Raw genomic sequence first — 107,444 nt, 5'->3', positions numbered from 1 at the left:
TTTAATTCAACTGGTATAACATATTGAAACAAATAAAATGTTGATTAATATTTTCAGTAAGATAATATATGATATATGTTATGTGTCTTTTTCATTTAGAATAGTTTTAATGATATGGTTTGTGATTGTTTCTCATTTTACTTATATTATACATTTTTAAAATTCATGGAAAATAAATGGATATGTACTTGTCTTCTCCTTTTATTTTACTTTGAGGACACATGAACTTCTTTGATAGCAAAGTAAAATGTTTTATATAAAAGTATAAATTCTACAAAGTGGCATATATTTTTTTAATAAAATAAGTTAACAATAGTGACCTTTTTTTAAACTCTAACAATAATGACTTTAAACATGTATAAAAACTCTAAAGTGTTGTTATATTGATATATTTGTAATTTTATGATAACAAAACTATAAACCAAATATAGCTCCATGCAATATAGTTTTGTAACATATGTAGTTTTCCAATAATAATTATATAAAATATTTTCTATAAAATAAATTCCCGTGCGATATGGCGTAGATTCTTTACCTAGTTCTGAAAATAGTAAAAAAATAATAATTCAAAACATACCTTTTAACGTTTTATTTCAAAAATTTTACATTTAGTTTTTTTTTTATAATTGGTATTTCATTAATATACACATTTTGATCAAGAATAAAAAAAAAGTACTATGAGTTTCATACCACACCGATCTTGTGATCGACATATTGGTGAAAATCATTAATTTGAGTTTCTTAACTGCTAAGGAGAAAAAACGAGTTTCGGGAAAAAAACAAACTTGAGCTGTATTTTAACACACACACACAAAAAACTGAATTTTGAAAGTGTATAACATAACTAAAATGCGATGTGAATGTGGAAGTTTAATATATAGCTCAAAAAAAAAATATTACGACGATATAATAATTTGGTTCGGTGATAAAAGGAAAAAGGAAAGTGAAGGTGGGGACTAAGGAAATCGATGCAGATCTTCGTAGGGAATCCACGTATAGTGGACCACTTCTTCGTTGTACATAGTTTTCATTGAAATGGTATACAAAGAAAATATCCATTTAAAAGTCGAGATATGTATTAACTGATCATAATATGATATATTATAGGCAACAATATAGCCTTTATTCAGTAAACAAAAAAAATAGCCTTTGGATGTTAATCAATGTATAGAAATACATTGGAAAAGTATTTTTGAATAAAGTTATATGGAGTTGATTTTGATTATTTTTTTTGTTATTTCTAACACTATATATAAAAATTGGGAATAGTTACAATTTCTTTTGTAACTATCGTTTAGTTTTTATGGCTATTTCAATAGTAAAAAACTTGGGTTCACCCCCTATGGTGAATTCTCTAATTCACCTCACCCTTCTACACCAATTAAAGTGCCACGTAAAATTAATAAAAAAAGGAAATAAAATTATAAAAAAAGAAAACAGATGAGAAAAAAAAGACGTCGCCTTTTAACAAGAAGAGAACGTGATCTTTTGACTCATCTTTTAGGTTTTCAGCTTCACATCAATTCCCAATTCACATATGAAGAAGATAATGTGATATTTGATTAATAATCCTACGACATATTGGTATATCTCATCATCAATTCCCAATATATCATCATGAAATAAATCCTAAACTAAACCGTTAGATTCTAAATCCAAACCAGACTCTAATCCAAATTTACGATTTAAATTTAGGATCTACAGTTTGGGTTTACGGTTTGAGTTTAGGGTTTAAGATTTGGGTTTAGGGTATAGTATTTGGGTTTAGTGTCTAGAGTTTGGGTTTACAATTTAAAGTATATGGTTTGGGTTTATGGTTTAGGTTTAAGGTTTACGGTTTGGATTTAAGGTCTAGGATTTGGGTTTAGGGTATAGAATTTAGGTTTATAATCTAGTTTTTGGGTTTAACGTATATAATTTGGGTTTAGGGTCTAGGATTAGGGTTTAGGGTATAGAGTTTGGGTTTAGAGGTTTGGATTTGAGTTTAAAATTTAGGGTATATGGTTTAGAATTTAAGATTTAGGGTTTAGAGTTTAGCTGGAAGCATTAGTGTCGTTAAAATTAGCGTTTTTATTTTTTTGTAGCTATTTTTTATTTAATTTATTGTTTTTTAATTAATAATCTATGTATCAATTTAATTGGTGTTAAAAGATGGGTGAATTTAAAGGTTCACCCTAGGGGGTGAACCTAAGTTCTGTCCATTTCAATATTAGTTTCGAATAACCACAAAAACTTCATAACTATGAACTCTTATCTATTAAAAATGCAGCTATTCGTGGACATCTTTCCAAACGATATTCGTGACTATTTTCACATATAGTGTAAAACAAACTTCATATTTATTTCACCACAAAAAACCCACACTGTTAACCGTAGCAAATGTTCTACTAATAGTCGCAAACAAAATTGTGGACTTTAAAATAAAAATAGCCAAAAAAATTTTATTTTTATTATACACATAAATAGCGATAAAATAATATGTGGCAAATTCTACAAATTGCCACCAACCTAATTGTGGATTTATAGAAACAAATAGCTTCAAAATGTATATGTAGCCATGTTAGCCACAGCATTATCACACATTAAGTAGTAGCTATTTTCTATAAATTGTAATATCAGATTTTAGGATCCAAATAGCCACAACTAATTTTTGTAGATATAGTTTCCATAATTTTTAAATTTTAAATTTTTCATATTTTCTTTGAATTAATTTCAAATTATACTATATTAAATTTCTTGAAACCAAATCCAAAACAATAATAAATAATACAAATAAAATCATAATTAGCTTAATCATTCAAAATACCATTACAATTTTGAGTTAAATAAGACATCTATTGATGTTCTTCAATTACAAAAGACATCCAATAATGTTTTTATATAAGACATGTTAGAGAGTAATATAGCAGAGAGGCATACAAATAGACCTAGGACAGATTGAAGAGTTAATGAGTGGGAGAGTGATAGTTAAAATCCTAGCTAGATGTAGAATGGGGACTTAGAGTAGAAGCACCACTCTCACGTGGATTAGGTTTGATGGCTAATATGATCCACTCTATTCATCTTCAACAACAAGTCCATGCTTTGTTTCAACCGAGAAATGTTATCTTTCAACCAACTCACAACACCTTCCATGGTGATCAATTGTCCGTCAATTCCAACATTTCTAGTAGAAAATCTGCCGGATACTCCCTAGGTTCAGCATCAACATACTGAAGCGAACCAAGATCATAGACTTTCCTTTTTGTGTTTTTGCCATATTGAACACATGACAAATGGTCTAGAATAAAAAAACAGTTTTCAATCAATGATCATTATCAAAACTAAATGCAGTATACTATTAAGACTGATATATGAGTTAGAGTAGGAGCTCCTTACTTCAATATAATCAGAAGTGAGCTGCTGGTAAGAGGGTGTCGACGCAGTTTCACTGGTCATATAAGCTTCTGCTCGTTTTCAATGCGAGATATTCAGCAGCCTTCACATAAGCTTCTGCTCGTTTTCAATGCAAGTGCCATATTTTCGTGTGTGGGTCTTATGCACTACCTCAGTTAATTTATGCGCTACTCTAGCCTCAACCGTCTAACAAACAAACAAACGTAAATGCTGTTAATAAATCAGAAATTTAAAATTATCACAGAAAATATGGTTGATGGAATATAAATACTTATTATGAGGGGCTCATGGAGCAAAAAATACGAGAGCCAGTCTTTCAGCCCTCCATTCAGAAATAGAAGCGCTAATTTGGAAAATGGAAAATATGAAGAATTTGATAGAGTTTCATGTGATTTTTGCAACAGATTATTCTCAATTGATGAAGATGGTTTCGGATCCAGAAAAATTGTATGCCTTTAAAACATATTTGGAAGACATACATATCCTCAAGAAGAGATTCAGTTACTTGGAGATTTCTCGAACGCAGAAGACAAGGATGGATAGTCTTGTACGCATTGCTATGAATCAATCGTCCTACATTGTTTACATGGATACAAAGTTACCTATTTGGTTTGCGAAGTGTTTAATTGATTATGTAAAGTTGATGACACAAAAAAGGAATATAAAAACTTACTAAACATGTCATAAGCAATTTGTGTATAATTTTTTTCTTAAAGTATGATGGTGAGTACCTAAACCATATGGATTTGAGGTAGCATTCTTTGAATTTGTTTTGTTCATCTTTTGGTGTGACTCCTCCTCCCAAATCTCATGCATCATGTTCCGGTCTAGTAGGCCAATCAAATATGTTTTTTTTTTTTTTTCAGATCTCCTCTCCTTGCTTACAAAGTTTCTGATTGAGTTTTGGTGATTCTCTTCCCAGTGAGAACGAACCTCAATATTATGTCGAAGATCCCTTTTTTTTCAAACGACATATTGAGGATCCCAATAGTATTTTTGTTACAACAAAACCACATGTTTTCATATTAATAAGGTAACATATTATTTGACTCTCAATTACAAAACATAGGAAAAAACATAGAATCTACCACAAGACTTGTTCACGATGCGTCCTTTTTTCCTTTGTGCCACCATATTGTAGGTACCATAGTCCCAAAAGTTTGATTGATATGTTGCAACTCTATCTTTCCGGATGTAAATCATCTATGTGAAACCTATTACAAAAAAAATGATTATATGAAGTAGCATCAATAAACAAACCGCCATCAAAAGAATAAAATATAACTTAAAATGAGAAACAAAGATTATCAAATAGTTGTTTTTAAACAAAGTGTTTTTTTTCATCAATTGATAACGAGTAAATAGCAAAGATTATCAAATAGTTTTTTTTTAATTAAGTATATATATACAATATAACGCAACCAAAATGTAATATATCTGAAGATGAAACTCTTTTACCATCAATTTTTATTATTTCGATTTTGATGGTAGGACAACGAGCTAAAGTTTTCCACTTGCGAATAACACAATAGTAAAAATATACTAATATTCATCGGTTATAAAACTGGTTCTTATGTATAACAGTTGTGGTAGTTAGTCATTTTTGAAACGTGGTAATGAGTTGAAAGGTTGCACTCCCTTCTAAGTGCAATTCTAAAATCACCAATACATTGAGTAAACTGTTTTTACTGTTCCAGCTCGCAAAATGTCTAATTCCAAAGCCTTGAATAAACTTTCGCTAACTTTTAATCGGGCTTAACCTAAACCATTGATTCTAAATCATTATACATAATGGAGAAACCAACCTCCTCGATTAACAAGAAGCAAATGCCGAACTAAACCACTATTGACTGTGACAATACTCACGGGAGAGTATGGTTTCACATTCCGGTCAACAAATAAGTAATACTTACGATTACATATAAATAAGTAGTAGCGTGTCTTGATCTGTATAGCTACGAAAACACACACACATAACACATTACACATATATCAGAAGTATTTAGATACAATTAAACAGTTATGGACATGAAAAAAACGAGACACGTTGGGCATACATTATACGATAGTGAAGTGTGTCGGGAGAGAATGTGACATTAATTAGACCTTGGCAGAATCCTACCACAAAAATCAACTCGATCTTGGACAAAATCAAAGTCTCTAGAGAAAAAACAGGTAAGATTTTGACAAAAATGGTTTATAGGGGAATCTTAAAGGTGGGTCCAAGATCTTGGAAATTTCTTCTTAGCTCTTTTCCATGAAACCAAAAAAATTCACTCTGATTCTCTGCCATGATTCATATCTTTCGATCTGTCCTTTATTGTGTTCTCTTTTTTGACCAACGTGATTGATTTAATATGATAAACTTTCTCGCGGTCTAAGATCTTATCGTGAAAAAATAACAAAAAAAATCTAACTGATTGTGAAAGATAATTTTAATTTGGTTTACGACGTATGCTATCAATCACTGTTTTTTTTGTTGATTAACAACAATCACTGATATATGGTCTAAAATACTATAAACGTAGATTAAGAAATTATCGTAAAACCAATGGGAAATCCAATTTTAAATATTTGACTATGGGTAATAACACTACAAGAAAACAGCGACATACTGAGGGAAAAAATCGTCGGTATGTCGTCGGAATAACGCTATTCCGACGACATACCGACGAAAAAAGTCCTCGGAAATAACTTCTCGGAAATTCATTTTCCCTCGGAAATCCCTCGGAAATTTCCGACGGAATTCCGAGGAAATGAATTTCCGAGGAAATTCCGAGGACCACAAGTTCGTCGAAAGTCCTCGGAATATTCCGAGGAAGATGTCGTCGGAATATCCCGAGGGATACACTTCCTCGGAATATTTCCAAAATAAAAAAAAAAATAAAAATTTATTTTTTTAAATTGAAATTCGAAAATATAAAATTAAAATTGAAATAGAAAACATATTTAAAATACAAAAAATAATAAAATAGCTTTTATAAATAAAAAAAATGTTTTATAAATACAAAATTAGTTATAATAAATATAAATATTTTTATAAATATGAAATCATCTTTTTATAAATACAAAATAGTTTTTATAAATACAAAAAAATAATAAAATAGTGTTTATAAATCAAAAAAATGTTTTATAAATACAAAATTAGCTTTAATAAATATAAATATTTTTATAAATATGAAATCATCTTTTTATAAATACAAAATAGTTTTTATAAATACAAAAAATAATAAAATAGTGTTTATAAATAAACAAATGTTTTATAAATACAAAATTAGTTTTAATAAATATAAATATTTTTATAGATATAAAATCATCTTTTTATAAAAATAAAATAGTTTTTAAAAATACAAAAAAATAATAAAATAGTGTTTATAAATCAAAAAATGTTTTATAAATACAAAATTAGTTTTATAAATATAAATATTTTTATAGATATGAAATCATCTTTTTATAAATACAAAATAGCTTTTATAAATACAAAAAATAATAAAATAGTGTTTATAAATCAAAAAAATGTTTTATAAATACAAAATTAGTTTTAAAATATGAAATCATCTTTTATAAATCCAAAAATCGAATTTATATACAAAAAACGTTTTTTATATTTAAAAATAGTTTTTATAAATACAAAAATAAAAAAATAGTGTTTATAAATCAAAAAAATGTTTTATAAATACAAAATTAGTTTTAATAAATATAAATATTTTTATAAATATGAAATCATCTTTTATAAATCTGAAAATCGAATTTATATACAAAAAACGTTTTGTAAAATCGAATTTATATAGAAAAACGTTTTGTAAATACAAAAATAATAAAAAATTTATAAAAAAATTCTAAATCAATTCAACACAACCAAATCACAATTCTAAACCTATTACACAACAAATCACAATCCTACCCAATCACCCTAACAAAAATCTATCAAAAAACTTCTAAAATCATCAAATCTACTTAAGAACCTAACAAATAGGACATAAGAGAGTGGGATAAGGTCCTTACATGATTTGTAAGGGAATGGAGAGGATTCGCCGGAGATATCGTCGCGAGAGAAGGTGGAGAACGCCGGAAGGAGAGAGAGATCGCCGGAGAGGAAGAAGAGAGAAATGGGGAAGAAGATGTGTTTCGAGTTTATAAAACCTAGGGTCCGACGGATATTTTCCGTCGGAATTTCCTCAGTATTTTCAATTTCAATTTTCGCGAAATATTTGGCGGCTTGTTTGCCCGGTTAAATGAAAATATTCCGAGGAAATTCCGACGGCCACTTAAATATCCGTCAGAATTTCCTCGGAATATTTTCATTAATTCGAGGAAAAAGAATATCCTGTGCATGTATTTCTATTAATTTATATTGTTCCTCGGAATTTCCTCGGAATATTCCGAGGAAATTCCGAGGAACACATGTTTGGGGTTTCAAAACATCAAATTTTTTTGCCTGATATCATTTCTTATACAAATGCAATGCATACCATTGAGGAATCTTTGTATAGATGATCATAAACCATGAAATAACAAAATTTCAAAACGAATTGTAAGTATTCCCTTTACCGTTCATTAAAGTGTATAAGTGTTTCTCTTATGTTGTGGGGATTTCGTTCATACAATCGGAAAAGTGTTATATAAGTGTTTCACTTAAACAAATTTTGACTTCATAATCAGTCTAAGACACTTAATAGGGGTTATATAAGTGTTATTCAAACCGCAAAACTTTGTTTTCGGTTTAAAAACCCTACTTCCTCGGAAAAGCCTCGGAATATTCCGAGGAAATTCCGAGGAAAAACAAGTGTTCCTCGGAATTTCCTCGGAATATTCCGAGGCTTTTCCGAAGAAACAGAAACCCTAAAAGCAAAGCCCTTAATCGTCGGAAAAGCCTCGGAATATTCCGAGAAAATTCCGAGGAACACTTGTTTTTCCTCGGAATTTCCTCGGAATATTCCGAGGCTTTTCCGAGGAAGTAGGGTTTTTAAGCCGAAAACAAAGTTTTGCGGTTTGAATAACACTTATATAACCCTTATTAAGTGTCTTAGACTGATTATGAAGTCAAAAATTTGTTTAAGTGAAACACTTATATAACACTTTTCCGATTGTATGAACGAAATCCCCACAACATAAGAGAAACACTTATACATTTTAATGAACGGTAAAGGGAATACTTACAATTCGTTTTGAAATTTTGTTATTTCATGGTTTATGATCATCTATACAAAGATTCCTCAATGGTATGCATTGCATTTGTATAAGAAATGATATAGGGCAAAAAAATTTGATGTTTTGAAACCCCAAACATGTGTTTCCGAGGAAATTCCGAGGAACAATATAAATTAATAGAAATTCCGAAAAAATATGATTTCCTCCGTATTTCATCGGTATATTCCGAGGAAATATGATTTCCTCGGTATTTCTTCGGAATATTCCGAGGAAATATGATTTCCTCGGTATTTCATCGGTATATTCCGAGGAAATTCCGAGGAACCCTAAATTTTGGGTTTCCTCGAAATTTCCTCGGAAATTCGTCGGAATATTCCGAGGATCTCATTTTCCGTCAGAATGTCCGTCAGAATTACGCTGTTTTCTTGTAGTGTAATATTAACTTGTTAGCAAAAAAAATAAAAATAAAAATAATAATATTAACTTTAAATTTTGGTTTCAAAAACATTTGTTTTATCGTAAAAGGGGGACAAATACTATCATCAATCAGTCATTTTTTTATTTTATTTTTTTTGTTGTTGATAACCAGTGAATAGTAGATATACCGTCTAGACATGCTATAATTGCGTAAATATAAAACTTTGATTTTTTTTTAGTAATATGAAAACAAGTTTGTTGAAACATATAAATTGAGAGTTGATTTTTCAAACCGGTTAACAAAAAAAATTGTTTATATAATTAGTTAGACGTGGGCATTCATGTACGCATTCAGATACATATCAATTTTCGGGTATTGGATTTTTTGGATTTTAAAATTAAACTCCGATCGATATTATAAATTTCTGGATAAAATTCAAGTCGGATTCTTCCGGGTTGGTTAGTACCATGGCCGACCCTGAGATTTTGGGGACCTTAGACGATATTGGTAAAGATTTCATTGAAAAAAACAAAATTTAAGAAAATTTAAGGACCTTTTTAAAAAAATTAGGGGTCTATGTTTATGTAATTTTTTTCAAAAAATTTGAGGGTCTTAGACGAATGTTTCATCCGGCTTTTCCCAGGACCGGTCCTTGTTAGTACGAACTTAAAAATATCTAATAATCTATATTTCTATGTTTAAAATATTATTAAATAATTTATAAAAAAAAGTAAAAAATTAGTTTTGCACAAGCTCGCGAATCAAGATCTAGTTTACGTTACATATTTTGCTATGTTTTGTAGATCAAGAAATTAAATTTCGTGATAGTGGACATAGATGCTTTGGTAATTGATACGATTACCTTATTGTATATTCTTGATAGTAAGTTAAGTCCAAGTCAAGTGGGAGAGTTGTACGTAATCAGCCTATGAATATCCGATCGAATCTACGAATATCTTCTCAGCTTTTCAATGTGTCGGCCCACAATATCCAACAAGCACCGAGAACTGACGTAAACCACAGGACATATTCGTTTCTTATACTTTCAACCGTTTCTTGACTATTCATAAGCGATCTTTTCACTGTTTAAAAAAGAATATAGATAAGAAACATGTGTTACAGTAGCTGCATATTTTAGTTGATTGTATTTTAAAACATAGAATTGCTATTACTGTAGTCATACAGTTTACAACGATCACAAAAGTAATTAGAACTTGTCAAAATAGAAAATCTAATATCAAATTCAGTTTGCACAAAAAAAACTTTAGTGATAAGAGAAAGTCTTTTTTAATTGAGTCCACCTCAGTTAGTTTCAGAATGTTGATGGACTAATTTTGGACCAGATCGATATGGATCGAATTGAACTGTTTGAATATGGTTATGCTACCGTGCAGAGCCGGCCCTTGGGCCAAGCCAATGAAGCCCATACTTCCGGCCACAAAACTTAATAAAGTAATTTCGGCCACAAAATTCATAAAAACTTTCTTAGTCTAGTGGTATAGCATACAGATAATAGGCTTCTTTACGGCATCCCGGGTTCGAATCTGCTGTAGTACGGATTTTTTCCTTTTTTTTTTTGATAAGTGGCCACATTTTTTTTTTTGCTTCCAGCCTTCTAAAAGCTAGGACCGGCTCTGCTACCGTGTTAAGCTATATAGGCTTTTAACCTAAAACTAATTGGTGACAAAAAGAATGGTTCATCTATCTAATATATTGTTTAGGATTTTTTTCAACTACCAATGCGGGAGACTATGTCTCTAATATTGCTATGATATAATCGGTTGTTCTCGAAACATGTTCTTTTGAAAAGGTGTCATAAAATCCTTCAAAACCGTCTCGTTGTCAGCTTATGAATCTTCTTCCTACAGAAGGTATTAATGATTTGGAGCCGTTGTTGATTGTTTGATAAAGAGTTGATATATGTGAGTCAAGACCAAATAAAAAAGAGATGTGTGATCGCTTCTATTGTCTTGGTCGTGTATCAAACCAGAGAATGAGGCCATTTTCATGCATGTGTTCCCGTGTGATACATAGAGAGAACAAACGATTTCCTTACATTTTTATTAGTGATTAGGAATACTTTTTGAAGTCATGGATTTTCTTTGTGGCGTCTTCCATTAATCCATTCCTTTCCCTCCAACTGCTATGCATAACAGCTTGGAATGCGTACAGTAAGAGGAACAACAGAACTGAAGCTTGCGTTAAGTCAAATATGGTCTTTATAGCTTAATCCCAATCCACTGTGAAATGGTATTAAAAGAATTCTTGAACTAAAGCAGTCTTAGATTTTGAAGAATCTGCCAAGAAAAAGGAAGAAGATGATTAATTGTCTCCAGTGTGTCCTGACACAAAACACTTGGCCGGGTTAGAGTTGTTATTCCAACGGAGTATATGATCACTAATTTTCAGTAACATACATGATACACTTCCAGTTTAACGTTGGTATGTAAATAAATTATGTAGTTCGTGAGTTAAATGGGCTATGACGTAAGCTATATTTGGGCTATCCAATGTCAGCCCATGATTTATATCATTGTCCAAGAAATTATATATGATTGGGCCGAAAAATTCTTAATGGAAAGGAAAAAGATTTAAAACGTATGTCTGAGCCCGGATTCGAACCGGGGACCTCTAGTGTGTGAGACTAGCGTGATAACCGACTACACCACCCAGACATTGATATATAAGTGAATGATATAAATATAATCATATTTGTATAGTAAGTGTTTCCTTTTCTTTAAGTTGAAACTAAATTCAGAAAAACAATATCCCAACGTGAAATTATAAATTTTAACGTCAAATATAATTTTATTAATCAAGAATAATAATATCAGCAAAACGTAATGTATTATTTTTGTTGTCAAAGTACTTGTGAACTTTATAAGAGAGCTCTATAGCACTTTTACCAAAAAGAATTCTATAACACACATAGTTGCAAAACAAAATATAGAAACGATTTAAGCGTTTCAGTTAGATAGGAAATAAAAATATTTTAAGAAGATAGGAGTAGAAAACGAAATCGAATTGAAGTTTGAATTGTTTTGCTGAACAAACATAATAATGTAAACTAAAGAGATAGGAATGGATATGATGATTAATTAAGGAAGGAGATCAATCTAATCATGAAATGACAAAAAGTCTTTTTCGAGCCACGAGTAAATTATAAAAGATTACAACTCTTAATTCGTGGCCAAAAATGGTTGGGTAGGGTTTTGATTCGGATCACTTGATTTCTAAGCCCTAATTATTACGACGCCTTATCTTACCAGTTACGAATTTTTATTTGTTTAACCAATCTCAAGTCTATCTCTTAGTCAATGAAAAATATACAATTAACATATAACAAACAAAAGAAACAACGTAGATGTTTTTTAGTTTGTCGACCAATGTACATGATTATTAGTCGTGACTTGTGACTAGTCATTTCTACTCAAATGTTTTTTGGTTTTAATTCAACTCAAACGTCGCATTTATAGTTTCTTATTTATCTATTTAAATTTTTGTCTGGAGCCGTACTTGGATATGCTCGGCTTCAATATTACGTACCGTAATTGAATATACATGAATCATTTAATGTTCTTTAAGCTCAAGCTTATAGAAAAATAAACACCACAGAAATATCTTCCGTATTGTGTGGCGAAGAGGAATAATGATATGTTGTTTACTTATAGCAAATGGAGTATCAAATAACTATAACTCCCTAAGCATCATTTTAAATAGGTAAGTTGTGATCAAAACACTTTCATGTTATATTTCTTGAAACATAATTGTTGACAATGTGCACATACTAGCTTTATTAGTAACCCGCGCATAATAACGAAACAATAAAAAGAATAAGAAGTTCAAACAAGTGTTTTTTTTAATCAAACAAACATTGCATCACTTAAAAGAGTTTATACTCCAGAACTGGAACTAGCTAAAAAGCAAGAGCTGGTTTTCCATAGAATCAGCCTCTTTCCATTGAAGTTTCGAGATATGACATTAAAGGAAATAACATCAAATAAAGACATAAAGTGATTGATAAATAAAAGACATAAAGTGATAATATCATGACATGATACCAAGCAGTTCATGTTTAATTCTCTCCCTTCTTCAACAGCCTGATAAAGAGATAAGGAGTCTGAAAGAACCGCTAAGGATCAGACGTTTGAATAGATGGCAGTAACTATCACAAGACTCTTGCGGACAGCTTTGGCTTCTGCCAGCAGATAAGGGTTCTGTGAATTTTACACCAAAAAAGGGTTCTGTGAATTTAAAACACATTACAATAACGTGTAAATGGCATAAATCTTACAAGGAATGAGTTACAATATCGGTCACAAATACTCTTCTTTCTTAACAGTGTGTTACAAAATAAAAACACCAAAAAAATATTCGCATGTTAGGAGAAACTATTAGAAAGTAACACATCAAACCTTTGAAAGATTTGTGGGCAATATATTATATTTGGCAATTTTCTGTTTTAAAATTAGGTTTTGAATGGAAGCTAAGCTCATTACTATCAGGGTATAAGTTTCCAGACTATCCTAAATGTTGTCCATCAGTGAATGTCCTACAAACTCCAGGCTTCAAATGTTTTGAATGTGAAAAGATGTATTTTAATATTTCACATTAGAATTTTGAGAATAGACAATTCTTTGTTTTTGAGGTAACTTCAGAATGTCAGTTAGATCAGTTATTAATATAAAAATATAAAGATGATAAGATCTGAAATTTCATGGCACGAACAATTTGTTCAACATTAAAGTTTTGTAATCTTAACTGGTTAGCAACTTAGCATCAATTTTGAATAAATTCAAAGTTCAGTTACTCTATGCTAGCTCCCACTTCCATGCCTTTAATGATCTCCTCTGTTGTTGTAATATTAATAGTATAAAAATCATACAAAATGAAATAGATAAACAAAAAATTAAAAAGAAAAAGAGAGAAGAATCTAGGAAACGTTACTTCACAAGTGGTTGAACAATAGAACTTGGACGCAAAACAACGTCCCAGATCCAAAAATAACGCCACACTTCACTAAGCAGAGCTACGTTTTTTTTGTCTGCTATTAACTTACAAACAATAAATCCACCAAAATTACATTAATATCCTCAACATACAGGGGCATTATCGGTAATTCAGACAATATCCAGTACTCCTGTATCTCCACTGTGAATACGGCGGAGACGGCGGCGATGAGGTTTAATTAATACAATCTCCACCGAGGGGTAGCCAACGTAATTTCGCATCAGTTCGCCTTGAGCATCTCCTTGTACCTCAGAATCGAATCGAGTCTCTGTAGCTTCAGCTGCTGCTTGAACTTGTTGATGAAGTCGGAAGCTTTCGCGTCGACGCCGTCTTCTCCGTCGCCGAACGACGTCGATCTCTCGACTCTCGTCGTGTCCGGTCTTCTTCGCTCGACGGACTCCACACTCTCCGCCTCCTCGCTGTTTCCGGCGAAACCGAAACCGGACTTCTCGCTGGCTGATTTCGTCATCTTCCCCGTCGCTTTCTTCTTCTTCTTAACCGGTTTCTTGGACTCCGATTTGCTCCTAACCGGCTTGTGATCTTCGTGGGTTATCGAATCCGGGTCAGGACTTTGATCGGGGTTGGTATCCGGGTCGGATCTGTAGAAAGAGGATAGTTTTATGGATTTGACTCGTTCTAAGATAGACGGAGCTCGAGTTAAACCGGGCGGGTTGATTTGATTATCGAACCGGGTTCCGGTCGGTTGGTCTTCCTCCGGTATCCTGAATTTTGATATATCAATCGGGTCAACCCGACCCATACGGGTCGAAATGTTTTCGAATCGGGTCGGTTCCGTGTGAGTTGCGGAGTCATTTTCCTCGTGGGTATACTGCGGGAATTTGAAGTGTGACATGTTGATGGATCTGACCCGATCCAGGAGAGAAGGAGCACGTTGTAGCGGAGTCGGATTCGGATCCGGGTGAGAATGAGAGTGAGGATCCGACCCGGTAACGTCGTGAGGGAACTTGAAGTATGATGACATGTTGATGGATTTAACACTGTCCAAAAGAGAAGGAGCGCGTTGTAGCGGAGCCGGATTCGGGTCAGGATACACGTGAAGATCCGACCCGATTACTTCGTGGTGGTTGGTCGTCGTCGAGAAAAGATCAGTTTCTGGGTGGGGAAATTTGTAGAGATGGAAATTGATGGACTTGACTCGGTCGATAATCGACGGAGCTCTGGCTAAAGGAGACGGAGCATGACCCGACCCGAACCCATCGTGATGCTGGTGGTGTTTCCTTGAACCTGATGACCCAATTCGAGACGTGATGACGATGGTGCCGATCATAAGATTGAGGAGGAGGAAGAGAGTCGTCGGAGTTAACCAGCTAGCCGCCGTCGATACTAGCTCCATCTTTTTTCTTTCTTTCTTTCTATAAGTGTTTATGTTGTTGTCGGAAGAAGTGAACATACTGACTTATATTTATATTTGAATTATCTTTATTTTCTTTTTTGAGGTTTTGCGTTTATTTGTATTTTTTCAGATATGCAACTTTGTTACTGTTACTTTGGGTCGTTTTTAATGGCTTTTGTTTTGTGTTTGGAAACGTCGAAAATATTTAAAATGAGTGCGTTCACATGAGCCCATGCACGTGGTTTATAATGTTATATTTGCTTCTCTTCTTTACCTCTATTCATACTGTCACCGTGTATAATCTTACAAGAACAGCTCATTAATAGTCAAACTTGAGGTAATAGTTATTGGTTGATGATTCCGTGAAAAAAACACTACACGTTACATGCAAACTTTTCATCACCCATAACACAAATAGACAATTAGATTTGTCTTTGTTTCCTTTAGAAATCGGGAGGCGGTACCAAGTTGTTAAACCAGTGTTGGCTGAATATCAATTTGTAATTACAATTGTAATTCAAGATCCAACTCTATCCATTTTTTTTCTTGATCCAACTCTATCCTACACGACTAGAAAAAGTCAATTTCGGCTTGGCCCAAATAATTTTCAGAACTTCTCGGCATTAAAACACTTTTTAAAGTATATATGCTATACTCCTATAATTGGCATCATGCATGATAATTGTTGTATTTTACTATTAAGAGTTTAAAGCATCTTTAATTGTGGCAGAATAAGAATTAAAAAGGCTATGGTAAAATGTAATGGAAAATAGCTGGAAACACGTAAAATAGAGATGTTCTGACTTTGATGGGAGAAAGTTCTGTAGGGCTCATCATATAAAAAAGTTCCAATATTATTGTCACATCAAAGACTCGTCTAAACACAAATCTAATCTATTAAAACTGAAGTACAAATATAAATTAACCCTTGAATTAACTATCTAATTACACCTAATGCCACTGTGAACCTAATTAATCCTAACTATGAACATTTATTAAAACTGAAGTACAAATATAAAACACATTTACCTAAATAAATTTCATAACTGATTCATTATAAATAAGTTAACTTTTCCGGTAACAACGTATTTTTGTTTATAGATAGTTTTGATCTCATCGTGCAGCTTGATATTCAAATCATTCTTCAATAATCAATTTACCGAGCATTGATATCTAATCATTCTCCAATTTTGATCTCCTCATGCAGTTTAATACATTCTCTAATATCAGTTTTTACATAGCATGATAACCACACTCTCTAATATCAGTTTTTACATAGCATTGATATCTAATCATTCCCCAATTTTGATCTCCTCATGCAGTTTGATACATTCTCTAATATCAGTTTTTACATAGCATGATAACCACACTCAACATATTGTAACATCAGCAATATATTATACAAAATCAGCCTACTCAGCTGAAACCATGGGCATTTAAATCTATATAAAGTATAAACCAAAGCATAAATATTATATGATTAGTATAATCACGTGTTTTAAAATAATGTTTGGTTAGTGAATTTAAAAATGTTTTTTGGGAAAGAAGATTGTACTCAAGATTGCTTAAACAGAATATTTTAACATAAATTTTAATTTACAAATATTAAACAAACTTTAAGATTTTGGATACTCACAATCTTTAATTAGATCCACATAATATTCCTAACTAAAACCAAAAAAAATCCCGACAAATTTAGTTTAATTGTACCTAATTTTCATCTACAACTATAAGCGAAAAAGATATAAATCTTCCCATTTCAATTTGTATTCTCAACTAACAATATATAGTATACACTTAATTATAAAAAAAATCGAGTATATTAATGAAAAAGGAATATTTTTTTAAATACTACCACATAAATGTATGTATTTAAAATATATGGTATACTTTAAGTCAGACGTAAACCATTAATAGGAAATTAAAAATGCATAAATTCTATTATAAAAACACCACACAAACTAAAAACATAATGGAATCTTCAAAATGTAATATGTAAAGGTAAAAACCACATGAAAATAGTCAATTATATAATGTATAAATCAAAATAAATTAATATGTTAAATATATTATTTTATGTATAGCTAATAGTTCAATAGATGATTTAATAAAGTAAATATATGGTAAGAAATATGGTCGATATATCTGTTTAAAAGTAAAATAAAATTACTCAATATAAAGCTTAAAATTATTATGTTTAGATTAGTCATGTTAAACAATTATTTAATACGCACAAAAGTTAAAAACATATATTACCACAAAACAAATATCAATCTATATAAAAGTTAAAACAATTATTTAATACAGAAAAAAAATTAAAAATATATATTACCATTTACAAAAAACAAATATCAATCTATGTAAAAGTTAAATCAAAAACCCGAGCGGACGCTCGGGTCCAGTTCTAGTATGTTTTAAAATTAAAAATGAATGTTTAGAACACCCATTTCCCCACGTTTTTTATACCTTAAGGTTAGAAGTTACCAACTCTATATTATTTACACATATTTTTACGTGTTATATTCATCTAGCTTGTGTAATATAAAGTTCAGGTAATAAACGTTAACGAAGTGGTATCCTACTATCCTTGGCAAAAAAAAGAAAAAAAACGTTAACGAAGTGGTATTATTTAAATGTTTTTATTTACTTTGGTTGAGACAATGATCAATATTTACAATTTGTATTTAATACTAATGTTAAGGAAATCACGTATTATTACTCTATATTTACACGATACAACTACAAAACATGTAGGGATGATTATATAAGAGTTACTAGCATTTGAATTTCTTATAAAAGTAAGTATATAATCTAGTAAGAAGAGACGCTAGAACTAATGAATTTTTCCTGTTAAATTCACAAATCTGTGCGGCACTTCTTTCTTGATTTCATAATAACTGAATATTACCAATTTACCATGCCCAGATTTCATAATATTGTGAATACGTGGAAGACATCGTTTTTAGAATTTATTTATTCGGATTGAGTGGGTACAAAATTACATATATAATTTTTATTTTAAATTTGTTCGGTTTTCTTGAAAAGCAATCTCAACCAATTAGGTTAACTTTAGCTGACTATAAAGTAGCAATGAAATATGTATAATTATTCCAAGTTGAACATTAACAATTAAACAACTGAGTGATCATATAGAAGTCTAGGATATAGGCAATAGATATATTCATATATCTATTCAATGTTATATTCATATAGGCAACTTGAAATTCAATGTTAAAAAGCTAATTTCTAACTTTATTTGTGTTTCTTCTTCAAGTTGATGTATTGAGTTAGAAAAAAAAATTGATGTATTGAAGATGACAATATTACTCAAAATGTGGAGTCGACGATACCGCGTGGATGCTAGCTGCAACGACCGACCATTTACGGACCGCAGTTGACTTTGATTTCGTAGGAAATAATTTCAAATTATATTATTATAAACATTTGTCCACTCTTAGTTACACGTCTCTCCAGTTTTTTTTTTAATATAATGCAATACTCCAAGTTATTGCATACCTGCATGTATTGGTCACACCCACATGGGTCGCCGATGCAGCATTTACTATAACGATGGATAACGAACAAATAATATAGGTATGGACTTTATTGTAACTCAAATATTCAATCAGAAGATTTCAAGATTTTGAGGATGGTCTGGATTAAATTTGTGGACGAATGGTCCATACTCTGTAGATATGAATTTAAATTATTTTTATTTTTATAAACCCTATCGGCTATGGCTATCGGTCGGCTCCGGGAGAAACACACTTAATGCTATAGAGTGGATTAGCCCGAAAGAGTACTGCACTGTTTCATCTGAGTTTAAAATACTTTCTGACTATTGTCAGAGTAAACCGATCATCTGTTACGATCTACCATGTAAATCACTAGGACTGAAATAGAAGTCTAGATTGACTAATTTAAATGTGGATTAAAAAAAAATCTTGATTCAATCCAAGTTTTGGTATTGAGTTTTTTTCCTTGTGTGTTGAGTTTAACAAATATGTTAACAAATTAGGAAAAATAATTACCGTATTCTTTGGTTTTGCTCTGAACTTTTGGCTTAGAAAACATAAACTATGTTTTTCTATCTATCAAGATTTAATTTGATTTAGTTCAGTTGATTTCATTACAATGTCTGATGAAGTAGGTTGAAATGCATGTGTCATTACGTTTTTCATCATTAGTTAATACTTAATAGCGACTTGGCTACTAGCAAGTCTACTAGAATCATCGGTTGAAAAAACTAGTATCTATATATAATCATGATATCATCTAATATGTATCCTATTACAAATATTCTAAATTTGATTTGAAAATGATATTATATGGTTTTAGAGTCCGTACGTGGATTGTATGTTAACCATGAACATCAACGATTCAACATATTGGTACGCGGTCTCACTCGGAGTTGGACTCACTACTTCGTCTCATCCTATTGCAATATTTTTATGGTTATCTTGTAACCTTTTTTATTCTTCATTATATATTCTATAATGTGTAAATACATATATATGTGTGTGTGTGTGTGTGTGCGCAGTGTGATACTAATCCCTAAGAAGGTTGCAAAGGTTACAGCACATGCAAACCAACAAAACACACACGTAAAGAACAATTGCTGATATTTTCTCAATAAACGAATTTTTTTTCATATACTCTGCTTCTAAAAATTACTTTAGTTTATATTTGCTTAATTCAAAAATTAATAAAATTAATAATTCACTATATTCAGTTAAACTATTTACAAATTATGTTTTCTATTAACATAATTTGTTTTCATTCTGGTTTACGGTTTTCAATCTATGCTTTTTCTTTTTTTTTCTTTTCTTTCTGGTTCACGGTTTTCAATTTATGTTTCTTTTTTTTTTCACTTTTCACCTTTTTAAAATTTTATTTATTTTCTTTTGATATGTTATTCATTTTTTGCTTTCTCCCCACCTCGTTTTATTTATTTTCTTTCAATTTGTTTCATTCTTTTTATTCGATATTTTTAGTCTTTTTTCGAACTATTTCTCCTCTTCTTTTTCAGTTTTTTTTTACCATTTTTACCTTTTTTTCCTTTTTCAAAATTTTATACTTATTTTTTTCATCTTTTTTTTTCATTTTTGCAGAAATAAAATAAAAAACCCAAAAATAATATTTTACTAAATTATACTATTGATCGTGTACAACTAATTAGTATTACATGAATCCTAGTTATACCAAGTTCTACTTTAACAATTGAGATTTTTAAATTTAAAATCTAAAATTTGAATTGAAAGGTAGAACTAAGGGCAAAAACAAAATATTGTTATTAAATCAAATGTACAGAAATATATAATTAATTAAAAGTATGTGAGATTTATATGTTCTCTATATAACAAGAATAAGACTATATATTTAAGAAATCGACCCACACGTACACTGCACCAAAAAAAGAAATACAATTCACCAAATGAAAGCGAACGCTTTTCTAAATAACGGAGTTGGTCAGTAGTCCCAATGCTTCCCAATTTTTTTATAAGAATATAATATAATTTATAATTTTTTACTATTATCACCACTAGGATATGTATATGAATCTGCTTTTCCTGCATAAAAAAATTATTTATTAGAATTTTTTTATTATATTGTTTTTAATACTTTTTATTATATTGTTTGTCTGTCAATTATAGCAATATTGTATATCTTGATCAATTAAGCCCATGTGTATATTCCATCTTCGTTTGATTGCCTTCAGTACTAGACTATATATGGATAGATGTGCATCTTTAAGATCAAAACTATAAGGGCAAAAACAAAATATTTTTATTTAATCAAATGTACAGAAATATATAATTGGTGGAGTTGTATGTTCATCTACTTCAATACTAAACAATGGATTTTTTTTTTAGACAATGGATTTATGTGTATCGTACACATTATTTGATATTTTGATGTATATTTAGTATTTGTATTCACTAGCATATGAACATAGAAAATTTATTAAAAACATGTCATTCATCGGAGACGTACTTGAATTTTTTTTTATGGTTAAACGATAATAACTAAAATATTAATTCATTTTTGGTTGAGAACAAAATATTAATTCTAAATTAATCTAGTCACTCACATGCTTTTATTGAAAATCACGAGTAAATAACTGAGTAGAAAACTTAGTTACTCCAAAAAATTATCAATCAAGTGAAAACTTTTTTTTCTTTTTTTCCTTCAATTACTGTTTAAACAGAGAAAAAAATGTATATACATGTTTATTCTAGTATACACATGAGTAAACTTATTTACTTCATTTATCTATCTCTCTCACTTTTTCACTCTTTTTTACTTTAAAATTTTCTTCTCATTTACTCTATTAACCACAATCTTTACAACTACCAAGTGGGTATTTCATAATCTCCTTGGAATGTGGCTAGGCATTCATCCTTCTTATGCTTAGAGAATTGCTCAAGCAAGGTCTGGTTAGAGCTATAGGCGATGGAAGAAAGACTAATTAATGTGTGGGGAATACAAATAGACGCTTTACTCAGTGCTACGTTTAAAGCAAACATAATTGTTGATCTCGCTTACTATGATTTACTCATAGAGCAAACAAGGTGGGACATCGATCTGGTCAGACAAACCTTTACAAACGAGATGTAAAAATCAATTTGAAAATAAAACCATCTGTAGACTGTAAGCCAGCTAGATTCAGACATTTGGGGTTTTTCAAAAACGGTGATCCACTGATATACCTATCAAAGTGGCTACAACGCTCTAGAATATTAAAGCTCCTCTACCGAATTCTTTGCCTCCAAATGAGAAGATGTTATGGGGTAATATCAAGCATATTAAAGCGCCTTCGAACCTTAAATACTTGCTGTCAAGGAGAGGCTTCGGATACATGGGATGGGATGCAAATGGGTACCTGACCATATGGATCTCCTGAGGAAAGTTTTTGTCATGTCCTTTTCATTGTCAAACGGCCAAAGAAACATGAGATCCCTCAAATCTTTCAATGTTTGAATGTGGCCTCTCTCCCAACTCTGTCTTCTTGAACGTTTGTCATCTCTATGCTTGCAGTAAAAATCATTTCTTAGATGAGACAATAGTTCTAACCTTTGTTGAACTTTCGTGAAATCTGCTGAACTCTCATTCTATTACTCTGATTTTCAGTTTTCTCGCTTGGCTTCTCTTGAGGCTATCTATCTCACTCTCTTACTTGTTTGTCACAGTTTTTTCTCTCGCTCTTCTGGTTTTAGTTCATTTGTCAAGAGAGAAATAAAGAACACATCTACTTTAATTGCCTGCATTGTTAACATCGATCACAAGGAAGCTTTTTACACTTTCACACACACACATGTACATATGTTTCTCTACTTACTACATGCACTTGCATCATGCTTTAAACCATTCTTCATGCTCCTAGACTCTTTTACACAAGCCCCACTACTCATGCTTAGACTAGTTTTACAAATAGTTATAACCAACTAAACTTACACATTTAACAACTCTTAAACCACTCTAGCTAAACTTAACTTAATTTAACCAAACTAATACTCTTATTCTTCTTGCTGTGCAACTTCTTGTTACACAACCCAACTCATCTTTGTCTTCTTGTTTGTTCACGTTGATTTTGCTTTACTTTTCTTCTTGCACTTCCAATCTTTCTTCCCTTTTTCCTTCTTCTTCTTTCGAGAAAACCTCCACAAGGGATGCTAAATTGTAATATTGGTGTCTCTTGGATCCATCAAACTGTCAACGTGGATGGAGCCTCTTAGATTTTGCAAGATGACTAAGGAAATGCCATTTTTCACAGTCTCATACTATCTTCCTCTTTCTCAACACCGAGCTGAGCTTCTGGCTCTATTATGGATGATAGAATGTCTAAATAATATACATCACAGGAATATTATCTTTGAATCTCATAAGAGACGCTTTGCTAAAACCTATAAACATTTTTATTGTATAAAGAAAGACTAAAGTTTCTGAAATATGAATAAAACGAGCTTTATTCTTAAGGTAACACTAGTACCTACAAATAAATAGAAACTCAAACCAAATTATATATCACGAAAATATTAGCAAACAAGTTCATGAATCATGATCAGTCACATGAATAACTCAATCTTTTTTGTTATCACCCCAAGGAGCACAAATCTTTTCAAGCCACTTTCCAAGAGAGCATCCTAATCCAGCTCTTTCCTTCTCCAGTGAGCCAGACCTAGAACTCTTAGGAGAATCAGAACCGTCAATCTCATTCTTCTCGGGATGGATGACGACGGCCTCGATCTCTTCCTCGGCTCTATCGAAAACATTGGGACCCTTCACTTCATCCACATGCGTGTTCTCATCGATATCATCACTGCTTCCATGAGAATCTTTGCGATGATGATGGTGGCAATGATGTTTCTCCTTTGAATGGAATAGAGATTTGATTTCGTCCTTGGCCTTTCTTATCATATTCCGTTTCTTCTTTGCATCTTCTGAACAAGAATCAAGAACAACACACGCACAAACTCACAAACTATACAAACTTGGTTATTACTTTATACCCGAACCCTAATACAAGTTTGATGCAACTATGAGAGAACAATATCGAACCTTTTTTCTCGGATTTGAGTTCCTTTTTATCAGATTCGTCCCTGAAACAGGATGTGTATAACATTATAAGCAAATGATTCCTTCTTCTTAGCATTAGCCATTAGACAGAGAGAAAGAAAACAAAACCTGGAATTCTTGTGTTGATGAATCAACCCAATAACAGCATCGAACTCCTCTTTGGCACGTTCGAACATGTTTGGTGCTTTGACTTTGCTCGCATCGATGTCACCATGAATCTTCTTGTCCGAACCATGTTCACCACCTAACACACACACACACATACAAGTTCATTTAACATGAGATACATAACTAATATCCCTACAAAATTAAATTGTAAACAAGATTCATCGCACGGGTTTTGATAAGTGCAACTGAGCAAAGAACCAAACAACTTAAAGCTAGATTTCATCGCAACGGTGTATGACTGTGGAGGAGCATGAACATCGAGGAAGGTTTACCAGAAACTGTGTTGGCACCAGTCATCGTCTTCCTTGGATGACGAGAAAATGAGAGAATCGAGGGGATTTTCTAAAAGAGTTTGTGAATGCAACATAGAATTTGGTCTCTTCTTATTTGAAAACAAACCGTAAGTGCCAGCTGGATTAGCAGCATATTGGGTCCCACTGTTATTATGTTTTTATGCTAATTATAAGTAACTAATCAAAATTTTCCTCGTTTCTTAATTCATAACCGTCTTCGTATGGGCTTTTAATTCAGACTAAAGCTATTGGGCCTTCACAAGTGTGATGCTGGGTCTTACAAAAAAAAATAAATCTATCATTTTTCATCGTTCTTAAAATAATAAATTAATAACTATTCAATATGCAAGTTAGATTTCTTTTAATGTTTGAAACTTTTTTTTTGATTAATTGGCGTAGATGCACCCAAAAACTCATGTAATTTGTCATATAACCTTATTTCTTTTTAATATTTCTAATGACTATAATACTCTTATCTCTATCTCTCTCTCTCTCTTTTCCCTTTTATGTGTTCTAATCTCTTTATCTCTTGTACAAATTCTTCAAATCATCTTCTAATTCAACACAAATCTTTATTTTTTTATTCTGATTCTTTTGACACTCATAATGCTAATCTTATTATCTCACCTCAATTTCAATGTTTTCAATTTCGAATCACAATCAACTTTTAGATAATATATACGTTAGTAAATATTTTATTACTTATCTGCTATTATTTAGATTTTAATGAATTCTTAATCGATACATGAATTGTTAGCTGTTACAAATAGATTTGAAGCTATTTAATAGATAACTAATTAATTGTTAATAGTTTCATTAACTGATATATGATTTGTTAGTCGATACATTTGTTTGATACATAGATTGTTAGATGATACTGAAATTATTAGCGGATATGTTAGTTGGTATGTAGATTGTTACCTGCTATGTAAATATTTAGCTGATAGATCTAGAGTTACTTGTTTTCGACAAAGGATAAGGGTATTTTCGTCTGCACAGTGGCAAAAGGTTACTCCTTATTGGGTTATCCATAATTATGGAAATTCAGCAAATTTTGACCTTAATTGGAGATATTCCACACATTGTCTATTTTTTTTTTGATAATCCAGAGTATCCGGCGGATCAAAATCCAATTGACTAATTTTCTAAGACATGTCCACCAACGTTAAATAGATCTGGTTGATCCCAATGAAAATTAGATACTCACGCTGCCCGCTCACAAAAAAGAATAAATATGAATTTGGTACGTTCGAACCTGAGATGTTTAGCACATTTGCAAATCTGTTGTACCACTCAACCATACTTGTGTGGTTAATTTTCTTCAGCCAAATGTTTAAATTGATCCTTGTGGAGGATTTGTGCAATTAATTTGGGAACATAAAATTGTAATAGAAGCTTAAATTTTGATGATGAAACTCTTTTACTAGAATATTTGTTGCTTGATTGGTAAAACATTTGTATTTATAATTTATAAAATTAAAGAAAAATATATAATTTATTCATTTATTTTATTTAATAATATCATAAAATTATATTTTTATCCAGAAAATAAAAAATTTATTTCTAAAATAATAATGTACAATAAAAATATATTTTTTAGAAATAGTATTTCATATTTAAAATATAATTATTCATATAAATTATATTATATTTTAAATATGAAATATTATTTTTAAAAATATATATTTTAATTTTAAAATTTATTTTTAAAATAATATTTTCAATATAAACATAATTATTAAATAAAATAAATTAATTATATACTTTTTATATATATATTAGAAATATATTCATCCGAAATAAATATATTATATATTAATTTTTATTATAATTTTAAATAACATATTTATAATGCTCTATCAATTATTTTATTAAACAATTTATCAAAAACATACATCTTTTACAGTATAATTTAAAATAACATATTTATAATGTTCTATAGTATACTGCTACTGTTTTATCATTGTTCTGCCAATTAAGGTTATGTCGAAGTATCCAACCACATCGAACTATAACAAACTAGTTTATTCAAAATTTGATATTGCGTATCAGCGTATGTAATTATCGTGAATCTTAATTTGGTTCAATTATTATTTACGTTCTCAACAAATATATGAATCTATAGATTCACAATCTACGGAAAACACATTAAGGCTCCGAATATTTTAATCCGCCTCACCCTGCCCCGCAGTTAACAGTTATAAAAATGTATACATATATGATATATGCAGAGATTTTTGTTACTATTAAAACCGTATCCCAGTTAAACCGCTTGTCTCGTACCGTTCAACCCGCAATTACCATTCGGAGCCTAGGATGTGTATCAATTAATGAGGCAGCTTTACATGCTTGTTATTTTTGATGACCAAAAGCTACTCTACATGCTTGTTTCTTTTCAAGTTTGTAACCTCTGAAGTTCAAAAAAATATTTTTTTGCAACCTCTCAATAAATCAGAGATATCACAATCGGACTATCTAGTTATGCAATTTTCTCACGAGAAAATTTTATAACACTGTTTAATGTGTAAATTATAATAAATTCATCAACAAAAATATTTGTGATATTTTATATTGTATAATTATCGATAGATAGATTGAGGATCAAATCAGAGATTACACTAAAGTTAATAACTAAAATCGTTTAGTATAAGGCGAGACAGACCCTTGATCCAATAACATGCGAACGTGATGAATCAAGGGTCGTCTTACGATCAGTTTAACTACAAAATAAATGTTGATAAAATAAATTTATAACAAGAACAGCTTAAGTACAAAATAAATTTTTATAAAAAGAAAAAAAATCAGTTAGCTTTGAAGCAGTCGTCTTGCATGTGTGTTTTTTTTTTGAATGCTAAAAGCAGATCATGATTTTTCTTAATGGTCATACTTAAACTTTTTTAAACTCGATCAACCACACGTCTATGATCTGGATCCCAAGAGACCCGAGTTCGAATCCGCACTACATCAAATTTTCACGCGCATGATCATCAGGGCTTTCACATTCTCTCCGGAGAATGGTTTACCATTTTTTTTCTTTAAACTTGATCGGAAGGTTTTGAAATCTACCTCCAGAGATCTAACTTCAAAGTTTGACATCTTGGTCTTGGGTCAAGTCCGTACAAAGAGTAAGAATGATCTTACGATATAATTTACTCACAGTATGAAATCGACACCGAGAAATGTGACCAGCACGTCCACAAAAGAGATGAATTATTATCATACGTAGTATATAACAAACAACCTCATAATATGAATCGATAGCGCAAAATGTGGCTAACTAATATTTTTCCGTATATAGCATTTAGAAAAAAAATATTTAGAACATTTTAGACTTCACGCTAACGCATTATGTGGTTTTTTCACCAATGCGAGACCTTTAAAATCTCAACAACAGAAAAAGTAAACAAGAATATTCAAATCGAAATACACGTAATTACGGTCTTACTTGTTGACCAGTGTTGTAAGTTATAATCCATAACCTGGGATAGTGTTTTACTTGGTAAATAATTAGGCATAAAGTTATAGCCCTTTTATTACGCTTCTAGTAGAGTACTCTTCTAATGCACACAATGAAATCAAGTAATGTTTTAAGTTGTAAGCTATTATATATATATTTATGCAAAATTAATATTGTTACACAAAATCCAGAAACTAGTTTAATGTGAACGAAAAAAGAAAAATTGTTGCATAAACAATAACTGCACATATCAATAGTAGTTCAGCTGTTTTTAGATATTGTTTTGTTACTAAGAACATTTTCTTACTACTGCGGTATTCCCATACTTTGAGGTAAAGGTAGATTTCAACATCATATAACACCTAATTAAGAAAAAAATTAATTTTGTTTGTATTAACGTAATAGTATATGATAATTACTGTATATATATATATATTAAAACAGATATTTGTTTTGTGTCGTGTAAAAGGTGAACAAGTGAGATGAATAGACCAACAACTTTGAACTAAAATAACACGTACGTCGTCCAATTTAGTAGAAAAATATCAAAAAGAAATTCTATTTGGAAAGCCAAGGGACTTGACCGAAATTGGTTGACTCTGCATTTACACCTTGCGACCCCGAACCGGTTTTGGTGCTCTCTCTCGTTGTCTTTATCACATTCATAATATGGTTGCTTTCTTTGACCGTCATAAATCATAGTAATATTTATTTTATTATTGTACAGTAGTAGTGTTATAAATTGAATTTATAAAGATGGCCGGGCCACTGATATCAATTTATTATAATGTATTTTATTAATATTGGCTTTGCACTATCATAATCGCAAGTTCGTTATCATATGATTTAAAGTCGTATTTATATGTGCAGCTATATGCTTAGTGTCCCACACCGCGTTTTCTCACCAAACTCGAATGTTAAAGATTTGATTTGACTTGTGTGAAATTCCCTAACCAAAAGAACGAGAAATTAGCCCCACGAGCTTACACGAAAACATGCCATTTCTTACACGGTTTCGTTTACTAATTAAAATGTTATGACCCATTGATTTCAAGATATTATATAATAGAAATAAAGTTGAACTGTTAGTATTTGTAGACATTAAAGTACTGATGTATAGAACATCATTATATGTTTCCTGTTACCGTCACAAATGAAATAACATCCAAAGCATAACCATTAATCTGTATATTTCTTAGATTCTGCATTAGCATTATGTAAGAAAAAGTCATGTCTCAAAGCATAACCAGTTGAATTCGACATAACTGAACCATATTAATTATAACCAGTCGAATAAATTATAACATAATTTATGAATCTCTGCGTAATCGATAGATTTTGTAATCATCACGTCGGTAGTAGTATAAAATAAAATAAAATAAAAAGGATAATCTTTAAATATAATCTCAGCTCAGTAGCTCATAGGAGAATTGTTCAACATGATTATTTTATATACAGCATACAGGTGTATTCTTCATAGCATTGAAATATATTAGCAAAAAAAAACATTATTCTCCTTTTCCGTTGTAGATCTTATACAACCCTTGTTTGTTTGAATGTAAAAAGCGCAGAAACCAAGAATATTTAATACATTTTATCCAAAATAGAAATAGATGAAATCTGTTGACCGACCAAACAAAATAGTTAATGATCAGACCAGAAAATTCTGAAATGCATATAAGTTGTGAGGACGCTAAAACTGTACTCCACTATTAACCAAGAACGACGTATTCAAAGATGCCACCATTCATACGTAACGCCGTGCGTATATCACATATGTAATTACAAGTTAGCATGTAATATACTAATATATAGATGTATACAACTTCTAACAATGTTATCAAATAGTTTGTAACTTTGTATAAGCAATAAGCTGTGAGTACGTTTAGTCGTTTATACATTCAACCTGACGACGTATTCAAAGATGCGCCTCCCACAGACTCCAACTCGTAACGCCATGCGTATATAACATACGCTTACACATATGAGTATGTATAAGATAATGTATACAACTTCTAACAGTGTTATAAAAATGTAGAAAATAAGTTGTGAGTACGATCATCTAACCAATATGAGGACGCATTCAAAGATGCCCCACACGTTAGTATGTATTTTATGTTGCATTGAAAATCAAAGAAGAGCTCGTGTGGTTTGATTTATTACGTTTTAAGTTATGAGGAAAACGTAAAACCTTTGAATTAAGACTTCGAAAAATCTTCAGTGCGTATCCTAAGGTCCAGTCCCAAATTTGTTCTGAAGAAAATCTAATTATTACATCATTTTATGTATCGATTAACATTAATTAAAGTTATATATATAGACGACAGATGGGCAAAGAAGAGACATAACCAGAAACAGAGTTCTTCTTGTCTTTAATAGGCCTCTCTGTTAACAACATTCGACGTCGAAACTTCTCAAGATCGTAACAGTGTAAGTGATCTTCCTCAATCTTTGGGTTTCAACATAAACTATTTTCACTTATTGATCTCCTTGTCTGAATCTTTACTTCTAAATTTTGCAGGTAGCTCTAATGGCTTTATCTTTTGGATTCTTACAAAGGGACAACAGTTTCAAGAAAGATTCACAAGAGTGTAAAACACCAAGAGTTCTGAACAACCCAGTAAACATGTTTCTTGAAAAGACCCTATCCTTCAAGGATTTGGTCGATCAGGGGACGAATTACAAAGATGAGAGCTTTGGGGTCAAAACGAGAAAAGGTATAAACTTGAAGGGTCCTAAACCAGATAACATGGTTCTTGAGAGGAGTCTCTCGTTCACGAGTCTAGTCCAGGTGGAGAACAGAGAAGAAGAAGACGACGACGAAAGAGGCTCGCCTCCTAAACGAAGGAACAAGGGTAAAATGGGCATAATAGGGAATTTAACGGCGTTAAGTGTACCTGCACCGAAGCCGTTTTGGTCTCCAAGACCGTCGACGGAGCTTGACGCTGCGGCCTTGACGTTACAAAAGGTTTACAAGAGTTATCGAACGCGTCGAAATCTCGCTGACTGTGCAGTTGTTGTTGAAGAGTTATGGTACGTCAAAGTTATAATATTCTATGAAATATGCATCGTCAATCCAATTTTATTAGAAAAATGCTTAAAAAGTTGAATGCATTCGCATTGAGAATTTTACATTTTGACTAAAGCTTTTTACCATATATTACAATAGAAAATAGGTTCATATTTACACACGCCGGATAGTGTGATATGAAATTATATGTGTGTCTTGGTTTAGGTGGAAAGAATTGGAATTGGCAGCGTCAGAACCGAACCGAACCAGCCAGAAACCAGAGACGGCTGTGTCGAGGTGGGCAAGAGCTGGAACAAAAGCGGCAAAGGTAAACTTACTACGAAAGTGGACATATAATTGACCCTTTTTACTTTATACTCCATGATAATTAATTAAATAAATATCATAATTTAGTAGTCCCCTATGTTTTGTAGTTAGGGAAAGGATTGCTGAAAGATGATAAAGCCCAGAAACTAGCATTGCGACATTGGTTAGAAGCCGTAAGTTTCGGCTTTATTTAATTTACTTTATTATATGGATATTTAACTTTGATATATAATAATGTCTTGTTTATTTTATTTTTGTACAGATTGATCCACGTCATAGGTACGGACACAATTTACACTTATACTACGATGTTTGGTCGGAAAGCGAGAGTACTCAGCCATTCTTCTTCTGGTAAATTTAAATCAAACTTAGTCAACCATTATTTCATTTTTTTTTTCACAATTAGTTGAGCTGATTCCATGGTAAACTTTATGAACGGTTCTAAAGGTTAGACATCGGAGATGGCAAAGAAGTGAATCTCACCAAATGTCCACGAACTCTTCTTCAACGCCAATGCATCACTTACCTTGGTCCGGTATGTATTCATTATAATTCGGTTAGTTCCGGTTATGAACTATTCAAATTCGATTTTAGTTGGTTTGAATGGGTCATGTTAACAGAAAGAGAGGCAAGCGTACGAAGTTGTAGTGGAAGGAGGGAGACTAGTCAACCGACAAAACAAGAACTTTATTGAGACCGTTGAAGGAACCAAATGGATTTTCGTGTTGAGCACGGCACGGAAGTTATACATTGGTCAGAAACAAAAAGGACGGTTTCAACATTCAAGTTTTCTCTCCGGCGCTGCCATCATTGCCGCTGGTAGAATTGTCTCACACGACGGAGTTTTAGAAGCCGTGTGGCCGTATAGTGGTCATTATCTTCCGACAGAAGAGAATTTTCGAGAGTTTATCGATTTCTTAAAAGAAAATCATGTGGATCTCACTAACGTCAAGGTTTTTTTTTTTTTAAATGAAAAGATATTAATCTCATCAAAATTAGCTTAACTACATAATTTATTGATGGTTATATTTTGTTTTCAGTTGAATGCGATTGACGATGATAATCATATGGTCTGCAATGATGGAAGCACTAAGCCGTCTATATCTAACGGTCGAGATGAAACTAAAGCCATCACGGATGATGCGACGGCTGATGATCTGAGGGAACAGAAACGCTTTCCATGCAAGTGGAGTACCGGGAATGGGCCTAGGATCGGGTGTGTGCGGGACTACCCTATGGACTTGCAGACGCGGGCGCTTGAACAAGTTAACCTTTCTCCTCGTGTGGTTAACATGACGATGGGACTATTTGGTCCAATACCTTCACCAAGGCCTAGTCCAAAGATTCGTGTCTCTCCTAGGTTATTTTGCATGGGTCTTCTTCCAAGTCCAAAGAATTAATTTTCCAGCTTCTTTTTGATCTGATATCATTCAATTTTTCTTGTCTTCCTTGATCTTGGATGATTCTTTAATTAGGGTACAACTTGTCCCTCCCCATTAAAAGTTTAAGTAGTTTAATTTTACAGTCTTACAGTTCTATAACATGTAACCTTTTATTTACTCTGTGGCATCTATTTTAATGTCATATTTTTCAAATAATTGTTTCCAGCAAATCAAATATATTAATATCAAAAGAAGTTTATAAGATGCAAAACATTTCCAATACAACAGTTACAACAATTTTTTAAAACAACAAAACAATTTTAATGTGGAAATGGAAAAAGTAGCTAAGTTATTATTTTGAAAATTTTATAATCAGATTAAATATACCATCATACCCTTTCTTCATATAATTTTATAAACTATTGTTTTTCCATAAAACTCCAAGATAGATCCATCATAATATTAACTAGTAAGATTGGTTTAAACGTTGTTGGTAATGAATCTAAACCGTGTTTCCTTGTCGAAAATGCCAAAAGAAATGGAGGTTTGTGATGCCCGACGAACTCTCCATATTTTTTTTTGTTTTCTCCTTGACAGTTTCCAAGATTGTTCTTTGAAAAGTAGTGGTCTAGTGGTAGTGGACGGGCCTTGGATGCAAACACATTCCGGGTTCGATCCTCCTGCTGCGGAAACTAAATCACATTGTTCTGCTCATCACGGCTGCGGATACGTCCGTATGAAAACCCGGGAGAGAGCTTGTCGTGGGTTGCACCTCCTACCCGAGGGTTAGGTCTGTGTCTTTAATAGATCCGGGTTTAACCCTTTTTTTTCAAAAAAGTAGAACGGTTAGTTTTCTTTTCAAATTCTAACAACTCCCTTTGTTTCATGTCACTTTATCATTTTTTTTTGTTACACAAAAAATATCATTTTACTATTTCAATGCAATTTATATTTATTTTCAGCGGAATATGAATTATAAAATGTATTGATTTTATAAATAAATTTATTTATCTAAAATATTACTGGTTAAATAGATAACATTAGTGAAAACATGAATACATTTCAATCGGTTTCTGAATATGTGTGAAAATGTCTAAATTGCAATCTTTGTAAAAGGGAGGGAGTACTAAACAGTAACAATGAGGATTTTTTTTCAAATACCAAAGAACACACAAATCCAACGATCTAATACCAAGAAAAATCAAATCATGTGAAACTAAACACCAATGATTATGAAAACCGACCGAGAGGCGTTTGGAGCGGAATAAAAATAAAAATAAAAAAAATTAATAAAGAAAAATAAAAAAAAATAAATGTTTTCGAATTATACTTTTCAAATTCGAACTTTTTTATAATTTTTTTATAATTTTTTTTCGATTTTTTTTTTTCAAATTTCTTTTTGAAGAACGAAAAATATGTTTGAAACTATTTTTAAAATTTTTTTATATATATTTTTAAGTATTTATTTATATATTTATTAGAATCCTAAATTTCACATTCTAAAAACCCTACCCCACCTCTCAACTCTAAACCCTAAGTCTAGATTAGTTAACCATAAGGGTATAATTGTCTTTTACCCTTCATTAAAAATGAAGGTAAAAATGGTTAGTGTAAACATGAAAAGTGGTACTATGAATATGCTATTTGTGGCAATTTTCCTTAATATTTTCTATGTTAGTTTTGTTGAAAGCCTTGCTCATATAAATAAACAGTTAAGTTCTTTTTCCAAAGGTATGTCCTTTGTCTTACAAAAGTCCCTGTATATATGTATATATCTACCTAAAGTGTCTATATACTTACTTAAAAAAGAACCCGATTAATGAATTAAGTTTTCTAAACAAAATTTGTTTTTTTTTTCTTTTGGGTCAAACAACTTTGTTAGGTAATGTTGGTGTGTGTACAGATTATTGCGATGAGAGTGATTGATGCCTTATTTACCGATCTGATGAGCCCATTGCTTGCAGGATAAGAGAATAATTTACGAAATGGGACAATTTTCCGTTAACCCAAACAGTTTGGGCCAATAAGAGATCCAATCATATGTGTCCACTCTGTCCTATGGCTCATCGGTACTTGTAGGTAGGGATGGGTGTTCGGATATCCGTTCGGGTTCGGATCGGGTATTCCTACACTTCAGATCGGGTTTGGATAATTTTAGTTACGGTTCGGGTATTTCAGATATAACCGAAAAAACAAAAGCATTTGATAATTTTTTTGAACTACTGTTTAAAAAAAATTAAAACCATATAATTTTTGCAAAATAAAAACTGTTCATTCTCATGCTTTTGTTCCGTAACATGATTCAGAGTAACAAGGAAAGCTTCATGGTTGGAAACTATCCCTCCACATGAAGAACGACATGATGGTTCGAGGTGATTCCGGTTGTTACAATAACGTTTATGGTGGTTATCGTTGATGACAGCAACAACCAATGTCTCCGATAAACTTTATATAGATTGTGAGAAGAACAATATTTTAGGAAGGAAGATCTTATAGGGAGAGAAGATGAGAAATGAGAGATGCAGATGGTGCTTTAATCTCCCACGTTTAAGAAAAAGATACATATTTATATATATGTGCACACGTTTAGGTTAAAAAAAATAGTGATTTGGTATTGAATTTACATAATCTTAGTTAAACTAAAACCAGTTAAGAGAAACCAGCCATTACATATTGGATGAAAGTTGTTGATTTGGGTTAAAGTATACATATGTTCGGGTGACTTCGGATAGTACTTTGGGTTTCAGATATACCCGATCGGATTCGGGTATCCAAACTTGTTCAATACAATACAATACCCGTTCGGGTATTTTGCTACTTCGGTTCGGATTCGAGTTTGGATTTTTCGGGTCGGACTGGAATGCAGGTTCGGGTATCAGATAAGATGCCAACCCTAGTGGGTAAAATGTGGATACCTGACCTAAGTGGGACCCATCATCATATCCCTTCATTATATATTATTTTTGTCATTCAACTAAATTCCTTTTTGTTAACAAACTGAATGATTATCAGGTTTTTACTTTATGATGTCTTTGTGCCCCTCTCTCCTTTGATCATATGCTTTCTCATTGTACTACGGTCTTGATTGTTGTAAACACAGTTTTTGCATTTGAATTTACATGAAAAATAAATACAAAACGAAAGGCTCTTCCTCGTTTGTATTAGGCGTTTCCGATTTACAATTGATTGGCTTAGGACATCTCTAACAATAATACAAATTTGGTGTCTTAGGGCCTGACTGGTTCAAACGCAGCGGTTGCGGCTGCGGGAGTTTGCAGATGCGGGTGGTTGCAGTTTCTAGAGGTTTTAAGAGATTTTTACGCAGTGGCGGAGCTACCATATGATCATGTGGGTCAAATGACCCATGTGAATTTTTGAAAAAAAAATTTTTTTGCATGTATTTCCTATAGAAACATATGATTAATTTTGCATTATTGACCTTAGTAAAACTCTTGTATCATCAACTTGACCCCTGTGAAAAACATTTCTCCCTCCGCCATTGTTTGTACGACTGGTTTTACGATTAAAAATTGGTGTATTTGCGAGATACTTATGACTGGTTAACTACCATATACAGCAGCGGTTAAATAATAAATTAACAATATTTACATTTTATATAATTATAAAAATATCAAAAATCATAATATTATAATAAATATGAAATTTATATTTAGAAAATTATAGTTTTAAATTTTTAAAAATTATAGAAAATATTTTTATTTTAAAATTTTATAATATTAATTAAAATATAATAGATATATTTAAGTATTTTTATAATTTCAATTTAAAATTTTTATTGAATATTTTTATTTTTGTATTTATATGGTTTAAAAAAAAATATCCTCCCACAACCGTCCGCAACCACAAACGCTAGATGGAACCAGCTTTTGATTTTAAGAGGTTCAGAGCGGTTTGAAGCGATTTGTAGCGGTTTGTATGATTGTTTTGAAACGCTGTCAACTGTTCCTAACCGCAAAAGCTGCGTTTACGGGTGGTAGCGGGAAAACCAATCAGGCTCTTAGTATCATAATTTTTCTGTCATCTTCAACAATAACAGCAAATTTTAGACCAAAGTAATATCCCCTATATATTATTTGAGAAGCATTGCAACATTTTTTTGTAGCCACGTGTCATCACTAGAATGATTCTTAGAATCCTTAGAGAAATAGGTTGGTCCATCTAAATATATAATAAGCTTTTTATTATACCACAATAAATACATTATTAATATGCTTCATTATTTCCTTAAATAAGATTACGGAATTGCCTAATGTGGCTAAAATATATATGATAATTAATGATTTTGAATAATAAAGATTTGATAAAAATAAGTGTGTACTATAATTATATTTGTTTAATTTTAAGCTATTAAAATAAATTAAACAATCATAGTAACCATATAATAAAAATTAAAAAAAATATTTATTTATTATATTTTTAATTTTTAAAAACGAGTATAAATTACTAAAACTGTTAAAAGTTTCACATTCAAATTTTTTGATCTATGATTTAAAACTTTTGTTATGACATGATACAAATAATTAAAAAAATAATATAAGTTGAAAGTCTCATTTAATAAGTATCAAAAATAAAAGATATATAAATATATGTATCATTTTAATTTAAACTATACACCATATAAAAATACATAAATATCTTAATTTTGAAATTTACTTTGAACATTTTTTTGATAAAAAATTTGAAAAAATATTGACAACATATTTTTTAAAAAATATTATAAATTACTTAAACCATTAATCCTACAGTGAAAATTTTGTTATCACTAATTTAGACTTTTTGCTATAACAAATACAGATTATAAATAAAAATATGAACAAAAAGCATCATCTAATAAATATTAATATTAAATTATACCATATATATGTTACTATCATTTAAATTTAATTATATATCATATCAAATAGAAAAATTCTTTTGATTTATAAAGTTTATTTATATGTTCGCACCAATTTAATTATATAAATAGTAGATAATGATTTTTTAATTATTCAATATATATTTATTATTTCATAATATGTTATAAATATATAATATATAAAATAATTTTTATATATAATGTTCATTCCGCGCAAGGCGCGGATCTTAACCTAGTTATCTATTATTTAATGTACCTGACATGTAAATTCACATAAGACACGTTTCCAAATTCCAACTGTCACCATTCAAATAACGTTATTATTCTTTCATCTGCTTTCAATTGGATTTTTATAATAAATAAATAGCACCGTTGGACGGACTCTTTCGTTCTTTCTAGGTTGACTCGACTCATCTCAATGTTCTGAAACTCTTGTGTTTTCTCTTTTCTTCACGCGAGACTGTGCTTCGACTCCAGTCAAGGAAGAGATTTCTTTGATTAGGGTTTTGATTTGGGGTTATTGATTAGGGTGTTCTTTCTAGGTTGACTTGACTCATCTCAATGTTCTCCGGCCTTGACTGTTCTCGACTCAACCTATACGCTTATTAACCACGTGGGTAAAGTAGGTATCGCATTGCGCGACGTTAGATGCAGCGCTTTTAAATTGTGGATTCTAAGTGAACCTGGTGACTGGATACCCATGAGCGTCTCCACAGAGATTTTCGACCAAGATCCACTCGTGAACCATACTGTATCTTTTGAGGGGTCTATCTCTGACGGACGACTCGTCTTCAACCTGGTGGAGCACTATTTTTTTACCAAACCGACAGAGGAATCTGTATTCTACTATGACTTACAAGATGGTACGTACACGAAGCACAAGCTCCCATTTCAACGCAGCAGTCCGGCGATCATCATCTGGAATCGCAGTGACACCATTCAGATCCTCTAGAGTAACACTCCTCTTCTTTTTTTATGCTCACAAGTGTGCTTGTCTCATATTTTTTCTTTCTCTCTTTGGCAGGTCCTCCATGATCGAGCATCTACAGCCAGCATGCATCTCTTTGATGTTTTTTAATTGTAAGAACATCCGCAGAACACCATTCAATCTTCTTCTGCTTGTCTCATATAACTTTTCTTTGTTTGGCAGGTCCTCCACGATCGAGCATCAACAGCCAGCATGCATCTCTTTGATTGTTTTCAGTTGTAAGAACATCTTCGGTCTTCTTCTTTGTGGAGTTGTGAGAGATTTTTCTTCGCACAGTTGCCTTTTTTTTTGCCCTCTTCTCTCTCGCATCAAATATCTTGTTTGAACAAATCTGCGAAATTTATGAATGTCACAGGAGTAAGTATAAATATCAGAAAAATTCGACCAAGTCAAACTAACGTAAAATAAAACTTTTAATAGGTTGCTGAACAATATCAAAGATGAAGATCTAAATAAGTACAAAACTATAAAAAAAGTTATGAATGTTGTGAATAACAAAATAAGTAAATGTATAACTATAGTTTTTGTTTATGATTATTATATATATATATATATATATATTTATGTTGGAAAGTAACGAGAGATGAGAGCAAATGATTCTTTTATTATTAACAAGAGGGCAGCCGATTCTTTTATTATTAACAAGAGGGCAGCCACGGCCAAAGCCCAACCAACATGGCAACATTAGGGGAAGCGATCATTGCACCAACGTTGATTACAAAGTAGAACCAGTTGGAGAAAGAGCTCTTAGACTCTTTCTCTTCTTCGTCTTTTTCTAAAACTTCTATCTTGATCATTTTATTAGCTAAATAAATACTACACAAAAGACTAATCAAACATTACGCACACGAGAAGTGTTAATACGACATGATTTGACTTAGAGCATCTCCAACCCATAACACTATTTTAGTGTCAAAACTACACTATTTTAGTGTAGTTTCAACACTAAAAACAAATTCATCTCCAACCACAACACTAAACTTCACACTAAAAAAGCTATTTTATAATATTATATTTATTTAATTTATTTAAATTTTCGTTTTTAATAATATAATTTATTAATAAAATAAGTGAATAGTATTTTAGTGGAGTGAATAGTGTTTTAGTGTGGTGAATAGTGTCACACCAAATTTGGTGTAAAATTATAGTGTTACACTAAAATAGTGTGATTTTTAGTGTTGGATTGGAGAAGGTTTTAGTGTAAAATTCACACTAAAATAGTGTTTTGCAGTTGGGTTGGAGATGGTCTTACATAACAGATATCAAAACGGAGTATCAGAAATAATTAAATTGATTTTATTTTTGTTGAGCTTGTTTTGAAAATTTAATGCATATGCATTAGCTAGAAAGAATAAAAATGACAAATAAATTGTTTTTGTAATTTAATGCATTTACAGAGAGTTATGTTTAACAAAAGTCAAGGGAAGAGTATATAAGTACTAGAAGGGTGTCAGCGCGTATTGATTTATTGTCGGTAGATATGATTTTTTGGATGATATAATTATGTGGTCAATCTTATCTATAAAGAGTATTATTTGATATTTTATTGTGTTATGTAATATTAAATAATATGTTAATATATTATGTGTTTGTTTTTTATTAATGTGTTGTTGTGTGTATAATAGTACTTGTTAGTGGTGAAGTGAGCTTCTAATATAAATTATATTGAATTATAATAACTTTGCATTCACACATTTGTTGATTTTAAGATTGATGGTTTTAGCGCCAGAATTGTATTTTAATTTGTCACATTTTTAAACATTACTCTTTTAAAATGTTTTTTGCCCGTTTTCTATATTTTGACCTTGAGCCGTCAGCATCTATGTAATTCGCTTACCTTTCCGGTGTGCAGTGCTTCTCGTCATCACTGAGAAAAAACTCAACTTTGTGTTCGTGTTTTTCCTCACATTCATCTCATGTGATATTATCTGGCATTTGTTATAGATCATGCTTATGAGTTCCCAATTGTGCAGTTGTTTTTCACTGTGTTGTAGGTTGTTTTGGTCAATATTGGTCCTCTTCTTTTTTAGATTTTGGCTAATGTTATGAACTACATCTCGTTGGATTGGGTCAGAGTTCAGTTGTCTTTGATGTTGTCTTCCTCTCATTGACTTGCCGTCGATAGTCTCTGCTCGTCTTAGTTTTCAAGATTTAGTTTTTGGTGATCTAACTTCTATGCTCTTTTTCATAGCTCGAGGATGGTTCCGCGGTTTGCTGATTTTTTTCCGTCTTCTTTTCTATCTTTAATCTCTAATCTTTTTGCACATTTCATTGCTGCTCGCGTATCTGGTGGCTCTTTTTCGTCATATTTGCTACTCCAGGTTTGGATAGTGCTTTCTTTTCTGTATGCTTTGTGTGCTTATAAGGTTATTTCTAGTCTAAATTTTGAACTCTTGTTTTTCGGTAGTAGGCTTCCATTCCCCCTCCCTCAGATTGTTTTTTTTCTTCTCTTGCTTCGCTTGGTGTAGGTGTGCGGAATTAGTCTTTGGAGCTTTGGTCTCTTCTAATTAGAGCTTTGTGGTTTTCGCTTGCATAAACGTCTTGTATGTACTTGTTTAGTTTGTGAGGTGCTTCTTATCTTTTAGCTGGTGGTTGTGATTCTGGTGCTTGAGGCATGTGTCCTCTTGTTACGTGGTGACTCTGGTCTCTTGGTGATTATTCTTTCTATGACTTTTTTGGGTTTTTTGGGTTGGTGCTTGATCACGCTCATTTGAGCTCGGGGGAATGCTTTGTCTTATATTTTACTCCCTTTGTTTCAAAATAAATGATGTTTTAGAAATGTTTTGATGTTTCAAAATAGATGATGTTTTGATATTTTTATATTAATTTAATTTTTATTGAAAAATGTGTGACCAATGATGTTTTATATTTATTTTTAAGGATTGAATGAATTAATTTTAGTTTATATTTTTAATGTTATTTTTTATTTTAGAGGACACATGTTATCAAATCCCTTGCCACTTGTCGTGAGAAGAAAAAAAGCTAAATTTATATATAAAGATTTTCTTCTTGTTTCAGTCATACAAAATGAGAAAGAGAACGAGCTAGAAAAACCGGTTTATTTTACTTATTCAAAGGAAAAAGAAAAACCGTGATAGACATTATCTCTTCAAATAGATAATCATTATCTCTTGACAAAAAAATAACCATCATCTATATAATCTTTAACAATAGATTAATGAGAAAATAGTTTTTTTAGACCAAAAAATGGTAACTATGTCTCATTAAACTATCTCATATATTTCATGTCCCATTATACTAGTTATTTTCAAAATAACAATACTACCCTTAAATTTTTAATTTTAAATTCGTAATTAAAATTAACAAAATACAATTTTGATTTTTTTTAAGAAAATTGTTTTTTTCTAATTTCCTTTTTTTAAAAAAATAAATTTTATAAATAAAATTGCTTTTCTTTTTAATTTTGATTTTTACATATAAGGAAAAAGAATATTTCCAAATATTTTTTCCATATTAATGAAAATTATAAAAAACTATGTTTATGTTTTCTCACTATTCTAATATGTTAATTTATTTGCTTATTTCAAATAATAAGTTTTGTACAAAATGTTACAATATTTAATTATAATATTCAATTAATTATAACTATAGTATGCTATCAACAAAAAACATATAATTGTATTTAATAATACCAAATTTTTTAAATTAAATTGTATATATAATTAAACAATCTGTAACACCATAATCTTAAATTGAATAATTAAATAATTTTAACATAAACAAAAAATTCCATGTAAGTTATTCAAAAAGTATGTTATTCTGAAATTTAAATTTAAAATAATAATTAAAATTAACAAAATATAATTTCGATTTTTAAAATTTTCTTTTTTTTAATTTGTTTTTCTAAATTTTGTTTTTTTTTTAAAAAAAAAGTCGTTTCTCTTTTTAGAATTTTAATTTTTTCATATAAGGAAACAAAATATTTCCAAATATTTTTTTCCTTATTTTTAGGAACTAATTATATTTATCCGTAGAACTCAATAAATTTGTAGAACTCGGTTTATACTGACTTTTAGATTTATAGCAATGTTTAGCTTTTGATTTCTACAAGTTTAAGATTCTTAGTAAATCTGTAGAAATCGATTTCTACATCTTTTAGATTTATAGTAATCTGTGGATTTTGATTTCTACAAATTTTATAGTGATAGGTTAAGTGTAGAATGTGTATTCTAAAATAATTAGAATACTATTATTTTTGTAGATAATGTATTCTAAACATAGTAGATTCAATGAAAAAAAGTGAAATTCATGTTCTACTTTGTAGATTGTCAATTCTACTTTATGCAGAATATAATATGAAATTATTATTTAAACGTTTTTAAAACTAGAAAAAAATATAAGTAAATTCATATAGGTATTTCATAAATAGTTACTATTTTTCAAAAAAAAAAATTAGGTTATAAAACTATATATTTAGTTTATTTTTCGAAATACAAAAAGGCATTAGAGGCAAAAATGATACAAAATAGATATTAGGCTAAATGGACATAGTTACCATTTTTTTATCTAAAAAATATCTTATTATTAATTAAGAAAAATTGTGGAGGAAATTAACCTAGGCGACTCTATACTTTAAACAGAAACCTATGCTATCCAAACCAAATATTTACGCAGTTGAGTATACTTCTATCTAGGGCTGTGCAAAAAATCCGGAACCAAAAAACCGAACCGAATCCGATCCGAAAAATATATGAATGAATTTAAAATTTTGGTATTTAGAAAACCGAAACCGAATCTGATCCGAACCAAAAATATGTTGGGTATCAGATTATATCTGAAATAGATTTATATACATATATATATATTAATTATTTTTAGATTTAATGTATTTTAAAAACTCTCAAAATATATAAAATACTTTTAAATTTTCCAAAATACTTGAAAATATATACAAATTCTCAAAAGTTTATGTATAAAATAACTAAACTATACTCAAAACATCAAAAATACTTAAAATATCTATTGAATCAGAGTCAAATATTCAAACCTAATCAGTTTATATGTTAATTTTATGTACTTTAACAAATGCTATTAAAATTTATATGTAATATATTATTTTTTTATAGATTTTGAGAAATTTAAAGTATATAATAATTTAAAATAATTTAAATGGGTTATCCGAACCCGAACCGAACCCGCAAGAATCCGAACCGAACCCGAACCGAAATTTAGAAATATCTGAATAAAACTGAAATCTTTAAATCCGAAAATCCAAAACCCGAATAGACCCGAACCAAAACCCGAACGGACACCGCCACTTCTATCTCTCAGTTTGGTCTACTCTCTCTTCTCTTTCATATCATTCAATGAAATTAAAGTTAATTGGGTGAAAAACCAAAAAACTTGTGTGAGCGGTTTGTTTAGTTTTCCCCCTAATTATGAAGTTATGTTTTGGGATATGATGCAAATACTCCAGAAATTATGTCTATTCCTTGATCAAACATCTGCAAATTCAAACCACTAGACTATTATGCATCTTTGTCTCATTTTCACTTATGCTAGTATATATCCGTATATTTATAATTAAAAAAATACAAAAACCACTCCCCGAATACTCTCCGATTAAACTCCGATTAGTTGACAACTCGCTAGGCGTAGACCGACCGTCCGACTCACGCATAGCGCAATCTCGAACATGGCATAACAGATATCAAAACGGAGTATCAGAAATAATTAAATTGATTTTATTTTTGTTGAGCTTGTTTTGAAAATTTAATGCATATGCATTAGCTCGAAAGAATAAAAATGACAAATAAATTGTTTTTGTAATTTAATGCATTTACAGAGAGTTATGTTTAACAAAAGTCAAGGGAAGAGTATATAAGTACTAGAAGGGTGTCAGCGCGTATTGATTTATTGTCGGTAGATATGATTTTTTGGATGATATAATTATGTGGTCAATCTTATCTATAAAGAGCATTATTTGATATTTTATTGTGTTATGTAGTATTTAGTAATATGTTAATATATTATGTGTTTGTTTTTCATTAATGTGTTGTTGTGTGTATAATAATACTTGTTATTGGTTAAGTGAGCTTCTAACGTAAATTATATTGAATTTTAATAACTTTGCATTCACATATTTGTTGATTTTAAGATTGATGGTTTTAGCGCCAGAATTGTATTTTAATTTGTCACATTTTTAAACATTACTCTTTTAAAATATTTTTTGCCCGTTTTCTATATTTTGACCTTGAGCCGTCAGCATCTATGTAATTCGCTTACCTTTCCGGTGTACAGTGCTTCTCGTCATCACTGAGAAAAGACTCAACTTTGTGTTCGTGTTTTTCCTCACATTCATCTCATGTGATATTATCTGGTATTTGTTATAGATCATGCTTATGAGTTCCCAATTGTGCAGTTGTTTTTCACTGTGTTGTAGGTTGTTTTGGTCAATATTGGTCCTCTTCTTTTTTAGATTTTTGCTAATGTTAGGAACTACATCTCGTTGGATTGGGTCAGAGTTCAGTTGTCTTTGATGTTGTCTTCCTCTCATTGACTTGCCGTCGATAGTCTCTGCTCGTCTTAGTTTTCAAGATTTGGTTTTTGGTGATCTAACTTCTATGCTCCTTTTCATAGCTCGAGGATGGTTCCGCGGTTTGCTGATTTTTTTCCGTCTCCTTTTCTATCTTTAATCTCTAATCTTTTTGCACATTTCATTGCTGCTCGCGTATCTGGTGGCTCTTTTTCACCATATTTGCTACTCCAGGTTTGGATAGTGCTTTCTTCTCTGTATGCTTTGTGTGCTTAGAAGGTTATTTCTAGTCTAAATTTTGAACTCTTGTTTTTTTGTAGTAGGCTTCCATTCCCCCTCCCTCAGGTTGTTTCTTTTCTTCTCTTGCTTCCTTTGGTGTAGGTGTGCGGAGTTAGTCTTTGGAGCTTTGCTCTCTTCTATTTAGAGCTTTGTGGTTTTTCGCTTGCATGAATGTCTTGTATGTGCCTGTTTAGTTTGTGAGGTGCTTTTTACCTTTTAGCTGGTGGTTGTGATTCTGGTGCTTGAGGCATGTGTCTTCTTGTTTCGTGGTGACTCTGGTCTCTTGGTGATTATTCTTTCTATGACTTTTTTGGGTTTTTTGGGTTGGTGCTTGATCACGCTCATTTGAGCTCGGGGGAATGCTTTGTCTTATATTTTACTCCCTCTGTTACAAAATAAATGATGTTTTAGAAATGTTTTGATGTTTCAAAATAGATGATGTTTTGATATTTTTATATTAATTTAATTTTTATTGAAAAAATGTGTGACGAATGATGTTTTATATTTATTTTTAAGGATTATTTTTTATTTTAGAGGACACATGTTATAAAATCCCTTGTCACTTGTCGTAAGAAGAGAAAAAGCTAAATTTATATATAAAGATTTTCTTTTTGTTTCAGTCATACAAAATGAGAAAGAGAACGAGCTATTTATTGCCCATCAAAATCAGTTTATTTTACTTATTCAAAGGAAAAAGAAAAACCGTGATAGACATTATCTCTTCAAATAGATAATCATTATCTCTTGACAAAAAAAATAACCATCATCTATATTATCTTTAACAATAGATTAATGAGAAAATAGTTTTTTTAGACCAAAAAAGTGTAACTATGTCTCATTAAACTATCTCATATATTTCATGTCCCATTATACTAATTATTTTCAAAATGACAATACTACCCTTAAATTTTTAATTTTAAATTCATAATTAAAATTAACAAAATACAATTTTTATTTTTTTAAGAAAATTGTTTTTTTCTAATTTCCTTTTTAAAAAAATAATTTTTATAAATAAAATTGTTTTTCTTTTCAATTTTGATTTTTACATAAAAAGAAAAAGAATATTTCCAAATATTTTTTCCATATTAATGAAAATTATAAAAAACTATGTTTATGTTTTCTTACTATTCTAATATGTTAATTTATTTGCTTATTTCAAATAATAAGTTTTGTACAAAATGTTACAATATTTAATTATAATATTCAATTAATTATAACTATAATATACTATCAACAAAAAACATATAATTGTATTTAATAATACCAAAATTTTTAAATTAAATTGTATATATAATTAAACAATCTGTAACACCATAATCTTAAATTGAATAATTAAATAATTTTAAAATAAACAAAAAATTCCATGTAAGTTATTCAAAAAGTATGTTATTCTGAAATTTAACTTTAAAATAATAATTAACATTAACAAAATATAATTTCGATTTTTAAAATTTTCTTTTTTTTTAATTTGTTTTTCTAAATTTTGTTTTTTTTTTAAAAAAAAAAATCGTTTCTCTTTTTAGAATTTTAATTTTTTCATATAAAGAAACAAAATATTTCCAAATATTTTTTTTCTTATTTTTAGGAACTAATTATATTTATCCGTAGAACTCAATAAATTTGTAGAACTCGGTTTATACTGACTTTTAGATTTATAGCAATGTTTAGCTTTTGATTTCTACAAGTTTAAGATTCTTAGTAAATCTGTAGAAATCGATTTCTACAGCTTTTAGATTTATAGTAATCTGTGGATTTTGATTTCTACAAATTTTATAGTGATAGGTTAAGTGTAGAATGTGTATTCTAAAATAATTAGAATACTATTATTTTTGTAGATAATGTATTCTAAACATAGTAGATTCAATGAAAAAAGTAAAATTCATGTTCTACTTTGTAGATTGTCAATTTTACTTTATGCAGAATATAATATGAAATTATTATTTAAATGTTTTTAAAACTAGAAAAAAATATAAGTAATAGGTATTTCATAAATAGTTACTATTTTTCAAAAAAAAAATTAGGTTATAAAACTATATATTTAGTTTATTTTTGGAAATACAAAAAGGCATTAGAGGCAAAAATGATACAAAATAGAAATTAGCCTAAATGGACATAGTTACCATTTTTTTGTCTAAAAAAAATCTTATTATTAATTAAGAAAAATTGTGGAGGAAATTAACCTAGGCGATTCTATACTTTAAACAGAAACCTATGCTATCCAAACCAAATATTTATGCAGTTGAGTATACTTCTATCTAGGGCTGCGCAAAAAATCCGGAACCAAAAAACCGAACCGAATCCGATCCGAAAAATATCTGAATGAATTTAAAATTTTGGTATTTAGAAAACCGAAACCGAATCTGATCTGAACCAAAAATATATTGGGTATCAGATTATATCTAAAATAGATTTATATACATATATATATTAATTATTTTTAGATTTAATGTATATTAAAAACTCTCAAAATATATAAAATACTATTAAATTTTCCAGAATACTTGAAAATATATACAAATTTTCAAAAGTTTATGTCTAAAATAACTAAACTATACTCAAAACATTAAAAATACTTAAAATATCTATTGAATCACAGTCCAAATATTCAAACCTAATCAGTTTATATGTTAATTTTATGTACTTTAACAAATGCTATTCAAATTTATATGTAATATATTATTTTTTAATAGATTTTAAGAAAGTATATAATAATTTAAAATAATTTAAATGGGTTATCCGAACTCGAACCGAATCCGCAAGGATCCAAACCGAACCCGAACCGAAATTTAGAAATATCTGCATAAAACTGAAATCTTTAAATCCGAAAATCCAAAACCCGAATAGACCCGAACCGAACCCGAATGGGTACCCGAACGCCTACCCCCACTTCTATCTCTCAGTTTGGTCTACTCTCTCTTCTCTTTCATATCATTCAATGAAATTAAAGTTAATTGGGTGAAAAACCAAAAAACTTGTGTGAGCGGTTTGTTTAGTTTTCCCCCTAATTATGAAGTTATGTTTTGGGATATGATGCAAATACTCCAGAAATTATGTCTATTCCTTGATCAAACATCGTCTGCAAATTCAAAACATTATTAGGGGTTTTGTTAGACACAGTAGTTTTTATGTTAATATAAACGTGAAAAGAAATTACGTTTTACCTTTATCTCACCCTTGACATTAATCTGCCAATGTCAATGCTTGAAGCCTTGAGATCTATCTATCAGATAGATTAGTAAATTAAAAGACTAAATGTATGTAGATTCTTCAATGGTTCTTGGAATGCTCTCATTCACTGTGATTATCTATACTGAAGCTTGGTTATATGTCCGTGGTTTTATTTTAAAGTGGTGGAGAAGATGAGAATGCAAAAAGTTAGATTCTTTTGTATATGTATGGTCATAATGGCTTTGTGTTGTTTTTTTGGTGAATGCAGATTCTTAAGAACACAACAGGAAACAAGAGAGGAGGAGGTGGTGGTTCTAACGCTGATGCAAGCCTTTGAACTCCCTTGTTCTTGTGTTATTTATGTGGATAAAATTTACAGGGAATTGTATTAATAAATTATTGTCACAATCTTTATATTGCATGGGATGTGACTTCTGAGATAATATATAGAGTTATTTTGTAATCTTTAGATTTTCTTAATTCTTTTTTTTCTTGGTTGGTCTGATAGATTTTCCCAATTCGAAAGAATGCAATTGTCATGTTATGTTTTACTAAAACAAGTTTGAGTAACAACTTCAAATAGACAAAATCATGAGAAGAGTGAAAGCTTCTGTTCTCTTCTTCACTCATTATATCTCTTCCATCAAGGTATCATCTGAAAGTAAAAGAATAGGCAAGATTCAGATAAAGCATAATATTCCACAAACCAACATGTAAGAAACACAGCAAAAGTCATTACCTTCATCATTTCCATCGTCGCTGCTTAATTCGGATTCATTATCCTTCTCAACATATAAATGCTCTTCTACATCTTCCTCCTCATCTTCACTTTCATCAGTCTCTTGCTCATGAACCCTTGTTTGAGTTTCATTTCCTGCAGCTTTATTGATCTGCCATAAAATAAAGGTGTCACTGGAACTAAATAGCCATATATGCTAATAACTTAATTTATAGTTAATTAAGAAGATAATAGAAAAAAAGAAGAAGATAATTGATATGTTACCTCGGGACTTGGTAATCTGGGACAATAGTATAACATATATTTACACCAAGCAAATTTGACAGAACTAACCAATTTTTTTTAGCTGTACTATCATCTCTTTACCTTATGCAATGTAGTAAGCAGCTGTTGTTCCTTTGGTTCTTGGGACATGATGTAATGACGATGGTTCACCATTATGCTGTATATCCATGGAAGAAGATACTTCCCACCACATCCTCTGTTAAAAAAGTTTGCACTTCTAGCGTAATGGGCTTAAAAAATTAAACCGACTATCTTTCAGAATAAAAAGGGAAACCCTAAAACTAGTCTCGTCTCTCTTCGTCGCATAAACCCTGGAAATATGCTTACATCCAGCCTTGAGAAAGCTGCTCTTGCTGGTCATTACGCCTCCGTCAATGGTATTCTCCGTATGGCTAATACTATTTTCAACAACTTTAGGCATCATGAGGCGGGTTTCGCTCCTCTGCTGCAACAACTTTTCCTCAAAACAGATTCTTTGATTGATTCTGCCGTGAGCTCTGGTGGTGGATCAGCAGCTTTGCTTACGCCTCTCTTGGAGTCCCAAAGGCTTTGCTGCAGAATATTTTTCTCGTTGCCTGAGTATTTCAAGGATCATATGAACGAGTGGATGGGAGTGTTTAACAAGTGTTTATCTTGTAATTACCCATCTTTGGAAAGCACAGCAGATGGGTTAGAGCTCGTGGATGATCTTCGTTCTGCTGTTTGTGACAACATTAACCTGTACATGGACAAGTACGAAGAAGAATTCCAACGATTCGTGGAGGGTTTTGCATTAGCGGTTTGTACACTACTCCGAGAGGTATCAAAGTCTCCGCTCAGGGATCAACTAGCTACTACGGCAATCAAGTTTTTGACCACTGTCAGCACCACAAGTGCGCATCATGCTTTGTTTGCAGGCGGGATCAGGGATATCTGCCAGAGTATTGTGATTCCCAATCTTTGTTTGAGGGAGAAAGATAAACAACTGTTCGAGATGGACTTTATGGAGTTTATCCGTCGAGACATGGATGGAAATACTCGGAGGGGAATCGCTTGTGAGCTGCTCAAAGGACTCGCCACATATTACAAACCACAAGTGACACAAGTAGTTTCTCATGAGATACATAAGCTCTTGAGTTCCTTTGCAACAAATCCCGCTGCACAGTGGGAAGATAAGGATTGTGCAATTTACTTGGTCCTGTCTCTGGGTGCAGATTTTTTTGATGTTGAAAGCTTCTTTGCAAACTTTATAATCCCCGAGTTGCAATGCCCCGATGTCGACAGTTATCCAATGCTAAAGGCAGGGTCCTTGAAGTTCTTAACAATGTTCTGTAGTCATCTACCAATGCAGTTGTTCCCGGAGCTGGTCCGGTTCCTTGGAGCTGAGTCGAACGTGGTGCACTCATATGCTGCTATATGCATAGAGAAGCTCTTGCTACTCAAGGACGAAGGTGGAAGGAGCAGGTATGTGGGCAGTGATATAAGTCCATTTTTGCTCCAGTTGATGACGTCTCTGTTGGATCGTACTGAATCTGAAGAGAATCAATATAGTATCAAGTGCATAATGCGGGTTCTTGGTGTTGCGGAAATCACACGGGAGGTTGTTGACCTTTGCTTGGGACGCTTGACCACTGTTTTCAGTCAAGTGGTTAGAAAGAATCCTACCTTTAATCACTACATCTTTGAGTCCGTGGCTGTGCTTGTCCGAAGGGCATGTGAAGGTGATATTTCGCTAATTACTGAATTTGACGCGAGTCTTTTCCCAAGGCTGAAGATGATTTTGGCGGATGATGTTCGCGAGTTCATACCTTATGCGTTTCAGCTTCTGGCTCAGCTCGTTGAGCTCAACATACAACCTATTTCACCGGACTATATGGACATGTTGTTGCTTCTCCTCGCACCTAATCCTAATTGGTGGAGGAGCCACCAAGTCCCAGCACTGGTGCGTTTGCTTCAGGCTTTCCTGCAGAAAGCACCTCATGAGGTTACTCAAAAGAATCTGTTGGGTCAAGTGTTGGGGGTGTTCGACAAGTTGGTTAAAACTCCTAGCACAGTCGAACAAGGCTGTTATGTGCTCAACGCTGTTATTGAGTATATGGAGTACGGTGTGATTGCACCATACATGACGTTTGTATGGAGTTCTCTCTTCACACACCTTGAGCAAAAAAAGTCTGTCAAGCTCCAGAAATGTCTAGTAATATTCATATCCCTCTTCTTGGTGAAGCACGGACCAGCTAATCTAGTCGACACTATGAATGCTGTTCAACGCAACATTTTCATTGCGATCGTGGACCGTTTCTGGATTCCAGACCTTAAGCTGATCATGGGAACTATGGAGGTAAAGTTAACCGCAGTTGCCGCGACAAGACTCATATGTGAGACTCCAGCCCTTCTCGATCCAGCAGCTTCTAAGTTATGGGGGGGAATGGTGAATAGTATAGTGTCTCTTGTTTCAAGGCCTGAGCAGGAAAGAGCCATCGATGAACCTGAGATGCCAGACAACACAGCTACCTTTGTGAATCTTTACAATGTTGGGAGAAGAGAAGTGGATCCTCTCCAAGACATTACAGATCCAAAGCACTTCTTCGTGACTTCTCTGGCCATGCTTTCTGCTTCTCATCCTGGTAGATACCCTTGGGTTATTCGTTATAATCTCGAAAAAGCAAATCAAGATGCATTGATCAAGCTTTGCACTGCTTACAACTGTGCAATTGTTTGAAAGTAAGTTGGTTTACTCTACTTTTGAGAATGTTTTTCCGTATTTCTCTTTCTCTTCTTGGCTTTGGATTTGTTAATCAATCTTGATGTGATGTGATCGTAACAGGAGAGATTGGTGTGAGGAGAAAAGAGGAGGAAATACACAACAACGTTGCATTGCTTCTGCCAAGAAAAGGGGTAGTAAAATCATGTTTTCTTTCTGTCTTAAATCGGGTGTTTCATATCATTCGGGTGTCTTAAATTTCTTTGTTTGGTTTTGAAGTTTTCTTCATGGGGGTGGGTTGTTTTTTTTTTTTTTTTATCTCTTGTATTGTGTTACAATTTACAATGCGTTTATTTATGTCTTTGTCGGCTGGTCACTTTTTTTCCTTTTTTTATTTGGAAAATTTATCATTTAAATCTCTAATTTTCAAATTTGGTTGGAGAAAGTCATGAACTTTGCCTTAGACCATTTAAAGCATCAAATTAGCTTGAATAACCATTTTATACTTTAATTTAATTTGACTAAACTAAACTAAAGACAACATTAATTTGGATAACAGATTGATTTAACGTAGTTAAAGAGACATATTTTGATTGTTTGATGTGTTAAAATGAGACATACTTTGATTGTTTTGTTACCACCACCACAACCAAAATGATTATATCAAACCATCATCTACAAACTGATCAAAGAAGCTAATTTTTTTTTTTTTGCATCCAGAGTCACAAGGTCCCATCCCGCTCAACCTTTTTATTTCATATGTTAGTGAAATTACTTCCTGTAAAAATGTTTTTACTTTCTCTTTGTTCCAAATATAAAAGTTCCTTTCTTTTGCTTCAAATTTTATTCCCTTTTCTATGTGGTTTTTCGCTATTAATTTAACATGTCAATCTATGTGATATCCTCATATATTTTACTCATATGATTGAAGTACTATGTGAATGATGATGGGTTGACAAAAAAAAAAGTGTGACTGATAATTTATAGCCAGTGTTGTTTAATAGAGCATTGTTAACCGGGTTTCCGGTTAAATCAAACCGGATATTTGGAACCGTGTACACAACAAAGGAAAAGAAGCAAAGTTTGAGAAACGGACAGACAACATTCTCTTCCCATCAACCAAAGCGGAAGATGACAATTGGGTTTCTTACGAAAGAGAATAAAGTGGGGTTGGGGTTGAGATTATCAATTAAATTTTAGAGCTTTAGGCATCGATGGAGGCTCGTGTGGGAAACAAGTTTCGGCTCGGACGCAAAATCGGAAGCGGTTCTTTTGGAGAGATCTATCTCGGTTCTCCTCTTTTACTCAACCCTTTGTTTCAATTCAACCATGTTTTTTTTTTACATTTGTCTCAATCCCTAACATTGTATTGTGGTTTCTTTTAGGTACTCATATTCAAACACATGAAGAAGTTGCAATCAAGCTTGTGAGTTCTTTGCTTCGCTTTTACATTTGTTTCTTTTTTTTAGCATCATGTGCATGTTATTAATTGAAAAGATAAAGACAATGTATGTTGTTTACTATATACATTAAATAACATTGGCTAGAGCTTATAAACATTTTACTTGAATTAGATCCACATTGAAGATAATATGGTACATCTTTCACTAAGCTTCTTTTACCTTATGAACAATGCATGCTGGTTTGTTACTGCTAGTAGCCTTTTGTTTAAATACTCAGCGTGTTGTCTTTAATTGTTTGCAGGAAAATGCCAAGACAAAACATCCACAGCTTCTCTATGAATCCAAGTTATACAGACTTCTACAGGGCGGAAGTAATAATTCTTCTGTTTCTAATTATTTATATAAATATGACCATAGTCTCTCATGAACCTTTACCCATATGGCAGCTGGTGTTCCAAATGTCAAGTGGTTTGGTGTTGAAGGCGAGTACAATGTGCTGGTGATTGATTTACTTGGCCCTAGTCTTGAAGACTTGTTCAATTTCTGTAGCAGGAAACTTTCTCTCAAGTCCGTCCTCATGCTTGCTGATCAAATGGTACCATCTCCCTCTCTCTCTTGTCCTTACTCTTGTTCAGTGATTGACTCGGTTTTTATATATTCAGATAACCCGTGTTGAGTATTTCCATTCAAAATCTTTCCTTCACCGAGATCTCAAGCCAGACAATTTCCTCATGGGTTTAGGAAGACGTGCAAACCAGGTTTCCTTTTCACATATATATATGTTTTGTTTCTCTTCTCATTTTTACTTTACAAGTTATTAATAATCCGAATTTTGACTCCTTTTGTTTCTAAAGGTGTACATCATTGACTTTGGTCTTGCTAAGAAGTACAGGGATAACACTACTCATCAGCACATTCCTTACAGGTTAGTTAGATGATTGGATTGTAATCAATCTATGTTTCTCTTCTTCTAAACTCTTGCTGCCATTTTCTATCTTGCAGAGAAAATAAGAACCTCACTGGAACTGCAAGATACGCTAGTATGAATACTCACTTGGGAATTGGTAAGCTTTTTCCTGTTGTAATGCTCCAGACTAGGGCTGAGATTTTGAACCAAACCGAGCCAATTTTTTCGGTTAGTTCGGTTAAGAGATTTTCTTTTTTTAAAAACAATTTATGAACTATACTAAAATCTTGAACTGAACTAACCAAATTTCGTACCGTAATAACTGAACTTTTTTTGGTCTGAAAAAAAGTTTGGTTATTTCGGGTAGAAATTTGGTTAGTTTGGTTCAGGTTTTTGGTATAGTTCCTGAACCGAACCAACCAAATTTCGAATCGAACTTATCTGAAATTTTAACAAACTAAACCAAAACATAACCGAAATCAAAAATTGGGTAGGACTGTAAATTTTTTAAAAACCGAACTACTTGAACCCGCATGCTTACTCCAGAAACTGTCCTTATACTAATACCTCTTGTTATATCATACAGAACAAAGCCGAAGAGATGACTTAGAATCTCTTGGTTACATCCTCATGTACTTCCTTAAAGGAAGGTGAGTACTATCATCTTACCTACAAGCCTCATTCTTTCACTTTGTTCTTCACATTCCTTATAAAGAATGTTTTCTCGTGGTTTCCTTTTCAGTCTTCCATGGCAAGGACTTAAAGCTGGAACCAAGAAACAAAAGTATGAGAGAATCAGCGAAAAGAAAGTCTCTACATCAATCGAGGTAAACTCTCTCCATCACAAAGTCTGATCCTTAACTTGTACTTGACACAACTTGCCTCCTCCAGTCTTTATGCCGTGGCTACCCATCTGAACTCGCATCTTACTTCCACTACTGCCGCTCGCTCCGGTTTGATGATAAACCAGACTACAACTATCTCAAAAGAATATTCCGGGATCTCTTTGTCCGCGAAGGTTCTTCAATCTTTTGCCCTCCATGTTTCTCCCAAACAACACACTTTACTTTTTACACTTTCTTTACTGCAGGGTTTCAATTGGATTATGTTTTTGACTGGACCATATTAAAGTACCAAAAGTCACAGCTAACAGCTCCTCCATCACGTGGCGTCTTAACTCCTGCGGCTGGAACCAGTGCGGGTAACAGAACATCTTTAACCAATAGAATGTTTGAAAAGTTTTTTAAGCTTTGTTTTGATTTGTTTCTTGAAGGGGAGGAAGAGAGAGTGAGACCAACGATGGATTCATCAAGAAGGAGAGCCTCTGGAGCTCTTGACAACTCTGCAGCTACTAGAGCCCCTACGGTATTCAAAAAATTTTGCTCTGTTTCATTGTTTCTCTAAAAGGGTGTTGACTTTGTTTTTAATTCGCAGATGCCAAGAGAGTCACTGTTTGCACAGTCAGCAGGATCATCAAGGAGAGTAACGTCGGAGGAGCTACACTATGCAGGCGGTGGAGTAAGAAACTCTGCGGTGGTTTCAACGACAGAAGGGAAGAGATCATCTTCCACCAGGAAACAGTATGACTCCGCGATGAAAGGCATTGAGACTCTCCAAGTCTCAGACGAAAGGTTTCACCACCGTTGAACCAGAAGATAGAAAAAGAATGGTTACGTGACAGATAATAATACATTATATATATATATATATATATTTGAGTTTAAGAAATGCATTGGTGCAACCGTGATCTACAAGTTTCCTGATGCACCTGACCCGTCACTCCTGGATCCAATAAAATGGAACCACTACGATGTCTCTGCTGTTACACATTTGCTCAGGAACTACCTTAGCCAGTTTGGGAGGTAACAACTTTAAATAAATGTTAGATTTCTTATGCCAGGATCAAATTATAAATAATCTTTTTAGGTGTTCTACTAGCTGCTGCCCAACCGATTAGTTATGAAATATCATTAACTTTTCTTTTTCAAAAAAAAAAAAATATATATATCATTAACTTTTTGTAGAAACATAAACGAGTATCAGATCTAAAAGCTTGATACATGTGTTGTTAACTTGCTGTAGTCATTGTGGGATTGTCTTGACGTCAGAATGGTACGTTAAGAGTCTACAAATAAATTACGTATGAGTTATATCATTTGATCACTTTAAAAATCAAAACGTTGATCTTTTCTTAAAGCGTTTATATGTTCCAAACAAATAATACAAAATAAACTTGAAATGGCGGTGGCCTGGCCGAGTGTACAACACATTGTTGATAAGGTGGAACGTTACACAATCCAAAAATCAGGGCTTAGATCATTTATTCATTAATTCGCGTATAAGTAATACTAGATTTTGACCCGCACGCCCGTGCGGGTGTATTTTTTTTAAAAAAATATGATGTATGAAGCTATTTGCTTTTTATGTCACTATTTAGAGTTGGGCAAAAAACTCAAATTCGAAGAATCGAACCGATCCGATTCCAATCCAAATAAGTAGTACTAAATCCGAACCAGATTTGATTAAATATCTTAATTATTCAAAATTTTGGTATTTGAAGAATTGAAATCTAATCCGATCTGAACCGAATTATTTTTAATATATATAAAAACATCCAAAATATTTATGATACTTTTAAGTTCGCATAAATGCTTGAAAATATATACAAATAATTAAACGTAAATATCTTAAATAGTTAAAAAAACTAAAAACTCCAAAAATACTTAAATAATTATTAATTCTCTATCCAAATATTTAAACCAAACTTATTTAAATTGGTTATCCAAATCAGAACCAAATCCTCAAAGATCTGAATTAAACACGAAATCTCAAAAAGACCCGAAAACGAACCCGAACGCCCACCCATAATCACTATTATATATATATATATATATATGTGTGTGTTATCATAGGTTACAAAATATGTCTTATCATATAATTAATCGTATTTTATACGTACCATCAAATAAGTTTTCTTATAATTAATAATATTTTATATGTACAATCATATAAATAATCACATATATTATATTTTAAAATTTAATGTGAAATATAAAAACCATAATTTTAGTTGGTGTTTGAAATTGGGCTTTGTATTGTATTTTTATTATATATATTGAAAACATTTTTATAATAGTTACTGAAAAATATGTTAGTAAAAATCAAATTTTGAATATATGTAAATTTTTTAATTAATTTTTGATATAAATTAATTTTAAGTTATTATTTTGATTTGAATATATATATCAAGTAACATAGACCCATTATTTTTTAATATAATATAATGGACTTTCAATTTTTTTATTAGCATAAACCCATTATTTTGTTTTTCTAATTTACTATTATCCATATTTCCAAACAGTACTAATTTTTTTAACTACTATCTACATTACCAAACAATCCCATTTTGTACTTGAGTTTTAATAAGATAGATTAGGTTGAAAAGTTTGTTTAACTAATACTTCTAATTTGAAATATTCATAATGTACTAAACTACAAAAACGTTGGCTTTATAAGATATTGGAGACGAGTTTAAAGGGTTGAGAATGGATGCTGGTCCCCTTTTCTTTTTCTTCAACTTTTTGTTGGGTGATATATATCTTCTTCTTTAACTTTTTTGCTCGTTCCACTTATCGAATGTGTCAATTTTTATACTGAAGCAAAGTATGGTGCATATAAGCTATATAATGCTACCAATCGACATCTAATTCCAATATCGTTGATCTATCACTATTACAAAGCTCAGAGCATAATAACCATCTGTCTATCAACATAAACAACAGAACTTATTAATAAGGTCAAGTTCAAAAAAAAAAACTTATTAATAAGGTAATTTATCTATCGACATCTGTATAATTATCTTTCTATATCCACATCACCGACAACAAGGAAAAAGGAAATATGCACAACCAGTGCCCGTCTAACATTGAACAATGCCCTAAGCCAATTCATAAAACAATGCCCTTATATATATGTGTTGTTCAGAATCATATAATAAGAGTAAAAAAAATTAAACTTCCATAAAACAATCCAATTTCACAAAAATGTTTGTAAGATAAAATAAAATAATAGAATTAAAAAAACTCGTACCAACTCCAAACAATGTTAATACGTTACTGCTCTTGTCACAATTTGCTAGTTTTTTATAAAAATTTGGAAAATAATAAATTAGCCACGTAGCTTGTCAATACGAAAACGATGATAACAAAACTAAAGCAATATAAACTAAACTGGGGGCACCATGAAACGAAAGAGAAAAGAAAACAAGAATTTTTTAATTATGGTTTTAATTATAATTTAAAATAAAAACTTACTAATAACTATTTAATAATATATTTAACTACTATAATTGTTAATAAAATGTTTATTAATATTGTTAAAAGATCCAACAAACGTTATTCTGATTTGTTATGCCCACAGGTATCACTTTAACTAAAAAAAGTCTTACAAACTATAATTATTTATAAAAGAAAAAATAAAAGATACTAAAATATGTCCAAAACTTTTTTGCTGCCTTAAGCCACCGCTTCACCGGCTTATGCCAAAGGCCGGCCCTGTGCACAACACCATATTATAATCCTGATCTTGTAAAACTGAAAAGTCCAAATATTTTTTTACAAATTAATTTTCTTTGAAAAATAACTCATGTGTCAAAAGCGTAATAATACTGTTACATAGGGTAAAGATTTGTGTGTAAATTGTAATTTAGTTTTCCGGTTTCTTTTTATCAACGAATAATAGGAAGAAGAAATATGTTTAAGAGAGCAGAGACAAGACACCTCGACAAAAGTTGCGGCGGTTTGGGTTGGGATGTAGCGAGTAAAGGGTAAGTAAATACTTTACAATGATGATAACCACGCTCAAATTATTCTATCAACAGAACATGAGCATACTCTAAAGTTATTTTCCAAATGTATATGTACAAAATTTATAACTATTCATGCACTTTTTTGTACAAGCAAATATCGTACTTTAAAAATGAATAACATATAATCTATGTAGTGGCAAAGCGTTGCTCACAATTGTAAACACACACACAACACATCATATATCCATTATATCATATGGCTCTGTTCATGGAATGTTTGGAGTGTATTCATTTTCGTGTTTGGAGTTTGATCGTTTATATAGATGTTTTTCTCTTTTTTTTTTTTGGATTTTTATAATATCAACCGCATTTACGATTTTAGTTGTTTTAAAATTTTAATTTGTAATAAAACATACAACATTTTTGTCCCAAAAAGACATGTTTGCATTTTTACTTCCGATTATACTAAACAAGTGTTTGTGGGGTTTGCAAATTTACATCTAAAACAATTATTCCACATGTTTATACTTGTAATGTTTAATTTAATTACTGTAGCTTGGTTTGCAATTACAATCATGGTTAATTAATAATACAGTTCCATTATTGACGCCCAAAAGAAGACCCAGTTACTTGAGAGTTGAGACAGACTTTTTAGTCCTCTTCAAAACCTCTGTTTCTTTCTTGATTTAAAAGTGAACTTTGACATTATATCTTCATGCACAAACCACTGTCGCAAAAGATCCGTGCCGTGATATTGTTTTAGGAAAAAATAAAAATTAATGATAATAAACAACAATAACATGTCTTAGAAAACCAGTTTTGTAACTTTTGTGAATAAAATCCCGAGGTTTGGACCTCAATGATTTTTTCAATCGAAGAGGTCGATTTTTGAAACATAAAAATATATTATTTTTGAATAGTACGCCGTAATAATCTGAAATTTCATAATTAAAAAAATTGCCAAAAGAGAACAAAAAAATCAGGTTGTTGTCCCTTTATTATAAAACTAATTTTGTCCATTTTTTCTTCTTTTTACCCTTTGTATTTCTGAAAATTAATGAAATAAATAATTTTATGAATCAAAAAAATTATTAAAAATATAAACAATTAATAAAACATCCATATACACAAGCTGGTAATTTTCTTTTGTTCAAAAACTTGGTAAATAAGATTTTTAAAATACATTCTACTAAAAGTAGAATGCGTTTTCTACGAAAAATAGTATAGTAGAAAACGATTTCTAAAATAAACACGTTCATCTACTTCTTTTAGAACGCCCATTTTACTATTTACTAAATTTCTAAAAAAGAGGAATGCGCATTCTACTAATCGTAAAAGTATCCACTTTCCTTCTGAATGCATCTTCTACTTTTATAAAGTATTCTAAATTTCGGGGAATGTGTTTTCTACAATGTACTCTTATGTCTACTCAAAGTAGAAAGTGTATTCAGAATTTTTATCATTCTTCTAAACTTTTAGAAATCACCTTCTACGGAAAAGAATACCTGATTTTTTACGAAAATTAATGAAATTTCAGTTAAGGAAATATTCTAAAAATTTCCTAGAAATATTCTAACTTCCTAAAACGTGTTATGGTCGATTTTACTTGAAAAAATTAAATAAAAAACGATTATCCCTTTTGTTTTTCATCAATCTATGATTTTTTCATAGTTTTTCTTTTGATTCTTCTCAACAACTATATTTTTTTTCTTTTCTCCATTAACTTTTTTTTAATTCAAATTAAATTTTTTAAATTGTGTTTAATTAGATTAAATATAGGGTTAGTTTTGGGATTATGAAAAAAATTATACTATTAAGACAATTTTATGTTGGTTTTATACCAAGAGGACAACAACCTTATTTTTTTGTTTTCTTTTAGCAATTTTCCCAAGTTTTTTTAACGTTACTTTGTTGACTGAAGCCTAAACTAGGCATTATTTTGTAGTAAGAAAAGTTGAAGTCTTACTTTGAGCATGGATGATTTAGTAGCTATAGTAAAATAACGTGGTAAACGTGTGTTGAAATGTTATCTTGCCAAACAATATAGTACTTAGATATGTCAACGTATCAATATGCATTAGTTGAATGATTGTTTTACGTTTGTTAAGCAATTATATTATTTTTTTCTCGACGTTGCTTGTAATCAAGGGTTATCCAAGACGGGACTTAATGGCAACATCCTCTTACAAAATTTTGAAATGGAATTAATCTATCAATCATTTGAGACTGTTATATTATTAGACCATGCCACAAATTCGATTAATAGACTGTAAAAATATATTGAAAATCTAATAGGTTCGCTACTACGAGAATATATCATACCAATCTTTTGTTTTAAGGTCATTATCACATGATGTGAAACCATTTTTTTAAATTTATATTCAAAATTTCTTTTAATTTTTTCAAAAGAAAAATTATAATCTCTTTTGTCAAAACTTTTTAAGTTTTTTTCTAAATTTTATTTTGTTTTTTCATTTTTTGTATTGTTGACAAAAGAAAGTTTGATTATGAATCTATTGTGAAGCAATTCGACGACTTTTCTAGCTCAATGATTTAAAGTTAGCCTAATAATATACTTTAACAGGCTCTTTAGCGAGAGATAATTCAATACCATGACAACAATTCCTTTTAGTGTCCGTATGGCTATAATCATAATTTTGTTTTCCATATAATTGTGTTTGATAAACATACTTAAGTACTTATCAGTTATCACTATAAATACTGTTAACTCATTATTAATGTAACTGTAATAGAATCGACAATAATATCTCTATCTTCTCTCTAAATTCAAAGCTATGGAGATCAACGGCGATCAACCGCCGATGATCTGGCCGCAATTTGAATCTACTGGCTATACTCGCCGGCGATCACCGGTTCCGACGATGTTAGTTCCTTCGATGATCGGAGTGATCTCAGCGGCTATGTTTCTTCTCTTTACGACCTACGTCGTTCCTACGTTTATCTCCGTCACATCTCAGATTCTTCAGCCAGCTTCGGTGAAGAGAGGATGGGACTCCATCAACGTGGTTGTAGTACTTTTCGCGATCATCTGCGGCGTACTCGCCAGACGAAACGACGACGTATCGTCTTCTTCGTATACACACGGCCAAGAAGAAGAAAAAGGAGGAGCTGTGATAGGTGATGACGTGTACGACGCTGATAGGCTCAAGATCTACGAGAGCTTGAGTAGGTTACCGGTTACCGGAGGTTTACCGTTGAGGCGTAGTAGTAGCTCGTATCCTGATCTGAGGAATGGAGTTTTCAGGGAAACTGCTGATCGCCGGTTCCGGTTCTACGACGATCTTGGAATCGACAAGTACCGATGGGAATCAACGGTGGTGATTGACGAACAGTTTCGGAGTGTTTCTAAAACTGAAATCGAAGAATCTGAGCCTAAGGAAGTAACGGTTGATAAGTTCGTTGTAAGACCTTCTTCTTCTCCTCCGCCGCAACAACCACCGGCACCACCACCGCCTCCTCCAAGGACTCATCGGTCTGTTAGAAACAGAGATATGAAAGAAAGGTCGAAACGCAGTGACGTTAATTCTGATTCCACCACATTTAAACGAACGCTTCGGCCACCGCCGACACCACCTCCGCCGCCACCGCCTCCTCCGCCGCTGAGGACTCTTCAGAGAAGAAAGAGCAATGCGGCGAAAGAGATTAAAATGGTGTTCGCTTCTTTGTATAATCAAGGAAAGAGGAAGAAACTTCAGAAACTAAAGAGAAAAGAGAGAAGAGAATCTCCGGCGGTGGTGGAGATGGAACCACCGCAATACAGATCGACATTTCCACCACCGTCTCCGCCGCCACCTCCACCACCGCCTCCGCCTCCTCCGCGTTCGTCGGAGTCAGTGTTCTACGGATTGTTTAAAAAGGGAGTTAAGAGCAAAAAGATCCACTCCATCCCGCCGCCGCCTCCACCTCCTCCGCCGAGGAAGATTCAGTTGGATCCTCAGACACCACCACGGAGAGTGAACTCCGGTAGACCTCCGCGTTCGACGAAACAGACAAATTTAAACGAAGAGAGCTACCAAGGACCGCCGTTAACTCAGACCATACCACCTCCTCCACCGCCGCCTCCGTTTAGGGTTCCGCCGCTGAAGTTCGTGGTGAGTGGTGATTTTGCGAAGATACGGAGCAATCAGAGCTCTAGATGCAGCTCCCCTGAGCGAAAAGTGATCGACCTAGGTTGGGGTCTAGAACTCACACAATCTGACGGCGGGGAGGACAACAACGTCGCCGTGAATGGTGGCGGCGGCGGGACGGGGTTCTTCTGTCCAAGCCCGGACGTTAACGCGAAAGCGGACAACTTCATCGCCAGGCTCAGAGAAGAGTGGAGGCTCGATAAGGTCAACTCTGTCAAGAGGAGAAGGAGCATGAGTTCTGTCTAAGGCATACTTTGCAAAAACGACGTAGTTTTTCTCGTTTAAGGTTTCGTGCCATGCAAGTAACCCATAAAGCACGGTCGTACAACAAACATCTTCAAGCAAGCGAGTGGGCAAACACTTGTTGTCGGAGATGGTTTTATATGTATTGGAGAATTCGTTGTGACTCTAATCACTCGAATTTGAAGTTACCGGTAATATTGGTATTACCGGTAAAGTAAATCGGCTAGAACCGGCTGATATTTTTTCAGTTAAACCGGTTGTGTGACTTTTTTGGTTTGAGTTTCCCCGATATAAAAGTTGATTATAACTTGGTGGTGTTCGACATGTTTGTAGTTGGTATTGATGTATGTATGGCCCGTGAGATGGAAGTATAGTTGTGGGCTCTTTTTTTTTTCTTTTTTTTTTGCAAAGATTTGTTTTGATATACGGATATAGGCATTTTGGTTTTTAGATATCTTTATTTGTGTAACGAGTATCTGTTTTGAAAAACTGAAATCTATTAGTCTAGAGGTAAGTTTAAGTTCTCTTTACCACCAGATAACCATGCGTTAGTGGTTGGGTGGTTGCATGGCGTTCCAGCATCGCTAAACGAGCTGAGTTCGAATCCGACTACACTCAGATATCCTTAGCGTGTGGCCATCGGTGATTTAATGTTTCCTCGCCGAGGATCAGTCTACCGTTTTTCTTTTATCTGTTTTGAAAAAGTCATAAACAAAGTGGCAATTTCTGTAACCATGTATATTTTCTTTTGAATTAAATTATAACATTTTATTCAAAAAAAAGTAATGAGCAAAAGTTTTGATTGGTCAAGAATTAGAAAAAAGCTTCCTATCACTGATCTTTAGTTGAAAAGCAGAGCGTAAAAGGATGAACAAGATATACAGGGAAATTGTCGACAGGAACCTCTTTGGCATTGACGCATTGTCCACAGTCGTCGTTGTTGTTTCCCTTCTGGATAGAGCCTCCGTTAACCGTTTTCCACAACATCTATATATCTTAAGCTTCGATAATTTTTATGCAAAATGCATATATGTTAGGAGTTAGGACGCCAAGTGCTCTAATGTATATAGTTCTGATAAGAAAAAAGAAGTTCTGATCACTTTTCGTTTCTTTATATCATTGGCCTTGTAGGCTTGTAATTGCAGGCTTGTAATTGCGCGCGATCACGGAAGAACACAGCTAGACAAATTAGCTTCACTAAAAGTTTCTCGTAGAATCAAAGCCCAATAAACCAACGCTTATTTTGGGCTCTGTATAATACGAACTATTGTTTTATCTTTTGTTCTCTTCAAGCCTTTTTGCTAAAATCTTATTCTATATATTTTTTGTCAAAATTTTGCTCTATTTCTTTTAAGTGATTCTACTTAAAGAATGTGTTATTAGGTGATTTACCTTTTAGGATGTACTGGATCCAACTGTATATATCCTAATCAAGGTTCAACCCATGTTAAATAAGTTTCTTTAGAAGAGTAGATATTCCCAACAGAAATGAAATTCATGATTATTTAGACTCATACTAATTGATTGTTGATGTTATTAGATGATTTTAGTTATGTAAGACATGGCCTTTTCATAAGATAATTTCTTACTTACATTTGTATATCAGATTTTCGCTGAGATTAATATTCTGTTTAATCTGATATGTAAGACATGGACTTTATAAAACTGATATGGTGGTGTTGTGAATCTTCATAAGGAACGTAAAATTGTCATATGCAGAATCATACGTATATTTTTTTTTGTATATAGTTTGTAATATGACAACTAATCACTGTTTTAGAAAAAGAATATAAATATGTTTGAATATAATTTTATTTATGTTCAGAAAACTAACCGTATGTTATGCCTTTGGATAAATTTAAGTTCCATTCAGCCCAACCAAAGCGGCGTGATAAATACGTCGACGAAATATGAAAATACGACAATTAACTTATGGAAGGAAGGATGATAATTATTCATCCGGTCCAATTGCCGATGTCCTTGATCATAACTAATAAAAATCATTAAGATTTCAAATGAAAAATCATTATCTTAGACTAGTAAACATGTAAATTCCCTTTACAAAACTACAACGGTCTAAAATTAAATTATTATATTCCTAACTAAAATCAGATCTTCAATTGTTTTCTTCCTGATTAAAAATAAGATCCATACAAGAACCGCAGATCGCTCAGAAAGTGTTGTTAGATGCCATCAACACCATGTGCATGATCAACCTTCGCCGTGTCAATAGCTTACACACAATCGGTTTAACTTTTTATATATTCCATCTATAGTACTACCATATAATACTTATATAATGAAAATTTGTGTGAAAACTGAAAACTGAGAGGTGGTGTTACACGTACAAGTGGATGTGGATCCTAAATATCCAACTTATATATTTAGAATCTAACTTTTGCGTAAATATAATCTCCAGAACATTTAATTTGACTTCAGATACTTACAGACCACGAACACGAAGACAGAAGGGAAACCAATCTTCCTCACCCCTAGACAAGATTCCCTACTTCTTCATGGCTTCTTGTAGAATATAAAAAGAAAAATTTATATATTTAAGATGCAAGAGTTATAAAGTTAATACAATATATATATATATATGGTGTTTCAAAAAAAAAACAATATATATATATATAGTTTAAAAAGTTACTATACATGATTTGATTATTTAATGATCTCATGGAATACATTATCTACATTAATTCTATAAATTTGCATATCACCGAAACAAAATATAATATCAGACATATATATCCTGGACCTAGTATTACTTTTTTTCCTATGATTTAATCGTAGATTTTGACCAACTTCGAAAAGAAAAAAATGAAAGCCAATCTTGGTTAATATTTTGAATGATGTTCAAGTGTCAAACGATATATATGGACATAATTCATTGTCTGAACACGAATCTCATTATTCTACTATAAAACTGTATAGTTAACACAGACAACTCAAAACTAATATTGACTCAGTGTACTACACTTCCTCCTCCATAAATATTCCATATTATATCACCACATAAACCTCTCTTCTCTCTCTCCATCTTAATTAATCTCTTCTCTCTCTACTCGTCGTAAAATAAATCAAAATGATCACCGGCAAAGATATGTACGACGTACTAGCGGCGATGGTGCCGCTATACGTAGCTATGATGCTAGCCTATGGTTCGGTTCGGTGGTGGGGAATATTCACACCGAGCCAATGCTCCGGTATAAACCGGTTCGTTGCGGTTTTCGCGGTTCCTCTCCTCTCTTTCCATTTCATCTCCTCCAATGATCCGTATGCCATGAACTACCATTTCCTCGCCGCTGATTCTCTTCAGAAAGTCGTCATCCTCGCCGCACTCTTTCTTTGGCAGGCCAGTATCTTAATTAATGATAATAATCTCTGTGATCATATTTTATAGTATATTATAAATTATAAGCACATACATATAGTTTGGTTTTTAATGTAGGTGTGTGCTTAAATTAAGTATGTGATCATAGTTCAGTAGTAATCGTTATTATGATAGAAACTAAACTACAACTTTTTACGATATTTATTTGTATAGATGTTGATGTGTATTATGGCGATTATTTTCAGGCGTTTAGTCGGAGAGGAAGTTTAGAATGGATGATAACGCTCTTTTCTCTATCGACACTACCGAACACGTTGGTAATGGGAATCCCGTTGCTCCGGGCGATGTACGGGGACTTCTCCGGTAACCTAATGGTGCAGGTCGTGGTGCTTCAGAGTATCATCTGGTATACATTAATGCTCTTCATGTTTGAGTTCCGTGGCGCTAAGCTTCTCATCTCCGAGCAGTTCCCTGAAACGGCCGGTTCCATCACTTCTTTTCGTGTTGACTCTGATGTTGTCTCTCTCAATGGCCGTGAGCCTCTCCAGGTATGAATGTTCACACGAATGGCCTTATTATTTATATGTTGCGTAAAGTTAAGCAACCAGTTTACTCGAACTTAATTTTAAAAAGAAAACAGTTTGCTAAAACTTATTAGATAGAAATGTATAAGCAGCATTTACAGATTTATATATATAGCACCTTTAAAAACAAACCTATTATGGCGTTTTATAGTAATTTGGTAAAACATGTGAAAGTCTAATAAACTTTTTTTACTGAATAAAGTCTAATATAATCTTGATCAGCTTTGTTTGAATTATTTTTCCAGAAGTCAAACACAACGATTTTATATTCTTTTTGCCATATTCTATTAAATATACAAACTCCATCATTTTCATATATACTTCACATTACCTAAAATATGTTCTTTTTTTCATTTAATAATTAGACTGATGCGGAGATAGGTGACGACGGGAAGCTCCACGTGGTTGTCCGGAGATCAAGCGCCGCCTCATCTATGATCTCATCGTTCAATAAATCTCATGGTGGAGGACTTAACTCCTCCATGATAACGCCGCGAGCTTCAAATCTCACCGGTGTTGAGATTTATTCAGTACAATCTTCGCGAGGGCCGACGCCGAGAGCTTCGAGCTTTAACCAGACAGATTTTTACGCTATGTTTAATGCAAGCAAAGCTCCGAGCCCTCGTCACGGCTACACCAATAGCTACGGTGGCGCCGGGTCAGGTCCGGGGGGAGATGTTTACTCGCTTCAGTCGTCTAAAGGAGTGACGCCAAGAACGTCGAATTTTGATGAGGAAGTTTTGAAGGCGAAGAAAGGAGCAAGAGGAGGAAAAAACATTAGTGGTGAATTATATAACAACAATAATGGTATGATTTTTTGTCTTTATTCTTTTCCTAAACTATTAGAAAATCATCATAAACCTAAAATTTATAGTATTTTTAAGAAATTATTGGTAATTATAATTCTAAAAACAAATATGATAGAAATTCTGATATATATTGAAAAGGACAGTTTGTTTCTTGTGATGTTCTTTTTTTGTGTGCATGAGAATGTAATGTTTGAATATATGGTTCAGTTCCATCGTACCCACCACCGAACCCGATGTTCACGGGGTCAACGAGCGGAGCAAGTGGAGTCAAGAAAAAGGAAAGTGGTGGCGGAGGAGGAGGAGGAGGAGGAGGACAGAACAAGGAGATGAACATGTTCGTGTGGAGTTCGAGTGCTTCTCCGGTGTCCGAAGCCAACGCCAGGAACGCTATGACAAGGGGTGCCTCCGTCGATTTATCCACCGACCCAAAAGCTTCACTTCCTCCTCAAGAAAACCTCGCTTACAAAGGTTGATTAATCTTCCACTCATTTTTTAATTCTTAGTTTTCCCGTTTTAGATTTTCAAATTTATTAAAAAAAGAAAGGCAAATTAACGTTGCTTTTTTTTTTGTTCCTTTGGTTAAAATTTCAACCTTTTGTGTAAAATTATGATTTCATTCGATTTCTTTTTAAGAACATCATTTATAAACAAAAAATTATGATTTTCTTTTTTTTTAAGAGACTCCCTGTTCTTTTTTGTTTCTAAATCATTTTCACGAATTGCTATTCTGATTGGATTAGTTTATTGAATGTTTCATTGTCAAACTGAACTCTATATAGTCAATATATAAGTTAGTATTTTCGTCGATTGTAAACAATCATAGTCTAGTAATATATATAATTAGATATTAATTCCCAAAAACTTAATGATGACAGCGATGCATAGTCTGATTGAGAACATGACACCGGGAAGAAAAGGGCATGTGGAGATGGATCAAGACGGTAATAACGAAGGAAAGTCAGGGGTGAATTCGTCACCTTACAATGGGAAGAAAGGTAGTGACGTGGAAGACGGTGGTCCCGGCGGTCCAAGGAAACAGCAGATGCCGCCGGCGAGCGTGATGACGAGATTAATACTGATAATGGTTTGGAGAAAACTCATTCGAAACCCTAACACTTACTCTAGTCTCTTTGGCCTTGCTTGGTCCCTTGTCTCCTACAAGTAAGTCAAAATTAGAAATAACAATACTCATAGTTTATTTTTAAAAGTTGATGCGCATTATTTTGGTCCCTCCCGTTTTACATAATATACAATATGTAGTTTCCTCGATGTTGATCATTTTATGGGACAGATGGAATATAAAGATGCCAACCATAGTGAGTGGATCGATCGCGATACTATCTGATGCTGGTCTTGGCATGGCTATGTTTAGTCTTGGTATGAAGTTTTTTTTTGGTAATGTTAGAGAAACGTATATGAAGTTTTATACTCATTATTTATAGTTCTTGATATACAGGTCTATTTATGGCATTGCAACCAAAGATAATAGCATGCGGAAAATCAGTGGCAGTCTTCGCGATGGCCGTAAGGTTCTTGACCGGACCGGCCGTGATCGCAGCCACCTCAATTGCAATTGGTCTTCGTGGCAATCTCCTCCATATCGCTATCGTTCAGGTTAATCACTAATTTTACATATTAAATTATACTTACAATTGATAGTTGTGATGTTGACATTCTTATAATAGTTTCATATATAATTATTAAGAAAAATATATATGTTTGTGAAGGCTGCTCTTCCTCAAGGAATTGTTCCTTTTGTTTTTGCCAAGGAATATAACGTCCATCCTGATATTCTCAGCACTGCGTAAGTTGTTTTTTTTCCTCTCTAATTAAAGTGCTCAACATCTGAAGTCTAACCATTTATGATTAATACCTTTTGAGAAAAAATATTTTCACAAACTTCATTTCAAAACTTCAAGATTTTTTTTTGCTCAAGTTATAAGATAATATATTCCCAAAAAATATATTTTTTTATCAAATATTCCAAAAATATTAAAATGTTCATTCTGTAAGTTAACTCTATATTGATTTGCAGGGTTATATTCGGAATGCTGGTTGCTTTGCCTGTAACAGTGCTATACTACGTTCTTTTGGGTATTTAAGTTATAATCAAGACGTAATGGCAAATTAAAGGTGATTTTTAAAAAAATTACTAAGAAAAGAAAGGAGACTAATTCCAGTTCAGGCTTAGGTGGATGGACTATGCCATGTCGTATTAATTAATTTATAGCAGACGATATAATAGATATTTTAGTTAGTTTTGTTATAATTTATACGCACATGCATGTACGTGACTCTTTGTAATTTTTATTACATTAATTAAAATTTGGGATTTTTGCAAAATTGACCTACAACTTAAAGTCAAACACAAAACTAACCTCCCTTTTTTTTGAAAATTGGTTTTGCCCTATTCACCCCACAAGTTCATATAATTTACGAAAATGCCATCAATTTTTTTTTTCTTTTTTTTTTCGAAAATGACATTTTTACTCTCTCACCCTCATCATCTTCAAGTAATTACAAGATTGCCATTGTCATCAATACCACAACCACCATGAACAACCAATTTGAAGCTCTTAATGCTCCCAAAATCGATTTACCCTTCTTCTTTTTCCATTCTTGTGAACTAAACACAACATATCTCTCAATTTCTCTCCACAATGAGCTAAAAAAACCCAAGATTTTGATTCTAAATTTTTTATGGTTCATAGAGTCATAGAAGCTAACAATTATGGGTGGGTGACTTTCGTTTGTGATTCTGTGTGCTTGGAGAAGCCTTATGTATGCTAAGGAACTTATCTCACCAATTTAAGGTATGACATCGAGTTTTTTTCCAGATCTGTTCGTCAGACGACTTACTTGGGAAGTCGTCTGGCTGTAGACGACTTACCTTTCAGTCGTCTGGCTGTAGACGACTTACCTGGAAGTCGTCTGGTCAACGCAGAGGTTATTTTTACAATTGACTTTGAAATCTGTAACCTGAGACGACTGAAAGTTAAGTCGTCTACTATTGTTTGGATTCAAAAAAAATTCCAAAGAACCTAGACGACTTACATTTCAGTCGTCATAGGTTAGTTTTGCATTTGACTGGATAATTTCAGAAGTTTGACTTCCCCAGACGACTTACATTTCAGTTGTCTGGCGAAAATTAAAATAATAATATTTTTTTAAAAGTAGACGACTTAAAGTTAAGTCGTCATAGGTTAGTTTTGCAATTGAAAAAAAAAACTTCAAGATTTAATTATACACAGACGACTTATAATTCAGTCGTCCACCAGACGACTTAATTGTAAGTCGTCCAGGACTTTTTTCCGAGATTCTGGTCAAACCTCGTAAATCCTAGACGACTTACATTTCAGTCGTCTCGTGGACGACTGAATTATAAGTCGTCTGTATATAATTAAATCTTGAAGTTTTTTTTTTCAATTGCAAAACTAACCTACGACGACTTAACTTTAAGTCGTCTACTTTTAAAAAAATATTATTATTTTAATTTTCACTAGACGACTGAAATGTAAGTCGTCCAAAAAGTCAAACTTCTGAAATAATCCAGTCAAAGGCAAAACTAACCTCTGACGACTGAAATGTAAGTCGTCTAGCTTTTTTGGAGTTTTTTTTTTAACCAAACAATAGTAGACGACTTAACTTTCAGTCGTCCGAAATAACAGATTTCAAAGTCAATTGCAAAAATAACCTCTGCGTTGACCAGACGACATATAGTTTAGTCGTCTAGACAACTTAGATTGAAGTCGTCCGCGTCTTCTCCACTAGTTTTTAAGTCTTCTACGTTAGTTTTTGAATAACTTGTATTTTTAAGAATGATAAGTAACTTCAAGATATGTAAAACTCATATTTACAAAATATGTTCTCTCCCTTAGTTTTACTAAATTTGACTAAGTTTTTCAATGCAAACTTATAAAAAATATGATATGCTTTGACTAGTTACTATTGTTTGTTTCCATCTCTTACCAACATTCTTGTTTATTATGATGAGAAAAAGGCCATTGGAGTTTATTATTGCATATGAGAGATCCAAAGATAAGAAAAAGGCTACTGAAGTCTATTATTTCATTGATTTGTAAATGTGTAAACACATTGTTAGCACATTTAATACATCTTGGAAAATATTATTACTGATTTTACAAAAAATTCACAACTAAAAGAGTATACATGCAATTCACAACTTGAGTAGATGAGTAGACAAGACCAGACAACTTGAGTAGATGAGTAGACAAGACCAGACAACTTTTAAGAAGTCCAGATGACTTCTAAGAAGTCCAGACGACTTCCAGGAAGTTCAGACGACTTTTAGGAAGTCCAGACGACTTCCAGACGACTTTACAGGAAGTCCAGACGACTTTACAGGAAGTCCAGACGACTTCCAGACGACTTTACAGGAAGTCCAGACGACTTTACAGGAAGTCCAGACGACTTCCAGACGACTTCCAGATGACTTTACAGGAAGTCCAGACGACTTTTAGGAAGTCCAGACGACTTCCAGACGACTTCCAGACGACTAACAAGTAAGTCGTCCCAAAAGTCTTCCAGATCTGAAAAACCTGCATATTAAATCCAGATCTGAAAAACCTGCATATTCAAAAACGTTCAAATGGCTTAAAAACAGAAAAAATGAATGGAAGATTAGATAAATCTACCTTTATAGAACACACAAAAATACATATCTAAAAATAATAGATCTACCTTTAAATTAGTGGAAGATGAGTACCATCTAATTAAAAACCTGCAAAAAAAAATAGATTAGTAACAAAGACATGAGACAAAATTGAAAAATTCATATAAAGTTTGGTGTTTTCAAGTCAAAGAGATTAAAGTGGGTTTGGAGAGTTTTAGTTTGGGAAAAAAGTAAGAACTTTATACAACAAGAAGTTACCAAATGAAGAAAAATCAGACATAAGAACTTACCAAAACGCTCAGAAAAATCCAGACGACTTCCTAGAAGTCCAGACGACTTCCTGGAAGTCTAGACGACTTCCTGGAAGTCCAGACGACTTCCTGGAAGTCCAGACGACTTCCAAGAAGTCCAGACGACTTCCAGACGACTTCCAGACGACTTCCAGACGACTAACACGTAAGTCGTCCCAGAAGTCTTCCAGATCTGAAAAACCTGCACATCAAATCCAGATCTGAAAAACCTGCATATCCAAAAACGTTCAAATGACTTAAAAATAGAAAAAATGAGTGGAAGATTAGATAAATCTACATTTATAGAACACACAAAAATACATATCTAAAATTAATAGATCTACCTCTAAATTAGTGGAAGATGAGTACCACTTGATTAAAAACCTGTAAAAGAGATAGATTAGTAAGAAATACATGAGACAAAACTGAAAAATTCATATAAAGTTTGGTGTTTTCAAGTCAAAGAGATTAGAGAGAGGTTGGAGAGTTTTAGAATGATGAACATTACATTTTTGTTGCAGCCATTTGAGAGGAGGAGAGAGAATGTGTAAATTTTTCTTTATATAGGGAGGCAAAAAATCTAATTAGGTTAAATATTTTTGACTCAGACGACTTCCTGGACGACTTACATTTCAGTCGTCTGGTGAAGAAATTAAAACAGACGACTTACATGTAAGTCGTCCAGAAGAGTTTAATATTTTTAGCGGGAAATTAAATATTTTTAGTGGGAAACTAAAATAGAAGACTTTCCAGACGACTTACAAGTAAATCGTCTGGACGACTTACAAGTAAGTCGTCTGGACGACTGAAATATACGTCGTCCGGGTAAATTATTCAACAGACGACTGAAATATAAGTCGTCCACACCCTAAACATAACCCCTAAACTTAATTATCTAATTAAACACTTCATAAAACCAAATCAAACTTGAAAAGTGTTTACTATACACAGAAATAAACACATATTAGTGAAAACTAATTTCTGAAAAAAACATTTTAGTTTTCCAAAATCTAACCCTAACAATCCATACAATACTACAACATATGTTTGCCAAACTCCTAAACCAAAGTATTTCATGATTCACTACTTCCACTCATCTATCTTCAAAACAAATCAATTTTATCATATCTTAATTTATATCACTTAAAACTGTTTATAATTACTTGATTTTTATTTTTCACGCATCAAAATATTTTTTACAAGATTTATAAATTATTTTTAAAATAAGCTGGTACCAGACGACTGAAACTTCAGTCGTCTAGACGACTTCCAACAATTCAGACGACTCAGACGATTTACTGGGGCTATATTCGTAAAAATGGCTTCTGTTTTTTTGTTTGGTCACAAGGGGCTGAGCTGTAATTTCACTAGGCTTTTAGGTTAGTTTTGCATTTGATTCAAGTTTGGGTATAGGTTTGGGATTAAAATCAAGTTGTGGGTTAGTTTTGGCAAAAACCCCTTAAAATTTTGGGATGTGCGTACGATATATACTTTTATTTTATTGGTTTTGTTGTTTATCAAATTATATACTAGCTAGATCGTGCAAATTGTTTTTTTTTTTTTTTGCTAAAAAAATTTGTTTAGATTAGATCTTGCGCTTTTGTAAATATCTATACAATTATTAGGAACGAATGCGCTAATCCCTCCAAATTCAGCCTTTATTTCATTTCTTTTATCTTACTGTGTACGTATGTGAACGGATTATATATTCGGTTGAATGTAGTCGCATTTTTATATCGTTGCGTAAAGAACAAGGAAGCTTAACATGTAGCCATACTTCTTAAAGGAGCTATCCAAATATATAACTTTTGTTTAGTTTGAAGGTATTCTGTATAGAATGATTCAAATTATCTCCCACGAAGAAGAAGTGTAGTTCACATATAAACCTTATCTCTGAGTATAGCTATCCGAATAGTTGTGAAATTTAAATTTGTTCTTTTTAAAAATGCATGGATTGTGTTCTTTAATCCCTTTCAGATTTATATTTATGTTTGCTTATTTCCCTTGACATTGTAAAATAGTAGTAACATGCTAGAAAGAAGAAAATCATTGCTTTGCTTCTGGAGCGTTGACTGTGTATCACGTGGGGGTATCAAAACGAAGCGATAAACGTTGGAACTCGCTCTCTGGTCGGAACGTAAATTGAAAGAACAACAACACATGAAATTTGATTCATCTCTAAATAGTTGTCCTCACTTATCTGACAAAAGATCGTTTATATTATTACGCGTAATATAATAAATGCTTAAGAGAACTATAAGCATATTTATACTAGGAGCAAAAATATTTATAATTGTATGAAGCTAACTGAAACTTTTGTGCATTGAGTAGGGGACAACATCTGCTTAGTGACAGCGCTTGTCTCTCTAGGCATCTTATTGTTATAATGCATCAGTTTAGTTCTTTTCGGTGATTTCTTGAATCTTGTCTTGTATAACTAATGTCCATACTGTTTTAATTTAGTATGATCAGGCGCAGGAGCATGTAATAATCACCAAATCTTGATTTTTAATTGAGACATAAGAAGATTGATTACTGGCGGAATAAATATTGAACACCAAAAAATAACCTTGCACACTAATTATGGTTCAATTTTCATGATGCTAAAGAACTAGCATTTCATTTGGAAGTATTTTATTTACTGGATATGTTTTGTATGATAGATGTCTATACTATGTACTATATAGTTTAGCTTTGAATTTAAAATTGTCACTTTTCGAGAATATGAGATTTCAAAGAATGCAAGATAAAATGAACGTCAATGGGTTATATTTTTTTATATGAAATATTGAGGATAGTGAGTGAATTTAATTTCAGCTACTTTTCCCTATCTGCTTAAGAGTAGGCATGTCTCCTTTGTCTTGCTTGGGATCCTTATGTAACCGCTAAGCTTTATATCCGTTTGTTTCTCCACACTCACGTTCACCAAAACGTCTTGGTCAAACAAACTCTTGGTTCGCACCATGACATTTGAACTCTCGTAGACAGTGTACCCTCCCAAACATGATCCCAGTCTCGGTAGATGAAACCATCATATTGGCTTTTATCAACTTTAATTTAGGTGCAAGTGTATAAGATACTGAAGACGTTCGACGAGCTTCAGATCTCCCCATGGGTCAATTCCAAACACATACCCTGGGTGATTTCTTTAGTATAACAACAAGGACAATGTCACCAGTAAAAACAAATCAGTCGACGGAGACCGGTTCCGATACGCCGAGCAATACATTGACTAATATAAAGCCTCGATATTATTATTAAATATCCAAGACTTCCATTGAGATTGAGAGGTCACGGGAAACGGGTATTAACTGCTGAGCTAACGATAAATAACATAACGAGTTTCCATATTTCATGGTTATAAAATCTTCACCAGTCAATCAATAATATTGTAAATAACCGAAAAAACATGAAATCCAAACTTGACCGCATAGACAAACCCCGAAAAACTGTACTTTTGGCATGGGTTTCCAAAATATATCAATAAAACCCATCCATCATTAACACCAAACGAAACGTTGTTTTTCTTCTTGTTAGTCCTAGAAGTAGTGTACTTAAATCTCGCGTAGCGGCTGTCATAAAACCCGGCATCCAAATCAGAGTGAACCTGTGGCACAAAATGTCGTTAATACTGAAAAAATTACCAAACCGAACATTCCTTATCAATTTGCAACTAATGATAAAATCACAAGGCTTCAAAAGTTTGTTGTTTACCTTCTCCAGAAGATTTTTTCTTGCCCCAGCATTTTAGTTTGTTGCTGAGAGGAGTTTTTGACACCGGAATGAATTTCCCCACCAGAGCAAGAGGCCAACTGCTCATTTTTAACAAAAAAGTTTTGTGTTCAAAGTTAGAAGTGTTTCAACAAGCACTGCACATGTAAATGTAGACAGTATATAAAATAAAAAAACGTGACCTGATCACACCGATGCCAACACATATTAGCCATTGTTGCCAGTTAAGTTTTGTTGTGGAAGCGAATTTGCCGAGGAACTCAACAATGATAACCTGACAAACGACAAAATAAGATTTAGTCTCCATGTGGAAAGAATAAAGGATGTGTAAATTGCAATACGTTTTTGTGATGGACTCAATTATTAGTATTATTATTATACCTGGAGGACGAGAGTTATGACTATTATTCCCATGAAGAGACGATTCTTGATAACGCCTTTGAAGATGTTCTTCTCGTCTGGTTTTCGAGCATTGAACTCGTTAAATGCCTGTCAAAACCAAAAAAAAAAAATCAAATTAACAAACGCGCTTGTTTACATGCTCAGGCCTTTTGATTTCAGTTTACTTACTTGGCAGAGAACAAAGGCGTTGAAAATTATCGTGTTCTTCACTCTGGTGGCATGTGTAGGAACTTCATGCTCAAGGCCAAGTATGCTTATGCCTCGGAAATTGAGAAGTAGCAATACACTCACTTGATAGATAGCCTGAAAGTTTTATATTAGTATGGGAGTGATTTCAAATATACAAAGAGGGGTTTTTTAGTCATCGACTTTTTTTTTTTACCTGAATCAACAGGTTCCTCCACATGATGTTGGTAATAAGAGGCTCCTTTCTGCCCACGGGAGGCCTTCCCATGAGATGATCAGTGGGTGGTTCGGTAGCCAAAGCCAATGCTCCGAGAGTGTCCATAATCAGATTAACCCACAGAAGCTGTATGACAAAAAAAAAACGTCAAGTGTATGAACAAAACTATATGTGTTTAGTTGGGGAGAGAGATTTGAAACGAGCCAAAAGAAACAGAAACTCAAACCTGCACAGCGGTAAGTGGAACGTCACCACTTGAGATAGCAGCTACAACGTTAATGACAAGAGCGGCAACATTGACTGTGAGCTGAAACTGGATGAATTTCTGAATGTTGGCGTAGACTGATCGTCCCCAGCGAACAACCTATACATCAGACGCCATCCAATGTTTGGTTTGAATATCGAATAATCAGATTCAATTGCGAGAAAAACTTTCTAGATTTTGGCAATGAAGTGAATTTGAACAAACCTTGACAACTGAAGCAAAGTTATCATCCAAGATGATGATGTCCGAACTTTCCTTAGCCACTTCTGTTCCTGCTATTCCCATAGCAAGACCAATATCGGCCTGAAAATCCAATTAAAATATCCAACACCAATCAGAAAATGATCGGCTCTGAATAAGCATAGACAAATAAAAAAATACTTGGCAAATCGAGCTTTCAATAGTTGTAGGCTTCGGCGTAACCAGTTTTAAAAATTAGCAAAACTGTTTACCTCGTGCAGTGCAGGAGCGTCATTTGTCCCATCTCCGGTCACAGCAACAACATGCCCACGTCTTCTCAGAGATTGTACCAGCAGAAGCTTGTCATTGGGAGATGATCGGCCCATAACCTTCACACGTGAAGCAAACAATTAAATTTCTAGATAGCCTGTTACTACTTATCATATTACAATTGGATGACACCCATTCAGACTGAGAATTCAAAAGTGGTGTTATCAACATTACCGATATTTTGTCACTAATCTTGTCCCTTTCTGCATCAGTCAAGGCGCGGAATGATTTTCCTTCAATGAGAGTAGGCTCGGAGGCATCAGCATCTGAGGTTAATATTCCACACTCCAAAGCAATAGCCCTGGCAGTTTGGACGTTGTCTCCAGTGACCATACGGACCTGAACATCAACAAATACAATAAAGTGATGATGCAAGCGTTACTAGCAGGCTAAAACGAGGAAACAAATAGCAATGAGACTTTAAATAAAACAAGTACCTTGACACCAGCATTCTGACACAACTGAACTGAATCTTTGACTCCTGGTCTACATGGATCCTGTGCACATTTCAAACAATTCGTTAAGAAACTCTACCAAGAATATTGCAGAACATAACATACGGGTTGTTGTCTGAAATATAAGAAAATTGGTGTTAAGCGAAAAACCGAAAGCAATCTCGAAGGATGAGAGGCACACTACCACAAATTTTGCTTAACTAATCTCCAGATAAAGTAAAACGTACAGAAATAAACCAAATCAATCCTCACCTTTATGCCTACTATAGCTAGCAAAATAAGGTCGTCTTCTGGGAGTACCCACTTTGAGAGTTCTTCGCCTGTTGGGACCTTTTCAGCTTCATAGTGTCTAAAGGCCAGTGCGACACATCGTAAGGTTCTTCCAGCCATCTCTTCGATACCATTCTTGAAATACTGTGCCTGGAAACATCAAAGAAACACAGTAACCATAAGGTAAATTGCAGAATCATACAGATACGACAAATTTAAGAGGTTAATAAATTAGACTTCTTTTCACAAACCTTGTCTTCAGTCATTGGTGCCACATTACCATCCTCATCGATGTAGCTTCTGCAAGATGCAAGGACAATTTCAGAAGCTCCTTTCCAGTGAACATGAACTTCACCATCAGCCTGATAAGTAATATCATAAACAGAAAAAGTCAATTGAAAAACTGAACCATGCTTATAGAGAACTGAGAGAGCCAAATCACTTCAACTGCAGCGATATATTAGACCCTTCTTTCACAACCTTACAGATACAGAGTAAAAGAAATCCCATGACAAGAAAAGGATGAATAATATGTATGTTTTATTCCTCATAAACTCATGGTATTTTTGCCCAAAAAGCCAAAACCCATAATAGCATTTATATTTTAGCAGGAGAAACGTTACCGTTTTTACAGCAACACCACCACGTTTCTTCTCTGAGTTAAACGGAAAAGCATGAAGAATAGAAGACTGCGATCTGGCTGTATCGAAATTCATGCCCAGCTGAAAGAGAGGGGAAATACAAATCACGCCTCAACTAATAGGTATCAAACTATCTTCGAACTAGAAAACTTTAAGAAATTTTAAACCTTAATTCCCCAGCCAAGAATGGCTTTTTCTGTTGGTGAACCAGAGAACTCTAAATCACCGCCACCCTGTGAGCAAATAAAACCCCATGAGTGTCTTCTCTAACAGGACGCAGTGTTCAGGAAATTATCTTAAAAGTTGCATTCCTCAGTCAAGCTATCAAAGCTACTACTTACCTCTGGGACGTAAATACTACCAGTTGTGTTTTGAGCTATTCCTTCAACGCATAATGAAGTGATAGTTGCTGGCAATTGTTCAGTATCGGTTTTCTTTCCCCCCGCATAAGACTCAACCACTGTCATCTATGTTTTTTTTGGAAAAAGAAAAAATTAGTAACATCAAGTGATTAAACTTTCTTAAGTATATTACTCTAATTTAGAGCAAGAACCCAACCCAGATTTGTAAACACAAAACACACCTGATTCAAAGTTAGTGTTCCAGTTTTATCGCTGCAAATAGTGGTGGCAGAGCCCATTGTCTCACAAGCAGATAGCCTCCGCACCTGTGTGTCAAATATTTGTCATGTTGATAGAGCTTCTAAGAGAACATACATTGTTCACTCCCATCACACAAGAAAGATAGGGAGACGGAAAAGTAATCATACCAAAGCCTTGTCTGCCATCATTTTCCTCATTGAATAGGCAAGACTGAAACGAAACAAAAATAGTAGAAAAGCAAATACAATCAGCAAAGAAAAGTGAACTTTTTAAACTATGAAACTAGCACACAAAACAGAGTAGTTGAAAGGGAACATAACTTTCTGATGTAGCAAGATAGAAAGTGCTTACGTCAACGTAACTGCCAATGGAAGACCCTCAGGCACTGCCACTACTACAATCGTGACCTGCACCAATAGCAGAGTATTAGCATTTCGACAGAAAATTAAAGATTCTTACTGTCCGCTCCCTTTATGGTTACGATGATAACTAAGAGACATACCGCTACGGTAATAACTTTGATCACATCATCAACTACATGACCGATTTTTGTCTTTCCTTTGACAAATTGAGGACCTCCCCTTTCGTCTTCAGTGTGACCGGTGAAATATCTGCAAAAAAGAGAGAACAACATACATAATTATACACATGCAGTGATGACGATAAGGATTAAGTTTCAAAACAATAACCAGCAAAGATAGAATCCTTACCGAACCAGTAGAATCACTAGCACACACGCAGCAACAAATAACCCAATGGATCCGATAAATGTAGCTACCCCATTTAATCGCACCTAGTACAAGCCCGTCAAAGATTAGCTGAATTTGTAAAAGAAATGAAGATTCAGTGTTAAGTGTTAACAATGGTCTAAAAATCTACCTGCAAGGGAGTTTCTTCACCATTGTCTTCAGAAATACTGGCCATCAGCAATCCCCATTCAGTGTTGACTCCAACACCAGTAACCTTGCATAAAGAAAATACATACATAATTTAACTATCTCCTCAGATGTACCAACTTTTTAGTATTAGCTAATAATTATTTTATGCTATGCAAAAAGAAAAACTAGGAGGAATCCTACCAGCATAACACCATTTCCATCTGCCACTTTACAGCCAGACATTAGGAATGGGTCCTTGTTAGCGTCTTTGTTAACCTATCAAGAAAAGAACAGCAGACAGTTAAGCGTTATCCCAAAAGGAAACAACTTCACTGTCATAGAAAACAAAAACATACGATTTTGCTCTCTCCAGTCATGCTAGACTCATCAAGGGCAAGAGAGTGGCCAGCTATCAGCACTCCATCTGCAGGGACCTAAAGATCGTTTTCACTTTCAGTTAGACTCAAGGTATTATGGACGAAGGGAAAATTAAAAGGAATTGAATAAACCATATACCTGATTGCCAATGTTGAGGGGTATGACATCACCAACCACAAGGTCATATATTGACACTTCCACTCGTCTTCCACCTCTTACAACCTGTACAGCAATCAACGGTGTAACTAAGAAGTAAACATGAAAAAGAGAGAATGAGAAAAGATTTACACTAGTGCAAATTCATACCTCCAGATGTATGTTTCTCTTTTCATCATTCAAGTTCTGAAACTGGAGGGACTGTTTGTAGTCACTGACAGCTGCAGAGGAGGAGAATGCATCAGAAACAAATACATACAGGAGTCATTCCTAAGATAATTCAGTTGAACAGAAAAGGATTTACCAGTCACAACAACCACAAGAATTACTGCAAATGCAATGCTTCCTCCATCATACCATCCTTCTTTGATACCCTGTAACGGTTAAATTGCAGTTGACATTACACTTCTGAAAGAGGGAAGAGCAGATTTGATTAATTAACTTCATCAACAAACCTCCGTTTTTATCCCGAGAGCTAAAGACGCTACTGCAGCAACCATCAGAATGATCAACGTGAGATCCTGGCAAGCATCCCAAAGAAACCTCTGCAATAAACAAAAACAAGAAACCAACAGGCTTTAAGAAAGTGAGCAAGGAAAAACATACATTCAAGTAGCAAAAAAGAACTATCTACTAACCAGAAACCCTTTCCCTTTCTTGCGAGGGTACGTGTTTGAACCATAGACGGTCTTGCGATTTAGCAAATCATCATCATCCCCACTGATACCTTTCTCTACATTTGTCTTCAGTAACTCAGACAGCCCTTGAGCCTGATGCAATTTCCCACCAACAAATTAGTTCTGACCAAGAAAAAAATCAAGTACAGAAAAGCCAACAAAGAGACCACACAACGTACCCCTCCATACTGCTTCAGAGAACTAACGTTATGATCCTTCGACATCAACACAAGCTGCTCAGGTCCGATTCCAAAATCACCAGCTGGAGTAGCAGAAGCTACTGATTTTTCAACCCCTGAATAAAAAGAAGACCACACCAGTTAAATAAATATAAAAACTCCGCACAGCAAAAACGCACCAACATTACCTTGCTCACGCCCCATATCCATAAAACGATTTGCAGCCTAACACAAAAAAAAAACATTCATCATCAGTAAAAAAAAACGGTCCATATCACATTCACACCAACACCATGATTCTCACCAGCAGCTAGATAAAAAAAAAACTAACCAAAAGAGCATGAGCGTGGCCCCTGATCTTCTGTCTCATCTCCCTCGTCTCTTGCTCCTTCTTCAAATCCAGTGTGTAACGGAACCTCCTTGAAGCGTTGAGCACTAGTGCAGCTTTCTGCGAATATACAACACCAACGCTAAGATCGATTGCAGATACAAAAAAAATAAATCGCATCTACAAGAAGAAGGAGTAGGTCTTACTCTCCACTGTTGGAGCCGCTCGACGGAAGCATTCTTAGCGGGGATGGAGAAGGTGTCGCTATCGGAGTCGGCGGCGTCGCTTTTGCCGGACTCCAAATCGCTTCCCCGGCGTCTTCCCGGAGATTGCTTGAAGAGGCTAGTCATCGTAAGTCGCAGGAGAGAAAACACCACCCACTCACTCTCAATCCCTAAATCTGAGAAGGGAAAAGAAACAAAAAAAAGGATAAGTTGGCTGTTTATACTTTAAGAGGTTGCTTCTGCTTTCAACCAACCACGTGAAATAGCAAGCTGGTGAGGGAAAAAACAAAAAAAAAGTAAAGCTAAAGCCTCTCTTCGAATCAAAGTATTTTCCGAGAATCTCAATTTCAATTTCAAATTCGAATTTCAAATTTTCAGTTTCAGATTTTCTTCCGAATCTCACTGATATAAAAGCCAAAATCGATGTGCGCGAGGTCTCTTCCACCACGAGAAAAGCGCGCTTTGGCGGTTACGGTTAAAGCAAAGCAGTCAACAGATTTTCAACAAACGAAGAAGAAGAAGACGAATGGGAGACAAAGCGACCAACACTGCAAATCTTATACATTAAACAAAACTAATCTTATATATTAAAATATTATTTAAGACTCGGTTCAGCGAAAACCAATTAAAAATCGTAGTCGGTTTATAACCAAATTCTACCTGGACTGGAGGAAAACTCTGGTTAGTTCGCCGGAAAACGTTGCTTGTTCTCGTCGCTTTCAACTTTCTCTGTGGGGGAGAGAGAGAGAGAGAGCTTGGGAATATTTATAATCGATATACAAGTGTATCGTGTATGTATAGATAGACGAGGGATTAGGGTTGATGAGTAAATCTTCACATTCAAACTTTATAAAGAAGCCCCTGCTGGCCCGTTATTATGTAGTTACTTTCTTTTTTTTTCAACTACGCGACGTGGCACGCGTTAAATAAATGCTCGCAGTCGTGTTAGATTAGCCTTTTATTATTTTTAATTAATTAACAAATATCTGTATTATTCCTTTTAATTAAACCGAATCTATCTAAACAAAAAAAAGACCATTACAATTTACAAGTTTGAAATAGAGGGTTTCCCTAAGATATTTTTTTAGTTTATTTTCACCGGAAAAACCTCCAAATTTTTTTTATTGAAAAGTAAATATATTTATATCATTAGGATTAATTAACTCTAGATTTGAACCTAAGAAGTGGAATTTCGGGTCTAGTATATATCGGGCTCGGTTAACACTTCAGCTCGAATGTAATTTGTAACTCATATCAAAACCCATTTTGCAACCATACTTATTTTAGGATCAACTTTTTCCGTTTGGATTTTGAATATTTTTAGATATCATGGGAGTGATTGGTTGGACTTTATCTCCATACTTTAGCTTTATGTATTTCTAAAACACTAAATTTTACCAATTATGTTGTAGCTTTATTTTTGTTAGTCAAACCCTACACTAAATTTCTATTAACTTTTACCAATCATGCTTTAGCTTTATTTTTAAAGTTACAGCAAAAAAATTAAAGCAAATTTTTTTATGTATTTCAGGCAAAAAATATAAATCACTGTTTTATAGGCTGTAGCAACTATAAAATGAAGAAACTATCTATAATATCAAATAAATTAGATAATCATAATAAAAACATTTATAAGTATTTTTATTTAATTATAGATGTTTCCAAAATTATTGAAATATTTTAAATACCATAAAATATTATTTACATATCACATTTTAAATAACAATAAGCTTTGATAATTTATAAAAATCATTAATTTAAATTATTTTAGTTGAGAAAAAATAATTATTTTATATAAACATTACATATTTGACTTTGAAATATCTACAGCATATAGCTTACAGCTACAATATATTGTCTCGGCTTAGTGTATTAGTCTTCTCGAGCAAGCAATATAAGCATGCGAGTGTCACCACCTTCGCCGCCATGAGAGCTCTGCATTAGACGACCTTGAAGATGAGAAGAAACTTTCAGGAACGAACCACCAGCAAGTCTCACGTGCTGGTAGCATCTGGAACAAACTTTACAATTTAGAGGGTCAAATAACCTTTAATTTCTTTTATTATGCAACTATGTTTTCTGAATTTGAAGGAGGTATACTTTTTTTATTTCACACAGTTATTGTTTTACTTATAATATGTTATTGATCCACATTTTTTTCGATTTTATGTGTCAAAAACCTAGGTACATAACTACTAGAATGTGATAGACAAAATAAATAAAAAATTATTGTCCAAAGCTTCTTCTCAAACTTGTAAACACCATATATTAAATTTTAATATTAGTGAACCCCTTATAAAAAGTCTATGGCTTTGCCTCTAATAACTATCATATCTTTAGTTCTATCTAACTATCGCTTAAAGTATACCTTAGATTATATATAATCATAATATATAATTTCAATATTAATATAGACATCTTATCATGTGTAAAGCGCGGATTACTTTATAGTTTAGAGTGTATAGGAGAACCCAAAGAACATGTCAAATGGAATACATAAATGGGAAAGCTCTCTTCTTACTTTTTTTTTAACTTAGCTCTCTTCTTAGAGCATATTTAATGAGAGTTTTTATGGTGAGGTTTTTAGCGGAATATAAAAACCCGTCTCTTGACTTTTAACTAGAAATGCTAAGAACCGTTTCTTAGTTTTTTTAGTTAAAAGTTAAGAGATGGATTCTTATATTCTGCTAAAAACCCTCGGTAAGAACCCCCATTAAACATCTCTTACTTTCTCAGCATTAAGTATGACTATTATATACTCCCTCCGTTCTGTTTTATAAGTCGTTTAACAAGATTTCACATGGATTAAGGCAGTTAACACAATGTCTGTTTTGTCCTTTTTTGTCTTTAAAATAACGTGTCCATTTATTTGAAATTACTATTCCCAATCTTACTAATTAGTCAAATGTTACTAATCCCAATTTATTCTAGTCTCAGCCATTTAATACCATCATAATTTCACATAAGTATATAAATGCTCAATTATTCCTTTAGTCAACTATATATGTTGATTTGAGAATATACGGGTAAATAAGACTTGTAAAACTTTTAACAAATTATGGAGCCAAAACAAAAATTTAACATAGAGCCAAAACAATAAGTTCAAAAATTACATTGGAACCAAACTTAAAACAAATTATGCTTATATATTGATCGAAAGACAAGTCAAAAGAATCACAAATTCACTCATGAGTTCTAATTTTGATCTAAATCTTTCATTCGTAGTTAATGAAAGTGAGTTTTTGTTTGATCTGAACCAAACTCCAATAGACGAAGACGTCCACGTATTTCATAATGAAGATGACGATGTGGCAATGGTTCCTGATCAAGTGGACTCCAACAGTTTTTCTTCTGAGGAAGATGACGATGTGGCAATACCTTGTAAAACGTGGATTGTTCTGAAACTTGAAATGATTTACTGAAAAATAATTTAAAATCAAAGGGTAGATAAAGTCAAAAATGATCAAATGTTACATAGAAGTTTGGAAACGACTATTATTTTGACACAAAACAAAATCCCTAAAACGACTTAAAAAATAAAACGGAGGGAGTACTGTTCGAGAAATCGAACTTATTCTAAACCAATTGGAGCTTCGTAATCTTATCAGTATGTTTTCCGTTATTTATTTAGTCAGCCTCGATATAAAGTGACTACAACGTTTTTTTTGTCGTGATGCAACCGACTGCTGAATCTATAACAAAAACCCCCATCAAATAATCCGGATCGATTCTCGAGATTCATGACAAAATCGATAAATAGATAAGCTACAATTGATTAGTTTATTTATCCAACAGCTATTTTGCCAGAATAGTACTTTCCGATTTACGATAACTATGTTTACAAAAACGCGGAAACACGGCGAGTGACGCAACGCACTCAAAATCTCGTCGACCGTATGCGGAACAATTTTCAAAAAGCATAGTTACTGAATCAATTAAATAAAATCTAAGAGCTTATCATTTAAAATAAATAAATCATACTATAAGATTTCTTATATATTTATAATAATAATACACGTGTGATCAATAGCAGTTTCTCACCAAAATTTCAAAATAATTATAAAATAAGAATACTAAAATACTGATAAGTATTGAAGAAGTTTCTTAACTGTAAAAGATTTAAATTGTTTTATCTGTATTCTTTTTTTATATAAATTTGGTGAGACACTAAATAGCTTTGTTCAATTGTGTGTCCAATGCAACATACGACTTGGAACCAGTTGCAAATCGTAAGTTCTTGTTATTTTACTATAGTATGACTAGTCGCAAATCATGATCTATGTCGTTGAAAATTTGAATGATTTAAATTTAAAATTCTGATCTTATGATAAGCATGGACATAAAATCTGAAAGTTGAATCCAAACTGATAAATCCGAACTGTATCAATGTAAACATATATGAATTGATCATTAAGATATTACAAAACATATTAAAATTCAAAGTGTTATTAACCAAATTTTAATGAATTATCCGAAAAGTTTGAAAAGCTGAAAACAAAAAAAAATGAACTTAAGATCCAAATTAATATTCAATGTAAATATCTGAAACATCAAACATTGAGTTCTCTTTTTATTTTGAAATGATATATAAAATAAATATCTACTATTTAAATAAATATTTTAAATAGCAAGTTTGATGTTTATTTTGATACAAACACAAAAAAAACATCTGTATCAAAATAATTTAAATTTGAATGATATATGATTATTTTATAAGTTTTAAGATATATTATAACTTATAAAGGAATCTTAAATGTTATTAATCGATCATGATCCATATTTATACAATTTTAAAATAAGTTTAGGAGAATAAATGCAAAAATTGTAAATCTGAATACATGACTCGAATTTGAATAGATACTCCGATAGTCGTCAACACAAAAATAAACAAAATTTTGGTTATAGATCGCAGTCTAGTCGAGTTATAGCGAATAGGGTTTTGGTCGTGTTCAAAACTAGAAACATCCGTAAAGTGAGATAGATTTGTGATGGAAAGTCTCGTATTTAACAATCGATATTAACAAACCATAATAATTGATGGGTCTGTCATAACTCATAAGACTCATAACTCATACTAATATAATTATAATCCAAATGCACTCTCTTATAAATGAAGCTCAGACAGGCGAGAAAATTCAGATGTGGGTTAGTCTTTTGTCTTTATTTATGACGTGTCGATACCAAGGAACACGATTTCTTACGTGTCAGTTTGACATGCCGACTAAGGAGGCGACTGGTTTTCCTGCTACCACCCGCAAACGCAGCTTTTGCAGTTGGTAGCGATTGTCGGCGGTTTGCAATAATCACTCAAATCGCTCTAAACCGCTTCAAACCGCTCCAAATCTCATAAATTCAAAAGCTGGCTCAAGCTAGCGTTTGCGGTTGCGGGCGGTTGCGGGAGGGTAAAATTTTTTTCTTTTTTTTAAAACAATATATATACAAAAGTAAAAATATTTAATAAAAAAAATTAAAATTGAAATTATGAAAATATTAAAATATATCTATTATATTTTAATTAATATTATAAAATTTTATAATAAAAACAATTTCAATAAATTTTCAAAAATTAAAATTATAAATTTCTAAATATAAATTTTATATTTATTATAATTTTATAATTTTTAATATTTTTATAATTATATTAAATGTAAACATTGTTAATTTATTATTTGATTGTTACCGCATTTGGTAGTTAACCATTCATAAGTTACCCGCAAACGCACCAATTTTTAACCGCAATACCAGTCGTACAAATATGATAAAACCGCTAGAAACCGCAACCGCCCGCATCCACAAACTCTCGCAACCGCAACCGCAACCGCTGCGTTTGAACCAGTCAGACCCTAAGAATGTTGACCATAACGAGTAGAGAGGACTATTTATCTCTTTGGTCGACAAACTTTGTAGCTATTGTAAGTACTAGGATCGGTGTCCGCGCTTCGCGCGGATTATATGTTTAATAAAAGTCAGGTCAATTAAAATTTGGAATTTTGAAGTTTCTGAGAGGGTAAATTAAGTTTTGTTTATTTTATTAAGGAAAGATGTTGGAATCGGTGATCATTATTTTTATTAAAAACAACAGTAAGTTTGAATAATAAATTGTTTTAACGAATTCACTATTCGTAATAAATTGTTACGTCGAATAATAAGAAGTAATGATGGTTTACTTAGAAAATGTAGAATTTTAATATGTTGTTGTATAATTAATACTGTGCATTCTTTTTGATATAGTTGTATAAATCTTTGTTGTCGCTGTATGAATTTGTGATGTAGGATTTCAGTTATAAGTATAAAAATATTAAATTATTTACTTTTAAAATTTGCAAAATAATATTAGAGATTACAAAATTAGCAAAATAATTCTGCAATATTATGTTATGCAAAACAATATTTAATTCTTAACAACACGTTATTCTGGGATATTTAAAAATGTCGAAGAGGTTCCACATGTTTCTTTAATAATATGATACCAAAATACATTTGGTTTATTTCATATTAAGTATTTTAAAATAAAAAGCACTACATAATAGGAAAAGCTACATTTACAAACAATTATAATGATGAAATATATCTATAATAATAATGTATATATTTGTTATTATTAGAATTTTGGATGAAAGTATGAAATTAATATAACAATACTAATAATGTTTTTATTCAAGATGAATTTATAATTTCAGAATACCTCCTAGAGGTGGAGGATCTTGGGAGGATGGTTTGACCATGGTGTTGTGAGAGAACTGTTAATTTAACAAAATGAAGAATATGAAAACAAATAATCTTCGCACTTTCTAAACCACTCCTTAAACAAAAGAAATCACTTTCACGGATTACTTTTCAAAAGAAAGAAATGGCACAAATAGATAGGAATGAAAAGCGATGAGTGGATGGTGAAATTCTTCAAACTGTGAGACGGTGGATCTATGATTTTGAGATTACAATAGTTGATGTTATTTTGCAGGAAATATGTTTAATGTCGTCAGTCATTTGACTTAATGGCAGAATATATTTTATTTAATTCTCAATAAATGCATTAGATATTATTTGACTCATAATTTACAGTCAAATATGTGACCACACATATATATTGACAACGTATACGAATCAGTATCCAGCTAATATTACATTTGCTTTAATTACATATACATATGTTGAAGCCCACTTCATTATGACCTGGCATATTTATTGGTCCTGATTATTTTGCCTATGTGGATAGCCTTAGTAAGCTAGAAATTAACTTCTTTTATATAGTAGGATATATACAAAAGTATATTCATATCACATATTGGACAAAAATATAATTTTCTCTTTTTTAGATAAATTTTTCTCTGTTTTGAAAATATCGAAATGGACAAAAATGAAAGGACGTATAACCATGCATGCACACGCGAATTACAAGTTTAAACCCTAGAAAGATACGCTCATAAATATAAAATACCTTGAAACATCAATTCATATCTCGAATACAACTTTATATCAACTTCGTTAATCAAATACATTTGTTTTGTGCAGCTGTGCTGTAATAAATTCCTTCAAACTAAAAACGTTATCATAAGTAAACTCTTGACTGTGGTTCACCTCCTGTGGTTCACCTCCTGTGTTTCACTTGACTGTGGAGCATTGTACCGCCTCCGCTTGACTGTGGTTCACCTCCTGTGTTTCACTTAAGTGTCGATTTCCCTGTCTCATCCGGAAGAGATCTACCCGAGAGGTTTTTGGTGAAGGTTTCAATGAAGTCCCCCTTCAGCTAGCACCGGAGCGGATTGCCAGGCCCTTTGTCGTTGCAGCTTGAGAGACCTTCGGGTTCGTCTTCAGCAAACCATCTCCGCTAAGCCTACTCCTTGGTACCTGTTGACTCTGTCTAGGTTCTTGGAAGTGCTTGTTAGGAACTTAACAGTTGATGCTTGTTGCTTTCTTGTAGTTCTAAGGTTTGTTTCCATTTACAATCTTAGTTCTTAGATGGATGTAATAGGTTTTTTATCTTTTTTGCGGCCTATTGCATCAGATCAGCTTTCGAGCAGATGGAATTGCAACTCTTTGTAATCAGACTATCATTACCCTGTTAATGACATTTACCATTTAGCAAAAAAAAAGTAAACTCTTCAACTGTATTTTAAACGGAAAATACCATCTACTTAAAATTCGTTAATGTCAAATATCTACATTAAACTGTCGTCAAATATAAATGCAATTTGTGGTTTGACTAACATGATTTTTGGTAATGAAACAGCACAACTGAATATGTATCGTAAATATCATTCATTTATTTAAACGAATAAATATCTCAACTTAAAATCCGTTAGTATCTTTTCAAACGAATAAATATATTTCTTATGACATTGTTAAATTTTATTGAACATTGGATAAATACCAATCAAACGTGTACAACACAGTATAACAATTATATACATTTCTTGTATCGAATTTGTATTGACAGGTAGATTGGTTTTTCATAATTCATTGGTAGTTAAATTAGAATATTATGTTCTCTATCATATAAATAAAAATTAGAAACAGAAACAAATACATTTATGAGAAAAAGACTAGAATAGCACCAAACCAAGTTTTTGTTCCCAAAGTAGCACTCAAGGCTCAAAGTCACAAAAATAGGTTTCATTAAAAAGGTAAATATACACTTATACCCCTTGAGTTAATTAATCTAAACCTTAGGGTTTAGAGTTAAGGGGTGGGGTTTTGGAATTAGAATTTAAAATTTTATAAAAAATAAATACTAAAATAAAAAATAAAAATTTTAAAAACAGTTTCAAAAGGTATTTTTAAATTATAAAAAGAAAATTTGAAAAAAAAATAAAAAAAAATTTCAAAAACAAAATTTCAAAAAAAATTATAAAAATTTCGAATCTGAAAACATATAATCTGAATCTATAAAATATATTTTTTTCATTTTATTTATTTTTATTTTATTTATTTTTGTTTGTTTATTTAATTTTAAACCAAGAGTATTAGGGATATTTTACCCTTTAGTGAATTTCATTTTTGTGACTTTCTCCTTCTAGTACTATTTTTGAGACATAAACTTCAAAAGATGCTATTATTGACAATTACCCTACATTTATTTGTGGTAAAATTTTCCAACTCCAAGTAATGTTCACAAGAGTAGGATGTTAGGATTGATTTGAAACATAGTTAACTAAAATGACTATTATGTTTTTAATGTCTTTATCACGTTATGAATGTTTTTTTTTGAAACACTGTATGAATGTTGTTTACTTATTAAATTCTCGGTGTTCTTTCTTCTTGTCAACTACCGTCTTTCTCTTATTGGTCATAAAAAATAAAAAACAGAAAAAGTAATCAGCGTATATTTATGTCGGCAAAATTCTACAACAGGAGGAGAATCAATATTTGTTTCTTTTTTTTCTGTTTAGACTAGAGGAAGGGTTAATCTGCGTTTTAGAAAAATAACAAAAGCATATATTTTGCTAATTTTAAGTTAAGGATCCACGCATTGCACATAATGAAAATGTTCTAAGCAAAGTATTTTTATTTACTATTATTTATTCATTGTACATAATGAAGATGTCCTAATGGCATTTCCATCCTCACTCCATAATTTACTCCAAATATGGAATAGAAAATAGAGTATGAACAAACAATAAAAAATCACTCCATTTATAAAGTAATCACTTTTTTTGTTTCTTCATTACTCTATTTTCCACTCCATTATGCAGTAAATTATGGAATGGGGATGAAGATGGTCTTAGTTCCAATATACCAAAGTAACGCTCATAAGGCAAATTCCATATGAAACTTTAAAGAACCAAAAACATTGACTGGAAAAAATCTTCCATGTACAAAACTGTTAAAGATCGATATTAAAGTTACCATACATACACCTAATCAATACATTAGAGCATTTTAAATCCTAATCTATATTTTGCTCAAAAATTGAAGGATTATTCTATTTATAAAGTAATGCATTTATTTTTTATTCATCATTCTATTTTTCACTATATTTTTTTATTTTAGAATAAAATATAAAATATGGTTGAAGATGCTCTTAGTCGGAACAACCTTTTCTCTATATAAAGATATTTCTTCATTGTCCGTCTAGCCTTAAACTATTAATCACGTCGTTATCATCAATACTAGTACTTTGAGCGAAAGAGAATCTGGGGGTTGATTTCGTAATCTTGAAAACATTATAGGTGAGATGTGATATTACTAAACACATCCAGACCTACAAATATACAGTTTTGGGGACCATATAGTTTCACACTCAAAATATACTTTATAACATATATTGTATGTCGGCGATGTATTTTTCTCAACGGTTTAATCTGTGTTTTAGAAAATATCTGTTTTTTTTACCTACTTCTGATCGTGACCATGAGAAAAAACAAGGTTGGTCCATCATAATAGGAACAAAAACATCATAATAATTCAAGTAACAAATGAATAAACAAAGCATATATTTTGCTAAATTTTATATTCTTCATAATATTATGATATACTAATAAGAATGTATGATTTCTGCAAAAATCTAATTGGATCATGGCCAAGCTCAATATCTCTTGATGTAAACGTTATCACAATAGGATGCTTTAACCAGAGGTATGGTTACAAACTTACAATGGATTGAAATTTGATAGTTACGTTGGTAAACTCACAAGAGATATGCAACACGGGGACGTGATTTTGAAAAATTAAGTTGGGTACATAATAAGTAGGTAGCTTTGCCTGAGGCTCAAGAAATGACAAACGAATAAACTAAGCTACACCTTCATTAGTGATATTTAACAAACAAAAAATGCAAGAGAAGAGACAGTTTAGAAATGGGAGTTTGAGGAAGTTTTATTAACAAATAAATCTTACAAGAAACACATCTTTAAGCATTGGATGTTTTTTTCTGTAATTCAAAACATCAAATCTTAATGCAAGTATTGGCCAACAAAAAGAATCGACCGACACATAAAATAATATTTCCTATAGCAATATTTTCTTAAAAATTATTCGAATAACAACTTTCAGTGATTAATGAGTGAGGTTAATATAAAGGAAAATAACACTTTGCCTAACCAAAACGCAAGAGGCCATAAGAGAGACACTCATCAAACTCATCTTTACTTTCCATCCCAAATACTTTATACTTTCTAATAAATTTGATTTCAAAGTATAGAATAAAGCACAACTCACACATCACACATTAGCAATAAAATAATAAAATCCATTACACAAGCATATGCTTTAATACAAGGAAGTTATTTGGATTAAATAAAGTAGTTTTTGAGAAAGCAAATAGTAATATTGTTCAGTTCAAAAAAAAAAAAAATTGTAATATTAAAAAACATTTCAATATACAACAAACATATGTGTATGTCGGCTTGAATAAAAAATTTCGAGGGAGTATAAACTTTATGAGAAAAAGATAAGATTCATGCGTATTTTTTTTTCTGAACCTCATTACTTTTGAGTTTGAATTCATAAAAAAAAAAACATTTGAACCAAGAGCTTATTTCGTAAATCAGGGCCCAAATGTTCCAAAGTCACCAATATATATAGGCCCAAAGCCTAGCTACTGAAGCAACCTAGCTGTTATCACAGAGTGGCAATAACAAGAAACCGTCAATGTAGAGTCAAGAAACTGAAACAGAATTTGTTCTTGCAAGTTCCAAATGAGACCATTAACACAGACAAAAGATCAACCCTATTTCGGGTACAGTGATCTGGATAGTTTTACATATTGAAATAAGCAAATAAGAATGAAAAAGATGATCAATCAAAAAGAGAAGCAAAGCAAAGCAAATGAAAATAAGATAAGTGTTGCTAATCAAGTAATCATCATTCATCGTCTGAGTACTCAAACTTAACCGAATGTGACTGAAGATCGATCTCTCCTCCTCTGTAGCTTCCTCTTTTCTTCTTCGTCTTCTCATGTCGGAAACCCCTTAAACAAAAACAAAAGGCAAAAATTCAGACATCAAGACATGAAGAAGCCTAAACCAAAGCCAAAACACGGACTCTGAACCAAACACAGTGTCCAAAGGATGAGAAGGTTTACCTTCCTCTGACTTGTCCTAGAACCTCTTGAGCTTTAGCACCATAACCCGAATCAGCACCACCCTATACAACACAAAGAAGTAAGCTTTCCAATAGAGTCATTATGGTTAAACAATGAAGGGAGAAGTGGAGAGTGTATAGGAACCTTTGCCCAATAAGAGTTGTCTTTAAGCCTATCGTCAGTGAACACAACTTCCTCAACGTTCACTCTCTGAAACGGTTTCTTCGGCTGCAAATCACAAGCATCAGTACACACACAATCAATTATCTCAAAAGATGATGCAAACACAGTTACCTCTTTTGAGTTAGAAAGCCCCTTTCCAGACTTCTTGTCTGTTGATTTTGTTTCAAAGTTACCGTTCTCCTGAACATCATTCTGCTGCTTAACAGGTGTTTCTTGAACATTCATCTCATCTTCTGCTACAATCTCTTCCTTCTTCCTACGTTTAGAGTCGTCATCATCATCCTCCCTCTGTTCTTTTGTCTCTTCTTCAGGCTCTGATCTTTTTCTCTTCTTGGAAACTTTCTCCTCATCAGCCAACAAAGTCTCAGCATCAGTAGCTTTCGACTTCTTCTTCTTCTTTTTCTCTTTAACTCCATCTTCAATCTCACCATCAGTCTCTTTAACCTCCTCCTCCTTAGCTACCTCCACTTTGGGTTCCTTGTTCTTCTTCTTCTTGATCTTTTTCTCTTCAACTCCATCTTCAACCTCAGCATCAGTCTCTTTAACCTTTTCCTCCTCAGTTACCTCCACCTTCTTCTTCTTCTTCTTTTTCTCCTTCTTTACCTTCTCTACACCTTCCATAGCACTCACCTCCCCAACTTCTTTCTTTTGATCACCAGATTCATCTTTCACCTCCACAGCTTCGAGATTGCTACATTACACATGAGAAACATGATTCAACCACTAAACTTATCTCTAACTAGTTACGATATAACCGACAAAAGCCTACCTCTTGTTCAAAAACACGCCGTAAACTTCCTCTAGATCCGGTAACGCACTATCCAATTCCTTCTTCTGAAACATAAACAAAAGAACACACATTCATGTCAACAAAGAATACATCTTTCGAGCAAAGTTTTGGTCTTTCTCTCTAAATTGATAGTGCAAACCTCGATCTCGGCTTCGGAGAGGAGCTTCTTGAAGCATTTAGAAAACCCACATCTCTCCAAGTACTGAGCTATCGAACGAAGAAGGAGAGCCTTCTGCTCCGACTTCAAGCTCAGGGCTTTGCTCTCTTTGGCCATAACTGGTCTGGAGATCAACAACACTTGGCGAGGCGTGAGAGCTAAGAGGGCTGGGTTTAAGGTGATTCGAGAAGAAGGCTCCGTTGCTAGGGTTTTGGGCATATGTATATGAAGCTCGTGAGGCTGAGGAGAAGTCTCTGATGAAGACAAAGGATTTAATTAGGTTAAAATTAGGGGTTTCACACCGAACACATAGTTCCGGTTCGGTTATTAAGTAACTTCAGTTTTTATTCGGTTAGGTTTTTAAAACTGGAATAACGATATGGGCTGGACTGTGAAGATTACTAAAAGCCCAGTTTATATGGGCTTTTAGAGTCTGTAAGTTTTATGATATCACCGGATTGTATAGAATGCATTATATTCTTTTAATTTTAAGGCATTTGTAACTATGATCGAAATTGTAGACAAGATGCAAAGTTTGTTTCTTATGTCGTTGAGTTCTGCTCCTATGTATTTCAATCGCTACTTGTTTGATATTCTATTTCGTTTTTGGTTCGATTTCATATGGCTTGGGTCTATTTGTGTTGTGTGATGCATGTTGTTGTCTCAAGTGGTGATGTGTTCAGGTGGAGTGCGTTCTTTTGGTCTTGGTGCAACGCTTCGATCATGTTGTTGATCATTAGAGCTTCAGCTCTTTTTTCCTAAAGTCATGGCAGGGAAGTCGCTATGTTTACCAATTCTCTCCTCATCTTTCTGGATTGATTGCATTGCTTTCGATCTCGGTGGCACCATGATCAGTCTCTAGGGTCATCTCCTTGTACCCTTGGTTATGTTTCACCCACGAATCTCACAATGTATCCCTCAAGTTAATATCATCTTAGTGTTTTCTATTTTTTTAGAAAGATTGAAATTGTAGTGTCTGTTGAAAAATCTGGCCTTCCTGGCAAATACTAAGTACATCGTATTGTTTGGGATTTCTTTAGGAAAGAAGATTGTTTAAGGTATATAAAATCGAGGGACAACTCCACTAATGGTCAAATATGAAATCTTCTTCTTCCTCTCGAATTTCTACTTTTTAATTTGATGTCTGATAATTTTGGTGATGCCTCTTTCACATGAGGTTGAAAAATGTATTACATTCTACGAGTATATAACTATTAGACCATTTTCAAGGGTTATCTCTATTTTTTGCTTTAAAATATAAGTGTTTGATCCAATAGTATTCTCTATATTTTACTCAAAAAGAGAATATTCTAAATACATTCATTATCTATTTATTTATTAATTTATCATACAATTTATAATTTTGAAATTTTTTAAATTCTATCTTTTATATTGTAGCTATAGACCAACACAATTACAACATTCCTATAACTGTTTTAAACTTAGATTTTATTACATAACATAAATAAAAAACAAATGGCATATCCGGAGGTAACTGTATTTACATCGTTTATCCGGAGGTAACTTTATTTACATCTTTTCTAAGGTAGCTGTATTTACATCTTTTCTATATAAAAAAAAAAATATGGCATATTCCTCCAACTCCCAATCATCTTAGGGCCTGACTGGTTTAACCGCAGCGGTTGCGGTTGCGGTTGCAGGAGTTTGCGGATGCGGGTGGTTGCGGTTTCTAGCGGTTTTAAGAGATTTGTACGACTGGTTCTGCGGTTAAAAATTGGTGCGTTTGCGGGATACTTATGACTGGTTAACTGCCAAGTGCAACAGCGGTTAAATAATAAATTAACAATATTTACATTTTATACAATTATAAAAATATCAAAAATAATAATATTATAATAAATATAAAAGTTATATTTAGAAAGCTATAGTTTAATTTTTTTAAAAATATAGAAAATATTTTTATTTTAAAGTTTTATAATATTAATTAAAATTTAATAGATATATTTTAGCATTTTTATAATTATAATTTAATTTTTATTGAATATTTTTATTTTTGTATTTATATTGTTTTGGAAAAAAAGAAATTTTTTTTATCCTCCCGCAACCGCAAACGCTAGCTGGAACCAGCTTTTGAATTTATGAGGTTCAGAGCGATTTGGAGCGGTTTGGAACGGTTTGAAACGGTTTGAGCGATTGTTGCAAAACGCCAACAACCGCTACCAACCGCAAAAGCTGCGTTTGCGGGTGGTAGCGGGAAAACCAGTCATGCCCTTAATTCATATCCGGAGGTAACTGTAGAAATATGGCATATTCCTCCAACTACAGTTATTCATATCCGGGTGCACCATCTTATCAATCCGTAGAAAGCAACAGATTAGACCGATAATCGTTTTTTTTTCCTTTTTTTAGATAGATTTCTTTCGGATCTATAAGCAGGTGAAAATATATATATATATATATATATATATAAACTCAAAACTAGTTTAAGTTAAAGGACCAGACTCGGTTAACTTGATCATGTGGGTAAACTGTAATGGCTCTTAAACTCAGTCCATGGAAGCTGGGCCTTGACCCACGTTAACGACTATTTACTGTATAATATTGGTGTGTACGTGTTTTTGTTTACAACCAGAGAAATTATTCTATACTAAAATCCTACACTAAATATTTATATAAATCCGAATGAAAGAAAACAATGAAAAAAAGTACTAATGTTGGAACCAACATGGCGGATCTTCGACGAGATTAAACCATGCTTCTCTTACTACTTTGCTTCACCTGTTTATATACTTTAATCAAAATATATGATATAGTGATTTTGGATATGTTGTCATTGTGTTATTATTTAAATTCAATTTGTATTATACATATGGTTACATATTGAATTAATGAAAAGAGAAATAATCGCTAGCTACGTGAACAATCACATGAACACACATCTGGACAAAAATTATGTGTTGAAAATTACATAAATTATATTAATCACATGACAACATAAACTATTATGTATTATGTTGCTAACACTATCAACATAATTCTGATAGTTATAAAAGTGTATTGGACTTGTAATAGGAAGATTTTTTATGTTGCTTAATATATTTTAAGAGACCTGGTTTTAACAGACCCGGTTTTAACATATTATTCATATTGTTTGATGTATAATATTGCATTTTGAATGATCGATCTATGTGAAATTATTTTGTTTTTGATTATTTGGATGTGCACTATAATACATTTTTCAAATAATTTTCAGTGTCAACTTTAAATCTGACACATTTTCTGATACTATAATTATATTTATGGTGTTAACAATACATATTAGTTCAATGGTGTCATTTGATTCATATATTTTGTGTATTTTTGAGAATTATTTTTGTCCAGATGTGTGGTTTTGTGGTGATGTATGTTTCGTGTAGATAGATAATCATTTTTCCTAAATGGAACAAGAAGTTCAACGTCTGATCTAAATATTTGCAACATTCTTTGAACACGAATTAGCATCAGATCCCTTTGGTCCATGCAGAGAAAATGGATATAGTGATTATACAAACCCTACACAAATCCTACACAAACCTAATATATAAATTAAATATTAAAAAAAAAATTAAATATTAATAGGAACAAAGGCAAAGATACATTCTTACTACAAACCTACACAAAAAGGGAATGGAACAAAAGTTGACTGGGTGGCCCATTAACACCTCATCTGCAATGATAATGAAACAAGACTGGGAAACCAAAAAAGTTTGCTTTTTTTTTTTTGAAACTACAGTTTGCTTTTTTTAATTCTTCAGTATTTTCGCTAATTCATAGTTACGGAATCCCCCCCATGCAATACATTCCAAAAGACTCGATAGATAGATTAGCCTAGTCGTCATGACCAACCGAACTATGAAAATGACATTTTTTTTGTTATTGTAAGGCGTGAAAAATATCTCCAATATATACATTAGGGCATCTTCAACCCATAACACCATTTATATTATTAAAAAGAAAACAATTTTTAAAAATCTACTTATAAAAGGTTGTTGAACCCTTTTTTTTTTTAGTCTTCCTTATATATTATATGTTATCCCTATTTAATCTTACTTTGTTATCAACAAAATAAATATTATTAATTGGGCTTTGGGGCGTTTAATTTAAAAAAAATAATTTAACTGATACAATCCATTCAGAAAATAAAATTATAAATCTAGTTAACTTTTGTTACAGAAAAAAAAATTAACCAAATTAACTTTAGACCTATTTTTTACAAAATCCCAAATTATGAAGACCATTTTATACATAAATACATATAAATGTGACATTATTTAAATTGTATGGATTTCTAATAATAAAATATCTGTCACAAACTGATTTTTTTTAAAAAAAAAATTGATAATAGTTTGATAGAAAATTAAAAAAGGAAAAAAAAATAATACTTGCTTCACTATTTTGGTAGATTGATAATTAATATATTTATAAATAAACTTAACAATATTTGTTAAAAGAAATTTCTTATACAAGTCAAATGTATATTATATCAAAAATTTATAAAACAAAAAACAAATTATATTTTTCTCAGTGGGTTAATAACGGTCTTTTTGATTTTCAGATACTTTTACTATATTCATTTTATTATATTCTATCCCACTATATATGAGTTACTAGATCTTAAGGTTCGACCACAAATCTGATTCGGATATGAAAACTCAATGAAAACATTGTATCGGACTGAAATAATAATAATAGAACAGCTTTTGAATATTTTAGATATTTAATAATAAATATAAATTTATTTAATATTTGAGTTTACTGTCACAAAAAAATTCCCGCGCTTAAGCGTGCTTCTTAAACGCATGTCAAAATTTAGTTTTGGTATGAAAACTACATCATTTTATTGTCAACTTTTTTTTCATCTCCAACCATAACACCAAATTTTACACCAAAATTTTATTTTTCATTTTAATATTATTTAATTAAAATTTTTATTATTACTTAATATATATATAAATAAAATTATTATGTAATTATACTGCACAAAAATGTATAGCAATAAAATATTTGTTTTAAAATAATTTATTATTATTTTAAATATAATAATAATAAAATAATAAACTAAAATAACCTATTCCAATATCTGTAATTATTTAATTGCTATATAATTATTTATCTATTTTATATGTGTTATCTTACCATTAATATTTATTTAATTAATATTTTATCAATAAAAGTAAGTGAACAGTGTTTGACGTTGTGAATAAGAACACACCAAATTTAGTGTGGTACTGTAGCTTTGCACTAAAATGATGAAACTTTTGCAGTTGGGTTAGAGAAGTTTTGATGTAGAAATTACACTAAAATGGTATTTTGGAGTTGGGTTGGAAATGGCCTTAGCAATTAATACACCAAGCGAATTAGTTAGTTAAAACCATGGTCAGACAGATGATAACTAATATGAAATCAGAATCTTTAGACCAAAAAAAAAAATGAAATCAGAATCTGCTATCTTTTCCTTTTCTGTGTGTGTTGAATTCTGTTTAGGTGTGATACAAAGTGATTGGTTTTAGACTATCAAAGAGAATCCATGTTGGGTGCTTGAAAAGGCGAGCCATCAAAAAGAGAGAAGAGAATTTAAAGATGTCTGGGAGAGAGGGAGAGAATATAAGTGTAGGCTTTGGTGTATGTGAAGTGTCTTTGTGTGTATTTTTGGTAAATTGCTGTGTCAGCTTGATAGGGCACGCGTTTGTTCAAACTCCCAGGAAATATTAAATGTTAAAAGAAAAAAGAAGAAGAGAACATTTGTCACATTGCTCTCCCTATGACACACTAATCACGAGAGCTGAAATCATCTGTGTAAACAGAGTGTTTGATTTCCCATGTGATTGGATCCTGCTACCTGAGCGTGAGGGTTTGATTCTGACGTTTCCCCTTGGCCTCTTCCTACGTTTTTTCCCCTTCCTCCAAAATACCTTTTTTCAGATAAGAATGTAAATTATTTTTTTGACTGAGATAAGAATGTAAATTTCAATGACACAAGGCATACAATTAGGTTTTGAGAAACAAATCATAATGCATCAACGGAAGTTAATTAAACAGATGTTTAACAAAGCCCCCCCCCCCCCCCCTCCCCCCCCCCCCCCCCCCCCCCTTAAAAGAACTTTGCAAGACAAAAGTTTAAAAACAACCTTAAGTTTGATTAAACCTTAGGTAAAATGAGATATCTGAGAAACTATGTATTTCCCGTAGGTCAATGCATTGTCTTGTAATCAGTACTTGCAACAAGAGTGAAGGTCAATAGAGAAGAATAGTCGGAGAACAAGCCGAGGACCCGCAGATTTTTGTTGGCGACTCCGAAAGGGATAAAATGGTGAAGCAGGGCTAACTATGTCCTTATTCATCCATCACTCAGTGTAACCCACTCAGATGCTACTAACCCCAAAAGCTAACAAGATAAAAGAAAAGATCATATTTTGGTGATAAGAATATAATTATATAGGGAAATTGCCACAAATAACACATTCATAGTACCATTTTCATGTTTACACTAACCATTTTTACCCTCACTTTTAATGAAAGGTAAAATACAATTATACCTTTAGGGTTAACTAATCTAGAATTAGGGTTTAGAGTTGAGGGGTGGGTAGGATTTTTTGAATGTGAAATATTTAAAAAAATTTAAAAAATATTCTTAAAAAATATTTAAAAAATTTTAAAGAATAATTCCAAACATTATTTTCGTTTTTCAGAAAAAAAAAAAATAAAAAAAAAATCCGAAAAAAAATTTCAAAAAAAGTTTGAATTTGAAAAAGTATAATTCGAATTTTATTTTATTTTTTTTTATTTTTTTTCATTTTTCATTTTTATTTTATTTAAATAATGATTTATTATATATATAAATAATAAGGGCATAAGAGTCTTTTACCACTTAATGAAGAAGATATTTTTGAAAATGTCTTCTTAGTAGTGGTAAAAATGAAAAGTGATACCATGAAAGTGGTAAACATGTAATTTTCCCAATTATCTATTTGTATAAAAAAATTTAAATAAATAAATTAATCTATCTATATAATATTATTTGAGAAGTCAGTTTTCTATGTGTTGAGGTCACATTAATTCTCATGATGGTTCAGAGAAACTTTTAATAAATTAAAAATATTATATCTAATTATCATTATTAAAAATAAAAATTAATAATTTATGTTAATTAAATATTTAATTTTAGTTTCCTTTTCGTTATATTTTCCAAATAACATAAAATAAAAAGCGAAAAATATATACAAAAGGAAAGAAAACATATATAACGAAAATATATTTTGTAAATATATGAGGACGAAAATATAGTTTATATACAATGTTATTTAAAAAAGTAAGTTAACAAAAACAATGTTGATATTAAATATTCATCTCTTTAAAACAGAATTACAAACAATATATATATATATTTTAAGTAATAAAATATTTTATTAACATCAATCTATTTTCCCAGATTATTACAAGAAGTAATTTTAATAACATAAACTAAGATATTTTTGATAAACTGAGAATATTTTATAATTGCTACTATTGAGATGTTTATTCTTTTTCACATAATTTTTGTTCAATTTTTAATTTGATTTAAATTTTCAATATAACTTTTTACCAAACTACATAAATAAAATAATCTACAAACCTTAATCAAACATAATATACCACTCATGTTTTTCTAAGGTTTGATATTTTATTTGATTTTTAATTTATTTATATATCTGTACAACCTAATATACCTAAAACAAGAATACATAAACCAATATGAATTTTTATTAGTTGATAAAAAAACAAATGAATTTTATGGTTAAAATTATTTAGAATATATTTTTGATTTATCTTGTACACATCTAAACTATAGATTTACTTATAATTTACAAAATAACTATTTTATAAATAGTGATATATGTTCATGATTTTTAATAATTTTATTGGTAATGTTCGTTCATAAAATTTCATACTTATCATCACTTCGGTTTTAACTATTTTACAAGTCAAGAAATATTAAATTATACAAAAATATTAATGAAATTATAATTACATATTTAAGATGAAGAACTGGATGCAATAAATACAAATTTTGTTTAACTAGAATCAAAAGTAGTTGTATTTCGATTTGAAGAAATATAATCCAAAAATGAGTAACGGAAACAAAATAAATCTTAATGAAAATAAAAAAATTAAACTAAATTAATTTATCCAGAAAAATGTATGACTGAATTTGGAGAAGTTAATGAAATCTAATACCCAAGTAATAACCAAATAGACTAGATACTATATATCTAAAATTACATGACGTTTAACAAAAATAACATAATATTAGTTCAGTTAAACTATACATAGTTACATACATAATAAAGCTATTTAAATTAAAATTAAATTTAAAACATTAATAAAAAATCAGAATATATTTAATTTGTAAATATTGATAACCATGCATAAATACGAAAAAATCAGCTATAAACAAATAAAAATGATAGACATTATTTTGATTCCTTTATATAACCAAAATGAATCCAAAGGTGACGAGACGAAACAAACTTTTTTGACTGCAATAGTGGAATGTACACAATATAATAGTCAAGTTTTACACCTTTTTTTATTTGTTTTATAACAAAAGACTAAAGAAAATTAAGTAGAGTCCATATCCAAGAGCCATGTAATTTACGCCGTTGTCTTGTCTTTACTCTCCAATTTGTTTACCTTTAACTTTTTTTTTCATGTTAACTGGAAGTTTTGCATCCAAAGTAGTAGGACATCTCACACTTATAACATAATATTTTTTACTATTAATATATTAACCTCTCACAAAATATGAGATTTTCTTGATTTACATTCTAAGATTCAATTAAAAAAATTGGAATCAATCCAAAACTAAATCAAAATTAAACCGATTGAAACGAAAACACTAGATCTAAGACAAGAGCATTGTCTTCCGCAAGTAAAATATGTCGCCTTGACCTAAAGCAGCTTCCACCGCCAGCAACGGCGGTTAAACCCATCTGCATTCCCGCTTTGGCGACACTACTTCAGCGGCAAATCCATAAGACGTCGGGAGTGAGATCCAAAGAAGTCATTTGCCAACATCATCAAAGCTGCTGTGATTCCGGGACAAGCGTCAGCACACTTGCAGCCACCATGAACCTTCCGAACCCAACCGCAACACAAACCAAAGCATCTTCAAACCTCCTTCCGCAAAGAAACTCTAGATCTAGCGGTGTCTCATCTCCCTCGTCGTCCTCTAACAGGATCTTAGCCAGATGCGCCAAAACCGGAGATCTCGCATCAACAAAACCTTGAGCTGTTCCACTGCACCACTTATGTTCCTCTAAACTACTACATGTTTGATGGAGAGGGTCTCTGAGACCGATCAAATCAACCAAGAAAAAAGAAACAATTTAAGAAGAAACAAAACCAAAGATAGAAAAAACTCTTTCCGGTTTTCACCATCGATGCAGATGCATACGCATACACCCGCAATGGAAAGACACGGTGTCTCAAAAAGAAAATTTAGAGAGAATTAAGAGAAAATTATTCTAAAGAAAATTAAATTCTAATAAGGATAAGCAAAAATATGATGTTCCAATAAATTAAACTGATTGCGCTAATTAGGTCAAGATATTTTAAGATTAACACAAGATGGAGATTAAGAGATATAGATCTATCTAGTATTTTCTTTACATGAAGATTAGTACTCTACAAAGACCGTACTTGTTTCGCACGTACAACTAATGTGATCATCAAACTAACAGTGATAATTATAAAAATTAGCACATGTCATATGTAATAACCATTTGATTTTGCGGAATTTCATTTTTGAATTTTTTTTTTGTTTTGTTTATGCTTGTCACATATGTTCTGTGTATTCACCAACAAACATATAAATACAACAGCTTTGAAATAAAAACATAGAAATATGTATGTATAGTATGTGGTGTTAATTTGGAAAGTTTCTACCTAAGTCCTCACTATTTACGTAGGGCTTGCTTTTCTTAGTCACGTCAATCACTTTACAAACTCTAGCATCTGAATACGATAAATTTGTGGGGTGAATAAAGTTACCTGAACATATGAATCAGAGCTTCTGCAATATTGGATCAATCGTAGGCATCACGAGCATTAAAGAAAATTATATCAATCAAATAAAATGACATCTAGAAGTTTAGTTTAAACGAGTTTGTCTGTTTTCTTAACATCCATCTTGATGTTGAGTTTATAAGAAATAAATCTATTGTATATCATAAAAACAAATTTCGTAGTTAATGACCAAACCAATTTAGTTAGAAACTTAGTCTGTTTGAGATTTTCCGAGTAGCGAGATTTGGTTACCTAAAAACTTTCGCTATGTGATGACAAAAAAGAAATCGCTATGCTTTTATAATTCTCTGTAAAATTTCACCCACTTAGGTTAATCGTCTTTAGACAAACCAGAATCTAAGACCATCTTCAACTCTAGATTTTGATATATGTCTGCATTATTAAAAAAAATCAGTAAAGCAAAAATGAGAAACAAATTTAAAAACCAAGAATTGTCAGATTTTTTGAGAATTCTATTAGACAAGCGGTTCTCTATACATAATCAAGTTTTTAAAATTTAATTTAATTTGATCACATAAATAAATCACAATAAAAGATTGATATTTATCTTTAATTTTGAGATATTTAACAAAATATCTTTGCACTGATGACCGAGTTAGATTCTGTAAGAGTGTGCCTAGTGAAAATTTCTTATTAGATTTCTCAAATTTTAAAATATTAAACTTACATAAAGGGAAAATAAAATGAGATCAAATTCTTTTTAAAAAAAACGCTGCAAGAACTCATGAAATTGTATTAACATGTATCATGTTTTAATAATTTATTCAGAAAATGAAAAAATATTAACTTAAAATATTATTACTTTTAGATTTGGGTATCTGTTTTGAGAGATTCACCGTTGTTGGTGGTGGTGACTCCAAAATATTGGCTTTCGTTATTACTAAAAAAAAAAAGAAGATCGTCACTGTGTTG

At 32.1% G+C, this 107,444-nt stretch overlaps 9 protein-coding genes, 1 long non-coding RNA gene and 1 other non-coding gene across 17 annotated transcripts; 5 read left to right on the top strand and 6 right to left on the bottom strand.

Moving 5' to 3' along the window:
- Positions 1 to 11,566: 11,566 nt before the first annotated feature.
- TRNAV-CAC lies at positions 11,567 to 11,640 on the bottom strand. The gene has a single exon. It is a non-coding gene; the product is annotated as a tRNA-Val (tRNA).
- Positions 11,641 to 13,797: 2,157 nt separating this feature from the next.
- LOC103851795 (pathogen-associated molecular patterns-induced protein A70) lies at positions 13,798 to 15,631 on the bottom strand. The gene has a single exon (XM_009128664.3). It carries the CDS (start codon positions 15,384 to 15,386, stop codon positions 14,196 to 14,198), a length of 1,191 nt encoding a protein of 396 aa, XP_009126912.1. The 5' UTR covers positions 15,387 to 15,631; the 3' UTR covers positions 13,798 to 14,195.
- A 4,704-nt stretch (positions 15,632 to 20,335) lies between these two features.
- On the bottom strand, positions 20,336 to 26,002 carry LOC103851794. Of its 2 annotated transcripts, none has more exons than XM_009128663.2 (4): positions 24,347 to 26,002; positions 24,015 to 24,150; positions 23,889 to 23,929; positions 20,336 to 23,767 (listed from the first exon to the last, which is right to left on the bottom strand). In XM_009128663.2, the coding sequence occupies exons 1-4, from the start codon at positions 24,369 to 24,371 to the stop codon at positions 23,409 to 23,411; spliced, it is 561 nt and encodes a 186-aa protein (XP_009126911.1). In that variant the 5' UTR covers positions 24,372 to 26,002; the 3' UTR covers positions 20,336 to 23,408. The 2 variants fall into 2 exon arrangements, with proteins under 2 accessions (XP_009126911.1, XP_009126910.1); XM_009128662.2 differs by having other exon boundaries at positions 20,336 to 23,770; positions 24,347 to 25,994.
- A 94-nt stretch (positions 26,003 to 26,096) lies between these two features.
- Positions 26,097 to 33,827, top strand: LOC103851792 (IQ domain-containing protein IQM5). Its single transcript, XM_033285708.1, has 7 exons — positions 26,097 to 30,857; positions 31,060 to 31,162; positions 31,269 to 31,334; positions 31,424 to 31,512; positions 31,609 to 31,696; positions 31,782 to 32,114; positions 32,202 to 33,827. The coding sequence occupies exons 1-7, from the start codon at positions 30,355 to 30,357 to the stop codon at positions 32,559 to 32,561; spliced, it is 1,542 nt and encodes a 513-aa protein (XP_033141599.1). The 5' UTR covers positions 26,097 to 30,354; the 3' UTR covers positions 32,562 to 33,827.
- Positions 33,828 to 42,319: 8,492 nt separating this feature from the next.
- On the bottom strand, positions 42,320 to 49,575 carry LOC117132050. 3 transcript variants are annotated; one of them, XR_004455471.1, is made up of 3 exons: positions 49,456 to 49,575; positions 48,344 to 49,240; positions 42,320 to 48,258 (listed from the first exon to the last, which is right to left on the bottom strand). It is a non-coding gene; the product is annotated as an uncharacterized LOC117132050 (long non-coding RNA). The 3 variants fall into 3 exon arrangements; XR_004455472.1 differs by having other exon boundaries at positions 42,685 to 49,005; positions 49,090 to 49,240; XR_004455470.1 differs by having other exon boundaries at positions 42,685 to 49,240.
- On the top strand, positions 49,569 to 52,470 carry LOC103851920 (exportin-2). The gene is made up of 2 exons (XM_009128801.3): positions 49,569 to 52,074; positions 52,178 to 52,470. Exon 1 carries the CDS (start codon positions 49,694 to 49,696, stop codon positions 52,070 to 52,072), a length of 2,379 nt encoding a protein of 792 aa, XP_009127049.1. The 5' UTR covers positions 49,569 to 49,693; the 3' UTR covers positions 52,073 to 52,074; positions 52,178 to 52,470.
- Positions 52,471 to 53,101: 631 nt separating this feature from the next.
- LOC103851790 (casein kinase 1-like protein 12) lies at positions 53,102 to 56,298 on the top strand. 3 transcript variants are annotated; one of them, XM_018656153.2, is made up of 13 exons: positions 53,107 to 53,344; positions 53,440 to 53,480; positions 53,759 to 53,828; positions 53,904 to 54,052; positions 54,120 to 54,215; positions 54,312 to 54,382; positions 54,460 to 54,521; positions 54,951 to 55,014; positions 55,107 to 55,191; positions 55,256 to 55,382; positions 55,455 to 55,565; positions 55,638 to 55,729; positions 55,799 to 56,298. In XM_018656153.2, the coding sequence occupies exons 1-13, from the start codon at positions 53,269 to 53,271 to the stop codon at positions 56,009 to 56,011; spliced, it is 1,257 nt and encodes a 418-aa protein (XP_018511669.2). In that variant the 5' UTR covers positions 53,107 to 53,268; the 3' UTR covers positions 56,012 to 56,298. The 3 variants fall into 3 exon arrangements, with proteins under 3 accessions (XP_033141327.1, XP_018511669.2, XP_009126905.2); XM_009128657.3 differs by having other exon boundaries at positions 53,143 to 53,218; positions 53,249 to 53,344; positions 55,455 to 55,729; XM_033285436.1 differs by having other exon boundaries at positions 53,102 to 53,344; positions 55,455 to 55,729.
- A 1,266-nt stretch (positions 56,299 to 57,564) lies between these two features.
- Positions 57,565 to 63,957, top strand: LOC103851789 (caskin-1). The gene has a single exon (XM_009128656.3). It carries the CDS (start codon positions 61,967 to 61,969, stop codon positions 63,563 to 63,565), a length of 1,599 nt encoding a protein of 532 aa, XP_009126904.1. The 5' UTR covers positions 57,565 to 61,966; the 3' UTR covers positions 63,566 to 63,957.
- A 316-nt stretch (positions 63,958 to 64,273) lies between these two features.
- LOC103851788 (auxin efflux carrier component 2) lies at positions 64,274 to 70,732 on the top strand. Its single transcript, XM_009128655.2, has 9 exons — positions 64,274 to 66,920; positions 67,145 to 67,447; positions 67,849 to 68,290; positions 68,500 to 68,760; positions 69,168 to 69,453; positions 69,584 to 69,669; positions 69,749 to 69,906; positions 70,020 to 70,096; positions 70,328 to 70,732. Exons 1-9 carry the CDS (start codon positions 66,651 to 66,653, stop codon positions 70,392 to 70,394), a joined length of 1,950 nt encoding a protein of 649 aa, XP_009126903.1. The 5' UTR covers positions 64,274 to 66,650; the 3' UTR covers positions 70,395 to 70,732.
- Positions 70,733 to 76,518: 5,786 nt separating this feature from the next.
- LOC103851787 (calcium-transporting ATPase 8, plasma membrane-type) lies at positions 76,519 to 84,215 on the bottom strand. 2 transcript variants are annotated; one of them, XM_033285094.1, is made up of 35 exons: positions 83,976 to 84,193; positions 83,719 to 83,871; positions 83,298 to 83,491; positions 83,095 to 83,211; positions 82,952 to 82,988; positions 82,764 to 82,879; positions 82,546 to 82,677; positions 82,363 to 82,452; positions 82,212 to 82,281; positions 82,058 to 82,128; positions 81,890 to 81,973; positions 81,730 to 81,807; positions 81,575 to 81,649; positions 81,375 to 81,458; positions 81,206 to 81,288; positions 80,998 to 81,106; positions 80,847 to 80,902; positions 80,663 to 80,705; positions 80,477 to 80,560; positions 80,235 to 80,360; positions 80,061 to 80,126; positions 79,876 to 79,974; positions 79,504 to 79,614; positions 79,235 to 79,402; positions 78,965 to 79,024; positions 78,702 to 78,866; positions 78,470 to 78,586; positions 78,222 to 78,320; positions 77,979 to 78,116; positions 77,732 to 77,878; positions 77,518 to 77,652; positions 77,329 to 77,436; positions 77,130 to 77,221; positions 76,930 to 77,027; positions 76,519 to 76,822 (listed from the first exon to the last, which is right to left on the bottom strand). In XM_033285094.1, exons 3-35 carry the CDS (start codon positions 83,439 to 83,441, stop codon positions 76,812 to 76,814), a joined length of 3,213 nt encoding a protein of 1,070 aa, XP_033140985.1. In that variant the 5' UTR covers positions 83,442 to 83,491; positions 83,719 to 83,871; positions 83,976 to 84,193; the 3' UTR covers positions 76,519 to 76,811. The 2 variants fall into 2 exon arrangements, with proteins under 2 accessions (XP_033140985.1, XP_009126900.2); XM_009128652.3 differs by lacking the exon at positions 83,719 to 83,871 and having other exon boundaries at positions 83,976 to 84,215.
- Positions 84,216 to 94,888: 10,673 nt separating this feature from the next.
- Positions 94,889 to 96,753, bottom strand: LOC103851786 (nucleolar and coiled-body phosphoprotein 1). Its single transcript, XM_009128651.3, has 6 exons — positions 96,450 to 96,753; positions 96,290 to 96,354; positions 95,632 to 96,211; positions 95,482 to 95,565; positions 95,338 to 95,399; positions 94,889 to 95,223 (listed from the first exon to the last, which is right to left on the bottom strand). Exons 1-6 carry the CDS (start codon positions 96,684 to 96,686, stop codon positions 95,118 to 95,120), a joined length of 1,134 nt encoding a protein of 377 aa, XP_009126899.1. The 5' UTR covers positions 96,687 to 96,753; the 3' UTR covers positions 94,889 to 95,117.
- Positions 96,754 to 107,444: the final 10,691 nt, after the last annotated feature.

This window comes from Brassica rapa, chromosome A02, assembly GCF_000309985.2.
Source record: "Brassica rapa cultivar Chiifu-401-42 chromosome A02, CAAS_Brap_v3.01, whole genome shotgun sequence".
Lineage (NCBI taxonomy): Eukaryota > Viridiplantae > Streptophyta > Magnoliopsida > Brassicales > Brassicaceae > Brassica > Brassica rapa.
This window is presented reverse-complemented; position numbering and strand designations above follow the sequence as displayed.

Excerpts from the sequence above, each read along its gene's own strand:
- LOC103851790 (XM_033285436.1), top strand. The coding sequence starts at position 53,269 with ATGGAGGCTCGTGTGGGAAACAAGTTTCGGCTCGGACGCAAAATCGGA. Across the intron at positions 53,345-53,439 it reads TTTTGGAGAGATCTATCTCG|GTACTCATATTCAAACACAT; the intron begins GTTCTCCTCTTT and ends GGTTTCTTTTAG. Across the intron at positions 54,216-54,311 it reads TAGGAAGACGTGCAAACCAG|GTGTACATCATTGACTTTGG; the intron begins GTTTCCTTTTCA and ends TTGTTTCTAAAG.
- LOC103851789 (XM_009128656.3), top strand. The coding sequence starts at position 61,967 with ATGGAGATCAACGGCGATCAACCGCCGATGATCTGGCCGCAATTTGAA.
- LOC103851920 (XM_009128801.3), top strand. The coding sequence starts at position 49,694 with ATGCTTACATCCAGCCTTGAGAAAGCTGCTCTTGCTGGTCATTACGCC.
- LOC103851788 (XM_009128655.2), top strand. The coding sequence starts at position 66,651 with ATGATCACCGGCAAAGATATGTACGACGTACTAGCGGCGATGGTGCCG. Across the intron at positions 68,291-68,499 it reads ATTATATAACAACAATAATG|TTCCATCGTACCCACCACCG; the intron begins GTATGATTTTTT and ends TATATGGTTCAG. Across the intron at positions 69,454-69,583 it reads TGGTCCCTTGTCTCCTACAA|ATGGAATATAAAGATGCCAA; the intron begins GTAAGTCAAAAT and ends TTTATGGGACAG.
- LOC103851787 (XM_009128652.3), bottom strand. The coding sequence starts at position 83,441 with ATGACTAGCCTCTTCAAGCAATCTCCGGGAAGACGCCGGGGAAGCGAT. Across the intron at positions 82,129-82,211 it reads TCTTGTGGTTGTTGTGACTG|CTGTCAGTGACTACAAACAG; the intron begins GTAAATCCTTTT and ends CCTCCTCTGCAG. Across the intron at positions 79,615-79,875 it reads GTGGTGTTGCTGTAAAAACG|GCTGATGGTGAAGTTCATGT; the intron begins GTAACGTTTCTC and ends ATTACTTATCAG.
- LOC103851792 (XM_033285708.1), top strand. The coding sequence starts at position 30,355 with ATGGCTTTATCTTTTGGATTCTTACAAAGGGACAACAGTTTCAAGAAA. Across the intron at positions 30,858-31,059 it reads GTTGTTGTTGAAGAGTTATG|GTGGAAAGAATTGGAATTGG; the intron begins GTACGTCAAAGT and ends GTCTTGGTTTAG. Across the intron at positions 31,335-31,423 it reads TGCGACATTGGTTAGAAGCC|ATTGATCCACGTCATAGGTA; the intron begins GTAAGTTTCGGC and ends ATTTTTGTACAG.
- LOC103851786 (XM_009128651.3), bottom strand. The coding sequence starts at position 96,686 with ATGCCCAAAACCCTAGCAACGGAGCCTTCTTCTCGAATCACCTTAAAC. Across the intron at positions 96,212-96,289 it reads GGCGTGTTTTTGAACAAGAG|CAATCTCGAAGCTGTGGAGG; the intron begins GTAGGCTTTTGT and ends TGTGTAATGTAG. Across the intron at positions 95,400-95,481 it reads ACAACTCTTATTGGGCAAAG|GGTGGTGCTGATTCGGGTTA; the intron begins GTTCCTATACAC and ends TGTGTTGTATAG.
- LOC103851795 (XM_009128664.3), bottom strand. The coding sequence starts at position 15,386 with ATGTTCACTTCTTCCGACAACAACATAAACACTTATAGAAAGAAAGAA.
- LOC103851794 (XM_009128662.2), bottom strand. The coding sequence starts at position 24,371 with ATGACTGGTGCCAACACAGTTTCTG. Across the intron at positions 24,151-24,346 it reads TGGTGCCAACACAGTTTCTG|GTGGTGAACATGGTTCGGAC; the intron begins GTAAACCTTCCT and ends TGTGTGTGTTAG. Across the intron at positions 23,930-24,014 it reads CATCAACACAAGAATTCCAG|GGACGAATCTGATAAAAAGG; the intron begins GTTTTGTTTTCT and ends ATCCTGTTTCAG.